The 144,179-nt window shown below is 41.1% G+C and overlaps 2 protein-coding genes across 4 annotated transcripts; one reads left to right on the top strand and one right to left on the bottom strand.

Annotated features, from left to right (window-relative positions):
• The first annotated feature begins 48,462 nt into the window (after nucleotides 1-48,462).
• KIAA0930 (KIAA0930 ortholog) lies at nucleotides 48,463-118,989 on the top strand. 2 transcript variants are annotated; one of them, XM_061358999.1, is made up of 10 exons: nucleotides 48,463-48,843; nucleotides 82,150-82,298; nucleotides 105,042-105,149; nucleotides 106,462-106,539; nucleotides 109,047-109,148; nucleotides 109,585-109,725; nucleotides 111,806-112,000; nucleotides 114,127-114,289; nucleotides 115,392-115,547; nucleotides 118,523-118,989. In XM_061358999.1, exons 1-10 carry the CDS (start codon nucleotides 48,699-48,701, stop codon nucleotides 118,561-118,563), a joined length of 1,278 nt encoding a protein of 425 aa, XP_061214983.1. In that variant the 5' UTR covers nucleotides 48,463-48,698; the 3' UTR covers nucleotides 118,564-118,989. The 2 variants fall into 2 exon arrangements, with proteins under 2 accessions (XP_061214983.1, XP_061214994.1); XM_061359010.1 differs by having other exon boundaries at nucleotides 105,045-105,149.
• Nucleotides 118,990-128,141: 9,152 nt separating this feature from the next.
• Nucleotides 128,142-141,349, bottom strand: NUP50 (nucleoporin 50). Of its 2 annotated transcripts, XM_061358989.1 has the most exons (8): nucleotides 141,325-141,349; nucleotides 139,376-139,454; nucleotides 138,141-138,224; nucleotides 135,158-135,359; nucleotides 133,193-133,853; nucleotides 131,841-131,918; nucleotides 130,669-130,787; nucleotides 128,530-129,285 (listed from the first exon to the last, which is right to left on the bottom strand). In XM_061358989.1, exons 2-8 carry the CDS (start codon nucleotides 139,442-139,444, stop codon nucleotides 129,278-129,280), a joined length of 1,221 nt encoding a protein of 406 aa, XP_061214973.1. In that variant the 5' UTR covers nucleotides 139,445-139,454; nucleotides 141,325-141,349; the 3' UTR covers nucleotides 128,530-129,277. The 2 variants fall into 2 exon arrangements, with proteins under 2 accessions (XP_061214963.1, XP_061214973.1); XM_061358979.1 differs by lacking the exons at nucleotides 128,530-129,285; nucleotides 141,325-141,349 and adding an exon at nucleotides 128,142-128,523.
• Between the last annotated feature and the right edge of the window lie 2,830 nt (nucleotides 141,350-144,179).

Consider the following 144,179-nt stretch of genomic DNA (forward strand, 5'->3'; position numbering starts at 1 on the left):
GTTGCAGCACGAGTGCCCCGGAGGTCGGGCAAGGACAGTTCTAATGCTCCTTTCCAAGTCCTCAGCTTTGAGATCTGCTTTATTTCATTTTAAATAATTAGTGAAACAGGTAATAAAAAAAGGTTTCTGAAGAAAAATCTAAGATTGAAATAGGTTGAAAGAGCATTGATCTCAGGACTGAGAGAGCAAAGGGTTGTAGAATCTTGTGATGGTGACAGAATAGAGCAGGTTACAAAGTATAACACTGGAACAAGTCTTTTCTGCTGGTTGCAAATGATGTTCCAATGAAGTTGTAACAATATGGCATTCAAACTATGTTTTTAATGGTTAAGAAATGATACCACACATTTTTAATAGAATAATTTATCAATGAGTAGGTGCTTTATGGGAACTATTCATCATTATTACTACAGATCAAGACCCTGTGATTGTACAGATGTTGTTCACTGACATTTTTACATCAGTGTACCATGCTCTGGTCCAATGATCTGAGCCACAGCTTGAAAGTCAGGATTTTGGAATAATCTCTTTGATATTGGTTAGCTGATAACTGAAGAATATCATTTCAAGACAGATTGTAATTACAGTTTTATCAATGTAAGGGGGAATTCAATCTTGTCAGGAATGTAAACACACATTTTGTGAAACTGTGTATTAGAACTTGACCTTTTTCTTCCACATCTCAGTCTGCTGAGAAATGGCCCTTGTTTGATATTCTTCTGGTTTACAGGCATCCAGGGATATAAACCTAATGAACCATTTCATGTTGGAATTTACACTGTAATTGCAGAATAGACTAGTATCTCCCAGGAAAAATCACGTATTTTCTTCTAAAAAATCTTCTTTGATTGAAGTAGTGACATCTGATCCAATGCCTGCTAAAAGAAACAGTCCTGCATCTTTAAGGATATTACAGTCTATTTTGATTTGAAAGAAATGCACTATTAAAGGTGAGCTGTAATTCATCTTACCAGTATCCTGAAAAGCTTCATCTAAAGAAAAAAATAGTCTGAGGAAAGAGAGATTTTTGTTTCCTACAGAGCATATTAACTGCACTGACCATTTTAAAGCATTCTTTCAACCACTGAAATATTTATGAGTGAAGTTAACATCTCCATTAACATTTAATATTCTCCTTCCCCTCTTGCACCAAAATACTAGATGATAGATGAAGCTACAGCTTGAGGGCTGAAGCCACAGGTCTTAGTGATAGCAATCTCTCACATTTATATAGCACTTTCTCATCCAGATGATGCTGGGCACTAGAGCCAGCTTGCTTTACAAGCTAGCTCAGAGCTCTTGACGTTGGCCAAGTTTACAGTGACTTAAAGAGAATACTTGCTGTTAGTTCTAATTTAAGAGCATATTTGTGTGTGCTCAGGTGTACACACGTTTATCTGCTCATACTTCAACCTGGCGTGCAAGACTTGAGTTCTATTGGCTGGCTATATGGCTCCTTTCAATCTTCCGGCTCTTTGAGATCTAAGGTCATTGAAACCTGGGCTTCTAGATTTATATTTACATTATTTTAATGAAATACAATAACTGCATTTGTATCATGAGTTAAATGGGTAAAAAATGACTTCACATATAAAGCTTAGTTATCTAAGCCAGAGAATTTTTAATCTGTCTTTACTAGAATTCTATTTTGGACATGAAATGAGTTATACAAGCCTTGAATTTTAGGATGGAGGTCTTTCTGGAATGAAATAATGTTTATGATATAGACACATGGCACAGAATACAAATACCCACTAAGTAACAGGGAAGGAAAAAAACCCAACATTGAATAAGACAAACTGCATACACTTCTCCATTATGTATATCTGAGGTTGCTGCAATTAATATTTATCTTTCTATTACCTTTCAGCTGGACACAGAAATCCCATGAGGGATGCTGTCTTCACTGTGCAAGTCTCTATACAAACACAGAAGAATAGCCTCTCCCTTGAAAAGCTGGCAGTATAAATAGGTAAGTGAGGAAGGAAAGAGACGTGCACAGAATATAGTTGCTACCAAAAGAGAATGATGCTCTTGAATACTGTTGTCTCATTAGTGACATTATCAGAAAAGGCCTGGATGTCAGAAAATGAGATTTGATCTCCAAATGACCCTTCAGATTTATTATTTGCTTTAATTCTGATTTCTGTACAGTTTGGCCCATATTTCTCCTCCCCCATGGTAATATGGTCTTTGTCTGTGGGAGAACTGTGCAGGCAGCATGCTTCTCCTTTCATGCAGCTCAACTCCACAATGCCACACTGGAAGACAAGGTATTTTCTCCTTTTCCCCATAAATGCTTTCATTCCAGCTCAAGCTTATAAATTACTCAGATTAGTACAGAATGGCTTTACATCATGCATGGAGAGAAACACGCAGGGTTGATAGTCTCCATTTTGCGCACAAGAGATCTGTTTTATTGATCCAAGCCTGGATTTCAGGCCTGACCTTATTAATCTCTCTCCTCAGGACCCATCTTTCCTATCCTTCTGAATAAACCCTACAGAAGGTAGTGATTGCAGGTAGTACCTGCAATTTGCTGTTATTGCGAAGATAAAAAGCAAACAGAAGAGGTGAAATATGGTGCTGGGATTCTGAGAATAGGTGTTTCTAAATTGCCATCTTTCCACCAGTGGTGTCCTTTCACTTCACAGGCACATACTTAAAAACATACACAGTGACCATGTGGTCACAGCTAATGAACAATCTGCTTGTTAGGGTTGCACTTATAGAAAGAAAGCACTTCAAGCTTCTTAGTGCTCCTTCCACTGTTTCAGGCATAACACATTTAAGAGATGTGGAGCAAAAATTTGAAAGGGGAATTCTTTTCAGATAATGAGTATCTGGTAAAGAACTAGGAACTGGAACACTAAAAATATAAATCAGAAGATCCTAAAAACCAAGGCTGTTTCAGTATTGCCTATTTCCTGGTTTCTACACTTAAGTGTCTTATAGTTCTCTAAGTGTAAATCTGGATAAAATACTGTATTACTAATTGATATTCTGCTGTAACTACCACTGTATTTGTGCAACATTTTATATTATATGATTTATGCGCACTGAATTCAATGTAGTCTTTCCATGGCTGATTGATTTGGCCTATGTGAATATCTGGCAAGATACCCTAAGGAAAAGAAACCAAAACCCAAGTTGTTGTGTTTATTTCTGATTGAAGTGAACTGAGAAATGCAGCACACACTCACTCACCAGGTCAGAGGTGGGAGTGGAACCAAGAAAGTGTTTGCTAACATTATAAGCACTTTGTGAATAGTATGCCCATGACATTAATAGCACTAGGAATGCTACAAAAAAAGGACTAAAAAATTATCTAGTGAAGATGAAAAAATACAGCTCAAAAGCTCTGTTACTACTCAAGAATGAGCCCATCTTTCTCTGGCTTAATCTGGCATAAGATGTCTTGCTACATTTGCACTTTTAAATTGCAATGCCATTGCTGATCCTATGATAAAAGAAGCTATCATTCTACAGTGAGGTTAGGAATGGCTAGCTAAATAAATATTGTGTACAGATCTACATCTGAAAAAGACATTTTCGTAATTTCTAGTATCACCATATGAACCCAGCTGTTGATGTATCCAGTTGTGCATCCCACAAACAGTATAGCTTAGAAGTCCCAGAGCCAGCGATATGTTTGTATCCTGCTGCTGTCTGAGGCTGAGAAGAGCTGTTCCCATTTTAGAGCCATCATGGCAGATGCATGAGGGGACTGAACAGGAAGGAAGGGGAAGGCACAGGAGCTGGACACCTCTCTTCCATCCTTCATCAGTTGTGCACTGAATAGGCTGACAGCTTAGTGAGGATGATACCCCAGAGTATATCTTTCTGCCTCAGATGAGCAGCTGGAATGGTGCTAGAAGCCCAGAGGGGCTCTGAGATGCTCCCAAGCTGTGCAGATGAAGAGATGACAGCTTGCCTCTGCAGGAGGCAGTGACTTCAGCAGAAGTGGAAACTCAAAGAGAACCAAGAGCTCACAGCCACTAACTTATATCTGTAAAGGTGTTGCAGGTTCCTCAGCCTATGCCTGCAGTGGCCACGTTGTGACATCCAGAAGTCAGCCATGTGCCAAGTTTGGCATTGAGGCCAAATGATCTAAGCCCTTCACTGGCAAGGTAGCACCCTTTTCTGGTTTGCATCTGTGTAACTGGACAGCTGGAGAGGGAGGCTGCTAGGTCCATGAGCAAGCTGATGTTTAGAGCAGACTGCTACCAGCAGCGGATTTCAAAGGGACTTCTTCTGACCCTCATCTTTCCTGCTCATCAGGGGCAGGATAAGTTGCAGCATGTGCAAAACCTGTCAGTATTCCCACACCTAAATATTTTTTCTGTTCTCACATGCTTTCACAGCAGCAGACTTTGATTAACTCCAGACCATATCAGGGCACAGCACAGACCTGCTGCTCCTGTGGGCTAGGAGCCACAGGGGTGAAACAGCCAGCAGCACAGAGTCCTCCACTCCATAGCCCCCAGTGAGCAGGATAGGCCCATGACTGGAGAAGAAGCAGAGGGTCCAGGCCAATGAGTAGAATCATGGTGATGACACAGGTCCAGCATCAAGACAGGAAATCAATCCACAAGTCAGGATCAGGTCTGGTGAAGATAATCGGGGTCAGACAGATGCCAGTGACCACTAGACAAGTCCATGGTGAAACAGCAGGCATGAAGTCAAGCCAGAAAGGGAACACACAGGTCCAGTTCAGCAGGGTCCATGGTCAGGTAGGAGCACAGCTAGGCCAAAGGACAGCATTTCTACAACAAATCTCAAACACAGGCTATACCACAAGGCCAGGCTTAAATAGACCCCTAGGCCAATGAGCGGGGGGGGGGGGGTGGTGGAGACTCCAGGTGAGGCTGGCAGCCACATTAAGGCCTATTTGTGCACTCAAGGCTTTGACACTTCCACAGAGTTGCCTCCATTTACAAAGAAATGAAGACCATGAAGTTTAATTCATATACTGATATTATTTCTTTTTATAAATGGCTCAGTTCAGAGATTTATAAGTAGAAGACAAAAAGTGTATATTTCAACTGGAAGAAAAATATATATTTAAATTGTGTGCCACTTTGTTTGCTGACTTATAGCTGCCATTACTCTAGGAGAACAACGGAAGAGAAAGACCATGTCTCCCTTGGAAACCCATATTCAATAAAGCAGGAACATTTCAACACATGTAATTGATTTATACTTCAAGCAAATGAATTATATCTTTTCTCCACACTCCTAAGCTGCTTGATTGGAAAGTAATTGCTCTGCTTTCAGGAGGCAAAGAGAGTTACAGTTCCAAGGCTTACGTCAAGGCTGGTAGCCTCAATGCCACATCAAAGCCACACAAAGGTGGCTGTGAGTAAAACCAGATAAATGCAGTGATAGTCGGTCAGCATGAGCGCTGGCCAACGGAGACAATATTTATACACATGCAGGGAGTGTATTTGGTTTAGTGCTTAGAAGGTGGTCATTTGATCAACCAGAACTTGTGTTTGTTTGGTGAAGATGAAGGGCAGGGGGGCTGTGAAGGTCTAACCAGATGTTCTGGCTGAAGACGCGCTTTGATTTCTTACTCCATGTTGCCACCTAGTGAATTCAAAGGTGATTTCATGTCTGCTCTGCATTCGGTGTTTCAGGGTTTGTGGTTTGGTTGTGTTTTTTTTTGGTGGGTTTTTTTTTTTTTTCGTTTGATATTTTAGTTTATTTTGTTTTATGAGGCAAAACAAAAGGAAAGCCCAGAAAATGTCACCATTCCAGGGAAGGAGTGGAAAGAGCTTTCTCTGGCACATTTTCTGATATTCATCTATATGGGCAAACTCAGGAAAGCTCTCAGAAGCTCACAGGCTTATAAATTTTGCCTCATGTTGCTTTAAGTGCACCCTGGATCCCTGGCACCTCACCATTCAGTAGGATATGTAGTTTCTTCTTACTGTCCCACAACAAGTTTACTCCTCATCAGCCCACACTCCTTGCTTATTTTGGCTTCTTTCTTCCTCTCCGCTTCTGTTCACCCGGCCCTTGCAAATCTTGGGCTTCATGCTGCCTCCCTTCCACTCTTCCTTACTATGAGCAAAGCACCTTCTCCCATATTGTGTCTGGGAAGTGTCTCCTTCAGTCGCTGTCATATGTTTTACAGGAGTAATGGAACTCCCTTCTGATCAGTCCTAATTTTACCCCATCATGGCTCCTGAAACATCAGGTAAAGGGCATGATACGAGGGAAACTTCTGGCTAAGATGTTAAACTGGTCCTTGGGACCTCCAGTTCCTGAAACTCTTCTAGCTTTCTGTGTGATTTTGGCAAGTCACTTATTTGTCATGTGCCTTAACTGCGCTACCCTGAGAATGCCTGTGGCCCTTATCCTTTGCATTGTAGCCTACTTTTACAATTAAAAAATGTGGCAACATGAAATAGACATCACAAGACTTGTCAACAGATAGAGAGTATCAGAATATGATATGACTGAGAATGAAGACCTTGGGCTCACTGTAGGAGAGGATCTGGTTCGATTCCATCTTAAGAACGTGAATGTGCACAAGTCCATGGGACCTGATGAAATTCATCACAGTCCTGAAGGACCTGGCGAATGAAGCTGCTCAGCCACTGTTCATCATATTTAAAAAATCATGGCAGTCAGGTGAAGTTCTCGACAACTGGAAAAAGGGAAATATAACCCCCATTTTCAAGAAGGGGAAAATGTATGACCCAGGGAATTGCAGACCAGTCAGTCTCGCCTCTGTGCCTGGCAAAATCTTGGAACAGATTCTCCTGGAAGGCATGCTAAGGCACATGAAAAACAACAAGGTGCTTGGTGACAGCCAGCATGGCTTCACTAAAGGGAAATCCTGCCTCACCACTTTAGTGCCTTCTATGATGGGGCTATGGAACTGATGGACAGGGGCAGAGCAGTTGATTTCATCTACCTGGACTTGTGCAAAGCGTTTGACACTGTCCCACACAACATCCCTGTCTCTAAATTGGAGAGACACCAATTTGATGGATGGACCACTCGGTGGATAAAGAACTGGCTGGATGTTCACACACAAAGACTGTGGTCAATGGCTCAATTTCCACCTGGAGACCTGTAACAAGTGGTGTCCCTCAGGGACCGGTGTTGGGACCGGTCTTGTTTAACATCTTTGTCGCTGACATGGACAGTGGGGTAGAGTGCGCCCTCAGCAAGTTTGCCAATGACACCAAGCTGTGTGGTTCGGTTGATACGCTGGAGGGAAGGAATGCCATCCAGAGGGACCTTGACATGCTTGTGAGGTGGGCTGATGCCAACCTCATGAAGTTTAACCATGACAAGTGTAAGGTCCTACACCTGGGTCTGAGCAATCCCAGGCACAGCTACAGGTTGGGCAGAGAAGAGATTCAGAGCAGCCCTGCAGAGAAGGACGTGGGGGTTCTGGTCAATGAGAAAATGAACATGAGCCAGCTTCAGTGTGCATTCACAGCCCAGAAAGCCAACCGTATCCTGGGCTGCGTCAAAAGGAGCATGACCAGCAGGTTGAACGAGGTGATCCTGCCCCTCTATTCTGCTCTTATGTGACCTCACCTGGAGTATTGTGTGCAGTTCTGGTGTCCTCAACATAAAAAAGACGTGGAACTGTTGGAACAAGTCCAGAGGAGGGCCACGAGGATGATCAGGGGACTGGAGCACCTCCCATATGAAGATAGGCTGAGAAAGTTGGGGCTGTTCAGCCTGGAGAAGAGAAGGCTGCATGGAGACCTCATAGCAGCCTTCCAGTATCTCTAGGAGCTCATAAGGATGCTGGGCAAGGAATCTTCATTAGGGACAGTAGTGATAGGACAAGGGCTAACAGGTTAAAATTTAAACAGCGGGAGTTTAGTTTTGGGTATAAGGAGGAAATTCTTTCCTGTTAGGGTGGTGAGGCACTGGAATAGGTTGCCCAAGAAGTTGTGAATGCTCCATCCTTGGCAGTCCTCAAGGCCAGGCTGGACAGAGCCTTGGGTGAGATGGTTTAATGTGAGGTGTCCCTGCCCATGGCAGGGGGATTGGAACTAGATGATCTTAAGGTCCTTTCCAACCCTAACTATTCTATGATTCTGTGATACTATATGTAAGATTCACCCCTCTGCACTAAAACTGTGATTTCTTGCCATCTGGCTTGCCTTCCGTCATTTGTTCCACTATTTTCCTTATGCTTTGAAGTTCTCAAAGGCAATATGGAGTACAGGGTAAGTAAAAAACCCTGCATTTCTGCTCCTTAGGAAGAGTCAATAGACTCAACATAACATGACAAGATTTCTATTTCAAATAGCAGACTTATTAGTTTGTATCAGCACCTAAGAGATTCTTTAAGAGACAATTCATTTTACAGATTAGTAACTTGATCGACAAAACAAAGATCTCAACAAGGTAAGGTTTCAATAAACATACCTTATTCAATTTAATACTAAATGAAGCAAAAAAGTACAGGAGTGAAACACTCAAAAATCTCATAAGCACCCCTTAGAAATGGCAATTATTGGTTCAACTGTATCTTGAAAGGGGAAGGGTTTGGTGTTGCAAAGGAGCTTAATTTAAAAATTGCAAAAAAAAACCCTGCTGATTAAAAAAGTTTAATATAATTAAAGGATTTTTTTCTCAAAAAAACCACACATTAATTTTTAGAGAATAGTATTTCTGGAATAGTATGCAAGAATATAGAAGTATATCTATAGATATATAGATATATATCTATACATATATACATATATGTATAGATACACATATCTATATATAGATCTATATATGTATAGATATATATCTATACACAATATACATCTATATATAGATAGTGTATATATCTATACACTATCTATACACAATATACATCTATAGATATCTAGAATATATCTAGTCTTTCCAGAATATATCTAAGACCAAGAGAATGTATTAGCTGAAGTCAGAAAATTAGTAGGAGTTTTCATACTTTGCACTTCCAAGGCATTTTAGAGCTGAAGATTTCCATACTCAATAGTTACACATAGTTGTGTCACTGCTACATATAAAAATGTCCTGGAACATGTTCAGCTTCAGAAAAAGTTCTGTAAGGTGAGCACTTATCTATCTTTGAGGCACACCAAGGACATCCTATATACAAGCACATTCCAGTTATGTTGTGTAGGTACTTATTATCAGTAAGTGTGCAGCAGTTCTGTAATTTCATTTGCACATAAGAGTTTCTTCCCCAGGGGCACCTGTATACTGCTGATGCAGTGTAAATGAAAGTGGTGTCATTCCCTTTATGACAGGGAATTGACACTGCTGATAAAATTGCAAGTGACACTAAAATTGGCATAGAGATATGTAATGATAGAAGTAAAGCAACACACAAGCAGAGTCTGCTAAATGCATAGCCAGATGCAAATATTACACATCTGAATGAGGAAGGTAAGCCTTGTTTATGGGATCTCTGAGAAGGACTGAAAAATCAGAGGGATAAATGAACTCACTGTAGAGACAAAACTGTCACTAGGATGCTGAAATATAAATGACTTATGTCATTCTTTGTGAGCGGAAGTTGGGACAAAAATATTTTTACTAAAATATTAAAACAGCATGGTGAAGATCACTGGAAGCAATAATGCTTGCACAAAATTCCATAGATTCCTTTTGGCAAAGATTTCAGCATGTCCAAGCATGATGCATGAAGAGAGAACTCGGTTACAGCATATGAGAGCCTCCGACGAAAGAAAAGCCAGGTACTCTCATATCTTACTTTCATCTAAGAGAAAGGCAGGAAGAAATGAGAAAGGAAGTTGAAGCCTGGCAAACACAAAGCCTGGCAAGTCCTTGTCCATGAAAAACTGAGAGGAACTTTTTAAACACATACATAAACTAATTTAACAAGCCATGACAAATGATGAAGTAATGAATCACTGGTGAATTCCAGTAATTATTGGATAACTGCAAGGCAGAAAGCGGAAGTTCCATGGATAATGCAGCAGTGGTTCAAAAGCCACACATGAGACTGAAATCATTTAATGCTTCCTTCTGGGTTTAAGTTGCACATTCTGAACAAGAATAATTTTCAGATTTCCTGAGCACAGTAGCATTTAAACCAGTGTCATCTCTTTTCCAGCCATTTCCCTGTGTTAGAAGGGTTACAATTTGTACTAGTATAGATACTGTTCTTCAGGCTTTAAACCTTATTATTCAGACTTTATTCCCTCATAATACAGGATCTGATTCAATTTTTACTTAGGGTTCTTGGTTCACTTTATTTTGCATCCAGTACTGTAACTGTGTTACATCTGAGCTAAGAAATAGTTGGCCTTTAATTATAGGCTTTTTTGTTTTCCACTAATTAAGAATTTTTGAAGATTCAGATATTGCCTAACAAAATAAATTACTATTCATCTCAGTTTTCAAGAGATACTGCCTTTGATTGTAGGAGAGTTCTTCTAGGTAAGGTTGTAATGTGTTTTTTTATAGGAAGAAAGGGAATATGCTGCATCTTGAATGCATTACATGTAAAAATGGACTTGGATGGAAAGAGAATAAAAGAGCTGAAGTTTCAAATGGAGTGAGGTGAACCATATAAATAAAGAAGAGCCTAGCTCTTACTCTGGTGTCCAATATTCAACTGACTGCCAGCATCTCATAAAATCTTTCTGCCTTTTATCCTATCTTTCTTCCAAAGGCAGGGGAAATTTATGTCGTATAGAGGACAATTTGTGACTGTGAAAGAGCATTAGAAGACAGCTGCTGTTCTGTCCCAGAAATTTTCGGTCTCCTCTGGCTGGTTTCGGTGAAGGAGCTGCTAACTGGTATGAAAAGGCAATGGCTCCCTCTAGTGAATTGCACTCCCCGCACAAGGAGGTGCACAACCATTGGGACTGTAATTTTTTCTGTCAGAACAACCCTAAAACTGTTTCCCAGATCCAGTACTATCACATACTAATTGCAAAACCAATCACCAATTTGGAAAAGCTCAAAATGCATCTGTATCTAACTACATGATGTTGTAGTCCATACTCTGTCCAGGCCAGTCAAACCATCCATTCTCCTACATCCAGGATGAGAAAACATTGGGCTTCTTGAAGCTATGCTTATAAGAATAGGCTTGAGGAGGTGTCTGCAAGGGGTCCAGTTAAGCTCCTATTTTGCCCTTCCTCACAAGCAACAGAGGATCAGACCCAAAGAACTTCAGTTTCTATTTCTCCTTCTCTGTCAAAGAAAAGGAGAAACAAGAGCTTAAGAGGTATGGAGGAAAAGATTTTTAGCAGAGGCTGCAAACTGTCATGCCTAACCAGCAGTATTGTAAATACTCCTCTGTCTTTCAGATTGTCCATTTCTAGTGCACAACCTGTTTTCTTCTCTCATTCCAGCTAACGTTGCCTCTTACTTCCTCCCTCTTTCCAAGCCCTGAACTTCACCTCTCTCCTTTCTGCAAATGACAGGTGCAACAGAAACAAGAGAATCGGTGTATGTTTGTGCTTCAAGATAAAGCAAACTTCTGAAAGGAATCACCAGCTGTTCTGAACACTGAGATATGAACTGTGCCTTCATGGCTGTTGCTGTTTGTGCTGAATAAACCCCTTGAAAAAGCTTTTAGTGCAGCTATAAATACATAACTGTTTCCTTGTCACCTAGTTATTTTATTGCTTTTCCCTTCTGAATTAATTAATCAAGGTTGCAGCCTGCAAGGTGCTGAATGACATGCTGCATGTAAAGCTGTCATGAAAAGTAAGTTTCCCCTGGCTGTGGAACAGAATGAGACAGTAGCTAAACTGGAAATAATATTCCTCAAAGTTAATTCCTGTGATAGCTTAGATTAGCACAGTAATTCTGAGCTTCCTCAGAGAGAGATGTATAAGTGAATTTACTGCTAGCAAGCACTGTTCAACAAATGATTTTATGGCCATCTTTGATAAGTGTTGCACAATTTGGAGTATGAATGTTACTATGGGCATATAGAAAGTTTCACATATCCTTCCTATGTGGCATTGGATAGAATTAATAAGGTTCAAAATTAAAGTTTCTTGGGCTCCCTCACCTACTGTGGGGTGGAGAAGACATCTGGGAGTGGTGGAAGGGAATCCAAGAGCTGAGATTCCAAAAAGTGTTGGACTGGTTAATACTAAACTTGGAGTGAATTAAATTCATCATAAACTTGGTAATATTCTTAGTGTATTTGCACAGTAACATCTTTTACCTCCAGTTGGGTAATAAACTAGCTTGCATTAAAGCTAATGAGGGAAGGAAGAAATCATTTTATGAGCAGGCAAAGTAAGAGGTGCTGTCGTCAACTTCAAAAAGTCTACGGAGTCTGCAAAGGAAAAACTGAATTGTAAATCTTCAACTCAGATTATTTCACCCTTTATCTTTGACTACAAAACCTGGAATTCCACTAATGCTCTGAAAAATCTCAGAATGCCTTCTGAAGACAAGTACCTCAGGAAAATTTTTGTTCATACATGTAATGAATTCTTATTAAACGTTGAGATTGTCACATAACCCATCAGCTTTATCCAGAGAAGCTGGATAACACATGACACACAAAGTGAAGCCAAAGTATCTCCTGTGATAAGCATGCCTTTGGGCAGTCCAAGAATAAAAGGAAAGAGGTCAATCAAAAGATTCCCTTTGCTGAACAATACTGAGGAAGGAAAAGTGAATTGATTTTAATCTACAAAATATGTACAGCATGATCCAGGACTAACAGGGAAGGAAGAACCTTGTTCATGACCTCAGCAATGTTCATCAGCTTGAAGAGCAGAGAATGATGTCATTCTAGTTTTACTGACCATATTTCAACAAGTAGAGCTCTTCCATAGCTTTGATTTTTATATAGAATTAAGAAGGCATTACCTGCGGAAATAATTTCTGATAGGAATACTAGAGGTGGTATAGTTTGAGGAAAAAAACCAAACCAACCCTGGTCATTCAGATTCAAAGTAATTTTGAATGCTTTCTCTAGAGCTTCCTGTAGTAGTAGTCCATCCTGCCCCCAGCAATATCTCAAACCATTTCCACAACTGGAAGAAATACAGGAAGAAATTCATAATGGCTATATTGTTTTTGCAAATAGCTGGGCAGGGTTCAGTTGTTCCTGGTGTTTAGTTATGGATAGGGGTGCTTTGCACATTGTTAGAACTTCACACTTATTCATCTTATGCAGCCTAAGCAGCTGTAGTTTTTGTACTGGTATTTCTATATTGCAAATTTTTACACCTTAAAACTGTGTGTAATATGGATGGGTTGTGGTTATAAGGGAAGCCGTATTAAAAATAGTGAAGTTGTAGTCACTGCTGTATTACTTTTTTATTTCTTTCTGATTAAAAAACCCAAGTATTTTTTTCGCCTAGTTTTCTTCTTGTCCTATTTTATTTTTATCCTTTTGTTTTCACATGTTCTTACTCAGCTCTGACACTTCCCATGCTGTTGCTCACAGAAGTCACATGATAATGTGAAGCATCTCTGTTAGGACAAATCCTGCATTTTACTGTAATTTGGTCTATTTAAATGATGAGGAGTGTTTCAGGGAAATACAAAAGGACTTTCTAATAGAAGTCTGAAAAGTAACAGTCTGACTGCTGCCATGGACAAACCTTTTAATAACAAAACACGGAAGGAACTAACAGAAGTGAATACAGTGTCCAAATTCTCAAAAGGACAAGCAAAATTCATTAATGCAAGTCAAAGTTGGTTGGTTTGTGAAATAAATCATCCATTGCTGTGTGCCACAAGATCATGTGAGGAGGCAAAGAAGGAACAGAATAGTCAGATTTTATGTGGTGATGTTGCATAGTACTGGTTGTGTTCTTCAGTCTTTCAGTGCATGTAAAGCATGCAGAGGTCTCTTTTCTGCTTAACACTTCCTGAGAATCTATTTTCAATTATCATGTATGCACAGATTAAGAGTCTGTTTTAACATACAAATCTGAGCTGAGATCACAGAGAGAAGGTGGAAGAAGTGATTCAGTAAGACAAAAAAAGAAAAAAACTCCCAACAGACAAAGGAAATCAATAGAAGAGGCAGGCACTGAATCCAGGACTGCAGGCCCTCCAGCAAAGATTCTCTGCACTGCACTGAGTATCTCTTTAAAATGGGATATTTTATCCTTAATAGAGAAAGCAAATGTAATTAAACAAAACAAAACAAAACAAAACAATACAAACAAACCAGGAAAAGCCTTTTGATATGTAGGGAATTGTACTCTGACAGAGAGAGAGAACCTTAATTTTCCATGCTGTACCTGACACTTTCTAGCTTAAAGAAAATTTAGGAAGATGTACTGGAGCACGATCAGATCATGTAGAATGAAAGGTACGTGATCTGTGTTTAATAGTATTGTGCAATACCACAGGGACATTACTCATGGATTTGAAACCTCAGAAAGAATACATAGATGAATTGAAAATACCAGTGGAAACATAAAACATAGTGCTTTCCATGTTCCAAAAAAAAAAAAAAAATGACATATATACTTCTTAATAAAGCTCTAGCGGCTTCTAGAACAGGTAGACATGTGCCACAGCACGGCACGATTTCAGATGAGAGAAGAATAATTGTTGAGGAATTGAAGAAAAAACTAATGTATGGTACTTTTTATCATTTCTCAAAGCTTAATCAGGCTGTATACCAATAAAGATGAAATATTTCTCAGTGGTAATGGCACATTCAAAAGATTCAGTGCATTTGTATAAAACATCAATTGGTTCAAAAAGCAAACACAGATGCTAACCACAGGAACACGTCAAAGAGATTACTGAGAATACAATAAATGTTCTCTTAATGTACAAATCATCTGTAGGAAGCAGCTAAGGGATATTTTAAAGAGGAGGATTTTTATTTAGGTATGAAGAGACAGTTTTGTCATCCTGCAAATTTTATTTTTTATTTCCTCTATGACAGCTAGAAACTGCACAATGAAACAGCAGCAACCCAACTGAGACATGAAAGACACAAAACAATCACTAACTAGTTGCTTTACAGAGAAAGTCTTCTGATGGACAGGTTAATTATTATTTTTCTCAATGGGTTTTTTTCCCAGTTTCTTCAAGCTCGTCCTATAAAGCCAGACTAAATGACTAAGGAGACTGGTCGTGTGAACTGAATGTTCAACTCCTGCAATTCCTACTGTGTGTGCAGACTGAGAGGCTCCAAGTGTCTCACACACAAATGTAAAGATTGGGAAATATTTCCAGTTTGTGTGCAGAACAAGGATATAACCGGGGTTCAACAAATGGCTAATATCCAAAGCAGTTTCTGTTGTTGCAGTGCTGAGTTTAAGGAGATGTTTCGCAGAGAAGCAGGCAGATTAGCTCAGGTGCTATCATGTCAATACTGCGAACTGCTTGCAAGATGGGAGCTGGATCATATGGGTGACTTGGAGAGAAGGTTCAAAACCACATAGGTATATATGTTCATTACCACAGTGAGATAGCTACAAAAACTAGAAGAGAGGCCACATGCCTAGATTTCTAGTGCCATCGCAAAATGAAAATAAAAAGCTTTTGCAATTGGTATGTAAGACATTCATGTATCTTTATGTGTATTAGTGGTAATTAGTCAGTGCTTTGATGGGTGCATCACTGTAAATTCTTAACATAAAAATGATTGACTTAAAAGGGAAAAGCCAAAATAGAAATCAAATTATGTGTGTAGACCTCCTCTTGCTAAGCTTCATTAGATGCATCTTCTGAATTGGCTCATCCTTAGGCTGTCATGATTGCGTGGCTGAGAACATGCTTGAAATGATTACTATTCTGGCTTCTAAATTTAAAGACAGATGATTGAATCAACTGAAGTATTAACCAATTTTATCCCTATTTTAGCTAATTGGAATCTCAGTAATGGAACATCCCAGCCCTTTCATGTCTTGTTATGGAGACACGTATTTCTGGCACAGCTGGATGACTGAACTGTTGCTTAAAACAGCCGTTGTGTTATTTCTGTCAGCTTCTCCCAGAGAATTCAGGGAGAGGTTTTTTTGCCTTGTTTTCATGCCTGAGTTGGCATTTGGTTATTATTCTGTGTATGTGCCTTGCCCTCTAATCTCTGAAGTGGCTGATGTAATGTGCTGTCATTGCAGGGAGGTGTATCTGCCATGGAAGCTGCCCTCTTCCCTTACTTGATATATTGCAGTATCAAGAATAATGACGAAGTTTGATTTATAACGAGGTTTCAGCCACTCATACTACTACTACACACCTTTTCCTGGACAGTGTTTTTCTCAGCAGACTCTCACTTAAAACATAGCTATTTGCCAGGAAGTTCCTCTAAAAAGGCTTGAGGGAATAGGTCCATGAGCAAGTTGCTTTTTCAGGGTATTATCATCTCAAGCAGTTACAAAGTAGCTTATTGATTTATGCTGCATATAAAGGCTCACTGTGGAAAACAGGGTATCTCAGTTTCAACAGCTCCTTCTTGAAGTTTTTCAGTTTGTTGTAACTCCAGACTAAGTGCTTCTACCATGTTTCCTGCAATTTGTGTGTGAGATCTGCTTCTTTAATGCCAGAAGAAGGAGAAACGGGGGCATTACATGGTCTTCTAAACTAAGCCTCACTGACTCCTTTCTGCTCTCTAAAGCAGTACAATTGTCAAGGTAAAGTAAAACCTGTTCCAAGGAGGAAGAGTTGAGTGCTACTCCCTTGTCCTGTACTGCCTTCTCTTTGCCTTCTGTTCTCTGAGCAGGGTAGTATCAGACTCCCATGTGAGCAGGCAGCAGATGAGGCAGTGGGCAGAAAGTGGGAGTTGTAACAAGAGAGTCACTTGCCTACACAAAGGCTGCTGAACATTTCCTGTCAAAAGTGTTTTTCATGGAAGAGTATTTCTTTGTTGTATTTTTTGTTTAAGATAAGGTACTTTTTTGCTGACAAGTTACAGAGCTTCTTAGATTGTCTGTGTTCAGGACTCATGGCAATAATTTTTCTCCAGAAGACTTCCCAAGCTACTTTTTGTGAGCAGCTCAAATTTTCATATTTGACAAGGAATTTGACTAAGTTTTCTGTATGAATTAGATTTTCTAGAAAGACGATATGGAAGAGTTTGCATCATGTTGGAAGATGGAAACTGATTCTGGGAAGGGAAAGTGGAACATAGCTGGAGGTGGGCTAACCTACACAAGTATGCTAAATACTTCCAGTACACAAGTGGTTTTTTAAGCTTTCCAAAACTGTCTCTCCTAATTAAACAAAAAAGGAAATTATAAGAATTTACTATTTATTCCTTTACTTCAAACAGATGAAATAAAGTGCTAAAAAAAGGCTGTAACCTTCTGTCATGGTTTAACTCCAGCTGGCAACTAAGCACTACACAGCTGCTTACTCACTACCCACCTTGATGGGATGGGGGACAGAACTGGAAGAGTAAAAGTGAAAAAACCTCATGGGTTGAGATAAAGACAGTTTATTAAGTAAAGCAAAGGCTGTGCACACAAGCAAAGCAAACCAAGGAACTCAGTCACCACTTCCCATCACAGGCAGGTGTTCAGCCATCCCCAGCACAGCAGGGGTCCATCATGTGTAATGGTTACTTGGGAAGGCAAATGCCATCACTTCAAATGTCCCCTCCTTCCTCCCTCTTTCCCCAGGTTTGTATGCTGAGCCTGATGTGATATGGTCTGGGATATCCCTTGGGTCAGCTGGGGTCAGCTGTCCTGACTGTGTCCCCTCCCAGCTTCTTGTGTATCCCCAGCCCATTTGCTGGTGGGGTGAGGAGCAGAAAAAAGGCCTTGGCTCTGTGCAAGCACTGCTAAGCAGTAACTGAAACATCCCTGTGTTATGAACACTGTTTCCAGCACAAGCCCAAAACACAACCCCCTGCAAGCAACTATGAAGAAATTTAACTCTATCCCAGCCCAAACCAGCACACTCAGTCCTCACTTCCTTCTAGGAGAGGAGTCATGCTGCTCAAGACATACTATTCCTTCTTCAGAATACACTCTATCACAGTGAAAATGCTTACTGATTACTGCTAGGACAGGAAAATGGTTTCTGTGCTAGCAAGATCTTTAGCTTGGACAGAGTCATACAAACTGGATAATTTGAGACTAGGGATCGCAAGTACAGTGGTTGTCAAGGTCATAAACTCAATCATAAGCTCACAGACTATCCCAGTAGAAACAAATAAAGATGCAGGAATACAGTAAGATAACCATTCTGGCTAGCAGCCTGCTAAAATAATAGGTTTTCTCTTGGCAGGCTTGATAAGCCTGCAAAATCTACTAGGTAACCGCAGTGTTGAGAAGCCGTCATTTTAAAGCCAAATCAAAGTATGTCTGAGGAATTTAGAAAACTGGGTGCAACAGAGGAAGACATGAGGTGGCCAAAAATGTACTAATGTCGTTCCAAGACTTGGAGAAAGCCAACGTCAGTGTTCAGGAGCTGATAAAAGTCACTGGCAGCTGATGATAAAGTTGTAAATTTGAAGGCAGCAAAGCTCAGTAGGACTAGCATTAATTATGGCTTTCAGAACAGAGGAGTTTTTCTGGTGCAGAAGCCAGCTAACAGTTGATTAGACCTGCATGAAACACCTGCCATGATGCATGCAAGATGAATTGTGCATTGGTGAACACTCACAGAGGGTGCACTGAAATTAATGGTCAATGGTACAGTGGCCTTCAGATCCTGACTGACAGAACTGCTGTGAGGACCATCTCTTCACACTGAAGCTCCTTTAACAGTTCAAGCTGGCATTAACCAGTGCTGTTGCTTAAAGAGGTGTTTCCACTCTTGGCACCATCTATCCCTGTCACTGAATGCCTGTTGTCACTTGTGACTGCACAAACACTTATTAAGGTGAACAGTGAACTGATTCTTGTTAAAATCAACCCTCTGAAAACAAAATGCTGTAATTGAAAACTTGCCTGAAAAGGTTCATTGTAGAAACACTCTAGGAATGTTTAAGCATATAACAAGTGATGACATGGAAAGCAGGAGTATCATAGAATCAAGACATCACAGAATGGTTTGTGTTGGAAGGGACTCAAACGTCTCTACTTTCCTCCAACCCTGTCATGGTTAGGGACACCTTCCACTAGACCAGGTTGCTCAAAGCCCCGTCCAACCTGGCCTTGAATACTGCCAGGGATGGGGCAGCCACAGCTTCTCTGGGCAACCTGTGCCAGTGCCTCACCACCCTCACAGTAAAGAATTTCTTCCTAATGTCTTATCTTAAGTCTACCCTCTGACAGTTTAAAGCCATTTCCCCTTGTCCTGTCCTTACAGGCTGTCATGGTTTAAAACTGGTCGGGCAGCTCGTTCGCTCACTCCCTCCCTTCTTTCCCTTCCCCTACTCCTGGAGGGATGGAAAGGAGAACTGAAAAGAATGCAACTCCCAGGAGCTGAGATAAGAACAGTTTAGTAACTAAGGTATAACACAAATCACTGCTGCTACCACCAATAATAGTAATGATAAAGGAAATAACAAGGGAAGAGAATACAACACCTCACCACCCGCTGACCGACAACTCGCCCCATCCCACCCAACCGAGCACTGACCGATACCTCGTCCAACCCTGCAGTCCACTAGCCCTTCCGGGTAACTCTCAGTTACATCCTGGCCATGACGTGCTGTGGTATGGAATACCTCTTTGGCTAGTTTGGGTCAGGTGTCCTGTCTCTGCTTCCTCCCGGCTTCCCCTCCTCCCTGGCAGAGCATGAGGCTCACAAAGTCCTTGGCCAGACTTAAAAAACCATTCCCAGGCTGAAAGTCAAAAACACAGCACTGCACCAGCTACTAAGAAGGAGAAAAATGACTGCTACTGATGAACCCGGGACACGGGTCTTTGTAAAAAATCTCTCTCTAGACTTCTTGTAGACCCCCTTTAGGCACTGGAATCTTCTCTAAGATCTCCTTGGAGCTTTCTCCAGGCTGAACAAGCCCAGCTCTCTCAGCCTGTCTTCATAGGAGAGGTGCTCCAGCTCTCAGATTATCTTCATGGCCCTCCTCTGGATTTGCTCCATGTCCTTTTTATGTTGAGGACACCAGAACTGCACACAATACTCCAAGTGAGGTCTCACGAGAGCAGAGTAGAGGGGCAGAATCACGTCCCTCAACCTGTTGGTCACGATTCTTTTGATGCAGCCCAAGACAAGGTTGGCTTTCTGGGCCGCAGGTGCCCGCTGTTGGCTCATGTTGAGATTCTCATCAACCAACACCCCAAGTCTTTTCTCTACTTCACGTATGGCAAAATGTGAGATGGAATTAAAGTAATGCATAAATCCTCAAAGCTCTAACATTTTACAGAGGGCAAGAAGTTGACATAAAAGCATAGCAAAATGAATATAAAATTGAAACAACAAGGTAAGTTTTGGGATGATTAGACCAGTACAAGAAATCATCTTGGCATCTGCTGTGACAATGTTGAGGAAGCCTTAACAAGTGCACTGGCTTTCTAGAAAAGCAAATCTGAAGTTTGATAAGTGAAGACACATAAAGTTGTGTGAAAGAAGAGATGCAAGCTGAGGCTCAAAAATGCCTCTGAAAAAAGAATACAAAGATTAAATAGAGACAGAACAGAAATCACACTTGCTAAGTAATCTGAGCTAAATTCAATTTAGAAAGGGCTAGAGAGGAGGACCTGGGAGGCAAAACACTTTTGTATGTGATTATTTTAGCAATGTCCCTTACTTTGGTGAGCAAATAATTATTTATTTTTTAATTATGCATTGTATATACACTGCTATAGGTAGGTATAAAATACACTTGAAAAACAAAATATCAGCTGTTCCCTTGGTATTTGTGTGAACGTATGAACACAAGTGTCAAGACTACATGAAGGCAAGGTTGGGCCTCCAGTAGATGCTAAACATACTTGGACTACTCCATGCACAATGCAGTTAGTTGGAGAGATGGACTAAGAACAGCCTTAACCTCATGCTTCAATATCAGATTAGGATACTCATGGTTTTCCTTACTACTGATTTTAACAGAAGAAAAATCAAGCCTTGAATGTGAAATGAAAGCATACTCATACTTTTTCTAGGTCAACATCACTACGTCATTACTTCAGTTTTGCTGTAGTAGAAAATCAGCAAGGGACTTGATTTCAGCTTTCAAGAAAGGGTTTCTCCCTAGAAGACAAACTCAGAATGGCTTCTTCTAATTCTGCCTATCCAAGATGAGCTCAGTCAGCTCACAAACAGGGAAACAGTTCTGTGGTATTCATGGAATTAATCACTACAAGTCTGTGGGCTTGAAACGTGAAAATGGTTTTGTTTGTTTTAAACTTCCTGCCCAACATTAACACAGAATCACAGAACAGTTGAGGTTGGCAGAGGCCTCTGGAGATCGTCTTGTCCAATCCCCCTGCTCAAGCAGGGCCACCTAGAGCTGGTTACCCAGGACCATGCCCAGATATTTTTTGAGTATCTGCAAGGAGGGAGACTCCACAGCCTCTGTGGACAACCTGGGCCAGTGCGCAGTTACCCTCACAGTAAAAAATGTTTCCTGGTGTTCAGAAGGCACTTGCAGTGTTTCAGATTTTTGCCCATTGCCTTTGGTCTGGGCACTTCTGAAAAGACCCTGCCTCCCTCCTCTTTAAACTCCCCCTTCAGGCATTTATATACATTGATAAGATCCCCCAGATCCTCTTCTTATGGCTAAACAGTCCCAGCTCTCAGCTTTTCCAAACATGTGAGCTGCTCCAGTACTTTCATCACCCTTGTGACTCTTCATTGGACATTGGATTCTTTCCAGTATGTCTGTGTCTGCACCTCCCTCTACCTGCTGGCGATACTTTGTCTAAGGCGGGACAAATTCCAGGATGCCATTCACCTTCATTGCTGGCTCATGTTCAACTGCCATGCACTAGGACACACAGGAAGGGGACTTTTCTCCAAAGCTGCTTCCCAGCTGGGTGACCCTCAGCATATACTGGTGCCTGGGGTTGCTCCTCCGCAGGTGCAGGACTCTGCACTTCTTGTTGAAATTCATGAGCTTCTTGTTGGCCCATTTCTCAGGCCTGCCAAGGTCCCTTTGGGTGGCAGCATGACCCTCTAGTGCATCAGCCACTCCTCCCAGTTTGGTGTCATTGCGAACTTGCTAAGGGTTCATTCTGCCCAGTCATCCAGATCATTAATAGAGATGTTAAACACAGAGATGTTAAATTTATTACTGTACTAAATGTATTCTTTAACCAGCAGATTTCTGACAACAGTCAAAACCAAGTAAATATTTTCAAATATTGTTTTTATAAAGGATTACTTTTGATTAGAACTAGATGACTAAGAACTAATTCTTGGAAGTATGAGGTATTTTCAGTTAGTATAAGAAAGCTCATGACTGCTTAAAGCTGTATTTCTTGTGGATTAAACTGCTCTTTCTCTTTAAAACTCAGACATACTTCATGCCATTTCTTGTGCTCTATTCAATTGGCAATAGAACAGACATTATACACTCATATTTTTATGGTGTGACTCACAGTTATTAAAAAAATCATTATTTAGGTAATGTAACGTGATGTATTCCAGAGATTCTGCAATCAGAGAAAACTGCTGCCACTGAAATATCATTTGAATAGCTCTGTATTAGTGTCTTTCACTTTAGTTCATTGATCCTTAGGCTGTGTACTTTCAGCAGTCTCATCTGAGGATTCTAGCTCACAAGGAAATAATGACTTTCAAAAATGCATCATTAATGTCATTCTTTCTTTGTGGTAAAGGAGAAAAAGCTGGGAAGAAAAGAGAAAAAGAACCCTTTTTTTTCCTGTGTTCACGGCAAACAGTGCTGATGATAATAATGCTGATTCAGGGTCAACTGCAAACTGCATTAAAACTGAGATTTTCCAAAGCCATTGATTGTCTTTCTCCTAGTTTATGGGGATGAGTTCTCCCCCTTAACCCATGGCAATACCTGCCTTATGCTGGCATTTCAGCTTCAGGGAATATATCCCTCAGTTCTTCAAATGCCCACCTGGTTTATCTACAGCACTACTTTGGTATGTACCTCTAGAGAAATTGAAAGCATCCCTAATTTGTCAGGCTCAGTGGAATTCCTTTTAAATGGCAAAGAAACTCAAAATTAAAACAATAAGGTTTATTTAAAGAAGACAGACTTAAATTTTCATTTAAAACTGGAAATAAAAGCAAGAAACAGACTATTAGTGTGCATAGTCTTAAGCTTTGGTCTGGGGTTGTCTAAAGCACCTCTTGGCTTATGCCAGTAGGGGTAACAGAACAGAACTCAGCATCAAGGGTGCTGCCCAAGGCTACCTGCTCATCTCCATTCATAACCCAAGTATCCTGAATGCTTTTGAATGTCAATGAAGCTTCAAAGTCCACCACAAAAGAAATCACTATTTTCAGAGCACCTAACCTGAGGTGCTGACATAGGCATCTGAGAGATTGGTGCCAGAATGTTCTTACCTGAGAATGACTACATGTGAAGGGTAGAGGGGTAATACAAAGCCTATTCCTCTTCTAATGCTTATCTTTTCTTTTGGGAAGCCTTTTGAGTAATAGACTTCCTCTAACATATTTTACAAACCCCATGATAAATGTGTTCTTTTTTTTTATATATTTTGTAGCAGTTTCAGTCACCTTCTGGTTTACTGACATTTTGGTGGGTCTACATTTGCACCATAAAGTGAGATGCCAGTTTTAAGAGACATCTGATCTCAGTGCATCTAGGCTTTTAGCAATCCGTAAGGAGTGCGCTGAACAGAGATTTTGGCTTTAGTATTAAAGGAGAAGATCCACTTGCAAATGAAGACCCAGTCCTTCATAGCTTGAAGCATCTCTTGACAATACAACATCCAATGAGTAAGATAACATTATAATTGGACAGTTCACTGCAAATTCTACTTTTGACTATTCTTTGGGTTTTTTACTTATTTTTCAAATTTGAACAAAATTTGCTACTTCAAAATTTATTCCCTAGTAGGTTTTTTTTGCCAGCTTATGCCCAAAGTGAACTACCAAGGATGAATGAGGGTAACAGTCCACTTTTAGTTTGTATTTTGGTGCTTATAGCAAAAGTCATGTAAAAATTTAAACTTCCAGACTTCAAGCCCAGAAGTAGGGTCAAATGATGGGTTCATTTTTCACAAACATTGTTTTTTGTCATAAAGGGAACTATTTAGCTGTGTTTTAATAAAATATCTGTTCCCTCTGGTGTTAGTATCATTGTTAGAAAGAGTTCACTAGAAACCCTTACACAGAATCTGAAGGGCTCTATTGTTTTATTGTAGTGCTGGCCATGACCTAGTCAAGCTGTAACACAGAGCAAAACTCCTGCCTGCTCACTGAAGACCTCACAAAACTGTAATTTCTGGAACTCTGGCCAAATTCAGCCAACTTTAGCTCAGATCATTCTGTATTTTACTGCTATTAATTCATCTTGTGTTTTCAGTTGCAGAATCCTTACACCTCCCTTTCTGAACTGTAATGTTATTACATAGCTGGGTTTTTGCACCCTGACAGCAGCAGTTTTTTACCAGTAAACCCCATAATGGCAATACAGTTTTCATCTTCCTTTAAGAAAGATTTGAGACTTCATTAATGCTAAATAAGTTTTTTTGAAAGGTCTTCTTGAAAGACATTATACAAACATGACGTGTTTTTGTTCATAATTGTTATTATTTGAGTACCTTTTCGTTGCTCTGTGTATTTCCCTAGTATGTGAAGTTCAATCATTTACAGAGTGCTTGGAAAGCTTCTGAACTATGTGACAGAACTGAAGAATGGGTAATGAGAAACCTAAGGGGAAATGGGCTTTGTGCAAGAGCAATCCACAGTTTCTGTCTTTCCCCTCCAAACAAAACATAACATTATCAGCTACTGCTCACAGCAGAAAACAATTTCTTCTGAAATCACCCTTTTTTACAGTGCTTCCATGTGAGCTGTCTCTGCTGTTGTAATAAATTAACAGTGATACCCCTAATGAGAAATGCTGCACATGGCAGCAAGATCTGAGCCTTGGTTTGAAGGCAGTAGAAGATGAATTTTGATATAGAGCAACCTTTCTGAGCATGGTGCTGGCTGAGGTAAATTGGGATGACTAAACTTCATTGATTAGAACCAGTCTGAAAGATACAAGGAAAAACAAAGGGAAAAAATTATACTTTGGGATACTGGAAATTTTCTTACTCATACCTATTGTGTTCAGGACAATTCAGCCTCTGTTTTGGCCTATTTTAGAACTACTAGATGAAGTTAAGGAGCTTCTTCAGAAGTGATCCAATAGGAAGAACTGAAATATAAACACAGGGCTGGATTGTAGTTTGAGGTATGTGCTGTCGGTGGTAGCCAGGAACAAAGTAGTGATAAGATATGAAGACCTGAATATTTAGCTAGGAAATGCAACAAATATGGTACTATTGACCATATCTGCATTACAGTCCCTCTCCTCTTGGGCCTTGGGTCTTCATGGGAAACTACTGCAAGAATATACAAGGGTCTGAGTGCTGGATGCAAGAGGTATCCTGCACAATTTTTTTCTCACAGTATATGTCCCTTCTACATTTTTTAAAAGTTCTTTTTGGAATTAGTCAAAGTTTACTAAATGACCCTTCAGAAAAAAACCACCCTTCTGTTGTAAAAAATGCAACCACATAAAGCAAAACAGCTACTCTGCAATCAGCCTTGTTGCATACACACAGCCAAACCCCTCAGGTCAAGGTGTTTTGAATGAGTTTCTTAAATCCTCAATTTAAATTTAGCATCAAGAGGTTTCTGAAGCCTGAAGACCTTTCAGTATCTGGTCCCTAAATGAACAGCTTGGCCCTTGAAAGCCTAAGCACCTTAAGGATTTCCCACCGACTTAGATATGTGCCATAGGTCTTTTTAAAAGGACAAGCCCAAATATGACATCAGGGTTCACACTCTACATTCCTTGTTCTGAAAATATTAATAAATACCTGCAATATAGAATATCTCCCTTCTGGGAGGATACTAGGGGATGAACTGGATTATCTATCCTAACCTCTTTTTCTAGAACTGAGCATGCTACACACTGTGCCCATGTGCTGCCACAGGTCAGTGATGCTGTAACTCAGAGGGAGCAGTGCTGTCTGCAGTGGAGCAATGCAGTATCTCTGCAGCCCACCATACAAACCCTGTGTGAATCTCAATTATCAGCTGCTTTAAATGACTGTTCTTCCTGTCCGGATATAAGCACATACAGGCAGGAAGTGGGGAAGGGGTTAAAGCTAATGTCTTTCTCTCATTCAGGTCAATCCTTTCATAGTCACTTCAGGCTTCATAAATTCAAATTCCCCTTTGTGCTGGGCAAGGGGAAAAGATAGGGTGATACACCTTTAAGTACTGAAGATGAGATCATCATCTTTTTATAGAAACTGAAGTCATCCAAAAGCTGTACAGCAGCAGGCTGAGCGCATTTCTCAAGCTGCATGGAAAGAACACTCTCTGGGAATTTCTTTCAAATGAAAAGGGAGAACATATCCAGACAGACCTTATCTCAAAATATGACACTGCTTTAATTTCCTGGAGAGAACTGAGAGTTTGACTGGTTTTATTTTATTACATCTCCAGTCGTTTAATTCCACCTTTACAGTCATGAAAGTGAAACCCAGGTCTTTCTTTTTCCACTGGGTATGACTGAGAAATCACCATAGAACTTTGAATCTCATCTCAGAAAGGAAAAATCTGTTACAGTTGCAGAGCTACTACTACTCATCAATATAAAGCAACAAAACCCACATAGAAATGTATCCTGCCATAATACTGTTCTTTATCAGGTGGGCAAATAAGAAAAAGAGTGAATATTGTTGTTAAAAAAAGACCTTGAGCTCCCATGCAAGCACACATGTACACTCACATGCAGAAACAAACACACTCATGTAGTTGGAGTCACTAGTGGGTCAAGCACAGCCAGGCAGAGGCCAGAACTGGGATTCCTGCAGTAGCAAAGATAGCATCAGAGGGCATGTTTGCAGTCATGGCTTGCCCCTGTAAAAACCCCAATAATGAATTCTGGAATTAGAATACCACAGGTAAAGCTATAAACCAAAGCAATGCCTATGTTTAACTATGCATCATGAAAAATGAGTGGCTTCACTGTTTTCTGAGTGTTCTGTAGCTTGCATTGCTCAGTGAAGTCATGCTGGGATTAGCTTTTCCTGTGGTTCCTAATTTTAGCAAAGGTCTAGTAGTCTCATACAAGAAATGAGTATGTTGTGGCAATTGTCTTTGACTGGTTTCATATACTGTAATTTTGCCTGGCAGAGGAGAAACAGTCCTTAAAGCTTAGTGAAAACTCACAGAAAAGTGATTTGACCAACAACATATACTGTATCAGTTGTGGCCAGAGGTCATGTCTAGTTCCCCAGTCTGGTTCACCAGACCCTGGTGCTTCCCCATGCCATTTCAGAGGGCAGGACTGAAACAGGATTTTAACACTAGGTATAAGTGGACTGGAGGGAGTGGGGAGTGAGATGTGTTAAAGGTCTGTGAAGGTCTTTTCTTGCAGTAAAACAAGAAACAAGATAAGCACTGCTGGTTTTCAGTGGCTTGTGTCTGGATCCCACCTCTCAGTCACAGTTTCCCTGAGACACAAAGGAAATAAGATGGTTGTGAAGTTTCTCTTTTTTCTCTTGGTCATTAATGACCCTAGGCTGTGACAACAAAATAAACCCACAGTACAAGGATACATACTGTGCTGCTGGATCCTTATACAGACCTGAAGGAATCTCTGCAGCTCTCTAGCCACATCCATTTCAGGCAATCTCAAACTGCTTCATTGCTTAGAACTCCTGTTCCACCATGACCTGAGTGAGTAGCCAGTGGGCCAAGCTGTACCAGGAGACCTGACTGTCCTTCGCCACCCTGCAGCACTGCCAACTCTGAGCCATAAGAGAAGGGAGGGCTTCCTACACTGAACACATCAGGCTGTTGGAAGGCAGACTTCTACAAACCACTTTGCTAATAGAAAGAACTTCAAAAGCCAAGACCTGCATTTGCCAGTGTTTTTGGGGAAGGGTAGAGCATAAGACTGGGTGAGAGAAATTACCTTGCCTAGTTTTCACAACCAGTGTGTTTGTTTATATGTGCACCCCACAGCAGACATTACTTTGATTTATGAGTTTATTTGCTGAGTTTTACTATTGTACAGGCAGACCGTTGCAGTACAGTATTACATTGTAGTGGGTCCTATTAGGAATGACATAGATCAGAAAACTACAAAAAGGTAATTACTTTTGTAATGTGAGCTTTATTTCTGAAATAGTGTGTTGTGTTATAGCTGTCCTTTCAGGTTTGACTTTCGTAAGTGTCTTAGGAAATCAGCTGTGAAATTTCACTCCACATTCATTAACAACCGAAACCCAAGTAGACTGCATGCTACAAAAAGCAGATAGTGTGTCCAAGATAGTTACACTAAAGATTTATGTTATTTACTAACATATAGCCATATCCTTAGCCTTGTAGACTGGCACAGCTCCACTGTTACATAGCCAATACATCCCAACTGAGAACCCAACCTTCAGAATCTTATCCCAAAGACAGTCATAAAGCAGCCATTATCAATTTAAAGAAGGTTTTGTGTCTTTGGTCTCTTTTTCTTCAGTCTAATTTTTATAAAGGGAAAGCCCTCATTTTACATATCTCTCTGAAAGAGTGTACATGGTGGATGTATGTGATGTTTTCACATTTGAGTAGTTTATTATAGTTGCATTCTTAAAGTTCATAGCAGGAGAGTATTTTAATTGCAAAAAAGATATAGAAATGTTCTAATTTCAAAGTTTTTGACTATATCTTATGTTTTCAGTTTTCCTTGGACCCTAAGTTCATTCACATAACAAGATGGATTAAGACCAGTATTATTACTGATACCTTGTTTTACCTTCACCAGTCATTACCTGTCTCACTATGATGAATTCAAACTCATTCTACCAGAGAATAACCAACTGTTTCACATACAGTTTTCATCATTATTATCTGATTATCTCAAAACCAACAACTGCATTATCATAAAAACTTTTTACATGAGTGATAGCATTGATTTCACCGTTGTAAGGCTGAGGCACTGAAAGAATCACCAAAAAAATTACACTTATCTGGAATACCCTGTGAGAGAAAGCAAGAACTATGTATCTTTCACCTCTATTATATTTTCTGACATTTGTTCCAGGCACAAAAAGCATGGACTTCAATTTCAACTGAGTTAATTTTAGGAGACCATATTTGTTAGACCATATTTACCTAGTTTCTGCAACGTCTGAACCAGAGATATTATAGACAACAATCTAGTTGTCTACACAATCCTAAATTAACCCAAGAAGAGCTCCAGGTCTGGGGTCACACGTTAGAAATGGATGTGTAAAGTGAAGAAGGCTGCTTTCTTGTTGCACAAATTGTGTTAAACAATGTATCGCAGAATTCCTGAGCACTTGAGTTATGCTATTGTTTTTTCTCATGTCTTTTTTGTACCACCCCAGCATTTAAGAAAACCCCAACATTTATCAAAATATTTAATGTGACAACCAAAATCCATCAACATAACCACATAGTTCTTACTCACAAGTCATCATTAAGTATAGGACATCTCAATATGCTTCAAAACACTCTGCGGCTTCACCTGAAAGTAGGATTCAGGACTGTAGTCAGTGACCACCCCTCATACAGGTATGAAGTTGGCAGCATAATACTGCTCTTTGATAGTAGGCTCAACAGCATTTGTGTGCAGGTAATGAAACAAAAGGGCTGAAAGGAGTGAAACACACATGGAAGACAATATTCCCTTGCAATCACAGCCCTTCTGCTCATCAGCATTCAGCAATCATTTTGTTCCTCCAATTACACCACGCCAGCAGAAAGATATTCCTTATAATTTGCTAACAAAGATAATGGCAATGGTTACATCTGTGTGATTTCTGTACCTTCCAGGCCATGCTGGTACTCAGGTGGAACCCTGGTCAGCCAGGGAGCTTGGAACCACTTTTCAAGGCTAAAGAAAACTGATGTAGTTTTTAATAAAAGCACCAACCCACCTTTGGGATTATTACCCAAACTGGACAGCTAAAGATTTTTAGTAATTTACTACTAACAAAATGCATATTTAACCATGAAACCAAACAGAAGTAGGAGAGAAAGTTTAAGCTGGGCAACAAAGACAACAAAGAATGAGTATGCATGTGTGCATGTACGTGTGTGACTGTTGTTTAAAAGAGATTTTTGTATTTTCTCATTGGCTTTTCCTAGAAATCAGTCGTTCTACAAGTTATAATGTAACTTTAAAGAAGTCATTTCAAAGACATTGTGGCATTGAATTAAATAATTTAGATTTTTTAGCAGTCGAGCTAAGATAGTGACTGTTCTAAAATTAAAACCAATGTCACCGAAAAGAAGATACAAGAATACATACGGCATCCACTGAACAATTTTAATATCTCTAAAATGAAAAGCTCTGGCTTCTTTGTTAAGTTTCATTGTGTTGCACAGACAGAAAAAAAAACCAACAAACCCAACACAAAACCCAAAGCCCAACATGACTAGTTTTCTGCCTTGTGTCAAGCTAGTAATAGCTGAACTGCTGCAGAGCTATTTACTGCAATTCCTTTAAAGCCATGCACAGAGTGCAGTACACATGTCATTAAGGCAATTATATACTGCTTTGGGCTGCTTATCATACTGGTGATATCAGAGCAGGAAGGAAGCACTTCCTGCACTGCCCACAGGCTAAGCTTATAATACCCTGTTGATGCAAGACGAATGCTGAACCATTATTGGAAGGCAGCTACATGCTGAAGGTGGATGCAGATGACAGTGGAAGAGTTAGTGTTCCAACTTCAACTTCAGTGCCAGGAGAACACATTAACTTCAGTTTTCTTTGACTGGTACAGAGTAGGAAAAGATTAAAATGGTCCCTTTAAAATGTACTTATCCAGAAAATAAGTTTTGTCAAGTCCTGATCTCAGTTCTTGGTGATTTTGTCATGTTGTAAGCTCTGGTTTTCTAAGCAGCTGGTACAAGAAAATGTGCGCAGCCATTATCCCCTTTAACAAAATAAATGCTGCCCAAGTCTGAACAGTTCTCAGTTGTACAGGTCTGGCTACATTTTTCAGTGAAACACAAGGCAGACCAGCTTCCAGCCTAGCATAAGGTATGGGTGAACTTGCCTAGGCAGAGTTTTCTGCTAACGCCATCAAATCTGAACCAGATTATTTCAAGCCACTTGTGGTATTTCTACACATTATACACTGTAGACACGTGGAATTCTTGGAGCTAGAATTATAAGCGAGATTCAACACTGTTCTTGTACAGTTATTTAACCAGTGTAGAACAAATAATGCAGCCAATTTGACTTGTTGCTATTTTCTGTCAAACTTCCATAGTGAAAAAACATGCACTGAAATTATAAGTTACATTGTGGTTTCTTTCAGTTGTTTGGAAACCACAAACCACCATACATTTGTCTCTCAACATACAGGAAATTGCTCTTTCCTGAATAGTTAGCCTAAACTCAGAGTTGCAGGTTTATTTCCATTAAAATGCAATATTGATATCATAAGGAGTGCATATTTGAGGAATTTTGTATATTTATAAAAACTTATCTAGGAGTCTGAAAGGAAACAATAGTTAACCATTTTTTTGATCAGGAAGAACATGAAATGTGCTTCTCTGTTTTCTCATGTTCTTATCAGTACTTTTCCAAGCTTTCTGCTGACTTCCATTGTCTGTTTTATCTACAGTCTGCTATAAAGTATCTTGACATTATCTGCAATCCACATAACAGTCTTCAGCAGACCTTCCACGGTGTGCAACTGTACCATGGGGAAGGAAATATTTCTTTTCTTTCTTTTTGCATCTTAGTATATCCATTTACTTTGATTAGGTTTGCTATAATCTTTGCATCAGATTGACTTGATGGCAGCTATTAGCTTCTTTCTAATTTATTTCATGATGCAATGAAATACATTTTTTAGCACAGAGACTGAGGAAAAACATATCTACTGTATTATTTCACTGAAAAGCGAAACCAATTACTTCATACACAACACAGGATATTTACTATCCTGCAAAAAGGTTCTTATGTCTGAATCAGTAGAAGCTTGAGTAAGCCCTTCAAAATTTAACCAGATTTTCAAAAATGCTGAAGATTGTAGTTTTATCTGAACAACACCAGCAACTCCTTACATTTTTCAGAGTTCAGCAACCACAAGTGACACATTATTTGTCATCACTTATTTGAAGTAAATCACTGCCAGATTTATGGAATACTTCTGAAAGGCCCACTTAGCTGTGGGCATTGAGTTACTTTAAAAGTCCTCATCAAATGATGGTTTAAACAGTGTGCTGTGCCATGGTTGTCTGTACTGGTATAAATTTCAGGTACAAATCACAACCAGTCAGAAACTTGATTTCCTCCCAAGTATAGGATGTTGGTTATCCTACCTAATTCTTAGTACTTCTACAACCTCATTTCCACAGAAACATACTGAACAGGCACAGAAATCCATAGCCTGGACTGGCTAGGAGCAAAAGTAACATTTGAATGGACAATAAGTATATGGGATAAGTATACAATAAGTATACAGCCCTGAGCACTGGGTGTACACAATTGAAGTGTTACTATAGTCATTTGTATGCTTTCAGTGCAGACCAACAGCAATCTCTCAGGTATCACACGAAAGTTAATGCAGCACAGAGATCATCCCACTCCTTTAGAAGTGCCTAGTAGGAAGTGCTTACTAGGCACTTCCAAAAATGCCTAGTAAGGAAATTTGAAAGTGCCTAGAGTATTTCAATATGAGTGCAGGTTGTGCCATAACATTTACCTACAGAATTAGACCCTGGCTTGTGGTATTTACTAGTATATATATAGCCAGTAAGCCCCAGAACCCATAAATCTTTATGCACAAAGAATTTAAGAGGAGAATAAACTAAATTGTCATAGCCTAGGTCCGAAATTTTGGATGTTCCTCTTGGCTGTTGAACCATCTTGACCCATCAAACTTTCTTTTGTCCTTATGTAATTTTGGGCAACCTCTACTTAAAATAAAAAAATAAACCAAGGAGACTGTTGTGGCTTAAACCCAGCTGGCAAGCAAGTACATGCAGCCTCTCACTCCGTCCACAGTGCTCTTTTTTGGAGAGGAGGGGTTTTAGGCAAAGGCAAAAAGGCAAAAACATTTCAGAACTTCACAGAATAATCAGTTGAATATAGGCATATTTCATGATATGTTTCTTTTTCTCGATATAAGCCAAGCATTTGAAGTTAGAAGCACAAGAGGTTATTTCACACACTTGCTGAAGTCATGTTGTGGTATTGCATATATTCTTCAGCCCTTTTCATTAGGAAACCATGAAACCATTAAACACACATGCCATTAAACACAACTAAATCACTAAATTCACAGGTGTTTGTATGGTAATTTTATGTGGTTGCATATTAGAGGCTCTATTCAGGCTATCACCATCCCTAACAAGGGACTTTGGGTTGGATATTTGAAGGACACGAGGAATTGTTTCATGTTTCTTTGGTCAGGACCAGGTGAAGTCTAGTCCTTTCTGCCTTTTCCTGTAAGAGTGAAAAATAAATGACTGCTTTTCAGTGGGGATTTTTGTTACTTTTTTTCTAATTACTGTCAACCTATTGGCAGATTCAAGTCACTCAGGTTTTCTGATTTCACATTCACAGAGTCAACAAATTCCCCTGCTCCTAACCCATATCCTTTGAACTTTAATATTATAATAAGGTTCAATCACTCGTTTAAAACACTGAAGCATGTAATTGAAAACATTGCAATTTGAAAGTCTTTTAAAAGGTTTATGTCTAAGGCCCAGCTGATTATAGCCATGTAGACTTGGCAACGCAAGGGTTGAGAATCACTTCTACTATCTACAGAACTTCATATGCTGAGGAGCCACATGAAATTCTCTGCTGCTTAACCATGAGAATGGTTTAATTTCTTAAATATAGTAGATAGGTGGGTCAGGACAAATTTATTCTGTTACCACACTGTTTCCTGAACACAGCCACACTAGAATCAGTACTTTATTTGCTCTGAAATATTAGGCAACAGGGAGTTAGGCCAATTTGGGAAGATTGAATAGTCATGTATCATGGATTGCACCTGAATACTCAAGATGTTTCATATAACATCACAAATGCTGTGGTCATTTCTTCTGCTTCTAAAGTCTTCCTCAGAGGAGTGGATACTAATGAATGATGAATATCTCCAAGCTTTTCTACCTCAAAAGAGAACTTCTGTCAATTGTTTTGGAAACAAGTGGAAATACTATTAATGTGATCCATTCTTGACTTTAAAACAGGATGAGACATCTGGATACAGTTTCCTAGTATCATTAGCATCACTTGTCATTTTGACCAGATCATAAACCCCTAATATAAGGCAAAGCTATTTTTTTATGCACTTTTGAAAGTGCAGATCCAATCCACATTTTTACTGGCAATGAAAGGAACCAAGTCATAATCTACTGCTGGGCTGAGAAGCTAGATTATTTTCTGTCACTAGCTTTGTCCTTCCAAACGAAGACAAATTAGAAGTATGGGAAAGCTTGTATTGCAGTTCCCCCATAAAAACCTTCACTGCTTAGATAAGAAGCTTCCTCCTTTTGAGTATTACCATTATGGCACTACCTAATGGGTCCATCATGCTAAATGTTATGCTTTGCTATGCCTCATACACATATCAGTCTCCTGAAGGGGGCAGAAATAAATCACTGCTTACTGTCTGTACAAGTTTGGCACAGGTGAGGTTGGACAAGGAACAGCACACTGGTCTGAACTGACTCATCCAGGACTGACCAACATGTCAGTGGCACAGCCAGGAGCAGAATCCAGATTTCCCACATTCCTAAACTTGTCAAGGTATTTCTAATCTTTGCTACGTATGGATTGCAGAGCTTCATTACCTTGCTGTAGTGAAGAGCAACAATCATAAAACAACTAGCAGAACAGCACATGCTGCTGAATAGCCAGTAAAACCTTTGAGGAAGAGAAAATTCTTTGTGCTGCAACAAGCACCAGCATCAGATATGGCTGTGTGGAAGGTGGAGTTTCTGTAGATTTAACAAGGACCAATTTACCAGTTCATCTGCCCTGAATGTTTGTTTTCAGCTTATGTCAATGACCAGGGGCTGCCTGATAGCAACTGCAGATTCTAGTATAGACACTTTGGAATTAATTGAATTGGAAATGGTTCTGCAGTGTCTATGCTGCTGCTTTGTATTTTGCTCTTTTAATCTGTATCTTCTCATTTTCTCTTGTTTTATGGCCAAATCATACATTCTTTGAGAAAGAGCTTGTATTTCTGTTCTGTTTGTACAATGCTTAGCACAAAAAGGACCTGGGAATAACAATTATGGTAAAAATAACAGCATTTTTCCCTTATAGCCAAAAAATTGCCTGGTGTCACTCACAAACCCATCTTTTTGTTGTTCTTTCTTTCTACATCTCATTTTCCTTACATAGTCACCCATTTTAGCTGCTTATAAGAAAGATCAGGTTCTCTCTCGCCTAGTTTTGTGAGGTATTATATCAGTCTGAGAGAAGGAGAATCTGTGAGGTGAAGATACATGTTTTCAGAGTGTTCCTTAGTCCCTGGTGCATATTCAGGATGTGTCAAAAGACATTTGATGGAGTTATCACTATAGCAGAAATATTTTGAATGTCTCTCCAGTAGAAAGTTTTGTTGATTCTCCCTCCTCCTGATCAAAAAGGGGAGGAAAAAAATACGGGAGTTTGTGAAGTGTCTGCTGTCCCAAACAGTGCGAATATATATATATATATATATATATATATTAACCAAAGTCTCTTTTAAGTAAGAATAATATATTTAATTTGAAAACAAATCCATCTATGGGATTTGTAAGAAACCTATTTATTAGCCCAAACTGTCATGGCATCCCCTCAGTGCTGGACCATTTGCGTGGCAGACCCTCACTGCTATACACCAGTGTTAGTTCCAAAGCAAAGTGTTCTACTTTCAGGTTAATAAATTTTAGTTAAAACAAACAAACAAAACCTCTCAAAATAAACAAAAACCCAACCAAATAAACAAAAACTCCCACCAAACCCAAACCAAAAAAACCCGAACACTTTTACTGTGGCAGCCTGCTGACATTATCCATCCAGCAATATTAGGTTGTTACATACACCTACCACATGCAATAATAGCTGTTATAGTGCAAGACGATGACAGTTGTTGCAATGACATCAGACCCCTCTGCTCCTGAGGTCTGAGCGAATATTGCATCAAAACTTCTTTACATTGACACATGTTCTTATGCTTGAAAACCTCTCTCAAGGGTCACACACTAGTGAAAGACTACCAAAAGTAGCTTCTGTCAGGGTGCTATGACAGTTGGCTGCTCTGCATGAGGAGAAACATGAGCTGCAGGGGATCCACACAGGATTGTGGTACTGCAGGGTCCTCACCAGCTACAGCCTGTACTATCACCCTCAGCCAGGAAGCAGAGCAGATCTGAGGGGTGACCAAGGGCAGCCCCTAACCCTGAGCATTAGGTAAGCTCACAGCAAATAGGCTGTAAAGTCAAGATCACAGGTCTCGCCAAGTGTCCAGATCAGCAAGACAGATTGCCAGGCATAGGCATAGCTGCAGGAAAGCTCAAGCTATTAAAGGTGGGAGCCTCAGCATGAAAGCAGCTCCCAAAAGTAGTGCAAGGAGCCCACACTAGGGTTTCTCACAGAGATATTCAGGGGAAGCCTCTGCTGAGGCTTATCTCTCTTTTAAGGCTGCCAGCTACATCAACTCTGGGCTAGCCTTGAGCCCAGGCACCCGAAGCCCCAGGGCTCTGACAGCTTTCTCCAGCAGATTTTAGACATTTATATGCCGTGTCAGCTCTGCCCAGTCATATTTTGTTCCTTTGTGTCTTGTTAGGTCTGTTTACATTTTTATTATCCCTCTTCAGCATTTGAAGATGTGGTACATAGTGCTTGAATTCAACTACAGCAAGATCCCCAAACTGAAAATGTGATCCCCTGATATTTTCCTGATTGAGTACATTTCGCGAAGAGCCTTGGGAGACATGCTCAGTAGGTGTTATTGCTCATTAGTTTGTACTTCCCCTACTGAACTTATTTTTACCCTGAATTATTCATCAGATTCAAAGGCTGTAATAAAAACAAGACTAGCACATAAAACAAGACAGGGACCCTCTTCTGTCCCGTCGATAAATGGGCACAACTGACACCCAGACAACTAAACTCACTTATCCTGCAGGACAAAGTGTCACCACCAAAGTCACCATCATGTGCAAGCCCTCAAATCACAACTGGGAACCATGTCCCCAGAGCAAAGCTGCACTAGTGACTCTTACCAGTATGGAAGAGTTGTGTGCCATGGTTCAGAGCCAGCTTCATGTCTGCTTGGTTTGCTAGTAAAGATGCTGTAAAGCATGTCAAGAATGAGCAGACTGAGTTGTAAACAAGTTTCCTTTCTCTCATGGGTTGCAGGAGTCATCTAGGTTTAAGAAAAAAGGTTGGAGAATGGGGAAAAATAAATATAAAATAAATGCGAGTGAGGCTTGCAGCCAGCTTTATGGAAAGCAGATTTTTGTGCGTGAAATGTCAGGTGACATCCAAGACCTGACATTTTGGGATGCTTTTGCTATGACAATTCCTTTATCTTGATTGCTGCCATGTTTGATTTTTGGAAGACTTCTAACATTGATTTCTAAAGCTTTGTGCCTAGGAAATAGAACTAATCTGCTCAATCTCTTCAGGACAGAGACTATCTCTTGTACGTGCATAGTAATTAGACCCAGCATAATTTAGAGCCCTTAAATGTTGCAAGAGATACTGGAGCACTCAAAGCTATATGTATGACATTTTTCCTTTGGGTTAATCTGAAAATATTGCCCTTGTTCTTTTCATATTGCCCAAATGTATATGATCTTCCCAAGTGGCATGGTCCCTTTCTACTTATTACAAAGGCTTGTAGATGTGTTTACACCTCTGAACATGTAAGCCTCACAATGGGGATCCTGACCCAAGCTTATCTGCAAAGGTGTAATCAAGCCACCATAGTAAAGCTGACATCAAAGTAGCTCATTAAGTGAAACTCTGACAGTTATCAATTACACTGTTGAATGAAAGCATTTGTCAGAGCCAATATACAGCCAGGCATCCATGAACAATGAAACTAGCTAATTACCTACTAAGTCTTTCCATTTACTTGATTGAGTTTGGCAAGTAGATAGAGCATGTGAAACCATTCTGTAGGGACTTCATGCTTGCACTCAGAGACATTAGCTCTTCCTGACAGGAAATTGCTTTTCTCCCTTAATGTTTCCACAAAGAGCTAGTAAGACACAGGAAACCATTCTGTGCATTTAGCATCTGACATTCATAAAACTTCAGCAGTCCCTGTAAGCAGCTAGGACTAGATATAAGCATTGGCATACACAGGAAAGCCTTCAACTCAAAGCAGCCGTAGCAGCACCCCTTGGCACTCCTGAAATGCAACACTTACTAGATAAAGGATTTTCCAGGCAATAAGCTGACAGCCACATTTTGGGTAGGTGGAAAAGGACATCTATGACAGAAGAAGACCTATTTGCAATACACTGTTGCTTTTGGCGTTAGGAATCAAATTTATGTTCAGGAATGAAAGGTTTCTGCCTGAATTCAACACATCAAGTAATCACTCAGTGCTCTACAAGTAAGTAGAACCGTGAAATTTAAATTGATGTTCTTCAGCTTATTTATGTTAAATATGCTAAGAGAAGCCTTCTTACAGAGCAAAAAGGCATCCCACCTCCTGAAGCTCCTTAACTGCCTGTTTTTCTACTACACTGCATCAGGAAAAGAAATCCCATAGCATTCTGCCTGAGATAAGCACATAATAAGCTCCCTAAATCTAACAGATGCCTCTACCTTTTAAGCTGACCTGGGGAACACATTTTTTAATCTGAAAAAATTTGGCTAAGGAGGAGCACCACTACATGAAGAAGTACTATGTTGGGGGAAACCCAGAAACCATGAATGGCCTTAGATTATGCAGATGACAAACCGTCTCTTCCTGCTCTGACTGCTCCAGTCTGACATGAGCCTCGCTCCTCAGCACTAGTAGCAAGCAGAGACGGACACAACAGTCACAGCTACTGGGAAAGCAGGACATCTCATGTCTGGTAATTAACTTGTCATCATTTGGTTTTGCTATTAACCCTTGAAAAATAATCTTAACACAATTCCTAGAGTAGGATAAACTCCTTCAAGTCCACCATTCCCTAGGAAAGAATTTACAGCTGGCCAGTGAAAAACCTGACACTAACAGAAAGAACATTAGAGATGTCAAATCTTCAAACAGTTCAACTCTCTACTGCTGGTGGTACCCAGCAGAGAGTAAGCTTGTACAGAAAACAGTAGAGAAACTTTTACTTTTAGGAAACACAATCCCTCTGAAACACTGTTTGGGGAATTCTTTATGCATTGTGAAAGGAGGCTACAAGCCCAGAAAAGATTTATGTTTATATAAATTACTTTTAACAGGAGACATTATCTAAACAATATAGGAGAACACATACACTCTGCAGAAATAAAACCATAATGTCCAGCCACAGAAAGCTCTACTGTATTTCAAACAACTTCTGGCTTATGTTAGGTAATAACACACCTTTAGAAAAATGGAAAACTAAACTAATTTCACTCACTTCAAATTGGTAGAGCCTTGGATAAGACATTATGTATTCGAGATTTGTGTTTTTATCAACATGCTTTTGAAAAGTCTATTGAAATTAACATCATCCTTTGTTTTTACTGAGCTTAGTGCAGGGTTTATTGCATGAAGCATAACGACCTGTGGTGTATAGACAATTAAATGAGATGAACTATTGGCCTATTTTGTCCTTAAACCACTGTATGTTGCTAAATCTATGACAACAGAACAGCAAATCGAACAAACAAGAGCATCAAGTCAGCAGATACCAGTTATTTACATCTCCAGCTTTAGCCTTTATCCTTCCCATCAAAGCATCATTGTGGAGAATGCATTTACCAATCAAATGACCATGCTCATGTGCACCACAGGTAGGTGAAATACACCAATGTTACTCAAAATTTGTCACTTCAGCCTGGTCATTGTTTAGTATTTGATTAAAATGAAGCACCTGGCAAGTGTATGCAGAACAGGGACCCTAGACCAAAGGTGTCTAAGACAATTACATTCAAGAACAGGGATTAATCCATAAGGAAGATGGATTTCAGCAATGGCTTGAGAGAAGTACAGGGAGCAAGAAGAAAAGGAAAAAATTAAACCAAAGATGTTATCTTGATATTTAAAGACACTTTCCTATGGACTCCTCTGGAACATTAATAGATATAGTAAGGTGACAAAGATATAAACCAGCCATTAATATTATTACTCTGACCCTCATGATTTAGGATAGCATTTTTCAGCAGCTTGGACATCTGTTGAATGTGAAACTGTTGAAAACCAGGCATTTTAATAGATCCTGAAAAACATTAATTCCACTCCAACTCCACTGAGTTATTTGGCTGCATACACTTAAAGATAAGCTGTTTCAGAAAATCTGAGCTTAGTGTTGCCTCCAGCTGGAAATACCAGGCTGATGGGAAATACTAAGAACATAGATCGATCTGTATCAATAGGCTTGTAAAAAAGAATAGGTCAGTCAGTGTCAATTGAGCTGGATTTGCATGTTTGCTTCTACTAAGATTAAAATTATCTTTTTTAGCATTTATTTTCTCTCAATAGCCTGCTTCTGCTGAGAATTTCAAAGTATCAGCAACTATTAATGAATTATTCAGTTAGTAGCCAAACACTCTTACATGGATAGGGAACCCATAGCTCCAAAAAGAGTGTGCAGCATTAAACACTCTTTCCATTATGATTTGTGCAGATATGAGGTATGTTAGTTACAAAATGCAAGAACCAATACACTTTTTGCCTCCCAGCCCACTATTTTAGCTCTTTCATAAAGCTGCTTTCCTTCATTGTCACTAATTATACCCATGTAACTAAAGTCTATGCCAAAACACACCTACTACTCTTCAGATTCCTTTTACTAGATGCAGGTGGTCCCCATAAAGGCTGACTCAACTTTTAGTCAAGGTTTCTTTTATAGTCATTAGTAGAATTTCAGATTTCTTTTTCCAGCAAAATAAGTGATCTCTCTGCCTCAGAATAAGCCATTCAAACTGATAGGCAATTTGTGCCAGCATACAGTTTATTGCACTTTCATACCTTGTGGATTTAGTGCCAATCACTGAGGCAAAATCAGTTGAAAGTAATCCAGACTGATATGACGGTTGAAGTGACATACCAATTCCTGTGTCCTTGTGAAAAAAACAAAACCACCACGACAATTATACCAGCTAGAGGCTTGGCTAGGCAAGAATTTAATTAGGTATTTAGTGACATGTTTGTCAAAGGTACTCGTCTAGGAGGCTAGGTACTAGCCTTCTGGCAAAGCTTCCTCTTGGTTCTGGACTTTCCCTGACCTCAAAAAGTCTCTCTCAGTCCCTTTGCTGCAGTTTCCCTTCTCAGCTATTTGACAAGACTAGCTTTTTGAAAGTGTGTACTCAGTTTAGATTAGTAATGTCCAAGGCTTCCTGAAATAGCAAGGCCTTAGTGGGATTTAAAAGTCTTATGTATCTATTTTCTTATGTTTTACCTCATGAGTATGAACTTGCTTAATTTTATTAAATAAATATTCATTTTTCAGAGGTACAGTTGATTCAAATACAAGTGTTGTGGTTTAACCCCAGCCAGACAGCTCGTTCACTCACTCCCCCATCCCGTTCTTGCTCTCTCCCTACTCCTGGAGGGACGGAGAGGAGAATCAGAAAGAATGCAGCTCCCACGGGTTGAGATAAGAACAGTTTAGTAACTAAGGTATAACACAAATCACTGCTGCTATCACCAATAATAATAACGATAAAGGAAATAACAAGGGAAGTGAATACAACACCTCACCACCCGCCGGCCGACAACTCATCCCCCCCCCCCCCCCCCCCTCCCAGCCCGACCAAACACCGACTGATACCTCCTCCAACCCAGCAGTCCACTCTCCCTCTCGGGTAACTCCCAGTTACCTTCTGTGGTATGGAATACTTCTTTGGTCAGTTTGGGTCAGGTGTCCTGTCTCTGCTTCCTACTGGCTTCCCCTCCTCCCTGGCAGAGCATGAGGCTCACAAAGTCCTTGGCCAAACCAAAACATCATTTTTATCAGCTTTGTTCCTAGGCCAAAAGTCAAAACACAGCACTGCACCAGCTACCAAGAAGGACAAAAAAATGACTACTACTGCTAAACCCAGGACAACAAGGCATAACTTTCCAGGTATTGCTGTGCATGAAAGTGACTGTACACTAAAATTACTGTACACTAAAACTTACTGTACAATAAAAGCACAACATGTGACCTTCAAGATACACAGTGAAATTCAGGAGGTAATTGTAGTTATACCAGATGAACAAAATTTAGGATGATTCGAAGTGATCATTGATTGTTGTGAACTCCTTAAATGTGTACCAGTTTAAGAAATACATATAGGTATAATTTCTATAATTTTCTGTAACAGCAGATCCCATGATTTATAAAAGCACTTATTGGAAGGAGCGTGGCTAAGAGTTCTCAGAAGTAATCATCACTCAGGGCACTAATAAATGCTTTGCAAGCCACTATAAAATACAGACCATTTTCACAGCTTAAGGCTATAGCTACCCTAGCTAATTGCATTTTCTCAGTTCACCACTGGTAGAAAAGGAAAATCCTATGGAGACAACCAAGTGGGCTTAATACCTTAGCATCTGATCTTGAGCTAGTGTGCGGAAAAATCATGTTGTCATGAGTAAGATACTCAAAATCACCAACATACCGTAGCAGCTGGAGTCCCACCTTCAAAAAATTCCATTGTCCTAGAGGTAAAGTGTTACCTGAACTGCCTTGAATGTAGTTGACCCACTTGTAATGTTTGCTTAAACTATGAATCTAAAGAAAATCTACCATACCAAGTTCTTTATCTGCAGGTGCTGCTTACGCCATTTATTAGAGCAGCCCCAAGTCTGCTGGCAAGTGTGATTCTTTTTGCTCTGTGCTCACAAGCTCTTTGTCATTTTTGCCTCTTATATAAAATACATAAATACAATAAAATAAATACTGACATACTAACATAATTACACAATTCATTATAATAAACATAACATTAAAAATAGTAACATAAAAATATGGTTCCATTACAGAAATTGTAAGCTTTTCAAATATCCATTTTGTTAGATGTTTCTGAAAGTTAAAGATTCAATCATTACTAGTTGCATTCATACAATGGTTATTCATTTTCAAATTTGATTTTGTATTCACTTTTCTAGAAGTCTACACAAAAATTCAGGAGTTTAAATACTCATTTCCAAATTCCAGTGTAATTATTTATAAATTACTGCTGAAAATTCAGGGGCTTTTTGGAAAGTTATCACATATCTTTTCCCAAAAGGATCAAGTTAATTGCTGCTTTCTTTATAAATTGTGAATTATTTGATAATTTCTCTGACATAATTTCTTTTATACTCTCTATTATTGTCTGTTAGGATTTAATTTTTTCTCTAAGGCAGGCTGAAACTTGTTCTTTGTGGCTACAAACAGGTCTTGCACAAGCCATCAGCATCATCTGAAGTGGACAGCAAATACGCATTATTCCTGTAGCAGCCAGAGTGGTACAGCTCGGTGTCACACAAGGTCGGTTCACAATACCGACTCATCTTGCTGAACCACTGCACACTCACCACCCAGTTCTCTTTAGCCAGACATCTCTCATTGTCTCAGAGGACATAGGTCATACTCAAGCACTCTTTTACACATTCACAGTTCAGAAATCCTGTGTCCCTAAGAGGTGGTGAACTTTATTATTACTGCCTGGGCATCCAAAGCCTGCAGCATACATACAGGCTGAAGAGCACAGATGCATAAAGGCATAAATAAGGTGAACACTTTAAGTTCCTTGAACTTAAGGAACTTAGCAATACATTAGCATCAAGTAATACTGCAGTGGAAAGCAATGCTAAGCTTGTCACTGCTTTGGACAAACTTCCCAGCAGATACTTGGTCTGTGCAAGCTCCACATTGCCTCTGCTGTCTGAGAAAACTTCCCAGACAGTTCATTTTTTTCATCAAAATCCTGTACACTGAATACAAAGCCATACCTAGACTGGCAGGATCTTCCTTCCCACAGGGGGCTTGCCTTTACCTAGGGGCTGCCCCGTTTCCCCATAGGGAAGTATATGTAATAGAAAAAATAGTGATTTCCTACTTGGACTTCAGATGTACTGAGCTGGTGGAGGGCTTGGGGTGGGTTCGTAAGTGGTGAGCTGTACTTGTACTGTACCCAGAAACATCTCAAGGAAAACAATGAAACACGGATTCTGTACAAGTGGCTTATAAAACCCAGGAGCTTGTTGTCACAAAGGCTACAGTTCATGTCTCAATCTTATTAAGATAATTACACTCTCAGGAACAGCATAGCAGCAACCTAGGATAAAAGGCTCAGTTGCAGAGCACTCAGTGGTTTGGGCTGTAGGATAGAGGGATCAGGCTAGACTGAAAATGATTCATGTAAGTTCAGACATATGTTTCTACTCCTACAATGCAAGGCTGAGCATCTCCAGCTTCCATTCAGCATATCCTGTGGCAACTAACTGATGAAAGTAATGATAGTGATGCAAGAGTAGCACAAAGGGGGAAGGACAAAAGAAAGCTAAACAGGTAGCTAACTTCAGTAACTTCAGAAATACAAGATCTTAAGTACTCTGCTGTGCATTCAGAGGAGTAATTACAAGGGACATTTTCAACTGAAAAAAATCTCACAACATTATATGGATATAACTTTTAGAATATTTGATTGTAGGTTTAATCGTTGCAGCAGAATTAGTCCTGTACTGAACACTGGACAGTTCCAGAAGTAACTGAATTACCTTTCAAGCTGACCAGTTCAACACAATTTATAATGTGAAGCCCAAACTTGGTGTGTTCTGTGCCCAAATGCCTTGATGCAGTTATGGAGGCAATTAAATAGAGATTGTAGAAGTAATTTTTTTTGCATATAAACTCCCTGGATGGCCCACTGACCCAGGAGCATGCCTTGAGCAAAAGCAGCAGGCTGCTGAAGATGGAGATACCGCAATTTATGACTAAAATATAATTAGGATTTTTAAGCAAATTGCTTAATCTCTTCAGCACAAAGCTGCATTTCATGCCCTTTTTGCAACATGTAGCTGTTATAATTCTGAATTCATTATTATCAACAAAGAAAGATATTACAAAATGAGGCTACTTTGCATGCTTTTAGTAGGTTGAATACAACTTTCAAAGCTTCAGGACTCTAAAGTCTATTTCTGCAAAATTTTATGCACATACAGTGCTTGAAGCATGTAATTAGTAATGATCTCTGACAGGCTATAAGTAGCCACACAAGTTTTGACAGGGTTAGTACTGTAAGGCATTGTCGTGGGGGTTCATCTGTTAGATATACATTCAAACGCATTCAATAAGCCCATATTTGCTAACTTGCAAACTCATTAGATAGTCACATACCACATGGTCTTACTAACAAGCACTGCAAACTGTCACTATTAGCTGCTACCAAAATAAACATAGTAAGGAAAATATAGCCTTATATAAATAACCTGCTCGACTTGTGTACGGGTAGTAAAGCTTGACTAATTCAAAAGATATTCTTCTTAACATTAAGTCACTTGCTTACAGTGAACTTCAGGTTTTGTTTTGTTTTAGGTTTCTGGTGTACAGATCGCACATCCTAAGTTAGAAATATGAGTTCAGACTATTCTCTGACCCACCTGGCCTAATCATCCTGTTGATTAATATACATTTCTTATATCAGGACACAGAGTGCATTAATGTGTAAAAAAGCCCAGGGATCTGTTGTCAGGGCACTGTGTAAGCTGAAAGCTCCCCAGGGGCCAGGGAATTGGGGAAGACTCTCAGGTTGACAGGGCCTTTGGGGCCACAGCTCAGCACTACAGAATCTAAGCAGGGGAACATGGTAAATCAGAGCCTACGTCAAAAAGTACCTCCACAGTCATGAGGCAAATTCATGGCTGAGAAGTCATCCTGCAGGTTATGCTCCAGATCAACAGCATCCATAATCAGATATAGACACAACTAGGGCAGAACCAAAGACCAGCAACACGCTTTCACCATAGGTCAGAAAGATTCTCAGGGCTGAAATTAGAATCCCCAGCCTGTGCATGTTTGGGCAGACCTCAGATGAGGCTGGTCAGTGCCATTAAGGCCAATTAGTGCCCCCATGGCCCTAACACCCATGACTCTGTTGCAAGATAGAGAGTTTATTATTTTGTGTGTAATTGAGTTGAGAGCATGCATGGTAGCATGGGACTCCTGGTATCCATTATAGTGATAACATGGTGCTAAGTGTCAGTGAAGACCTTCAGAAGCAATATCCAAAGATAAAATACAATCCTTCCTCTCTATCAGAACTCCACCAGAGTTCCGCTAGACAGAGGGGTTTGTTCTGTTAAAAAGTACCATGGGATCTTTAAAAACCAAAATCAATTAGCATTTCAGGTTTCTAACTGATCCTAAGGGTACTTAATCAATATCCCCTTTAAGAAAACAGACTTTACCCCTCTCCTGATCACGAGCTGTGATCTACTAGGAGGTGTGCTTGGCTAGGGAGGACTATGAGGAGAAAACAACTGAGGAGTCTCTTTACTGGCCTGTTTTGGTAGAAGCTGGAGAGAGTGGAAGGTCGGGCTAGGAAATGAATAGGGACGGGAATAGCATTTCATTACCCAAAAGGCCTGAATGGGGCAGCAACAGGTTTGTTTAATTGTTTTTTTTAAGCAGGGTTGCTGGAACTTTAGGGTGAGAGTTCAAGGCTCAGCAGAGAGGCTGGGCTTTTGGAGGCATTGGAGAACCTGCCTCAGGGTTGTTCACAGGCCGGTGGCACTACAGGTGTTAAGTATTTCCTTGTACCTCTTACATGATAGTGGTGTTTGGATCAAGAGATAATCTACTGGGGAAAAATGCCCAGTACCCTGAGTAGTACAGCATGATGTGAGGTAAATGAGACAATGATCTCCTCTTGCAGCAGATAGAGTCTTTCCTCCTGTCTTAAGTGTTGTATCTTGGCAATGTCATGGACAACTGGGAGACTAACAGTATAGGACAGTATTCTGATGCTCCTCTCCTTTGTAAGCTGACAGGATAAATAACTCTAAAGCATGCTTTTACAGGGCTAGTGTGTGACTGCAAAACATCATTCTCTCCAAGAAAGAAAACTATCAGAGTGAACAATGGAAGAGGTGCCCAAGCTCATGTGATCGTGTATCCACACTTTCCACCGCTCTGTCAGAAAGTAAGTATTTTACTAGAAAAATGCTAGGTTGACTTCAAATTTCTCTGATGTGTCCCATTCAGCCTTGCACAGAAAATGCTCTTGTCTATACCCCTTTAACGGGAAATCAGTGTATGGTTGTAAATATCACCCAAAAGGTGTCTGATTGTTAGTTTATTGGTGTCAGAACTGACATGAAACTGAAACTGGAAACATGGGGTAAATGTTTGCTATTTTGGAGAATAATCATGCAGCATTTGAAAACTTTTCTTCCTTATTTAGCTGTAGCGAAAAGCTCTCTGTAAAATCATGTCAACTCAAATCTTGGGCCCTTTGTCCCCTTTTCTCCTTCCCACTCAAGGCCCACTAAGTTTCAAATAGGACTTCAGAGAGAATAAAAGGCTGCATAAGCCTTAACAATATTTTTAGGAACTGAGGAGAGCATAAAATGATACTGCAAACAAAAAAATGTTGAGCAAATTGTTCACACAGAAGGACTGGCAGGCAGCTGTATTCCTCTCCATCTGCGGTTTAGCAAATCCTGAATTTATGAGCTGAGGGAGCTTTGGTTGTTTTTGGTATCTGGTGGGAACAACCACCAGCAGCAGCAGGGCTTGGGGTCCAGTCTCTGCAGCACAAATTGGATTATTCCCTGGGATCACACATTCCTGATTTACATTGCAGCTCACTAGCAAATGTGCTGATGCTAAGGGAGAGGTGACCCAGCTCTGGGTAGGTACTTCAGAGGATGCCTTAGGTTGGGCTTTGTCCCCGTAGTGCTATACATGTGCGGTTACAGCCGGCAGGGAGTAGGCGAGCAAAAAGGAAACAGCAGCTCAGATTTGATGTCAGTGGGGCAGAGAGAGCTCTGCCTCCAGTGGCAGGAGTCTGGGGGCAAATGTGTAGGACGTGGTGAGAGGCAAGGATGGGTAAGCAGGTGTTGGGGGCACCTTCTGGCAGGGGGTTGGAACTGGGTGATGTTTAAGATCCTTTCCAACCCAAACCAGTCTGTGATCCTATGGTACCCAGTCATTGCCCGGAAAACGCTCCCCGGCGACAACGAGCCCCCAGCCACAGGGGCGAGGCCGCCGGCTGCTGGCCCCGCCCCGGAACCGCCTCGAGGCGGTACAAGGAGCCGGCAGCACCGCCCCCGTGCCTGCTGTGGCAGGAAGCGGTGGAGCGCGGCCGGGTAGCGCTTGTGGGGAGGACTGCGGTGTCCCCGTGGGCTCCAGGGTCCCTGTGGGCTCCAGGCGGTGCCCGGTAACTTTCTGAGGGGCGAGCCCTGGGGCGCCGCGTCCCTCACCCGCCTGCAGGTAGAGAGGCCGGGAGGGCTTCTCGCTGTTGTCACCGGGCGGCCCCCGGCTCCGCCCGCCGCTGCCGGGAGAGCCGTTCGGGCGGTGGGGGCGGCAGCGCCCGTTGCCGCGGCTGCCTCCGTGGGGCGGCCTGACATGAGATCATCGGCAGCATGGCCTCTGCCAGGAGCGGCGGCCGCACCGGGCCGAGGGACGAGGAGGCCAACGGCGACCTGGACCGCTCCCTGCAGCAGATGCTGCGGGCGATAGCGGAGGAGCGGAGCCGCGCCGGCGTCCGCCAGGAGATCAGCGGCCTCGGTGAGTCGGCGGCCGGGGCCTCCCTGCCGGGCTGGGTGCGGGTGGAGGGCGCGGCGCCCCGGGGCCGGGCGGCACCCGGCAGCAGGGGCACCCCCGTGCTCCTTCACGGCTCGGGCTGGGGCCGGCCGGCGCCTAGTTCGCCGTGTGCAACCGGCGTCAGGGGCCTGGGAACCTGTTGTGTGCTGCCGGGCTGTGCTGCTGCCGCGGGGATGGGCCCCTTTTCCTCGAAGTCCCCGGGAACCGGAGAGAGCAGTGGGCTCTGCTCCATTGTCTGAAATGCCCTTGGAGATAAATGGTCAGAAGACACTATGCACATGAGCTGATAATCTGTTTTCTTTAAGTATAAACTATGTATTACGTGTTTTGGAATGCTGAGCGAATTTTGTGCTACTCTCTCCAGTGCACAAGCTCGTATGGCTCTCAAATGATCCCTGTAGTTTTTTTTTTTCCTTTTCTGAGTCAGACGCCTCCCTTCTCTGAGTATATGACTTCACTTTGCTTGCCGTGGTCTGGTAAGCACATGATGAATGTGGTGGCTCTTGATGGTCTGTTAATTTCCTTAATCATGGAGGTTTTCTTCGGCTTTTTGGCTGTCCTGTTTATGTACGTCTTCACTGATGCAGATTCTACAGGGCACGTCTTTATTTAGCTTTTGGCAAAGCTTATGTGTTGCAAAATGAAAGTCTGAAGTTGAAATTCAGTTGACTTTAGGCAACAGAGTGGGAACAGCAGCTCTCTTAACCAAAATACTTCCCATCAGGGAGCTCTTCTGACTGGGCTAATGAATAGAAATCATTTGGGTTTATGTGCAGTAAGAGATCATAGGCAGAAGGTTTTGATGTGAGAAATTATTTATACCTTATTCAGAACTTTTGTATATCCTGGACTGAACCTGTGCTTTAAGGGGGTGAATGCCCAGAAGTCCTGGCAAGGTCAGGCTTTTAAATTATGAGTACTGATGTGTAGTACTTCCCTTGTTTCTTCCATGAAGTATTTATTGTCTCTTCCTTCTTCAGCACATTTTAAGGTCCCACAAGTTTCAATTTCTGAGTCTTCCTTAAAACTCAGAATGAGTTTTTGTCTCAGATTTACTGTCTTTATGATGTAGAGTGGCATGGGAAATCTCAATGGTTGTCTATGTGACCTTTATATATCAGTTTGTCTGCCAGTGCTTACTGTGGTCTCCCAGGGAAGGAATGGACTCTCCTTTATTTTTGCCTTGCACATAAAGAAGCGTGTGCAAAGAGAAGCGGTTAGTCTTTAATGTTTATGCTTCTTTTTTCCAATGGATTTGGATCTCCGGGCTTTATGTAGTGTAATAATGTTACATGGCCAAATAAAGTGTTATGGCAAAGAAACTGTACACAGAACAGGAAAAAAAGCCACAAAATCCAAATGCCTGTGAGATTGCATTCATTTGAAAAGCTGTTGTCAGCTAATGTTCGGCCTTACCATGTTTGAATGAAGATAAAGGCTCCCAGGAAAAGAAATACCACCGTTGGTTTCTTTTACTGAAATTGGGCAAGGGAGAAACTGTGGTGGCTGGTAAGAACATAGAAATGCTTCCTCTTGGCTTGCCTTTGAGCACACATCCACAGTAGCTCATGGTGAGAAGTCTTGCTGTGTAACTTGGGGATAATCACGCAAGTAATGGGACAGTATTGCACTTCTACCAGATGAAGTATTGAAGGGAAAACCTTAGGAGAACTGCTTAGCAAATTGCACTGAGGGCCTGATGGAGAGTTGCCTGTGTATGTCTGTGCCTGTGTGGAAATAGGTTATTTGTCACCACAGGGAGTGCCTTGGCTGCTCAGTTTTTATATCCAGGGAATGGAGCTGAACTTTCAGCTGAGAGCACTTAGTTTGCCAAGCCACTACATCTTTCTCAGAAGTGCGGTGTCCTGCAGGTGGAAAAGTGCCATGGATCTCCCTGCCCTGGGCAGCCGCAGCTGTGGGTGTGATAGATCTTTAGCTGTGGTGGCTGTTGTGATTTTAATGCAGGGAGAATCTGTTAACATGCTGGCTGTTTCTGAGCATAGCTGCTGAATATGTGTTCCTGCTGGCACTCCCCTTGTTAATCCCCAAGCACTGCAGTCACAAAGTGGGACCATTTGTAGGATTAGGGGTTGCAGATTCAGGCTGTCATAGGAATATGCAAATTGTCACAGTATCTGACCAGCTTTTTTAAATCTGCATATATTATTACCTGAAGTTTGGGAGGAACACACTGCGAAGCTCCCTTAAGGCCCAGCAGACAGAGAGTCTCTCTGTGCTATAAATATCTGCTTTTGTATATTGAAGGGTTTTCCAAAATCTTCATTTCATTGTGTGCTGCACATTACCTGGTGTATAACATTGTCACTCCCAGTGAATGAGTGCTCCTTTTCCCTATTCTGTAATTTATTTATGGGGAAGTAAATAGTTTAAATACATCTCTTAAGAAAAATACTGAGCTTCTGAAGTGATGCACAATATGTAGTTCATAGGTGAACAGAAGGTTATCAGGTGTAATCCTACAGCTTAAATTTATGTGTGTCTGGATTGCACTAGTGAATGCTGTTGCAGGGCATGCAACACAGTCAGACTAGCTTGGTTTGTTCTGGAGTATGCTGGGCACCAGCAGCACAGCAGCAGTGCAGGCTTTTCCTTGAGTTCAGTACTTGACAAAGTGGACACAGTCCCACATGGGTTCAGGTGGTCAATAGAGAGGTTTTGTCTGCTTTTTGTGCCTGGGTGCTGTTACTCAGAATGGACCCACCTGTTGGGCTGCAGGATGAGCTTAACCACAGCTGTTTTTTGTATTAGTGATGTTTGTTCTTGTAATACCCAAATCCATTCCAGCTGTGTCAGTAGCTTAAAACCTGTTGTGAGTCTCTTAATATCAGTTGGCAATGATGTTGAATTCTGGGTTTTCCCTGAGTGCTGTTAACCCCTCAACAATAAAATGGGAGTCACTGAGACATAATTTGAACAACATCTCTCCTTTTGTGTATTGTCTTTAAGTGAGCCCCTACTTCCCAGCCTAAGGAGGAAGTTGCTATTTTTGCTGACACTGAGTTTTGGTGAGAGGAATTGCTTTATTTCAGGAATATCATACGAGCATTTGGACAGGTATTGTCCACAAATGTAAGCCTCCTTGCATGGGATCTTCCATTTTGTCCTGTTCGTGTAAGGTAGCAAATACAGCAAATCTGGCATCGTGCTTAAAAATAATGACTCATGAGTGACTCCTTACCACGCTGCTTGAGGGGAAGGATGATGCCTTCCTGGGAAGCCTCAGCTGGCTGTGAGTGTCATCCAGTTGTATAGAGTATTACAATGGTGTTGCGTGCAGAGCTTGCTCCAAAATGCCATTTGTTAGAACATTTCTCTGGAAAAATAGTTCTCCTTCTGGGGAAACAGCTGACTTGCTGTATATCTCCTCAGCCAGGCTGCACATAAGGCTCTGAAGTTACCTTTTTGGCCAAAGCCTTGAACTGGGAGGGCTTTATTTGTTGCCTGAAACTACTGTGTAATGTTGTCAGATGCTTAATTTCCCTATTTGCCTAATTGCCCTGCTGTAAATGTAGCATAGTGTGCTTTGATGGAGGTGTGACTTTGTGAATACTGGAAATTATAATAAGAAATGAATAGGTAGATGTGAATAATGTCTTGAATTGTGACTGATCAGCAATGGAGATATGTAGCCATGTGAAATGTGAAGACAAGATCCTGAGAAGCAGGTGGCTGCCCCGTGGGCTGCAGGAAGTCTGAGTAAACAAGCAGTTGAAAACTGCTGCCACCGAGCACTGTTTGTAATGATGAGGGTCATAGGTGCCAGTGGAGAGGCTGGACCCTGCAAAAGGCCTTATAGTCTTACCAGGAATTAAGTTTTTCTGCTGTTTGTTTTTTTTTTTTTCTGGTGGTAGAGGAAGGCAGAGGAGGGTGTGCTTGGCATAGGGACATCAGAAGGAGTAATGCTCGTCCTCGGAGCCAGAGGATTGTTTGGAGTTGTTTGCGCAGCAGGGCACCTCAGGGCTTGTCATGTGAGTACAGACAGTGGGATGATTCATGTGCCAAATTATCTTGATGAATGAATCCTGGAAATAAATAGGTGTCTAGCCTTCTTGAGAGGAGGAAAGGTGAGGTGGCATACAGTAAGTGCTTGTGCACGTGAGTATTGTGAAAATATGCTGGAAACATAAAGATCCAGTTGGGAAAACGTGTAGAAGAATGGTGGAAAAAAAGTTTGGAGAGCAAAAGAGGTTAAAATGAAGAATTAAAAAGAAGAATGAGTAATTTGGGTTTGAAAGTCTTAATTCTATCATAATGTAGAAACTTTAATTGAATTATAATATTCAAGAAGGATTATATATATGTGCTTCTGAAACTTTGCGGAAAGTGTAGCCACTGAGTAGGTGGAATTGTCTGGTGTGAATCTGCAGGAGTACAGAACTGGTTTGACAGGAGTAGCTTTCATGCAGAAGCAAAAAGTTTTCTTCATTTGTGGGTCATCCTGGAGTTCAGTGACTTGTCCAGTCAAAGGTGAGAAACTACCAAAGCTGAGGTTTGTTTTTTTTCTCAAGTGTGAAAAGCAAGAATAATGACAAATCACATCTGTGCTAACAAAAACTTGAGGGACATACGCAACCAAATTTGCTAACTCCTGGTAATGTCACCTATAATGAGGTAGTTTAATATACAAATGTGCTGAAAAATTTAATTTCATTCAGGACTTTTAGAATGATTTAATTAGAGTTTAAAATACAGCTTTTATTGCTTGTACCTTAGTATTTGTACAAGTTCTTTTGTCCTATTTATGAAATGTTTTGCAGCTAATGAATGTGAAATGTTCAATGAAAAACGAATAGTCAAATACTGAAGCAATAAGAGGATACTAATGTAACTTATAAATAGTAAAACAAAAAGATGTTTATAAGGTGCTTCATAATCAGTTAAAAAAAATATAATCTAATTAAAAAAAAATCACAGCATTCCAGCCAGGAAGAATCTTTCCAGAAGAAATTGCAAATGCAAAGTGAGATCAGAACAGTTTATTTAAATCTGAGTTAAAATAAGTACTTTGAAGTCAAAGTGATTTAACAGCTCACCCTGGGGATTGAACCTCAGATCTGCGTTGGAGAAATACGAGTAAATAGCAAAGAAATTCCACGTATAATGGGAATGGGTATAGTAAGTTGTTTTTTTTTTTTGAGATAGAAGGGGAAGATGATTTTTAAAGCCACTTTTTTTTTTTTCTTGATGTGCCGTTGAGTGCTTGGGCAGGGCGGTGTAGGAGAAACCACTGGGTGGGAGAGAAGAGCTTGTGGTGCTGCTCTGGGATGGGCCTCAGCAAGTAGTACTCATGCAGAGCGTATTATTTGTACTTCAAGGACACCAGAGGTAGGCAAGTTCAGTGGAGAGTAAGTTGGGTAAGTTTGTAGCAGGGCTGGAGCAGGTAATTTTGCAACCAGGGTGCAGGTTTTTAAGGTAATGCATCTAGCTGCAGTGCATCAATGAGAACAAAGTAGTTGAATGCTGCTGCTGGGAAATTGCCATTTTGGCAGGGCTGTGCTGGGTGGCATGTATTTTGTTGCTGAGACTTCCTGCTGTTGGTATCCCCGAGGAGAAGAGAGGCTGTGCTTTATTTTTTTTTATTTTTTAGGGTTTTTTTTGGTGTATTTCTGTGTTGGTTGCTGGGACTGAGAGCAGGACAAATGGCTATCTCATGCTGGGACTGGGAGGCCTTGACATGTTAGGAGAGGATTGTGTAGCATTACAGGCAGAGGCAAATAATGGTCTTTATTATTAAGGTTGAAGAGAAAATAACTCATGTCAGAAGAAGTTTTGAGATTCTAGGATGCCGTAGGATCTCATCCTGCCACTTCGGCAATCAAGCATAGGATATTTAGGACTATCCATGTAGGATCAAGTCATGGGGGGTGACAGTCTGTGGTAAACCCTGGGACTGCAGCCCTCCAGGGTAAACACTGCATTGTTTTATTTTTTTGTTTTGTTTTTTTTTTTTTTTTTTTTTAATGGTGGTTCATTTAGAATTCCATTTCATTGTTTATTAGAACCTTGTTCATGCTCTTGTCACTAATGGCCTGTCAGGCTTTCCATTACACTCCAGTGTTGCCAGGGGATTTGTAATTTGACTTTGAAAGGTTACCTTCTGTCAGGAGCTTGACATGCATCATTCCAGACCAATAAATAATGTGGTCTTTCTTTTATTACAGCTCTTATGTATTTTTTGAGCAGTTGGGTTATTAGTTTATTCTTTGTTTTTAATGGAGATGAAGCTTTATGGGTTTTTCATGTCCCGCTCAAGAGTATACATCTTTAAGTTATAAGAGTCAGACTGGAGATGCTGAAGGAGATAAGATTTCTTTAAAAGGCAACAACAGAAAACACCCCCCCCCCCCAAAAAAAAAAACTAAAACAAAACACAACAAAACAACATAAAACCAAAACCACAAACACACAACAAAAAAACCCACCAAAACCAAACCTAACAAAAAACCTCCAAAATATCCTTCAGATATTTTGTTGCCTCCTCTAAATAAACAATTTTGGTTTTAAAACAAGGCATGCCGCTCTTCATTTTTGGATGCTAGCAGGAATTGCTGGATACCTAATTTTTGAGAATGAGTCAGTCAGCATGAATTATGAATCTGTAAGCCTGACAGTGGGAATAGTCAAGGTATTTTAAAACATCCATCTCTCATATATATGTAATATTGTAGTTCTAGATAGCTTAACTGTTTGGTTTTGTTGTTCTAGCAGAATATTCTCTAAATCTTCAGGGAACTAGTTACAAATCCATTTTGAAGTCTGGGTTCTGTTTTGAACTTTTAAGATGGTTTGGAGGTTTGTATTAGGGATTAAAATACAGTTTACCTTTACAGTTCAGGATTGATCTTTTAAGGATTTAATAGTATATCTGGTTGGATTCTTTCTAAAGAAAAGAAAAACAGAATTTCCTGAAGAATAAAGCATGTTGGTCTCCCTCTCATCATCTGTGTTCGGGATGCTGGTCAATAGAAAAAGATGTAAACAGTTGAAATACAGTTGTGCCTTGTGTTCCAGATACAGTTCAGGAAAACCGAAACCCTGCAGTTAAATAGTTAGTAATGGTTGTTGTATCTACTTATGCTTTTAAATGTGCTAACTAGGATCACGGTGGCAGCTCACTGACATGGAAAGTATTACCATGAAGTGAATGATAAGGTGTAAGGAGAAAGCGTACAAAATCACTTCATGATCCCAGGAACCCCCTGAATAGTGAAGCTGCTTTCTTCCAGTTGGTATTCAAAAGAATGTGAAACTGCTTTGGTCTGTGTGCAGCCCCTTGGGCTAAGCAGGATGAATGTCAGAGAATCAAGACTGCTCTTATTGTGTGTGTGATCCCAAAGAACGTATTGATTACTTCTTTGCAGGAAATAAAATACAGACATACCAGATGGAGCATCATACTGGACCTGTAGGGGTTGGGGTAACTTGGGCACAGTTCAACAGAAGTGCCTTTGAGGCCACCTGCTCTGTTGTACTGTGTCTGGTTTCCCTCATGGGAAATGACATTGCCGGGCTTTGTCTCTTTCCTTTAGCCACGATGTGCTCAGTGAGTCGGCAGCCTGGATTTGATGTTAGTGTTGGGGTGATGAAAATCCTTCTGGCTCAGTAGCAGTGTAGCCTTTCGTAACCTACCACACAGAGGAGAGATGCGCTATATTAGTAATTGCAGGGGCTGCCTCCATGCCTGCATTCTCTGTTTCAGGAAATTTGCATTAGATGTTGCTACAACTTTGTCAGTCTGTCAGAGCTGCATCCTGTAGGGTCTTCTAAAGGAATATTGGCAATTTGCCCTTTTAACACTTCATAGGGTTTCCCTTGATCAGTTGTATGTGGAAAATGCATTACTTCTGATTATCTGTATCTGGAAGTAATATAGATAGGTTTAGCTCCAATCTCTGCATGTCTAACTACCAAGTTTGGATAAAAGGGTGAAGTAGTATGTTGAGAGTTCTTGTTCCTGTCTTGCAGGGCTTCATGTGATCAGGAGGAGCTTGAGAGATGAGTTAAAATGCCAGTGAAGCTTGAGCTGTCTTTGCACTAAGAAGAGTTTGATTTAATTGCCTGGAGATACTTAAACATCATCAAGATGAGGGAAGTGTTTTCAAATGGATTTATAGTATTCTGCTAAGAGCTGGAAAAGACTTCACCAGACGTTTATTCCTCTGCTTTTTCAGAGAACAGGTAGAGGAGCTCTTGAATGTCTAGCAATGTTAGATCTTCAATAAGGAATGTGTTTACTTACCTCCCTTAAAGGACCATGAGAGGTGGATTTTAAATTTCCATAAAGCTCAGGGCTCCATAATAATACAGAAGATGTTTAGTGTGATTTTAGTAATCAGTCTTCAGGAGATGAGTTTGCCTTGTGCAGGTCACTTCTGCTTGGTTATTGCCTGCTTGATACTTTCAGAAACAAAGTAGCAAACTCACTGCAATATGTCTTGGAAATGGAGATCTCTGTGAACCCCCTGTGGCTTCCTAAATAATCATGATGCAGCTTTCTATACGCTTCATAAGTGTTTAAGTACTTTATTTTCCTTGGTTTTAATGAAGAGTGTAATTCTGCCTAATAACAAGGACTTTGAATGGATGACTTGTGTTTTTCATAGCAAGGGTGACTAAACTCTAGTCAAAGCATCATGTGAATTGTTAGTAGGCTCTGGTTTATGTGAATAAAGACAAACTAATTTCATCCTCTTTGATCTTTGATATTACAAGATTACGTTATGCTGTGTTCTTTGGTCTGACTCTTCAGATTCAGGCTGGATTGTGTGTCATAATTGGCTTCTTTTTCCTTTCAGTTAAAAAAGGAACGAAGATTTAAAGTTTTGTGTTGGGTGCTCTGGGGATATAGGAGCTTTAAAGTTGTTCCAGGATCAGGATAATTATTGTGAAGTTTTTAACTTCCTTCTGTTCAGCAACTGTCAGGCTAACTCATTTGGTGATACATACATACCTACACACACACATATGTATATATTTAATTCAGTGCATGGATCCTATGACAAGATAAAACTGTTTTTTTAAATGGAAGAATGTTGCCTTTGGTACTTGTCCCGTGTTTTAGCATGTCTAGTTGCTCCCAGAAGCTAGGGGGAAATACTGATTGCGAGCCTAAAATAAAAAAGCAGTCAAAGTGTAAGATCCTAGGTAAGCTGTTTGCTACTTCCAAGTTTTGATGTTTTGCATTTATTTCTAAAGTACTATCTCTAAGTATCTCCAGCATAAAGAGATTAAAATGTTTGGACTGGCTTGGAATTCTGTCTTGAACTTCCTCTAATGTTTTGCTCTGTGGCTTTATGATTTGACATTTGTAGATGGTCCTGGTGCTGCAAGTACCCATTAATGATGTAAGTACCACTCTAAGCAGGCTGATGTCCTGTTTCTGGAAGTTGTGCAGTCCTCTGCATCAGATGCAGGCTGCTGCTTGCCAGGATCATCACCTTCAGCTAGTGATATTTTACTGTCATGGGACTTTTTTCAAGTGTTATGGGGGATAGCGGATGGTCATCCATCTAGTGCTTGCTCGAGACTGAGTCCTTAGTCAACCTGAGGTTTGATTGTTCATCATTCTTTTTAGTGAATGGTCTGGCACTACAGGAGAAGGAGGAGGAATGAGTCACACTCTAAACTGGAACACAGTTGAAGTCCCTAACCTTGCGTGCACACACTGAGCAGGGATATAGCAACCATTAATGCTGAATGTCAGAGATCTGAGTTTAGTGCCCGCTGTTCTGTGGATTTCTTCTGTGATTTTGGGAAGTTGCTGGCACTGTGCACCTGCATTCCTTATCTGGTATTTCAAAATAATAAGCTATTACCTCAGAGGGAAAACTGTGGCTGACAACTCTACTGATATTTTAGGGACAAAGGGTGAGTGAGGGCTGAGAGCTTCCTCCGTAAGCAGCATCCTGGAGGAGTGCAGTAGCATAGCCACAGTGGAATGCATCAGGGAAAGTATGCGTCCATCCAGTGTGGACTGTCCTCTTCACTCCTGAGCTTGTTGTTTTGGCAGAAAGATTGAGCAAATGATAATAACAGTGAAAACATATATGAAATATATGACCTGACAGTTCATATATTGCAGTGTTAAGAGACTTAATGATTTTGTTCCCCATCTGAATAAAACCCATGCCTGTAAATAACATTAATTTTGCTTTATTAACAAAAGCCATGAGCACAGAGCAGTCTGTGGGATTCTTGGGGTAAAAATTCGAATTCTAAGGTCCTTTCCAAGGTGAATTATTCTATGTATCTGCCAGTACTTTACATTTCTCACTCTGTATTGTTTTGAATGGGGCAAAAAAGGGAAACCAAGCATAGGCATGATCTCCTTCTTTCTGCTTTCCTGGCAAGAAACTTTAAAAGGAATCACAAATCTTTCTTCTTAAGACAAATGCTGTAAAAAAATTCAGCAATTAAGAATGAGCGCTTACCTTGCATTGTTAATAACTCTTTTAACCCTGAGTTTGAAGGCATTTTCTCAAATATATGGGAAAGCAAAAGCACAAATAGACATTGGAGTTTCTCTGGCTGTACCTGGAACCTTTATGTCTCTTCAAATGTAAGATCTATGTTTTAATGCTTTGGTGATTGAATGGAAGAAAATTAAGATTCATGTTCTTTATTTCAAAACTATTGTGGCAACATCACAAGGCAGGGTGTTCTGAAGCCCCATGGTGGGGAAAAGCAGAAACAGACATTGCCTTCTTGTGCTTTTGCTGAGGAATTTTCTAAGACCTTTGTTTCTCAACTCACATGTTCTTACTTGGGGCCATGTAACTGTCATGGGACAGAGGTAGTGATTTTCCAACAGATAAAGGTTGTGACTATTTCTGGTTTTATAAACCATATTTCATAACAATCTTTTAGTCTGAAGGGAGTGGCTTGTTGAGGGTGATGTGGTGGGTGGGAGAGAGACCCAAGGAGAGCAGAAGAAAGAGGTCAAGTGTCAAACCATAGTCCCATTGCAGGGTGGGGGGAAGCAAAGCTAGGAAGTTCTTAAATGTTTAATGCAGTATCATATTCTGTGGGCCACTTCACTGTAGTACACCTATATGCAAGCCTTCTGCATCTGTAGGGAGTCATAGCTGTGTAAGCTCTTCTCTGCTTTGGAAGAAAACTTTAGTAATGGTGCTGGTTACAAACTGAAAGAGATGGGATGTTTCCAGCAGCTAACATGTTAATGGTAGATTACACCTGCAATTATTAAACTGAATAGTAGCTGTGCAATAGTTGCTCCCTGTCTGAGGGAGTAGGGTGCTGCTAGTGTTAGGACAGTTGTTTCGTCTTCTTTCTGTATGTTGTGCATGTTACTAACATTCCTTCTTTGTTTCTCCTTTCTCTCTTTTAATCAATAATGTCTGTTTTCCCAGAGAGCCAATTTTTCTTGTTTTCAGTAGTTCTGTTGTGGACTAAATTACAATCTTATATGTGGGGGGAAAGGTATTGTTCCTTGACAGCCCCAAGTAAAGGCTGGTGTGCTGTCGAGGGGATTGATGGTCTCCAGATCTGCAGTTTTGCAAGCTACATGCAGTGCCAACAGGCTGGCCTCAGACTGGTTCCTTGTTCCTTTGATGATTTCAGAGTGAAGTGATAAGCTGTTAGAGGAAACATTTTTCTTCCTTGTATGAATGTGGTTTGTTTAAAGAGAAGGGCCTGCTTTTGCAGGGAGGAGGAGGTTTCACTGGGATGTATGTGAGTGGGCAGGCACTCTTTACTTTTAGCCAAACAGCTATATTTGTTATTGTAGAAGCCTGTGGTGTTAATAATGGAAATACTAAAGGGAGTGCTGACTAGTTAACTGAAATACCTAGGCACTGACAAAGATGTTACATTTGTTGGACGTAACGTTAAGTACCACTTCGCTTTAGCCTGAAGACTCTAGGAAATAATCTAAAATGGGCCTTTTAAAGATTTTGGGTTTCTTAGTACCACCTCCTTCTGTAGACAACTGTTCTTACATATGCATGTCAGGTTGGACCCCAGTTGAGAGATGCAGTGTCAAACAGTTGGGGTTTTTTAAATCTTGGCCGCAAGATGGGTGAAAGTGTTGGTTGTCAGCTTCTAAAAGAGAGTGGGTTTGTGGTCTAGAAGGTAAGTGAGAATTACAGCTTCCAGTGCAGAGTTGCCAACTGCTCACTCAGCTGCTACTGATGTACTACTCAGAACAAAGACACTGAATTTGGAAAACACCAGTGTCTGGTAGTAGGCATGTGTAGGAAATAGCTCTGCTTCCCTGCAAGGTGTTGGTGTAATAATCACTCCTTTCTGCCTTGCCAACATGATGCTAACTAGCAGCCTGCAGCAAAGATAAACTGCTGGGGGAGGTACATACGTGAGAACATCTGTAACAGCCACACTCTAGGTTTATAAGGCTGGAGCTCTTCTAAAATGTGATTTACTGGTTTTACCTGATCTACCACAATAGTCTCTCAGGTAGTGCTTTGACAGTGGTATTTATTAAGTGTGAAAATGGAGACATTGGAAGTCATGAATGTACAGGACTAGCAGTCTTTGATGAATGATTGCTTTAGCAGAGAACAAAAATAGCAAGTATATCTACAGTTGAAAATGCACATTTGTCCTGATACAGACAAGTTCCTGCACTCCAGCAGTGTCAGCATGCTTCATAAGTTACCAAATGATCTGCCCAGATTTGATTTAGGTCTTGGAAAGTTTGGGACTGTCACTGGGTGATTCTGGAAGCAGCAGCAGGGAATGTGTAATAATTCATCCCTCTTCCGCTGGGTTTAAAGAGGTTGTATCCAGAGGAATCAAGGTTGCCTCTGTTAAGGGAGGAGGATTGCCCCTGTTATGAGTTCTCCACAGCTGGTCAGTTAAGGAAACACAAAAGCTTTATGCATTATTTTCTAACATGAAAGGCATAACTAGGTGATTCCTCTGGTGTTATCCAAGTGAATAAATGAAATCTGGAAACGATGCTTCAGTGCCTTCCGGAATTGTGTATGGGTTTGAGTGAGGTTTGGATGCAGTTTCTGGGGAACTGAACTACTGCATGTGATGAGAGGCTGAATTTTACAGCAAAGTAGCTGATAACTGTTGGATGAAAATGAGTTTACAGTTTCTGTGCATGAAAGTTCAGTAGCAGATAACTGTATCCTGTCAGTTATGTTGACCCTTGCTATAATTAGATATTTAAACTAAACTGGCAAATGCTTGTAAGATGCTGTCACGATTTGGTATTTCATACTGACATATGGCATTTAATTATTTCTCTCTAAATTTAACATCAGAGATTGCTCCATCTTGGAAAATGCTTCTCAAATTATTTACAGTTCAGTCTGAATTCCACTTTTTCAAAGTGGGTGTCTGCAGATGGTGCACAGTAGTTTATGCATTTAAATCTTGTGGGCTTGGATTCATTGTTAAGCATTAACTAAAATGATGGTTTCCACAGCATATGTGAAGAGAGAAGACTGACAGAGGCGTGAGTTTTAAGAACACATTCTCCTTTTTTTTTTTTTTCTAGAGGAGGTTGTATTTGTGTTCTCAGGCGTAGTGATACACAGCAGTCTTCAGCAGCAGGAGAAGAGCACATGGAAACAGAGAATTGAAACAAGTCTGGATGTAAGAAAGGTCTTCCCCACCTTCCTCTTCTGAGTAATACAGAAACCATCCCAAAGAAAATAAAGGGAAAACCACAGTGCCCAGGATCCAAGCACTGATTCTCATGTTTTGTATGAGTGAACAGTTGTTTTACTTCGATGTTCTCATTACTTGCATGAAATGAAGTAACAAATAAGATACTTTTTTTTTTTGGTCTTTGAGATGGGAGGAATCAAAAGAGGGTCTACGTTTAAAGAAGCTCCAAGCTCCCAGCCAGTCCCTGTGAACACTTTGTGAGTGTTCAAACTTGGGCATGTTCAGCTATATCTTTCTTTGTCACTTTTAGTGGTCTTTCAAAATACTTCATGAGGATTTGTATGTCCATTGTATTTTGGCAGCCAGCATCAAATGTATTACAGCACTGTCATGTATGATATCATGTGGCTGTCATGTGAAAACAGTCACTTTAATGTTTGTGTTATTAAGTACAAGTATTCATTTGCTTAGAATATATTTGAGTATGAGTTGCAGAATCAGCTGAGTTATTCTCTTCATGTGACTTGCACAAATATGTTTTGAGGGGTTGGACTTTAATACATGAACTCGTGCTAGACCTTTACAAAGGTCTTTCTGTATTCCTGAGTGTCCCTTTCCTCTCAGTGGGAGACATCAAAGTGAAAACAAACATGATGAAGTTGATTGAACTGGCAGATGGTATGCAAAGTGTAGAAAGCAGAAATCAAAGTGCTGTAGAAACGAAAGTTTTCTGAGGTGACCAGAAGTGCTTCAGACAGCAGTTGAATACATAGGTAAGATGTGTTATTGGTATCTAGAATGATGAGGTGAGTACTGGGCAGAAAATCTTTGTTCAGTAAGAAAATGGAAAAATAGCACCCCCCAGCACCAACAACCCCCCCAAGAGAATGCTTAACAAATCCAGTATTTGAGCCAAGGTGTCTTTCTTTCACAACTTCTCTTAATGGGAGTTGTTCTACTGCTTTTTAGCTGTTTTCTGTATAAGGAGGTGCTAAATTTGACCTAGAGAAAATAATTCAGTCTGTGGAAGAACTTCTGTTTTGTGTATTGTTCTCCTTTCATTGTACATTACAGATGTGCCTAAAGCCGCACTCAGGATATTTTTTTACGAATCCCTTCTCTTTTGTCTGGAATTCAATAAAATAGAAAATAGCAGAAAAGTGTGCTTTGAATTCGGAAACAGCTGTACAAGACCTGATCAGTAAGGAGGCAACTGAGAAGTGTGTTGGTTGATTGCTCTTTAGTTCCAAGGTAGTTCCTCAGGTGGGTGGAATTGTTTCCATTGCTGCTGCAGCGGGCTTTTATGAATTTAATCTTGGAAAATTAAAGCACATTAAATACTAAGTTTCCCTCTTTGTTAGGGCTCTTTTCCTGTGTTACATATTGTTGTAACCATTAAAACCGAATTGCTTTGGGCTCAGTTTCCTCAATACAAAGCTGTGCAATTTCATACAGTGGTTGTATTTTAAGTGTTGCCTACGAGAGCTCTATTACACCCTCTTCTAGGCCCGTGTGTTCTCTTGTACAAGGGCACGTTTGAAATCTTTACTGCTGTTCCTGGATGTTTTGTCTAGTTGTGCTAGAGCTCTGCAATAGGAATATTTGAAGAGCAGGGAAGAAGAGGAGATAGCTTTGTGGAAAGGAATATATGTGATGCAAAACTGGATTTATTAGAAACACTGCTGTTGGGTTCAACTGAGTTTCAAACATTATGTTCACAGAACAAGTTGGTATTACCTGGTTTTGGAGCTGTAGTAATTCCATAATAGCTCTTCAGTGCAGTCAGGTGTTAGAAGTTATGAGGGAAGGGGTAGAAATCAACGTTTTGCCACAGGGTGGTTCCATAGCACATGCTCACCTTAATAAGGTTCATTGAAGGGCAGCAGAGGTGCCATGGCGATAGTTTCCATACAGGCTATGTTTAACTGATAGGCTAGGACTTCTAAACCTGTCAGAAGAATGCTTCAGGCCTTCTGTGTGATGGAGAATTGTAAAGTGGATGGCATAAATACAGTTTATACATAGTAATTGCTCACTGTGTCTTGTGAAGAAAGCCATTACACTAAATTGGAAATTTGTAGGTTAAAAAAAAGGTAAAAAACAAAAGACCCCATCACCAAAGAACAACAAAAAAACACCCCCCTCCCCCCCAAACCCCAACCAAACCAAAGAAACACCACCCCCCAACCCCCCGAAAAACTACATACAGATTTTTTAGTAAAAGCTGTTGTGTGGTTCATGGTCACAAATAGGTGTAGGTTCTAAAAGCTTGCATAAATACAAGGAGAGCATGGACAGGTGTGTAGAACAGAGCTCCATTGGATGCTGCCACATACACAGGTCTCTGGCACAGGATTGGACATGCATTAACCATGCCTTTGACTAGAAGTGATATTGCTATATTATTATGCAGTGTTAATGTACAGTACCTATGAAGACCAGGTGTTTCACTAGTGAATCTAGAAGTTGTGGGCTGTTATCATTTCTGGATGCAAAGAAAGGAGTCATCTCTGTTACGGAGAGGAGGAGAAGAGGTTAAAACAGGAGCTGCAGGAAAGTATAGGTAAAGAGCATGTAGGTTTTAAAGATGGCTGTAGGATAGCAAGACCAACTAACTTTACTGTTAATAAACCAGGAATAATTGACAGATCAGGAACCTAAATGTCTCCTTTTTCTAATACAGTATCAAGTCAGGTGAAAGCAGCTTCACAAAGGAGCCATGCTCAGATCTGTCTGCATTGTGTCTGCATTTCTATTCCTTCTTGCCAGTCGCTAATGAGGAGGTAGAAAGACACAAAATACGTTACAGAAATACTATGATTACATTTATTAGGAAGTCTGTGTACATGTGTTAGATTAGCACTAGCTATCCTCTTTAATTACTTGATTTTGGTAATTAAGTTCTGTAGCCAAGCTGCTTGTTAATCAAGGCAAATTTACACAAAGCCTTAGTGTAATACTTAAGGATGGGAAGGCAACCAAGGGTAAGGGTTTTGGTCTTTCTCCTTCCTTGCCTGTAGCTGTTCAGGAAGGAAATGGGGAGATGCCGGTTGTGTGTATGTTAAGCTGTCGGGAAGCAGTGGTTTGGCAGCTCCCCTGTGGAGTGCTTGGGTAGCCAGGCTCTGGTGGTTCTAATCCTCCAAGTCCCTTGCAAGGGCTTTTCCAAAGGCTTATAGCAAGAGCCAGAAATGTCTCTAAAACAGACTAAGGGAGTTGATGGACGATGGCAGTGTAGGGAAATTTGTATGCTGAAACTCTGTGTGACCCCTTATGGAAGGGTAAGGTAATGCTGCTTTACCAAACCTCTCATCAGGTTTATTCCATGTGTTAGTCTCTCATACTCAGTGGCAACTAGGTTGAGGCTTGGGTCCCTTGTGTGACACGGAGAAGGGATGCCATCTGCCAGGTCTTTCCCTTGTCTCTTGGCTGGTGAAGAAGGACTAGCATTTGGGCAGTTTGGACTTGTTGGGTACTTTGGGTTTGTTTTTCCAGATGGACACTGTGGTTTGTGAAGGTGAGTTCAAGCTTCGTCCTTGCCCTGCTCCAGAAGCCTTTAACAGGGAGTTTCTTTGTTGCATCTCTTGTTTCCTTGGTGCTTCTAGGTAGATATTGTCTATTGGACTTCCTTTGCCTGACCAGATGTGGTTGGAACTGGCCCTGGAGTTCAGAAAGAACTGGGGGGTGATGGTGGGAGGTATGTGTTTTTGGGAGCCTGTCCAGAGGCCATGAAAGCAGAAGGCTCTGCAAGGAGAGGCTGTGAGGAAGGGGGCAGCTGGACATCTTGGGATTTGGTGGCCAAGGCCTGAGGTCATGCTGGTGGCTGGTGTCACCGAGCTCATTTGCATATGAAAGCCCACTGGCTCCTTCCATAGTTTCCCAGGAATGTTTGTACCCCCATGTGTCTACAGCCTGGGCTGGCAGTTGACCACACTCCAGGAGCAACTGTGGACGTGCTTTCTGGTTTCCCCATCCCAGGAGCTGGCCAAGCACTTCCATGCCTTCTGTGTGTCCTGTGACATTGCCAGTGCAGTGTCTGCATCTCCAAGTGACCGTGGTGGTCATGATGTGAAGGGAAGGGTGAAGAAACACCCCCCCCTCCCTGCATGCAGGACTGGTGGAAGGAGTGCGAGTGGGAGAGGAGGGAGGCTGCTGCCACCCAGCTCTCAGCCCCAGCTGCTCTGTTGACTAGTTCCGTGTGTGACTTGGTGGAGCATGGACAGATTGTCAAGGATAGCCAGCCACCTCTCAGGCAGAACTGGTGGAGGAGACTTCTTGATTGTCTGTGTGGATGGAATAAGCTCTATAAGAAGAAGATGACCCTAGTGGCACATACAACCACTTAGGCAAAGACAGCCACCTGCTCGAGAGAAATACCTTTTGTAGAGGCTGTTTATCCTAGCTTTCCTTTCTGTTCTTGCCTGTTTTTGCAGTGTATCTAATTTAGCCTGTTTTAAAGAGTGCATTTTATTTGTTAAATGATGTAAATAGACAAACCCTTTGCCTATTGTGAAAAACTTCTTGTAATACCTGTTGTATTTATCTGTTTATTAAATAATCAATTAAAAAATTTCTGAGCCTAAAGCCTGATTAAATGAATCTTTAAAGTGAGCATGATGAGGAGATAGTGGCAGCTCATCTACTGAGAGCAGAGCTTTTACAAATGCACTGATAGGGAGGTGCTGGAAGAACAGTGTTGGGATGGTTTTAAAGGGAGTTGTTTTGTGAAAATCAGTCTTCAGTTGAGTCTGATCTTTTGTGGCAGTTCAGTCACTCATTTTCTAAACAACAGTTTTAGAATGGCGTTCTGTTGTTTTAAGTAATTTGTAGGTCTACATTTGGGAAACTGATAATTTTAAATAATGGTTCTGAGTTGATGTGTTACTGCCAAAGTAGTGGAGAAATTGCTATTTAATGAAGTAATAAGCCCCCTGTACTTGGCACTGGTGAGGCGTTGCCTCAAATCCTGTGTTCAGTTCTGGACCCCTCACTACAAGAGAGACATTGACGTGCTAGATCAGGTCCAGAGAAGGCCATCAGAGCTGGTGAAGGGTCTGGAGCACAAGTGTGATGAGGAATGGCTGAGGGAACTGGGGTTGTTTAGTCTGGAGAAGAGAAGGCTCAGGGAGGACCTTATCTCTCTCTACAACCCTGAAAGGAGGATGGACCAGGAGGTGGCTGGTCTTTTTTTCCCCAGTAACTAGTGATAGGACATGGTAACGGCCTCAAGCTGCACCAGGGGAGGTTTAGATTGGATATTAAGAAACATTTCTTCACTGAGAAGGTCTCAAGCATTGGAACAGGCTTCCCTGGGCAGTGGTGGAACCGCCACCCTGGTCAGTATTCAAAAACTGTGTAGACGAGGTGCTTAAGGACATGGTTTAGTAGTGGACTTAGCAGTGCTGAGGTAACCATTGGACTTGATGATCTTAAAGGTCTTTTCCAACCTACGTGATTCTGTGAACAAGTGATGAGTTGGTAGTGGTGGGCAGAAGGATGACAGCCTAAATAGGGACCAGCAGCGTGGTAGCCATGCTTCTTGTTCTTGGTTAGGGCCTGTGCTTGGTGTAGGATGTATGAGTTAGGGGAGTGCTCCTGTGCCAGGTTCCACTGGTGACCAGGGGAGGTTCTGCACTTTTGGGATGGGCTGGGTGGGACTGTCTTGTGACTCTGAACCAGTGTCCCCTTCCACAGCTACAGCTTGGGCAAAGATGAGATTCGGAGCAGCCCTGCAGAGAAGGACTTGGGGGTGTTGGTCAATGAGAAAATTAACATGACCCGGCTCCAGTGTGTGCTCGCAGCCCAGAAAGCCAACTGTATCCTGGGCTGCATCAAAAGGAGTGTGACCAGCAGGTCGAATTAGGTAATCCTGCCCCTCTACTCTGCTCTCATGAGACCTTACTTGGAGTATTGTGTGCACTTGTGGTGTCCTCAACATAAAAAGGACATGGAACTGTTGGAACAAGTGCAGAGGAGGGCCACAAGGATGATGAGGGGACTGGAGCACCTCTTGTATGAAGACAGGGTGAGGAAATAGGGGCTGTTCAGCCTGGAGAAGAGAAGGCTGCGTGGAGATCTCTTAGCAGCCTTCCAGTATCTGAAAGGGGCCTATAGGCATGCTGGGGATGGACCCTTCATTAGGGACTGTAGTGATAGGAGAAGGGATAGCAGGTTAAAACTTAAACTGGGGAAGTTTAGGTTGGATATAAGGAGGAAATTCTTTCCTGTTAGGGTGGTGAGGCACTGAAATGGGTCACTCAGGGAAGCTGTGAATGCTCCATCCCTGACAGTGTTCAAGGCCAGGTTGGATGAGGCCTTGGGTGATATGGTTTAGAGCGAGGTGTCCTTGCCCATGGCAGGGGGCTTGGAACTTGATGATCTTAAGGTCCTTTCCAACCCTAACTATTCTATGATTCTGTGAATTAGGTCATCTGCTTCGGGCAGTTGATGAAGGCAGGATTCTCTTGCCTGAGTGTTTGGAGGACCTTTGCTGGTGCGGCTTGTGCTTACATTGGAGATCTGCGGCCTAGATGTCACATAGGTCATTTGAGCAGATAGGCCTTTGTATTGAGTTTGGCTCAGATGGCCTTTATCATCACAGCCTGTGTGATGCTGTGGTTCAGATTTGGGAGAAAATCAGATTTTCCAGTGTCACAGAATCATGGAATCATTTGGGTTGGCAGGGATCATCTTAAATGTCATCTGTTTCCAACCCCATGTCAGGGGCATGGTTCTTCTTCGCAAGGTCTGTAAAATGCTGCAACATCTGTGAAATGGTATGACATACAGCGCATTATACCTGATAACCCAGTTTGCTTGTACAGCTGTTAATTGAAATTAATATATATGGGTTAAAGACAACATGTGCAGGTTGAAATTGTTATTTTCACTTCAGAAAACATATGGCTTTTTCAAGCTCTGTAATGTATTCAGAGAGTCTACATAACCAGTGTCCTTGCACATTGCATCGAGCTCGTGTGCTTCCTGGGTTCTTTTTGAGTTGAGCTCAGTTTCCCTGGCTGGGGGGCTGTCCTGAACGCTGGGAGGAGCAGGGGCCATTATTCCCGGTGCTGGGGGGAGCTGGAGATGTTTCGGTGCCCGGCCGTTATCCCGTGCTGGGGAGCCGGGAGCGTCGCGGCAGGGGCGGGGCCGCCGGGCGCTGTCCCTGGTGCTGCAGCGCAGCGGCTGCTCGCAGGGCTCAAGGGGCCCTGGGCAGGTTTTAAGCAGATTTTTAAGTGCTTTGTTTCCCTACCCCCTCTCTTACCTTAGCATAAAGTATTTTGTAAGAATTGGGTGGCGAAGGGGACATGATGCCTTTATAAGAAGTCTTTTGTTTGGTGCATATGATGATAGCAAATTGACTTTAATCACTTTTACAGAACTCTCCTTGTTGTTGTGTCATATGTCTTTATACAGGGATTTCATTCAGTTGTTTAGAGGGCTTTTTATGCGAGTTTATCTCAGGTTTTGAAACAGTTGTGCCATTATTGTGAAGAGCACAAGCATGCATGATACTTTGAACACAACAATAGGGAGGGAATGATGTAGATGACATCATATGACACTGTATCATTCCTGACTGTTCAGGCAAAACATAGGAAAATCTTTGGTGACAGGTGGATGTATACACCTGAGAGGAACCTGTGTACTCAAACATGGAAGTGCATGGCCATTTGTGGAGTTTTGTGAGGCTGGAGAGACCTGGCAGATCTTCTGATGCAGTGTCTAGGGGATGAGTAGAAGAATTTCATCTCAAAGAGGAGAAGATGGGGGGAGGTGGCATTGAAAATCACCTGAAGGCTGAAGAAAGCACAATTGATGTGCCTTTTTGTTCAGGATTTCTGCTTTTTCAGACACCTAGTCTTTATGTTGCTGGGTGGAGCAATGTAAGAAAACCCTTTGACTTCTTCAGTATCTGGTTCTCTGTAGTGGTATTTTCTGCTGATCTCCTTTATTTTTTACCTTCAAGAGGTTCTCTAGTTTCTGAAGCTAATGAAAAAGAAGAAGGAAGCTCACTTTTCCAGACTCAAGTGGAGGAAGGGGAGATGTTTGCTTTCTCACTTTTGTTAAGAGAGAGGGGACAACTTCTTCCCGTTCTGATTCCCTCCAGATAATTTGATTGATAAGCCCCAAACGTGGTAAGAGTTCACTGGTGCTGTGGGATGGCTTTCTGAATTTGTAACTACACTGCTTTATAGCACAGTGTAGGTATGGATTTCCTTGAAATCAATGCTTGCTTGGCTGCAGCCAGGTTACAGACCCTTCTATGGATTTCTTGGCTCATCCACAGCTGTTTTCTGGATAAGCATTAAACTGGGATCTCAGTTTTTCTTGCTGTTGGAGTATGGAGTCTAATTATTTTATTAGTTTACTGCCTTTAATTTGCTGTCTTTTCCATGAGCTCTAGAAGGCAGTTCTACCCTGTAAGCAGTACATATCTGTGAGATTACTAACTTGGACTTTTAGAGAACAAATACCTGGAATTAATGTGAAAAGACATTTAATAGATGATCAGCAGACTCCTGCTGAGAGGGTTTGAGAGGCTGCAAGCCCCAGCTGTGCCCATCCTGCTGTCTGCTGGAGATGATTGCCACCACAGCAGAGGTTGCAGAACAGTCACTGGATCTGTTCCTGGGGTGCTCCCAGCTGGGCAGACTGAAAAAAAGACAGTTCAATGTTAGCTCATGCTAATAATCTGACCTGCAACTGCAGAGGTGTAAATTCAACACCTGTTCTGCTGTCCCCACTCCAAGAGAGCTAATTTGTGGTGGAAGAAGGAACCACCAGCCACAGATGACATCCTTTGAATTTTTCCCAACAGAAAATATGCCTTGTGTGCACCCGTGGGGGAAAGGTGGTACTTTCATGTATTCCCTTGTATCCCCAGGCCACCTGTGGTAGTGTCCAGGGTTTGAACTGTAGTTCTCTCCAAGAGAAAATTTGTGAACCAAATAGGGCACTAGGCAGTTTTCAGCAAGCGCTGTGCTATAGAAGGGCTGTGTGTTTTCTCTCACTTTTTTTGATTACACATTTTAGTCAAGAGCTTCATCTAACTGTACAAAATGCCAACATATGGAAGTGTCTTCTTCCTGGCAATTTATCGTCCTGCCACATCAGGTTCAGGAGTAACTACTTATTTATTCCAGGTATTACAGTCATCCATGTTAATATTTAGAGGAGAGATTATTTTGTAATTAACTCATGATTTATTTTTATTTTTCTTTCTCCAGCTGGGAATTCTCTTTCACAATGATTTCTACTATTTTCTGTATTTTAATTTGACAGAAAATTTCTGACAAATGCTTTTAGTGCTTAAACAGGACAACAATAGTGATGTGGCATTGATGGTGAGCGTTAGTCATCTTGACAGCTTGACAGTTGATATGCTGTGATTTTTGTTCCTGCAGAAAGAAATGCATATGTCAAAGATATCAAGATGTCAAATCTCCTACACAAAAGAAAGCTGGATGGGAGAGTAAATATGAATTGAGGTTTTTAATTTGTGAAGCACGAGTGCTGGATCTCAGTGGTGACTCTTTCCCCCCTCCCCCCCCCCCCTTTCTCCTTTATAGCAAATCAGAATCTGTTTATCCCAACTCTTATCATAAGGCAAATGGAACAAAGAAAAGGAGTATGTGCCCAAAACACCAGCTTCTCACTCAACTATATTAAATTAGACGTTTTCTGTAATGGAATAAAGTTCTTGTTTCACCAGAAGCAAGAAAGATTGGAGTCCTTGTTAGTAAAACCAGAAATATTTCATTTCTCTTGTCTGCTCAGCACATGTCTTTCAGGGAAGTGCCTAGCATTTCTGAGCTATTTTGAAAGGCTGTGAAATAATTATGTATTTATGGGGGTTTAGTACTAAATCCCCCCCCCCCTTTTTTTTATTGCTTTAGTCTTTCAGACACTCTGAATCTCAGTGGTGTTTGGCTAAGAAAATTAACTCGAGAAATGCATTCCTTCCACATAGTCAGAAGTATTTGTGTCAAAAAGGCATTCAAAGCCTGATAGTGGAGTCCATATTTCCCCCAAAACATGTAGGAACTTCTGTGGTTTGATCCATCGTCTCAGATGATACAAATACCAGAGGAAGCTGGATGTCAGTATGCAAGTAGGGTAAATGAATGTAGTTTTCACTTTGTGATGGTGCCCATAAATCTGGGCTTTATGGGGAGAGAAAACAAAGTGGGCTTAGAAGCCATTAGATGAGTCATGTTCCCCTTCCTTTTTACTGTTTCTGTTGTACCCTGTCTTGCCTCTTTCACTGAGGGTGTGTTATGCTGCTTCTAGAGCAACTTATCAACAACTCTGTCATACTGTGCACTGTGTAATCTGCTTTGGCTACTTGGCAAATAGGCTTGTGTTGAGGACTCTTCCTTGTCAGTTCCCTGCTCGTTGATGTCACAACAATATTCATACTCTGCTTGTTCTTTTTTTGAAGTTGGCCCGGGTAACATTCAATCAGTATTTGATGAAGTCTTGGTAGGGTTTAGATACCAGAGCAGTTATTCATAGTAAGTTTGGAAAGGAAATTTGCTTCTGGCCCAGTCTAACAGGTAGAAAAAAAGGAGAAAGAAAAGAGTCTGGAATTATACCCTTTTGTATCTTTGCAGCCTGAGTAGAAGGAATTTTAACATATTCAGGCTATGAAGAGCTGGCATGTATCACTGTTACGCCGCAAATGGGATACAGTATTAGCACATCACCATAGGCAGTGGCAGAGCATGCAGGCATCGCCATGTACACATGCCTGACCTTGTTGGCATGTTGTGCAGTTACTGGCATCTGTGCAAGTGTGGAATAGAAAGAGCTGGATAAGGCCTTGAAATAATATCTTAAGTTTTACAAGTAGGACTCCAGTAGGGATGGGGCATGTTTCCATTTCATCTTGTTTTTTTCAGCCAGCACAGCTTTCATTGCATGCATTATTATACTAGCGGAGAATTTGGAGATGGCTTGAAGTACAAAGACTTAAATAAAACTAAAAAAAAAAAAAAATAAAAAGCTGTATCTGTTTTGTGTGGGTGATTTTTTTTTTTATTATTTTTTGTTGTTGTTGTTGTTGTTTTTCCCCCAACTTGAAGAAGCAAAGCTGGCCTCAAGAGAAAGCATCCCTTACTCCCTAGAAGAAACTGGGCAGCTTCCCAGGGCAGGCAAAATAGCCAGCAACAGAAGCCAGAGCACTGCATCTGTGAGCAATGCAGTCCTGACTGTGATGGCAGCCTTTCTTTGTGCCACCTATTGCTGTGAACTGCTCTTGCTTCCTTCCTTCTATAGGGTTGGTTTTAATGAGAAAGTAAGTTTTTGAAGGTTAGCATCTGAAAGGAGATCGGTGTGGTCTTTCATTAGCATTGGAGAGCAAAATTGTAACTGCTGACTTCAGTTAGCTGTTAGCTTTAAAGCTGGTCTCCTTCTTTTCTCCTCAAATTCATGGATGTAAAGATTTGTAAGACATAATGCTGTTCTACCAGGATGCTTATATCTCTTTTTACTGCTTGCTACTCGTGAATGCCTTTTTTTTAAAGAAATACTCCTGTGTTGACTGGAAGAGCTATTTCATGCGTGTCTTTTGCATTAAGTTTTATAATACATTCAAGACTTCTTAACTCTAGTTTGATTTCTTGATACAGGTTTTTACCATTCAGTCATCACTTCCAGTCTCAGTGTGCACTTGCAACAAATCACAGTCCATTTAAAATTCCTGTTTTATAGCCAAAGCAGGTATTTTTAATGTAATACATTCAAACAGTTACTTCATGATCTAGACAAACTTGTAATTATATAACTGAAATTTCTCTGTATTTGGGCTGGGGACAGCCTGAAGCATCAGGATGAGCGTGGGATAGTGAAGAGCCATCAGCAGTGAACATCAAATATACCTGAAGGTTATACTTTAGTTCTTTAATCAACAGGTTTGATGTTGTGGCATTTTCTTTCTCTTTCCCAGAGTGATATAATTCCATCACTTTGCAAGCAGGGGATAGGGATGTGATGTTATTGACAGGTGCTTTACAAGTGTGGACCGTGAAGCTGTATTGCTATAACTGTGGCTTGACATTTGCAAGAGTTTCAAAGTTAAAGCTCTGAGGTATAGGAGAGAACCTGTTACAGGCTAGGATAAACTGTGAGCTTTAGAACAGAACTGCATTTTATCCACTATTGTTTATTTCATAGAATAGTTATGGTTGGAAAGGAACTTAAGATCATTTAGTTCCAACCCCCTGCCATGAGCAGGGACGCCTCACAAGACATGGAAGACCATGTCTTCCAAGGCTCTGTCCACCCTGGTCTTGAACACTGCGAGGGATGGAGCGTTTACCACTTCTTTGAGCAGCCTGTGCCAGTGCCAAACCATGCTCACAGTAAAGAACTTCTTTCTTATATCTAGCCTGAACTTCCCCTGTTTGAGTTTTAACCCATTACCCCTTGTCCTGTTGCTACAGTTTCTGCTGAAGAGTTCCTCTCTGGCATTCTTGTAGGCCCCCTTCAGATACTGAAAGGCTGCTATGAGGTCTCCATGCAGTCTTCTCCAGGCTGAACAGCCCCTTTTTCCTCACCCTGTCTTCATACAAGAGGTGCTCCAGCCCCCGATCATCCTGTGGCCTCCTCTGGACTTGGTCCAACAGCTCCATGTCCTTTTTATGTTAAGGACACCAGAACTGTACACAATACTCCAAATTAGGTCTCACGAGAGCAGAGTAGAAGGGCAGGATCACCTCCTTCGACCTGCTGGTCACCCTGCTTTTGATGCAGCCCAGGATACGGTTGGCTTTCTGGGCTGTGGGCACACAGTGAAGCTAACTCATGTTCATTTTCTCATTGACCAACACCCCCAAGTCCTTCTCCACAGGGCTGCTCTGAATCTCTTCTCTGCCCAACCTGTAGATGTGCCTGGGATTGCCCCAACCCAGGTGTAGGACCTTGCACTTGTCATGGTTAAACTTCATGAGGTTGGCATTGGCCACCTCTCAAGCATGTCAAGGTCCTTCTGTATGGCATTCCTTCCCTCCAGCATATCAGTCATGCTACACAGCTTAATGTCATTGGCAAACTTGCTGAGGGTGCCTCAATCCCACTGTCCATGTCACCAACAGAGATTGGTCCCAACACCAACCTCTGAGGAACACCACTTGTTACCTATTTCCTGCACTCGTTACCTGTTCACCATCAGGCTTAAGCGCAACTTCTGTTCAGACAGCAATGAGTCATTTCTGCTGTTTAGGAAATGGAAGTTATCAGTTGAAAATGAGGTCAGTTTCTCTGAATCTCAAGTATTTTGGACCTATTATTTCATGGAATCATTTGCAGGAATTGTTCACACGCCTTCATGGAAGACTATATTACTACAGTCTATTCCTGAACATAGAAATGTGTTTATCTTTCCCTCTCCACAGAGAGGATGGCATTTGTCTTTGATGCAAGTGCCAGCTTCTGGCTCATGTTATTTTGGGCCTTTGAGCCAACTATCTGGTGAGACCAGGCTTGAAATTTAGGGTGTGTACTGAAACTGCATCATGATTCTGGGGATCTTAGTGATGCCTACCTTTTAGTCCTGCCTAGAGAAGGTGAGAAATACAAGAGAGGTATTATCATTTATTGGCTAATGAGTAAATATGGTACAGCAGCTAAAAGAGTAATTGAATGATGTTTTCCTCAGCCTTTTAACATCGATGGCTTAATGCTTGACGAGCAAATTTTGTCTGTTCCTTTATAGATATGCTATGAAGCCAAGGTTTAAATGAGTTGTATTGCTTTAAAAAGTCTAATATATATGTGCAAGTTTGAAAGCATGCTAGAGGACATATTCTTAAAATGCCCATGGAAAGAAAGGGAAGAGCAACAACATTTCTATTCGATTTCAACTGTTCTTTGTTCCAATTCAAATGAGATTCTATTTATCTTCTTTGTAAATTACTGTCTGTTATTAAAGAAGCATGTGCTGTATTTGTTATTAAATTATTCTCTCATCTTTAATTATATTCTTACCCTCTTCATATTATGTTAATGGATGTGTAGATGCAACACTTGATGGGGTAGGAGGATAGTTACCTCCATTCTAGGGTAAGGAGAGGAGGGTTTTGTCTGTGGCAGAGCAGGATCATTAATCTGTGGCATCTGTCTTGCCCCTGTTGCTGCTGTTACTATGATAGCTTCCTTTTCTAGCTAGAGTTCTGCCCGAAAAGCTAACATTGGAAGTATATGTTGTCTTTTCTGACAGATTTAGGACTTGCTTTCAAAAGCACACTTCTCACTGTGCTGTGTCTTAACAGCTAGCTTCAGCAGTGGTGTTCCTTTCCCAGCCTCAATATTTTTGAGAGGAACATGCTGTGAGGATGTGCTCTGGAGGTTACTCGTTTGGGAATGCATTCCCTCTACGCTGCCTGCTCTCAAATTGCTGGTTGCCAGTGAACTTCAGAGAGTTTGGCGAAGTCCTGTGTTTGTATCAAACTGAAAGGATTAAGCACTGTTCTTTTATGTGGGCATGGCAAGAAGACAGAACTTTAGATTTCTAATGGTCTGGATAGCTGGCAACTATCATTAGACAGAGGATGTCCATTCTGGTTTTATACAGTCATAATTATAACTTTATAACATCAAAGGCAGCTTTAATCTGTGTGAAGCACTTCTCATCTTGTACTTGCAGAATACTTGGCTAAACTGAAAAAATTAAAAGTAGTGCAGATCACTTAGAACTGTAGTTTGCTTTCTATGCTGGGGCTGAAAAACTTCATAAGCATTTAATTAACCCCTAAACATCTAAGGATTCGCATTTTACAGATGAATGCACTGTGGCAGAATTGGATAAAATGAGTTTTACGATGTTGCATGGTTAAGAGTAGCTCATGGCAGGCTACAGGAGTAAAAACAACTCATGCAAGCCTTATACCAGTGTCTAGCTGAAATTATTGTTCCTCTAATCTCCAAGTGATACATGCTGAAAAAAATGATTATCCACCAAATGGAAAAATCTTTTCCCCTATTCCTCTGAAGCAAAATAATATGCTGATACTTCTTTGTCCACTGATAGTTTGAAAAGCATTAATAAAAAAAATAATAATCACAACTACTTATGTGGATCTGGTGTCAGTTCCCTGAAATGAATGCTGAATAGAAAACTAATAGGTAAAAAGATGTTTATTACACAGCAGCTGGCATAAATCTTGCTTCTAATGAGGATAAAAATCCATGTAAATGAATCATTACAGTAAGTTGTTGTAATTAGGATTTATTTATGACAAAGGTCTCATAATTATATAATCAACTTTTAGTGTACCAAGATTTATAATCTGAAGTCTTAATTCCATTTTATTATTTAGCAGCAGAATTTGCTAGGGGAGGAGTGTTTTCAGGAAGCTGACTTGCGACAAGCTCTCAACTATAGATGGAATTTGATTCCTTTGCAAATATCATCTAATTCTGCTGTTGCAGAAGGCTTAAATTCTCCTCTGGCAAAATAAATTGTTAGCATTTTAAAGTCTCCCCAAATACTGAAGAGCTTTTAAGTGCCGGGTTTCATTAAGGGCCTTCCAACTTAACAGTATAGTGTGTGTGTGCATGTGTCTCTTCTGAGTGTTACTCAAACAGTGAGGGACCAATGTCATAGAAAGCTGCTGCCAACTCATGATTGTCCAGGCTATGAAAAACTTGTTTTGGTTTTTGATCTCAGCCCTTGCCAGGTGGATAGCAGTAGCATGGAGAATAATAGCAGAGGGTTAAGGTCATCAGCAATCCAACTGTGAGCTGAGTTTGTCCACTTTGGTGGGAGGCATGCAGTGGGGACAGAATTGTTCCCCCTTCTATCCTGAGTGCAGCTGAGCCCCCTCAACAGGGTGCTGTGGTAAAGGCTGAGAAATTAAGGCTTTGTGCTTTCTTCTGTCTATTGAAAAGAGTAAGTTTGTCTGTTGGACTGTTAGCCTGACAGTTTCAAAATCATTACCCAAAACAACTTTAAAAGCAGTTTCCAGGTTTCTTCCCAGCAAAGCTGGAAAGCTTCCAGTGAGATGCTGTAAACCACCAAAATAACTATGAGGGTATGCTGTGCTTTTGGGGATCTAATAGTTGAAGGCAAGCTTGGGTTGGATGTATTGGATCTGACAGTTTCAGGCTTGAAATTGGAATAGATTCCCCCCCCACCCCCCTCAAGTTTTAGGAAGTCTGCATTACAATTCCAGATTTTTCTTGTCTCCTTTCCAAGTTAATGCTCTTTCATAGTAGGTTTTAAAGGCTGTTCCTCATCCTTCCTGCTGCTACTAAAATTTAATAAAAGCAACTGTGTTGCAGTGACTTGGCTCTTTTTGGCTTCAAAAGTCCTTTAGCCACTGCAGTTGGAACAGTTGGAACATCCTCAGGCTGGTTTTAATTACATCAGTGTCTGCAATCATCCCTGAAGCTTGGAGGGTGATTTTACGTCTCCTCTGTTGCAGGTGAGGTATTGAACTGATGGCCATCCAACTTTGCTATAAGGGTTTTCCGGGTTTTTTTTCTTCTGCATTGTGCTGTAGAGCTGAAGTAGCTTTACTGCTGCAGCACTTCTGTCCTCTGGTTTTTTGTTTAGGTTAATGTTGAATACACTGGATTAGTTAGTCCTGCATTCCCTAGCAAGGGTAAAAGCACCCAGAGTCCTGGTACTTTACCACATTCTCCTGTTCTCCTGAATGTAGTAATGCTCTGTTGTAACCACCCATAAATAGTTCAGAAGAGCACATGAACTTCTCTGCTTTATTGCATAAAACTTCTCTGATAGTGTAAGCAGCTTGTGTGACAGCTTTTCAGATCTTTGTGAGTAATGGCAGAATCTAGAAGGGGCTTAACACTTGTTTATTATGGTGGATTTAGATAACTTAATGATTTTTGCTTTATAAGGGAAAAACTATTCCTCCCCCCCAAAACAAACAAACATACATTCTTATGTAAGTTTAGGAGTGGCTCAGATAGGGTTTTGTTTACTCATTTATGAAGCAAAACCAAAGGGGTGTACTTCTGAACATCCATATGAACTCGGGGCAATCCTGTCTGCCCCTTTCCTCCTCTTCCCTCATTTAATTAAGGATGGGAACTCAAGTACTCAAACCTCATGAGATTTAATAGGTTTCTTTGAAACCATTAATGAATCACGATGAATGCATGCCCTGTTTTCTACTCTTGGCTAAATACAGCAGTGGGACTGGGTTTTCATGTCCTTGGCTGTCACTGGTACCACATGAAATTTCTTAACCAAGCTGAGTGCTATCTTTACAGCTCTATCTTTACAGGGATATTTACCTTCACTATTCCAACTGAGGGGGCTGCACCTCAACTTACTGACTTTGAATGCTTAGTAATGGAATTCAAATTTCCAACCTGCAGATGTGCTAGAGCCGTTCATCCTTGTGTCAGCACTATAGTCTTAAACCTTCACAGTTGTTTTTCTCTTCTCGGGGTATCCGTAAATATACTGACAGATGATAAAACTGTCTTTTGTCAGCCTGGTTTTGGGAGTCTGAACACATTTAAATCCACTGTTACATGGTAAGCTCTCAGACATAGCTGTTCGCCATACAGACCTGTTCACCAATGCCCAAGAGAATGGTTCAGATGGTGCAAGTGCCCGTCATCCCATATCTCATCTCTCCAGTGCTTCATTCCCTTTCTCTGCTGGAAAAACTGGGTAGTACATAAATGCATTGCAGATTTTATTCACGATTGCACATTATACTTTATTGCACCTTAAGTAATTGAGATGACTTCACTGCAGCCATGCAAATAGAGCAATTTCAGCATGGCCTGGAATTAACCTGCATAGGAGCTAACTGCCTTGGCCTTTTTCTGTTCTTTCTCAGCCTTTTCGTTTTATTTTGTTTTTAAATACAATCAGCTATATACATGTTTTCAAATACTATCCTACTTGATGTCAATTAATGTATTCTGTTCATGGCCCATCAGTGGAATTTCATATTGTTTTCAATATTGCTTTTGGCTTTAGTTGGAGAGACCCAAGATTTTGATTTCAATCACCCATTTGTCTGCTGAAAAATTTGAAAGTCTAATTTCCTGCCCACCACAGTAATTAAAGATTGGAAGAAAGATTTGTCTGGCAAATATTGCACATGCAGTGAAGTGGAAAATGTGCTGAGTTACACTTGTGGATTAAAAGATTGATTGATTGCTTTATGAAGCCCTGAAGTTAGCCACCAGTGTCTAAGAAAAATTGTGTTCACCGTTAGAGTATGTGTCAGCTTTCTTGGCATTGACTGGAAAAAATATTCTAAAGCTTAATCCAGATACCACTGTAAATAAATGTCACTCCTGTCTCATGCAAGATTGTTTTCTCTGCAGAACATATCTCTTATATGCAGTGTAGTGCTGGGAGGGAAACACACCAACCTGAATGGTAGCTGAGAACTGGTGAGTGATGCGTGTAGCAATCTGGCAGCTGATGTATAGCTTTTAGGGAGATAAGCCACTGTAAAGGATAGATGTTCTGGATGTTCTGAAGGACAGGTTCTCAGCTGCATGTGTATACATACACACCCCGCACCCCCCCCCCCCACACACACACTGGTTTTGCTGTCTTGCACATAATGCTACCACCCATCATCCATTTCAGGGTTTTGCTGTGTCTCAGAAATACAGGTGGTGCTTCTAGTCTTTTTCTTCACAGGTTTTAGGACAGCTAAACTCTAACAGCTGCAGTTATCTCTCAGTAGGGCTTTGAGGAGAGGATGCAATTGCTCCATCAAGGAGCCTCCAGTAGGACTGGGGAGCTGTGGAGAAACTCAGCTCCCTTGTCACCGGGCACAGTAGTGGCGTCTTTTCTTGCCTGTATAGATTTTGTTCTTTAACAGTGTACAAGTGTTATGGCACGGAAGAGATGCAGAACTTTCTGCTCTTTTATTACAGTGAAGTATTTTGAAGAGCTTCACGAAGTGTGATGTCACCTCCTTTTCCTGGCAAGAAGCCAACTGCCAAGCTATTGCTGATGTAATTTGTCTCCTTGAACAAGACTTTGTTGCATCTTCCTCTCCTATTTTCCCCCTTCTCTCACTGCTTTTTCTTGTTTAATTGGAATTCAGAGCTCCTCAGTTCCTTGAGGAGGACCTGGGGTTTGCTGTTTGTCAGAGAAAGGGTAAATTGCAGTCTCACCTGCATGAGTATGTTCTTGTTTCTGTGTATTGGTGTAAGTAAGGTAGTTTCTGAAGGATTGGCTATATAGCCAATATATGCTATGTATTGGCTATATAGCATATAATAGACCTCTTGGCAGCTAATGGCTTCATGTCATTATCTGGAGTACGTGTTGGCGCTACGTGTCTTTGAAATTACTTGAGTGCTTTTTTGGTGTATTCTTGCTCAGCGTGCTGGTCTTGTCCTTCTCTGAGGCACAGGCATAGCCACACAGTCATGATCCCTGACTGTCCGTTGTGCATAGGGGCAGATTGGTTGCCAGAAGGTGGTTTTGGTTGAGAACAGCCAAAGACAGGCTGTGGGTTCATGCAGAATGACAGCTATGCTGTACACTGTAGATAGCTTTGAGCTGTGCAAGGGTATTTCTGCTACATTTGGACTTGACTGCACCATGCGTAGCAAAGACTTTGTGTGTCATGTTGAGCACAATCAAATGTGACATGCTAATTCCACAACTCATTTCTCCTTTCTTTTTATGCTTTTTAGGGTGTTTCAAAGATGACCGTATTGTGTTCTGGACTTGGATGTTTTCAACATATTTTATGGAGAAATGGGCCCCCCGGCAAGATGATATGCTCTTCTATGTCCGTCGAAAACTGTCCTATGTCAGTGGGGATAGTACGGAAGGGAAAAAGGTGAGTAATGACATGCTTTAACCTGGGAAGTTTAAGTTAACATGGGATTTGGTGAGCTGGAGTACCTGACACATCTGAAGAACTATAAACCAAGGATAAGGAATCTCCAGCTCTGCCCAACACGAGTTATGCAGAACTGGCTCATAGAGAAGTACTGTGGTTAATGCTGTGAAGTATATGCAGTGTGTGCATATATTTTATAGTGGTATATGCATATACTTCACAGTGCATATATTGCACTGTGAAGTATGTGTGAAAACGTACACTGCACTGTGAAGTATCAGCAGTATAAATAAAGTATAATAAATGAAGTATCTTCACTATCACAGACTTGAGGAGATAGAGAGTTTACATGCTTTTTTGGGGAAGCTTTTATATTGGTCAGCCCACATTTATGGGGAAAGGGATGGCATCCATGCTGATTTTTGGTTTGCTACTCAGTTATGATATTTTACAAATTGAAAGGCCCTGCCTGAAAGATGAGAATATCAGGAATGAACACCTGTGTTCATTGTGTATTCAGCAGCAGAATGCGTGCAGCCTCCTGTAGGTGGAATACAGTAGTAGCAAACAGTAATGAAATGAATGTATTCTCATAATCATAGAATTTATATTTAAGACAATATCCACTTCTATAGAAGTATGCTTTCTTGAAAACGTGATAAGGTAGCCTAGTACTGCTGCACAGGTATTCTTCCATTAGAAATTTGATAAACTTTTCAGCATTTCATTACAGGCTTCTTAGGTGGGGAAAACAGAAGTGAGAAATAATGGTTTTATTGGGAATTAAGGAGATGGCTGCAGAGGATCAAAAGCAGGAAGATAAATGGAGTTAAAAAAACCTGTGATTAATTTTTTGACACATGTAAATAATTTACAGTGTTTTAGTATCACAGTGTGCGCTTGAAGCCCAGAAAGCCAACTGTATCCTGGGCTGCATCAAAAGGAGTGTGACCAGCAGGTCGAATGAGGTGATCCTGCCCCTTTATTCTGCTCTCGTGAGACCTCACTTGGAGTATTGTGTGCAGTTCTGGTGTCCTCAACATAAAAAGGGCATGGAACTGTTGGAACAAGTCCAGAGGAGGGCCACGAGGATGATCAGGGGACTGGAGCACCTCCTGTATGAAGGTCGGCTGAGAAAGCTGGGGCTGTTTAGCCTGGAGAAGAGAAGGCTGCATGGAGACCTCATAGCAGCCTTCCAGTATCTGAAGGGGGCCTATAGGGATGCTGGGGAGGGACTCTTCATTAGGGACTGTAGTGATAGGACAAGGGGTAATGGATTAAAACTTAAACAGGAGAAGTTTAGATTGGATATAAGGAGGAAATTCTTTCCTGTTAGGGTGGTGAGGCACTGGAATAGGTTGCCCAGGGAGGTTGCGAATGCTCTATCCCTGACAGTGTTCAAGGCCAGGCTGGAGGAGGCCTTGGGTGATACAGTTTAGAGCGAGGTGTCCCTGCCCATGGCAGGGGGGGTTGGAACTTGATGATCTTAAGGTCCTTTCCAACCCTAACTATTCTATGATTCTATGTTTGCCCCTGGTGCATGTGATAGTATTTTTAACCAGGCATACCAGTGTTCTCTGGGTTTAAATGTGGTGACATAGTTGTCAGCTCCCTTGAGAAAATGGTCCCAGAATATTTTTCCAATGTTTTTTGTTGGTGATACAGAAATGGGCAGAATTATCTTTGCTGTTTCCCCACTCATCCAAGTTCCATCATGACAGCCACTAAGGAGAAGATGGCACAATACTGTTCTTTCTCTGACAGACTAATTGTTTAGTAGACTTCAGCCAGCATACTTGGAGTTGTAAGACTTTTGGAGGGACTTTTCATCCTAACTGTTGTTTAAATGACTATAAAAGCATTCCTGTTTTCACATTAAACAATACTGTGGCTTTTTTCAGCCTAATAGAAGTATGGGTTGTTTAACCTCTTGTCCTTCCCAAAACAGAAGGTGAACCTCAGAGGAAGCCTTGTTGCTTAAATTGATTCACAGACCCTGATCAATCTCTGTTTACCTTATTAATCAGTTTAAAGTGTTTGAACCTCTCATGGAGAGGAGACAGTGAAATAAACCCTTGTATTTGTTCTCAGAGCTTTATTTAAACCTCCTAAAAGCATCATAAATAATCTTAATTTGTAAGGTGGTTTTGTAAGTGGCAGTTCTTACAAAATCAGCATTAGTGAATCGCTTGCTATAACAGCTAAGATGGGGGGTGCCTTATAGCACACACAGTATTTTGTAACTCCACAGTGACTCTGCGTTTTGCTCAGCTTCTGAGAAATGGACCTTTGCTGTGGCTTTGAAGTACTTCAGCTGCTTTGTGAAACTCTATAGTTTGGTGATTCTTTGATATCTGTGTGGATCTCCTCCTGTTTGATTTTTAACTCATTGCTAAAACTCCTCTTGTATCTAATTTTTGAGCCTGTATCTAATTTTTGTCCTGTGCAGCAAGATGCTGAACAACTACTCCTATTTTTTTTTTTAATTACAGCTAGACAGGTTTTAGTTTGTAGTTTTGAATATTCTTTATTGAATGTTGGCTCCTGCCTTGTGTCCAGGCTGTGCCAGTCTGGTGATTATATCTCATATGGGCCATGCAGAGGCTGAATATTAGGTTATCATGGAAGTAGGTCTCTCTGTAGCTTGGATATATGCAAAGCAAGTTCATTGTAGCTCTTCCATAGATATTATATAATGTGCTTTGCATTTGCCTGGCAATTGTCAGTTGACTGAAGCCTGGCAGAGATGCATGAGTTGAATCGTTGTGCTGTGATGTCTCAGAGCAGTAGTTCATATGCATGAAGGTAAGATCCGCACCGCTTTGAGCACAGTAATCTGTAGGACTGGTGACAACAACAACAAAACTGGACTGAGTGGGGAGGGGCTGTTTATCTGAATACTGACAATGGTGATGTTTGTTTTCTGAGATGAAGAGCTCATGCGGCATGTTTGCATCATTTACATGCCATGGTGTAATGACTCAAGTCAGTGAGAGGCAAGTGCCGATTTATCAAACATTTTTCAGGTTTTGACAGCTGTCCTGTGTGATTGAAAGTCGTGCCTGCTTGTAGTGTTTTTTTCTGTGCTTACTGAGCTGAAGAGTGTCAGCAGTAACATTTAAGTTGAAGTGTAATAGAGGATAAGCAGCAAAAACCTGATAGGCTCCAGATCAGACGTTTTGTTCAATTTTGTCTGAATGACAGTGCTTTGGATGCACCTTAGTCACAACTGCCTAAAGTAATAAATCTCACAATTTGCTGTAGCAGTAGGTTATGATAGTAAACTTCTCTATCATCATGAATTTTAATTTAAAGGGCCTTTAAAGTGATCTACTTCATGCACTTGCTGGTCTTTCCATTTGCGTCTTCTTTCCACCCTACCGATTTCTAAAAGGCACGTGTATGGGTGAAACAGCAATTAATCTTTTAATATGGTCTGTGCCAGGGCAGAACTGCCATCTTGTATTCTGGACTGTATCCAGTACACAGACTTTGGATCCCAGAGGAGCGCATTCAGCTCTGTGTTTCTTTGGCATGTCACAATTAACACGCTTGCAGGGTTTTTTTTATTTGCCAAGGTTTGACAATACTTCTTCTCTCAGTGTCTTTAAGCAAAATCACAGTCCCTGTCTGTCAGGACCTCTGCAGTCAGGGCACTGTGGAGCATAGCTCTACTTAAGAGATTTAGTAGGCTTTTTAAGGTGGAATTGCTTTAACTTGTTGCTCTGTATGCAGTTAAGTCAAGACTCAATAAAAAAACTCTTTGCTGCTGCCTCACACACCAGCTGATGGGACCTACTGGAAAATGTAAGCCTTGATCCTCACTTACAAAGGGTCCTGTAATTGCTAAAACCAGAGTTTTAAAAGGTTAAAGTGGTTGGACTCGGGATTCTGATTTTAAAATGGCATTAGATTAAGATGTAGTATGTCTGGCTCTTTCCAGTGCAACAGGCGTATGCTTTGTTAGAACGGCAAGCTTTGGATCTTTCTGTAGAGAAGCTTTACTTTCTTATGGGTCTGTGGAAGGTGCTAGTGTGGTGTTAACAGAGAGAACTGCCAAGTAGGGGAACTCAAGTAAACCCTTAGTGACAGGCCAGCAGAGTGAGGTTGTATTAAGCCATTTGGCCTTGCATCGTGCTTTGTCACCTGAAAAGGGTGCTGTGTTTATAGGGCAAAGCAGTGAAAAAAGAGATAAATTTAAGACACTGTTGGTATGTATTCTGAGCTTGACTGGATTTTGGGGTAGGTCCTGTTTTCTTCAGCATGGAAGAGTAGCTCTTCCAGATGCATGGAGTAGTCATTCAGGCTGCTAAGTCTTCAAAAAGCTTAGGCTACTGATGTTGTGGCTGCAGCTTCAGAAACAGAACTGAACAGGAGCCATCGTTTACATGTTTATGTGCATCTGAACCTGTGACACAACAAATAGTGGCTGTGGTGGGAGATCAGTTAGCTTCCAAAGCTAAATGACTTCAGGCACGGGACTCCTACTGAAAATCACAAGATTTTCATAGCTGAATCTCTAATTCGCTGTCCCCATCTGTCTGGCTGGAAGATTTGAAAACCTGAACTTAGCGTCCAGCAGAAATGGAAGTTTATAAAATCTTACATTGCTGTTCCTATTGTACCTTTCAGAGCAGTGCTGTTTTTTGTTTGTTTATCCATTGTAAGCAAACAGGATGTCTCCAGAACTGTTTGGTGCACTTCAATGGGGGTTCCACATCACTATCTGAATGCAACAGAGAAATCAAGAGCCAAAAAATGAATCGTTTTGCCAAATGAATTCTCTCCTTTTTACGTAATGTGGGAACAAACAGTGATTGCAACATGTGCAGGTCAGTACAGAAAGACAGCTATTCTGCCTCAACTCTTCTGTTGTGCTAAGTTTGTGGAGGTGTTGCAGTGAGTAGGAACAGTGGCTTCTTCAGAAGGACAACATAGAATCATAGAATCAGTTGGGTTGGAAAAAGCCTTTAAGACCATCAAGTCCAACAATTACCCCAGCACTGCCAAGTCCACCCCTAACCCATGTTACTAAGGGCCGCATGTACATGGTTTGTGAGTGCTTCCAGGGACAGTGACTCCACCACTCCCCTGGGCAGCCTGTTCCAATGCCTGAGCACCCTCTCAGTGAATAAATGTTTCCTAATGTCCAATCTAAACCTTCCCGGGCACAACTTGAGGCTGTTACCTCTTCTTCTATCACTGGCTAATTGGGAGAAGAGACTGACCCCTGCTTCATCCTCCTTTCAGGTAGTTGTAGAGAGCAGTATGGCGTCCCCCCTTGAGCATTCTCTTATCCATCAACGTTGCTCTCATTTGGAGAACGAAAAAGGAACACTGGCGTTATCAGATTGATATTATGATTTTTCTGTAAGGAGCTCAACATCTTAAATGCAGATTTGGCTTTTCTTTTACAGTTATCCTCAGAAATTCCTGTGCTTTCTCATGCTATTTAGCGGACGTTTGGTTGTTTAAGTACATGAACATAAAGGAGCTGATACTTGACAACCTCTGTTCACAGTGCAGTTTTTGCAAGACTCTCTCCACTTCCTGTGTGTGCTGTGTCGGATTGCCTGGCAAAAGTGAAGAGAAAAATACCGCTGCAGGTGTGACAAGAACATCTCTGTCCAAACAGAAATGGGTCTCTGTGACTTGGAATATGCTTGTGACGTACCTAGCAGGCTGATGAGCATTCAGGGTGGAGATGATTTTGTATTCTGTCCTATTTCCAAAGTAAATCTGTGTCTAAGGCAAAGTGAGCAAGCAGCTGAAATATCCTCACGATGTCACAGTTGGTAGACTCCTGACTCAGGAAGGGGGTGTGGGCTGCAGGGGTATTTTTAATGAAGTGCCTTTTATTGCTTCCAGTCTGTGAAGAATGCTTTTTAGTCAGATGGAAGTGACAAGAAAGCCAGGATCAGAAGTGAATTTGATATGAATTGCAGTGAAACATGGCAACCCAGAGTCACGTGGCTGAGGTGCTCTGTCATCTGCAGCAGAGAGAAAAACTTTGTTGGGAAAAAGTCCAGACCCAGTTTCCCCATCTGATAGAATTGTAATGAATAATTCAATATCACAAATGCAGCATATCTGAGTCACTGAGGCTTGAGGGACAGAAGAGCACTGCTAGGCTGGGTTTTGCACCCTGGAAAAGGTAGAAGTGTCAGCCTGGAGCTCCCTAAAACCTTATCAGTCAGCACAGCACTTTGTTTGTTTGATCTTTGGGTTACAGTCAGTGTCAGCTTGTTTATTAGGGGTATGAAAATGTCTGGTTTCAGTGTAGAAATTAATATGCAATTGAATTGAAGCTCTGGAATATTGCAGTCAAATCTCTAATAACACCAGTAATGAGAATTTAAATGTCTAGTCTATCCACCAGTTGTTCCCCCCCTGCATTTTCTGGTCAGTAATCCCATTTATGCATTTTCACATTCAAAAGAGATGGCTTGAAATACAATGATTTATTAACATTTTTTAATCTTATTTCTTTTATGTCCTTGTCTGCTGCCCTTGTTACTGATGTAGCATGCCTTATTTTGCTGACTGCATTCTGCAGGAGGCATGCTACATGTTGCTTCAGGCACTTGTGTGTTTCTAAGGAGGACTTCAGAAAGGTTGGGAAATAATATTACAGGAATAAGGTAACAGTGAGCAACCTGGAACACCTGAAAATATTGGCTGCTCTGTGGTCTGGTGCCATGTTAGGTAATGCTTAAGTGTTCAGATATGTATCTGCATTTTCAGTTTTTGAAAGCTGATTTACAATCACAGGGCTTGAAGGGGCATTAGAGCTGATTCAGTTCCACCCCCTCGCCATGGGCAGGGACACCTTCCCCTAAACTGTGCTGCCCAAGGCTCTGTCCACCCTGGCCTTGAACACTGTCAGGGATGGAGTATTCACATCTTCCTTGGGCAGCCCATTCCAGTGCCTCACCACTCTTACAGTAGAGAATTTTTTCCTAATATCTAATCTAAATCTCCCCCCTGTCATCTTAAAGTTATTCCCCTTTGCCTTGTCACTATATGCCCTTGTAAAAAGTCCTTCTCCAGATTTCCTGTTGTAGCCCTTTTAGGGACTGGAAGACCTGGATATAAGGTCTCCCTTGAGCCTTCTCCAGTTTAGCAGATTCATGGAGTATTTGAATTGGGGAATCAAAGCTGATGCAATTCATAGAGTACAAACTGTCAGGTGGCAGCTAGGATTACATTGTCAATAACTCAAATACAGTGATTTCTTGTTTTGCTGATACTGATCAGCATGTTTTAACTCTCATCCTTGTCTTGCTTAGCCACAGTTAAAATGGCTTTTTTGGTGCCAGAGCTGTGCTGAGGGAAATCAGTTTACACACCTTGTGTATCTTATGGTTTGCATGTTATTACTTTCCCCTTGTTTTGTCTGATGAGTATCATCAAGCATTCAGACTGTTCCTGTAATTTGAACAACTTTTCTTATTTTTAATTTTTTATACCTCTTCTGCAATTGCTAGAGTTGCAAAGATGGAACTAGGCTTTTTGGTTTCTTTTCACCTTAGTAATTTCAATTATGGCTGGTTGAAGTTAGCCTGTAATTCTGTGGGTCCCATTAGCTTTTCTCAGTCTTATAATTTACTTGTTCTTCATATTGCTTCTTCATGTACAATATGCAGCTACTGGAAATAGTTAGATATGTAAGCTTGTTAAATCCTTGTTTTCAAAGATTTTTTTACTTTCTGATCCAGAGGGAATGAATTGTGCTCATTGAAAAGAAGAAAACAGAATACATTTGGTAGGAATTCATGTTGATTACTTTTGTAAGAGCTATGATTGATTTTAATGTGATTAATATTGAGCTGTAAACACATAATAATGAAGTGAGAATTCAGTGAAAAAATACTGAAGGCAGTGCAGGATATAAGTAGTTTGGTGTGTGCCCTCAAATGAGTGGGGCTACAGAATGCAGAGGTTATAAGGAGGGTGTTTTCTGTCTTTGAAGGAGGAGGAAGCTGCTGTTTCTAGCTGCTAACTGATGCTATAGGTTGCCCTGCTTGCCTTTTACTCCTGTGTCATTAGAGGTAAATGGGGTCTGACTTTTTAAAGGTTACTGTTTAGTTCAGACTTAGTCATAGACCAGAGTCTGTTCTTCCACCAGAATTGGAGTTGGGTGGAAGGAGAGGCTGCCAATGGAGTGAAACTGGGGGATGTTTGCAGGGATACCTCATCTTTTCTGAAAGGGGCTTGGATGATGAGCAGCGTAATTAACCTTGAATTTCAGTGGCTGGCCATCACAGATCAGAGCACTTTTTGCCCTGAGGTGAACTGAAATATTGACTTTAGGGCGGTCTTATGTCATTAAGCTGTCATCTGCAACCAGCTCAGTAAATGACAGGAGGTTAGGTTGAAACCCATGTGAGTAGAGGGAATAGCTTTGTAGAACTGAATACCAAAAGGAAAAGAAATGGGTGGGAATAAAGGCTATGTGTGAATTGACTTTGTGGTTTTCAAGCCCAGACTGCAACTGTGCTTGTTCAGTGAACAGGCTGTGAGTCAACTGGTCTGTGGGTACAGTTACCTCTGTTTCCCCCGCCTGAGCCTTTCAGTGTTACTATGCATTGGTGGAAGGTAGAAGAGAGTTGCATAATGAAGTGGTACAAGACTGGAATTTTAGAGCTCGGAGCTTTGTTCAAGGAACAAAGCTCTGCTTTGCTCTCCTTCACAGGTGTAAGAGACTTGCTCCCTAAAAGCTCTTGGTTAGCACAAGGGAAAGTTTCCAAGCCGTCTAGTTTGTGATCATCTTATTCCCTTAAAGGTTTAGTTCTGTTTGATTCATAGAAGGGAGAGCAGTCAGCTTAGTCAGCTTACTCTTTAAAATGCCAAATTTACTATGAAAAGAAAGCATAGTTCTAGCTCTTTGCCTGATAAAAGCTAAACTTAAGTGATTTGGAACCACGCTGAAATTTACGTATGGTGAAATCACTGCCTGTTTTAACCTCCTCAATTAATATCAATCCTTGGGAATAAAAAAAATAGTGCAAATCATGCTAGTGATCCTCCTTGTAATGGCTCTTTTCCAAATGTGTATATCCAATTTCATAATTGCAAGCGGAGTCTTTTAGTAGCAACAGAATACAAATTAAATTCTTATAATGCAGTATTTTACTGCCCTTTGTATTTTTGTACCAAATAGAAATGGTTTATTCAATTTCATGTTTTATTTTTAGCATCCTCAGCACTCATTACCTGATTTAGAATCATTACTGTTGGTTTATATATTTATTACATAAAGACTAACAAACCTTACAAGGTGTGTGGCTTTCAGTGGCAGGACTGCAAATAGATCTATAAATCCAGCAAATTACTTTGGTCCCAAAGAAAAGGTTCTGTGTGGTGAATGCTCATATTAATGAATATAATTACATAATTATTCTGCTTTGGAATCTGATCATAGTTACAGTGGTTTGCCTGGTTTTTAAACATTTCAGTCTAGACTATTGTAGATACACCAATATCAAATTGTTTGCGTAAGTTGCAAATACTTTGGATATCTTGAGATGAAATCGTAGCTCTTCCGGAGTTGCTGAGAAGTTTGCCATTCACTTCTGAGGGTAAGAATGTCTTTCCCATTAAATATATGAGTAAAATAAATTGCAGAGTAATACAACAAGGCATATGTGTATGTCTGATCTCTTGTAAAAATCCCTTGGACTAATCTTGCTTATCTTCTTGTCTGTTGTGACTGAGCCCTTCCAAGGTGCATCCCTCATTTACATGAGGTTATTGCTGCTGTTGTGGAGTCCTAAATATATACAGGAGATGGGAGAAAGAGGAGAGGAAAGGAGAAGACTTTTTGCAACAAGTTCAGCTGCTTATTTAAACTGACATGGCTTCTCTAGGTTAGGAAATATTGCAGCTATTGCAATCTAGTCTGCATAATTTTGGCTTGAACGGGTTTCACTCCCTTTTACAGGTAAGTGTGACAAAACAGGGTGAATAGTTTGTTTACATTTCAATTTTAAAAGTATGTTTGATGGTAGCCACCTGTGAACTTCCTGCTCCTGAGTAGTATGGTCTGGAGTAAGAGCAGTGTCTGTTGCAGTAACACCTTTCATGTGTCATCAGCCATCCTGCAACTTGAGTGATGAAAGGATAATCCACTGCCATTCTCCAAGGCTCTTATTCTACCTGCAAACACCCTCCTGTGCCCTTGCTGACAAATACACATAGCATTTGCAGTAAATCTTCCAAGTTGAATGTTGAAGCAAAATGTCATCATGGTATTGGAAGAGGTAGGTCATGAATACTGCCTCTGGGCTGCAAAGTTTCTTGCTTGAAAGTCATGAATCAGTAGCAGAAGTTCCAGTAACCCAGCATTTCTCATGCCAGCAAATGGAAGAGGGAGTCCAAAGCTATGAATAGACTTTCCTGGGTAATTGCATCCTGGAAAAGATGAGCAACGGCTGTTGGGCATGCCGTTTGTCCTATTTGGACCTTTGAAGGAACCTCTGCAAGGCTCTGGAGTCTGACTGAGGTACCTTCTTGCTGTTTGGATTTATCCAGAGACACTAGAAATTACAGTCAGCTTTTTACATCATTTACCGTGCTTTCAGTTGGTCAGCTTTTGATTATACTAAGTGATTGTGGGGAGAGAAATCAAAGTAATTGATACTGAAGAAAATGTTTATAAAATGGTTGATTTTGTCTGCAGCTGACCTTTGCCTTTTGCACAAAGCAGTTTACAGTCGCTTTATTGCAGTGGGCTTTGTTTCAGCTTTATAGCTAAGGTGGGTGTGAAGTTGCCATAGCTACTGGGCATTATGCTGCCTTTATGTGGGCTCCAGAGTATGTTCCAGGAGAATCAGGTGCAACTTCTGAATAATTAATAGTGCCCAGGAAAAGGGAATTGGATTTTTGTTTTACAGGGTTTTCTTTTCATTGTTCTCTACAGTTACTGCCAGTGAAAATTACAGTAGCCATAATCCCAGGAAAGTCCCATATGGCATCTGAAATAATCTGTCTTCTTAATTTTAGTATTTTCGGACATTGTTAAATATAGTTGCCCCCTTTTAAATATTCTCTCAGATATAAACATTCTAGGGAAGGCTTATAATGTAATCTGTTGTCAATGCCATTGTCCCTTCTGCAGCTTGTCTATGTTGACAGAGCTGGGGATGCACCCTTCCCTTAGGGCTTCTCTGCACGCTCCAGAAAATACCAGGCAACTTTGATTTTCTTCCAATTTAATAGAGACAGGTCTGTCGATGCTGAGCGGATGAGTGAGCAGATGGATTTTCATGGGTGACTTGGTTGAATCCGTTCATGTTGTCTTATTGGGCGTACATTCTACAATGATGTTCGGCAGGCTGTTACAGAACACAAAAACACTGCTTTATATACAGGTCTGTGTTACTGCAGCTTCTTGCAGCCTGTTAAATACACGTGAGGCACAACTCTTCGGAGATAAGTGACTGTGGTGATTTCTTGTTCTGGGAAAATGCCCTATCTCGGTGCCAAGGAGTGCTGGCAGCTCCTGGGATACCTCCTTCTGAATTCAGGCTGCAGAAATTACAGAATTGTTTAGGTTGGAAAAGACCATTAAGATCATAAATCTGACCATTAACCCAGCACTGTCATGTACACCACTAAACCATGTCCCTAAGCACCACATCTATACATCTTTTAATTACCTCCACCACTTTGCTGGGCAGCCTGTTCCAATGCTTAACAACCCTTGTGGTGAAGAAATTTTTCCTAATATCTAGTCTAAACCTCCCCCGGCACAGCTTACGGCCGTTTCCTCCTGTCCTATTATTTGTTACTGGGAGAAGTGACCAATACCCACCTCACTACAACCTTCTTGCGTCCTGTTGTTCATACATTTTAGTATGTAGGCAAAGAAGCAAGGAGTGACTCATGACTCAGTGGTCTAGAGGTGGGAAGTTTTTGCTGAGAGAAGCAAATGGTGCTGTGGTGGCAGCTCCACACTGTAGGGAAAGTTTGGGTGTGTTCTGGCAGATTTTTGGAGGTCAGTCTCTGTGGTTGGCCCAGTGAGGTAGAGGAGGTGCTAAAGCTGGAGACATGACAAAGATTTTGGCATTTGTCACACAGTATTGCCACTGGGTTTCAGGCAGCAGTCTTATTTTCCAAGTTATTTTTCTTTTAAATGAGTTACCCCCAAGAGCAAAATGAATAGGAATCATTGCACACAAACCCTCTTCTGGTACTGGGTAGCTTGGCTCGAACTGAATCTACCTTCTAATATCTTCTAATCTCAGACCTGACACATGCTGGTAAAAAAACCGTAAATGTTCAGACAAGGGTTGAGTGCTCTGCATTAAATCAGGGTCATGAGGCTTAATTGATTTATTTCTATCTTTTTTAGATGCAGAAATCAATACAACTCTTCCTTTCCCAGCACTAGTGTATTAAATTAGCTTGAAATATTTGTGAGACTGATTCAAAACTCAGGGTTGCTACATCTTTAAATAATACTTTGAAAGTTCTAAGGGGGTGTGCATGTGTTTTTTTTATTTCAGTTGACATGGTTAGGGGCAAGCCTGCTGGGATTTGAAGTGTTTCAGAGCTACACTGAAAGGAAAGCATTGAAACTAAATGCCCTTTATCATTGGCATTCTAATAGAGGTCCACTTCTATCAGAGGACCTGGGTTTTTCTCTTAATGTGTTTCTTAGAAGCTCTTCTAAGCATTCCAGTAGCTTATTACAGCTTGATTGCTGCCTCCAAAGTGCATTTGTGTTAATGGCAGCCTTGGTGACATTAGTCATGGAAATGATGCAGAAGTCCACAAGTATATTGGCTTTTGAGAATCATTGAAGGTACTGTATTGTCAAGTTACTGGACACCTGAGTTTCGGGAGTGAGAATCAATGTCTTTGGTTGTGGAAAACCAGGTTCGTTTCTGTGGTGGAAGGGAGCTAAAGATGACTGCTTATGCTCCCAGATTTGTTCTTGCTGTTTTACCATTGGGTTCTAATAAAAATCTGCTGTGGTCACAAGTTCTCTCCCCTCACATCCATAAACTGTCTTTCTATACTAGCATTACTTGTAATCTGTGTTCAGAGGATCCATATAGAAAAGGGGTTTCAATGTTCTGCCCGTCTTGGGAGTATAAGTAGAACTTACATTAACATTGCAGTTAAATTAATTATCTTTTTGTCCTGACATTGCTCGATGGCCAGTGTCTAGCACTAGCACCACTTCAGTGTTGTACTTTGAATGGTTTTTGTGATTTTTCTTTTAAGACATCTTTCATTCCCCTAAGAGAAAAAAATGTATCATGGTTGTTTATGCTGATAAAAACATAATCTTTCACAGTCTGAATGTGTGACTAAATGCCTTGTGCTGTGTGAAGCATGGTATGTTATCAATTATATATTAATCTCATATGATAACAGCTGAGTATCACACCTGCAATGGGGTGGCTCTTCTGATGTCCTGAATCACCAACACCTTGGAGAGGGTCTGGATGGGGTATGTGTATGTCTACGACTGCCTGCAGACTGTGAAACAAATCCTTACTTCCAACTTCATGCTGTGGGAGTGGTACTGCTCCATATGAAGCTGCTTGAATGGAACAGGAAAGCCTAACAGCTTGAGTTCCTGACTTGTGCCAGGTTTGTGCTGTTGCAGCTACACGGATGCCAATACCAAACCTGTCTGGTTTCCCATTGCTGTGGGTTTAGTTGCTGGGGTGAGGGACAGGATACCACACAGAAATCCCAGCTATGTGATTAGGTGCTTAAATAAGTACCGGTGGAGGTACAAAACATCAGGTGTTCAAGACTAAAGTGTCTAGAAAATGGAGACATGCTATGCTGGTGCTAGTACCAATTTGCTTTGTTAACATCTGTCTGGGTTACACCATTTACTTAAAGGTTCCCCAGTGCTGAAAAGAGATTGTTAAAGAGGGAGGAAGTAAAATGAGTAGTTGGCAGATAATGCACAAGAAAAGAGCAGAACAAGCTAAGAGTGTGTTTGGGAGTGGAGCTGAAGCATGGGAAAGGAGGATATTAGCTCTTTTGGTCAGTGCTTTTGTAGAAGATGGACCAGTTTGTAAAAAAACTTTTTGTTTCCTGATTTTTCCTGATCTTTTGAACCAAACCTGTCATTGTAAAATCCTAAAGATAAAAATTCAGACTCTGTATTGAGCTGCCTCTGGAGACAGTAGGAGTATTTCCTCACTGAACTTCTGTTGTGGGAAAAGTCTGAATTTTGTTCGCTGTATCTTCTTCCTCTCCCTTCTCATGTTCAACCTCCTCCCCTTTACTTTTTTTTTTCTAGTGACTACAGTCTGAAAAAACCCTGAAGAGTGGTGCTACTACTAGATCAATGTGTAGTCCCATTAGATTTCTATTTAACAGGAAACCAGAATCTGCTTTTTTTGGATGGCTTCTAAATACCAACAAACTAGTGCTGCTTGCAAACCCTGTTCCTATTACCCCATGTTTTCTGTGCTGCCCAGCTGATAACCTTTATCGATTTTGACTGTAGATTTCTTTTCAGGAGTTTTTCAAAGGCTTATGTGCAAAGCTGTGCAAACAAGGGGATTTCCTATTCACATGGTTTCATCAAACAGCTCTAATGCCTTGGGAACTATATGGAATTATTGCTGTTCTCAGTGAGAGGTGTTCAGGGTGCGGGGGAGGTACTAAATATGCCAGTATTCGTATTATTACTATCAATTAAAAAACCTGATTGTGTTCTGGAAATTTTGGAGAGCAAATAGATGTGGTGGAAAAAGTATCCGTTTATCACAAAGGTTTTGAATCTAGACTGGAGTATTAGATGGGTTTTTCTGGGTTTTATGATAGGAGTGTTCCAGCTGTCTGTGTGTAACTTGACACATGCATTCTATTGGCTTCCAGTACAAGGTGTTGTATGGCTTGAGTTGTTTTGTAAAAATAACCAGTCCATAATATATACATCTTCAAAAGACATATTTCCGTGAATAAAATACATCATTGTTAATAGACACTTTTCTCCTGTGCACTTATGATGGGGATTTTTTGAGCAGAAGGTAGCTCCTGACAGCAGTTTTGGTAATGTGTGTTGCAGGTAGGAGTACCTGCAACTGGAAGTACCTGTGAGGCTCCCCAGGACCTCTGGTTGTCACTCCAGAGTAGGCACAAGCATTGTGGCACAGAAGCCCATGAAGTCCCAGAGGTGGACCATACTAGTACGCAAGAGATGTGCAAGAAGGTAGCCAAGCAGGTAAAAGAAATGGAATGAGGAAAGACAGGGTGACGGTGGGGGTCCTGGCTAGCAGGAGTGGTAAAATGGAGTGGGCGAAGGCAGGGACAATCTCAGGTGGAAGTGTTTGTAAGGGGACTCTGCAGGGTTTGGTGACCAGGATTATAAAATTGCAGCAGGTTCAAATTTGTGAGTGACACACTAGTGCTGTATGAATGATGAGGGCATGACCATCAGATTGCGCAGCCTGGTCCTTAGGAAATGTGGATCCATTTATTAGTATGGTTCAATACTTCAGTGTCAGGTGTACACACAAGCTCGGGACATGACAGGCAAGGCACAGAGTGCAAGTTATTTAGCATGCAGTAGTGTTGCTGATCAGAAAAAGTGCAGTCCTCAGGGAATGGTAAGAGTGCACACCAGCGCTTTGCCCATACCAGAAAACCTCGGTACTGGTGATAAAGGAGCACAAGTTCTGCAGAGGTGCCCTCGTAAAGAAATTTTGTCTGGTTTATCTGGCAGATTATAAATGATTAAAAAAAAAAAAAAGCCCAAACCACCCCCCCCAAAAAAAAAAAAAACTAAACCAAAACAAAAAAAACCCCAAACAAACAGAAAAAAAACCAAACAAAACCCAAAGAACCCCCCCTCCACCAAATCCTACCTGAGTATTAAAGAGCTTCTTAATACAGTGAAATAGGCATGATGAGAACCAGAGCCTGCAAAACAAAAGCAGCTGAATTAAATAAAGTTGCACACTTTCAGCCAAGAGGATGATTAATCATTGGAATGAGTTCTCAAAGTAAGGTATTTTCCCAGGCACTGTCTAATCAAATGTGATTAACTGGGTTTTGTGATGAAGTAGCTGGTTAAAAAGCCTGTGGCACGTAGGAGGTCAGCCTAGCTGATGTAATTCCTTTAGAGCCTCAGCTCAATAACCCTGTGAAAATTTTATGAAGGTGACATTATGGATTTCAGCTTGCTGAAACTGTAGAAGAGTCATCACCTTCACTTGAATGTGGAAATATCCAGTCTGGCTTTTGGATTTCACTGGGAATAAATAATTAGTATTTACATAGTTCTTTCTATTAATAACCTTTCACTCTTGCAGGAAGGCACATGTAATCTAAAGCCAGATAAACAAGCGTAGAGGAATGGCCAAGTGAATCAGCAGGAGACTTGGAAAAAACCCAGTGTCTCCTGGATCTCTGGCTGAGACAGGCTTGTTTTCTTGGGAGGACTCAGGTGTCCAGAATCCAGCATGCTCTCCAGGCCATATCATTTCTTAACTCCAGAAGGCCAAACATGACAACATGAATTAATTCTAGAATATCAAAAAACCTTTTCTGATGAAAAGCATGGAGTATACTAAGAAATTCTTATTTATTTACTGGTTGATATTTTTAATATATTTTTATATATGTTTAAAAAAATAGGCCTACAATTACCATTGTGATTTCTATGTAAATATCAAGCAACAGTTCTGTAAAGCAGGTGTTTCTCTTCATTTAGGAAGTGGTGTGTTTAGCACTGGCAACACTGGCTTAACATAAACTCGCATAATGGTTTCTGTTACTGGGACATCATTGTGATTTTGGCAGCACTCCTATTTGTTGATGTCTGAGTACTTAAAGGTCAGAACACTGAACACTCCAGTCTTTTGTTTCCCATGCTGTCAATCCCAAATGCCTATATTCACTTGAACTTACTCACTTGAATATAAAAATTAATATAAAAGGCTAGTACTTACCACTTGTTTTTTTGATTGGGATTTAAATGAAGAAAATCCCTTGATGATGGCTAAGTCAGTTCTTTCTACAGTATTTATATGATCTTACATCTTTTTTTTTTTTTTTCACATAATGAGCCTGAGTAATGGGACTTTCTGAGGTTTCGGGTTTTGTTTCTTCCGTTCTTGGCATATATGCCATTCGTACATAGTACCAGGAAGATAAGCGTAGTGATGCTGAGCAAGCTTCCTTGGGACATAGATGAGTTAAGGACTACAGAGCCCTGGGAGAGGTGGTTAGGGGCTCTGGAGCTCAGATAGTCTTTTAGTCAATTCTCCAGGATACAGGGGAGGACCTAAAAAAAGCTAGAAGGATTAGCCAGGTTAATAAACAGTTAAAAGGGTGGCATCATAGTAAGGGTTTGGGTGTCTTGAACACGGGACCCAAGTTTGTAGGCCAGGTCTACTGGGGGCTGGTGGAGCTGGTCTGTAATGGAAGGGCAGTTTTGGTAGGAGGCTTGCCAGACTGGTCAAGGAAGCTTTAAACTAAATGTGTTGGGGGAGGGGGGCATCATTCCATCCCAACACACCCAGTCAGTTGGTTTTGTGGGTGGGTTTCCACCCGCTCCAGCCAATGAGCCAGCTTCAGTTGGAGCTCAGTTCATATGCCTCTATACAAACACCCATAGTATGGCTAACAAACAAGGGGAATTAAAGATGCGTGCACGTCTACTGGGGTATGATATAATAGGCATCACAGAAACATGGTGGGATGGCTCCTATGACTGGAGTGTTGGAATGGAAGGTTACAGACTAGAAAAGACAGGCCTGGCAGGCGAGGAGGGGCAGTTCCCCTTTATGTTAGGGATAGGCTGGAGAGTATGGAACTCTGGGGACAGGTGAGCAGTTAACAGAGAGTTTGTGTGTCAGGGTTAAAGGGAAAACAGCTATGGGAGACATTACTGCGGGGATCTGCTACAGGCCACCTGATAAAGAAGATCCTGCGGATGAAGCACTCTATAGACAGATAGGAAAAGCCTCACGCTCAGAGGCCCTTGTTCTCATGGGTGCCTTCAACCACCCTCACATCTGTTGGAATGACGGTATGGCCTGGCACAAGCAATCCAGGAGGTTCCTTGATTGTGTGGAAGACAACTTCCTTCTGCAAGTAATAGAGGAGCTGACAAGGAGAGGTGCCATGCTTGGCCTTGTGCTCACCAACAGGGAAGGGCTCATTGGAAATGTGACGCTCCAGGGCAGCCTTGGATGCAGCAATCATGAGATGGTGGAATTTGAGATCCTCAAGACAGTGAGAAGAGCGTGCAGCAAGCTCACTGCCCTGGACTTCAAAAGAGCAGACTTTGGCCTCTTCAGGAGCCTGCTTAGTAAGGTTCCATGGGGTATAGCCCTAGAGGGCAGGGGGGCCCAAGACTCTTGGTTGATATTCAAGGATCACCTGCTACAAGCTCAGGAGTGTTGCATCCCAACTAGAAGGAAGTGCAGCAGGAGGGCCAGGAGACCTCCTTGGATGGGTAAGGAGCTGCTTTCAAGAAGGGGAAAATGGATGACCTGGGGGATTACAGACCAGTCAGTCTCACCTCTGTGCCTGGCAAATTCTTGGAGCAGATTCTCCTGGCAGGCATGCTAAGGCACATGGAAAACAACAAGGTGCTTGGTGATAGCCAGCATGGCTTCGCTAAGAGGAAATCCTGCCTGACCAATTTGGTGACCTTCTATGATGGCGCTACAGAACTGATGGACAGCGGTAGAGCAGCTGATGTCATCTACCTGCACTTGTGCAAAGGGTTCGACACTGTCCCACACAACATCCCTGTCTCTAAATTGGAGAGACATCAATTTGATGAATGGACAACTCGGTGGATAAAGAACTGGCTGGATGGTTGCACACAAAGAGTTGTGGTCAATGGCTCAATGTCCGGCTGGAGACCTGTAACGAGTGGTGTCCCTCAGGGATCGGTGTTGGGACCAGTCTTGTTTAACATCTTCGTTGCTGACATGGACAGTGGGATTGAGTGCGCCCTCAGCAAGTTTGCCGATGACACCAAGCTGTGTGGTTCGGTTGATACGCTGGAGGGAAGGAATGCCATCCAGAGGGACCTTGACACGCTTGTGATGTGGGCTGATGCCAACCTCATGAAGTTTAACCATGCCAAGTGCAAGGTCCTACATCTGGGTCTGAGCAATCCCAGGCACAGCTACAGGTTGGGCAGAGAAGAGATTCAGAGCAGCTCTGTGGAGAAGGATTTGGGTTGCTGGTCAATGAGAAAATGAACATGAGCCAGCAGTGTGTGCTTGAAGCCCAGAAAGCCAACTGTATCCTGGGCTGCATCAAAAGGAGTGTGACCAGCAGGTCGAAGGAGGTGATCCTGCCCCTTTACTCTGCTCTCGTGAGACCTCACTTGGAGTATTGTGTGCAGCTCTGGTGTCCTCAACATAAAAAGGACGTGGAACTGTTGGAACAAGTCCAGAGGAGGGCCACAAGGATGATGAGGGGACTGGAGCACCTCCCGTATGAAGATAAGCTGAGAAAATCGGGGCTGTTCAGCCTGGAGAAGGCTGTGTGGAGACCTCATAGCAGCCTTCCAGTATCTGAAGGGGGCCTATAGGGGTGCTGGGGAGTGACTCTTCATTAGGGACTGTAGTGATAGGACAAGGGGTAATGGGTTAAAACTTAAACAGGAGAAGTTTATATTGGATATAAGGAGGAAATTCTTTCCTGTTAGGGTGGTGAGGCACTGGAATAGGTTGCCCAGGGAGGTTGTGAATGCTTCATCCCTAGCAGTGTTCAAGACCAAGTTGGACGAATCCTTGGGTAAGATGGTTTAGTGTGAGGTGTCCCTGCCCATAGCAGGGGGTTTGGAACTTCATGATCTTAAGGTCCTTTCCAACTCTAACTATTCTATGATTCTATGAATTAGGTCAGCCTACCAAGAAATTTAGATTGCTGATTTAAACACTAGTGATTAAGGTGTATAGAATGCTGAAAATCTGTGGTTAAAGTTGTTTGCGTGAGATTTTTTTTAATTTTATTTTTAATGATTTATTTGGATGCCTCCTTTACTGACTAATGCTGGAGGGTCTGAATTGAGTCAGCCCTGGTTCTTCCTATGTCCCTGGCCCTGCCTGAGACTCCACAGTGTGCCAGTGACAGCGGGTTTATTTGCTCAGGTTTGAACTGAACCTATTGATTTATTTCACGTTATATTGCATGGCCACCTTTACATATCCAGCACCATGGCAGTAGAGGGTAGCTGAGATTAACTTGTGACCTAGAGCACTTGCATGGGGAGTTGAGCCCCTGGAAAGTGCCGAGATGCATTATGGATACCTTTTCTATATTTGGAAGAATTGTTTAGAAACGAGTGACAGATGTTGCAGATAAAGGTGTTTATGAGAGATAAGGGGTGAGATTTTTTTTCAAAGGTGATTTGTAATTTAGGTGCTTGCACTCTGAAGCATAGTCAGGTAGGGAGCAGTTGTGTTGCTTATTAGAGCATCCTGGTGGGGGCTCATTGGGTTTTATAAAGCAGATCCTTCGATGGTGTTGAAAGTAAGGCTGATTCATTCCTCCGGTGCTTACCAAGGATGCTTACCTGGGCATGAGCAGGAGCTGCAAAACATGTCCAGCAGATGCCAGAGCCATAGCATTTGGAAGTCCCATTTACTGTCTGTCTGAGGTCTGATGAGTGCTGCCTCTGTTGCATCTGGCTGCTTACGGCTCCTTTCTGGGAAGAGGGCACTCCTGTCGTGCCTGATTTAACCTGTTGAATAAGAGATTTATACCTTGTGCTGTTTAATTGCCCAGCAAAAAAGATTGAATTCCTTAAATTGCCTAAATTATTTTCCTTTGTAATAGAGTGTGACTTAAGCACTTGGTTTGGAGAAAAGCCATGGTGGTGATTCACAGTCCACCATGCCCTAACTCCCAGGTTGTATCACCCAGGAATCCTACTGTAAATTAGTGCATAGGGAAAAATTGATTGAAGAAGGGCACTTTTTCTGCTGTTACTTGTGACAGGGTTGTGAGGCATTCTGTGGAAGAGTTGTTGTTCAACAGCTTTCTAATTGCTGGGGAGAAGTAGTTCAGTGTGCGGATTTCACCAGCAGAAAAAATTAGTGGCTGATTCCTGCAAAAATTTTAACTTTATTGTTAGGAAGCAATTAAACTGCCTGCATTAAAAGAAAGGTTCCATGGATATGGAGGCAGAAGAGAGGGAGGTGGTGTCTGCTGAGCACTTGGTCTTGCTTACCCTGACCTTAGGGCTGGAGTTGCACCCTGCAGTTACTCAGTCTTGCCTTTACCTGATCCTCCCGCTGTGTCTTCAGAGACAGGGAAGGCTTTTGTTTCACAGGGTATTTCTGGAATCTTGCAAATGTGATGTTTCTGTGCTTTTAGGCATGAAAGCGCAAATACCACCTTTGTTTATTAGGTGATGAATTTAGATTGGACTCTTTCCTTCAGCTGGGAAAGATGTATTAGCTTTTTGTGGTAATTCTCGTTAGTTTGTGCAATTTTGTTGCCAATAAAAAAAATAATGGTTAGGAGCTTTAAAAATAAATAAAGGAATAATGATGTATGAGCCTATAGACATTTTAAACAGATATTTGTGAATTAAAAATAATGCATTATAGAAAACACTGTGTTTGGCTATCTGGTATCTGATGATAGTGTCAGTCTCAAAATACTGTTTAACTGTTCTTCCCTATATTTTGGTCTTTCCAGAGGAGTTGAAATAAATGCACACTTGCTATAAGGCTGAATCTTACTCTGGTTTCTTTCACATATTCTGACTTCTGTGACGATCTGTTTTCTAGCAGATGAGCACTACCCTTCATTCTCTGCCCTGACCAAAGCCAAAAAAAGTTTCATGAATTGCCTGCTTACAGCTTTGTCAACTTCTCGCAGTATTCATAAACACAGAGAAAAAATGCTTTTTGAGGTATTATGTCAATATAGTTTATAGCTTTGACATCTGTTAAGTGTGCTAGCTCTCCATGGTCTGCACCGTGAGCTGCAGGGGAATCTGTTCTGGTGCCTGGAGCACTTTCTCCTTCTTCACTGGCCTTGGTGTCTGCAGAGTTGTTTCTCACATTCACACCCCTATCTCTGGCTGCACTGGTGCAGTTTTCCCCCTTCTTAAACACATTATCCCAGTGGTGGTACTATCATTGCTGATGGGCTCAGCCTTGGCCAGCAATGGCTCCATCTTGGAGCTGCTGGCATTGGCTCTATCAGACAAAGGGGAAGCTTCTAGCAGCTTCTCACAGAAGCCAGCCTTGGAGCCCCCTGCTACCAAAACCTTGCCACTTAAACCCAATACAGAAGGGTTACCAAAATGTTCTCTGCGAGGCATTAATTAGTGGACTTTGTCTTCCCAGAGATTCCCATCCCAATGGGGAACATGCAACAGCTACCTGCTAGATGATGTTGAACATTAATCTAGTGACATGTTCATTTCCAAGGGCTTGTGGTAAGAAAAATACGTATGTGTGTGTATCCCTGATTTTATTAATTTAATGTTTGCTAAAACATACCTGCATTGAGAAATAAATGAAGCTGCTGTACATAACTGAGATTCCCCTGCACAGACCTGCCTTTCTCACCTGTTCTTCACATCCCCTTCACATCCTCAGCTTTGCTTCCACACAAAGCCTTCCACGAGGGCTGACCTTGCATCGTCAGCAAAATCTTATTCTGACAGAAAAACATAGCTGGAAGCTCCACAACATGCAGATTCTGGTGTCAATTTATGTTCGCATATAGGTATCTTTAAGTAATATCTTTCAAGGATTTGTGATATTTTCTTAGCAGGTTGAAGTTGAAGTTTACCGGAGAGATTCTAAGAAGCTTCCTGGCCTGGGCGACCCTGACATTGACTGGGAAGAGAGTGTCTACTTGAATCTCATCCTGCAGAAGGTAACAGTGATGCTTATCTAATTTTTATTGGCTATTTATGCTGGAGAGGTTTCAGGGTAAGCTTTGGTAGGTCTCCTGTCCTCCCTAGCTTGAGGGATTTGAGTACTTCTGGGGCATATAAAGAAAACATGGCTTTAATTTTGCCTTTCAGAGTCTAAATGAACAGGACCTGAGTTGTTCGCTATTTTTCAGTAGAGCCTTAACAGCTTCCCTCAAAAACTAAATATATCCAATAAAGTTGGGCTGAATTTTATGCCCTGGAATGAAGTTTTGCAAAATGGAAGGCTTTGTCAAGTTTGATAGCTTTTGAGAGTTAATGAGACTGTTAGACAAGCCACATTTCTGTTAGAGTTCACAGTACTGATGCAGCTTAAGAGGGGGAACTGCTAGGTGGAAGTGCAATAAAGGTTCTGTGCATTACACGGGGATTTTGCTGCTCTTTATTAGAGCTTTAATAAAACTTTCGTTGTTGTCGCTGGAAATATGAAGCTAACACAAATCATTTCCTTAATTAACTCATAGGTTGTTTAGTTATTACATGTTACATTGGTGCTTAGGGAAGCTGAATGTTCATACAGTCATTTGAGATCCCTTAAAAGTTCTGTTGATGATGATCTCAGAAGAGACTGCTGGCTCATTGCACACATCCTGGAAAATAAATTGTTTTCATTCTCTCTGCTTCCTCCCAAAAGTCTCATTGCAGAACTTCACTGCATCAGGGCAGCTTCCACCATTATTTGCTCAATAAAACCAGAATCCATTTGCTACAGTCAGAATTCAGAGATGCTGCTACAGCTAGACATTGCTGTCCAGAGCTATTACACTTGCTCCTTACATGTGTTTTCAGATGGCTTGGCAGGCTACCTTAATGGTTTCTGACCTCTCTAATGTGTTGCTTGTGTTCATTAGTGTTTCTGGTTTTCCCTTTTTGAAGGGAGGTTATCTTTTCCATTTCTACTTTAAAATGTGCTTGTGTGTGTGTGTGTGTATGTGTGTGTGAGATGCTTATTCCTCTAGCTGACCCAGTAAGCCAGTGTTAAAACAGTATTCACAAAAGTTTCTTTAGCTGCAGGTTGTGCACTTCAGCAGCATCTGTGCAAAAAAATTCAGTATCACTGAGTTAATACAGGCTTGAAAATTGTAGGAGTTTCAGTATAGTGAAGAGAATAAAGAAAATTAAAATATCAAAATGTCTTGGTTTTTAGCCAAACAGCTAAAAAATAATGAAGAGGGAATGTCTTCTGCTTCACAGACATGAATGCTTTGTTTTTCTAACTAAACCTTTATTTCTCTATCTGGTGCTCTGTTATAGTTGGATTATGTAGTGACATGTGCTGTGTGCACGCGTTCTGATGGAGGAGATATTCATATTCACAAGAAGAAATCTCAGGTGAGATTACTGTATTATTACTGTAGATAAGAAGTTGGCATGCAATATTACTTAATCCTAAAAATCATATCAAAACCAGAGCTGTGCTTCTCAGTCTGGTATCTGACAGCTGCATTCTTGTGAAGCATCTCCAGTCTTTCTTTAGTAATATTTCCTGACAGGCATCTAAATCTCCTCTATAGCCCCACTCGAAACGTTATAAAGACCTCTGCATGTTTTCAGGATTTATAATCTCTGCCTACAGGATTTTGGGTGGAGGATGGAGAGTGTGTGTACTGAGGGAGGAGTATGCCCTATTAACCAGTCAGAGGGTAAACCTGAAATTTTATGAGACCAGAGTTACGAGAATCCTTCAGGGTGTATCTGTAATACAGGGCTTTTAAATGGTAGACAATTTACTGATTATCAGTTTATCTTTTTATTACTTTGAGAATCTTGTTTCCTCTCTAAAATTGCTCATTCCTACTGTTTCCATGCCAAAGGCTTATATAATTTGTTTCTGTGCAGCATACAGTTAATCCAGGGTTTAATATAGTGGAGGAGACTGAATTATAAGCACAGAAGGAATAGGAACAAGAAACACTGGACTTTTTCAATCAGTTTCCAGCAGATCTTGCAATAACTTCTCTTAGTTGGTAGAAATCCTTTTTTTGAAGGCTTCCGCTGCCTTTAAAAGGCTGTTCCTCCCAGACATTTCCATTCCTTTAGCTCATTCAGATGCTTGCATGGCTTTACCCAAAATAAGCCAATGATCTTTAATCCTTTAATTTTGTTTTACCATTTTGAAACAAGCATTGCTTTGCCTACAAACAAAACTAGCAACACTGGTTATTGTATGTGCAATCTGCATTAGTTAGGTAATTCTCCTTGTGCTGTTGAGACACCACATTACAACACTGATGTAGGCCTTTTATTTCTCATTGCTTTTTCCACTGTTTGCTAGTGGAAACACCCCCAGCTAACTTCTGCAAAATTTTTTTGAGAAGAATCTTTAAAGTGAAGATTTGAAAACCAGGAAGATGCGGGACCTGCCCTCACTGCCTATGAGCATTGTTCAGAGTAAGAAGTTTTCTGTTCCTCATTCCTAGAGGAATGTGGGACTGTGGGACTGCTTCTGAATTTTTGTCTTCCCTTTTCTGGGAGAAACTCAGCACACATTGGAACTTACCAGTACATATTAGTAATATTTCAGGATCATGAAGCTGATCTATGGAGAGAGAAAAGGCAATTCTATATACTGTGGAAAGCATGTTTGCAGTAGAGCATCTCATTGTAACATGCACCATTGAGGCTCAGCTTTAAATGAACAAAACCCAACTCTTTTGGACCTGTATTACTGCTCTGGTTGTTCTTGCTTTAGAAAGCATTTATTATCCTGTCAGTGTGCAGCCAGGTGTTCAACAGGTAGAAGCCCTAGGAGAGCAAGTCCTATTCAGGCATAGGACTTGGTGTGCTACTGCAGACCTATGACAAAACGTATTTTGTTCATACCAGTAGAGTACCTAAGGTGTGCAACCAGAAACTTGTTGCTATCTAATGTTGTTTCTTGTCATGAAGGAACCTTTCTTCTTAATAACCTATATTTAAATGTGCATGTAGGCTTCATAAGTACAAATAAGGAAAGGCAATTTCTCATGAGCTTGCGTGGAGTGGTTTGTAGCAAGGGGATGATAAGCCTGACAATCTGGGCACATTCACAACGTACTGAGATTTGACAGGTTCTTTAATTCAAAACTTTGTTTCAAATAGAAGTGGAAGGAAAGAAAGCTACCTGGTATGAATTCTTCCTCTTTACCTGCTTGTTAATCTTGTTGGAAGGATAAAATGTAAAGCCTTTAGCTATTTAAACACAGGTTGTTTTGAGAAGTGAAGTGACCAAAGGAGTTCAGGAACTGCTTCAAAGGGAGGAACATGCAAGAGGAAGCACAGTGGATAGAGAAAGAAACAGAAGCAGAAGATGAGGCTGAGAAATCAAATGCTTGTCTTGCTGAGGGCTGTGCTTCTCATTACTGAGTGATGTTGATCTCATTGTGGTACTAAGGAAACAGTAACAATGAAATTAACTGTATAAGCAAATAGTGCTAGGTCAGCTACTCCACAGCAACTTTCTTGGTGTGTGTGCTCTTATTTTGCAGCACATTGCAGTAACTTACAGACAGCTCATGGTGGTTTTCTCTGTTAATGAAAAGGCGGATACCTTAGCTGTTCCATGGGATGGTGAGAGGTGAGGTACCCACAGGGACATTTGTTGTGGAACAACTGGTATTTGATAACTTGCATGTGAAAATTCAAGGATTTCACAAGTTTAGTCACTATTGCAAAACAGGCTGTAGTCAGAAACCAGCTCAGTTTTGCCTGCAGGATGTCCAGCATCTCTAGTGTAAGTGAAAATATTGGCTGACTGAGCAGTGTGGGACTGTGTTTTGGTATTACTTGCCTTCTGTCCAGTGTGTTCATTCCTGAGTACATTTAATTGAGATGTATTTTTTCCCCTGTATCTTTCTCAGCAAGTGTTTGCATCTCCTAGCAAACACCCAATGGACAGTAAAGGAGAGGAGTCAAAAATCAGCTACCCCAACATATTCTTCATGATTGACAGCTTTGAAGAGGTGAGTTCCTCGTTGCAGCAGTGGAGTTTTGTCCTATCCAGTCTTCTGCCCCAGTCAGCTGTTTTCTTGTACCTTTTGAACAAATGCTTTTGGCTAATTGAGCTTATCTTCTGGTAGTTCTTATTTTATTTGATCTTCCTGTTTCTTTAATGTTTGACATCTGAGGTTAAAGCTGGATTTTGGCATCTGTCTTTAGGGTGAACTGAAGCAAGACAGGCTAATTTGAGAGCTGCTTATCTCAACACATGATTTGCAGTGTGCACTGCCTGAAGTCTGTTTTTTTTTGAAAGGCTGGGGTGGAGCATACAGCTCCCTTGCTTTCTGCCATTTATGTTGAAACTGCTTTAGGCCTAAGGGGAATCCTGGGAATCTGAATATATTTGAACTTTAACAGCTGCAGTTTGCCTTGAAGTGTTTCATCTTGCATCTTTGGCAGGTTTTCAGCGACATGACTGTGGGAGAAGGAGAAATGGTCTGTGTGGAGCTGGTGGCCAGTGACAAAACAAACACTTTCCAAGGGGTGATTTTTCAGGGGTCTATTCGCTATGAAGCACTCAAGAAGGTCTATGACAACAGGGTAAGATGTTTCTGAAAACCAGCGTCCTTGGCAGTAATGATACTCTGACCAGTTTTTCTTTGCTGCTGCGTATGTTAGCTTTTTGTCCTGTTTATCGTCTGCATTGTAGTCTGTCTTTCTTGGCTTCGAAAGTTAACTGAAAAGTAAGGCTTTTGGCTCAGACAGCTGAGAGTATTCAGATCAGGATATATTACTCTGGAGTTTGCCAAAAGGAATGAAGTAGTGAAGTTAATAAGCAGTCAAGAATGTGACACAGGAATGCGTCAGAATAACATTGTTCTGGGTGCCCCTTCATTTTTGTGAAAGGTCACAGATATTTCTAGTTAGTTCAGAGGTGTGTTTTGCATGGAGAGCTTAGAGCAAGGTAGTTATCAGAGTTTATGTAAAATGTGTTTTTCTTTAGTGCGTTTTGTACTTAACAGCTGTTTTCAGAAGACCACTGTACTTTCACTGACACACAAAGAAGCTTTCCTTGCTTTCCTACAGAAACATGAAATGCCAGCACTTCTGGCTCCAAATTCAGTACTTAGGCTGAGGTCAAGAGAGTGGAAAAGCCAATAAACTTCTCTGTTATGAAGACAGCCCTGAGAGGTTTAGAACAAAAAAATCCCCACAGTATCTACTGTGATTGTAAACTTCATTTCCCTTTGTTCCTACCCTTGTCAGGACAATTCCTGAATAATTCCCTTTATCTTTAAATGTGAGTAATCACTCTCTTCTAGAAGTTTTTTGAGGGAACATGAAACTGGAATTGTTTCTCTGTCCCACCACTGTCTTATGAAAATATGTGAGAAATGCAGAAGCACTGAAGGCAATGTAAGAAGAAAGCCCTGTAGTGGAAAGACAGGATTTGATGTGTCAAAGTCACCTATTAACCTAGGAATGCCTGTTTGACCACACAGCTATTTTACATTGTTATCACTTCAAATACTCAGTTAAGGCCAAAGGTAAAAATTGAAATTTGACCCTTCTTTTGACAGAACAGAAGCAGTCTTTCTATGCTGTTGAAGGTTACTTGGTTTTCTTTGTATCAGGGGAGGTTTAGATTGGGTTTTAGGAAGAATTTCTTCACCACAAGGGGTGTCAAGCACTGGACCAGGCTGCCTGGGGAAGTGATGGAATTGCCATCCCTGCAGGTATTTAAAAGACATGTAGATGTGGCCCTTAGGGACATGTTTTTGTGGTGGACTTGGCAGTAATGGGATAGCAGTTGGACTACATGATCTTAGACGGCTTATCCAACCTAAATGATTCTGTAATTCTTAGTGCAATAAAATTTGTGTTACATGATGAGCATCTTGGCCTTTTCAGGCTATAAACTGCTGAAAGTTGTGATAAGCCACTTAAATTTATGGTTAAGTCCTACTTGTTTCACTTGGTAAAATCTTGACTGTTTTTATATCAGTTTGTTCCTTTTTTCCATTCTCAGTTCAGTTTTCAGTGCAGTTGTGTTAACTGGAAATTGAGCCCTTCTGTCTGTTGAGAGGGTTCAAAAGCTGTCAGGGTTTTGAGGCGAACAGTGCAATGCAGGTTAGTTGTACATGGAGGTTGGTTCTTCAAGCTTAGGCCTTGACAATGTGGACGCACAAATGCCCGAATCCACTTGCCACCACATACTGCCAGAATTGTGCAGTGCACTTTGCTAGTTTGAAGCATTGTGTGTGTATGCCTATTGCATTTTGGACTCAAATGAGTGTCCCTATACAGGCTGTGTTGAATTGTGCATGTGGCTTCTTGTGATCTGGTGTGGCATGTTGTGTGGGTCTGGATAAAAACGTTTTTGTTTTATCTCGGGGTGCCACTGGGTAACTCTGTTTTTTGGGTAGCTGAAGGAGTTGATTTTTTTCTGAGCCTCTGTTTTGTATCTGTAAGATCGCTTTCCCTTTGGACATCACTTCAGATTGTGCTTAACATGCTTTTCAAGGATCCAGATAATGATCATTATCCACTATGTTTTTGACTTTCACTATGTTTTTTACTTACTGTTAGATAACTTTGATAACATTCTTTTTTTTTTCTTTTCTTTGAAACATGGAGGCGATGTTACATGTTCTTCCTCTCCTGTCTTGATGCATTGTAGGTGAGTGTTGCAGCTAAGATGGCTCAAAGAATGTCTTTTGGCTTTTATAAATACAACAACATGGAGTTTGTCCGAATGAAAGGGCCACAAGGGAAAGGACATGCAGAGATGGCAGTGAGTAGAGTTTCTACTGGTGACACTTCACCATATGGGACAGAAGAAGATTCAAATCCAGAATCCCCAGTGCATGAGAGAGTAAGTAGCGCATGGAAATACTGACTTAAGGTTAAACATGAACATATTTTGTTCCAAAGCCAGTAGACAGACTGAAGCGGGGATTAACTTACATCAGGGTTCTAAACTTGGGTTTCCCTGTGTGTATTTTGAACACGCTCAGTATATGCAGATGAATTTTTAGCTCATTTTTCCTTGAGCACATGCTAAATACAGAGATGACTGGATGATTCATACTTCTGGAGGAGTGTTTTGTTGAAACAACAGCGATGTTGATGCCAGGGAAGATGATGATTCTGCCTGTTTTCTATGAAAATTAATATATTCCATTTCTGTACAAGATGGGATTTACCTAGAAACGTAGAATTTGTGTATTACGTAGTTTGCTTTCTAACTTTCACAGGAAATGGTACTGTTAGACTTTGTCAGTGATGAATGCTGCCAACGGGAAGCCTGTATGAAATTAAAGCAAAGAGTACAGATTTAGAGGTAGTGCCATATTTTTGCTTAATTTTAATGCAACTGGAGTAAAATGGCAATAGAATCAGTCCATAGATGCTGATTTCACCATTATTCAGTCCTGTGTATTTTCCATAGAGGCATTTTACTTCATTAATGGGGATTAGGCAGAGTTTTCAAAATACCTACACAGATACGTCCTGACCTGGGATGGGTAGTTCCTGATGGATTCTAGTATAGTTTCCTGTGTATGCAATAGCTAAGTTAAGTAATTTAAAGGTCTGCAGGACTCCTGAATGTCTCTATACAGCTGTATGATTTTTGTTTCTGGCTTCCTAGGAGGCAAAATGAGCTGCCAGCACAGAGCTCGTTAACTAGATGTGCTTGCTTTCTACCGTAGAGATACAGCCAGGAGAGATCAAGCCTGGAGGGACTTCCTGAACTTTTGGCTCCAAGAATTCAAGTGTCAACTGGAAAATGTCACAATAGATTTGATAATGGATGATTGCAGCTTTTGGCTAATGGTTTTAATGGCGATTTGTATGTTTCTGGTTTTCCCTCCAGGTGTGATATGAAATGGCTACAGAATTAAAAAACTGCACTAAAGAGAGGATTACTTGGGTGGTAGAATGCTTCTGCTTTTTTTTAGCAGTAACGATAGAGGGACAACACAGTGTTTTTCTGCAGTGCAACAGCAACCTGTTTGCCTGTCATCCTCACATGTCATCTCCCTCTTTATTTGTATGGACAGAGATGAGCAGTATCAGGTGTCACCTCAGGGACAGCTATAGGATTGTGAAATTAACTGTGAAGAAAGAAAGATGAGATAGAAATTACTTCAATTGGCAAAGTAGATATCCCTATTTATTTTTTTGAGATGAAACTAAAATATTACTAGCAAAACCAGTATAAAAGCACTACATTTCAATTCTTTCTGAAACAAGTATGGTTGACTATAATTGTGGTTTACTCAAGAGCAACTACTGCTTTGAAGGAAGGGTGTCTTTATAGTTTCATCCCTAATCTGTGTTTTACCATAGACAATTATATACTTGTGTTAGTCATCACTTGAACTAACCAAATCATCAGGGGCATCTCCACTTGTTTTTCCCATCCTCTATTGAAATATGATATACATGTAATTGTGCATTGACTTCACTTTTGTGTCAGGATCTTGGGCTATGTAATTGCCTTGTGACCCTGCCTCATAGAGACGCTGTGACCTTTCACAGGGATCCCATGTGACATCCTTCTAACAGGGAAACTACTACCTTGTGTTTGCCAAAGAAATGAAGATGCGCAATTTTAGTGTGTGCAATACATTAAGTTTCCTGAATTTCAGCATGCAAAAATAAAATTGACATTCCTGGTGCCTAAATTATTAATTTTCTTCTTTCATGACTATAAATTCTTAAAAGTTATCAGCACAGGAGAGGCTTTATAACAGTGGAGGTCGATGATACATCAAAAGATTTTCATCTTGATGAGCATCTCGAAGCTGAGATGACTCTTCAGTTGACATTTTCTGGCCACGCTGATAAACCTTACAGCTAGATGACAGTCACAATTCTTATTTTTACACATATCATTGCCTCGTGGCACATACTTGAGACTGCTTATTTCTTACTAGAAGCATTAGAAGTTTTCAAACAGAACTTCCTCTAGCATTTGTTTTATTTCCCTTTCAGGTCACTTCTTTCAGCACGCCGCCAACCCCAGAACGCAACAATCGCCCATCCTTTTTCTCCCCATCCCTCAAGAGAAAAGTGCCCCGAAATCGAATTGCCGAGATGAAAAAATCCCACTCGGCAAATGACAGTGAGGAGTTCTTCAGAGATGATGATGGTGGAGGTGAGAGTAGTATCAGCTAAACAGACTTGTCTGGAGAGGGCACAGATCCCACTGATGAATTTCATGAAAGGTGAAAAATAAGCGTTCTTGGTGCTGCCTCCAGTGCAGACAGACCCGTTGTGGACAGGAACAGCCCATGAGGACCCACTTTGCTTACTTCCGCTGTGTGCAAGTGTGAAACAGCAAGAGGAATTATCGTAGCTACCAGAGTCAGGTTCTTCTGACCTGATAACGCCAATGCTCTTGGCATAGTGGTAATGTGTGGGGAGAGGGAATAGCCTCCTTCCTCTCACACTGTTTTGCATCTTGCTAGAGTAGCTGCTGTTACGTATTCTTCCTTTGCTAGGACCGCTTTGTTTGGATCATGACCTCCTTTTAAACAAATTAATCCCAGAGCTTGGATCACTCTTGTCCAGAATTGCTCCGTTCACTTCAGCATTTGTTTTTAGCACTGTGGGACAGGGCTTATTTTTTTGTGGGAATGAAGGGGAAGTTCAGAAACACTCAAAAAATGCAGTATATGCATTCCTGGCTGTGGGAGAGACCTGCAGGTATAAAACATGTCTCTAGCTGACAGTGGACTTGGTATCCTTTTGTTTAAAAGTTACTTGGGGACTTCTAATCGTGAGAAGAATGGCACTGCTGAGTGTACCAGGTTTGGCTGAGGGCATATTAATGCTGACTCTCCCCTATCTGGTAGACGTCAATTTTCTTCATCAGAAACAATTTTTCTTCTGTTAACACTTGTTACATGAGTAACTTCTTAGTTTTAGGAATATTCTATTATTTTGTGTTTGGGTTAGGATTCTGCTTATGCAATGTGGCAGCAAAGGCTTCATTCCCTCTCCTGGCTGCTTACAAATGCTGCCAGCTGCTAATACCATTCATTAGCTTCAGTTGTAAATAGTGAATTCTGTGTTAGACAAGACCTGGCCAGTAAAAAGAATAGTAATAGTAGTGTCCTGCATGTGACTTACCCCTAGACAATGAATAGCAGGCTTTCCTTTTGTCTTCCTTTTTTTTACTTGACTTTCAGGAGTGTTCCAATGAAACAGAGGAAGTACAACAATCGCCTTGAACTTGCTGTCTTTTGTCTTTACAGATCTGCACAATGCAACGAATCTGAGGTCGCGGTCCTTATCTGGAACAGGACGCTCTCTGGTGGGCTCCTGGCTGAAGCTGAACAGAACAGATGAAAACTTTCTACTCTATGCACACTTAACTTACATCACTTTGCCATTGCATCGGATTTTAACAGGTGATTTTTAGCATGTATTACACATAAGCAAAGAGTCCTTTAGTTCCTGGACAGTCTTCTGTATCAGGGGATTCTGCTATTAAGACAGAGAAACAACTATTTCTCTGTAAGGAAACAACAAACCTTGTTTGCTGACTATCAGCAAATCAGCATGAACAAGTAGAAGGGTGTCAGCTTGTACTCTGGCTGTGGGCCAGTTTTGCTCCGTGATGGTTCAGGCAAGTTGGTAGTTTGTACTAACAAACACCCAGAGGAACACTAGTTGCTTTAATACTGGGAAGTTCATCCATCTCATGAGTGTATGCAACTTGTTGTAAGGCTATCCACTGACATCAATAGCTGTAGCCAGACTTGCGAGTTACAGAAAGGCAGCTCTGGAATTTGGAGTGACCTCCTTTGCCAGTTTTGACTCTTAAATTTGGTTTCGTTTAAGTTGCTTGGACTGGTCAGAGCTAGGCAAGATGTCTGTAAATCTGTCAGGTGTCCAGTGTCTTTAACTAGACATAATGATGTGTCATACCATGAATCATCAGAGTCCCCTGTGTCGTTGGTCCAGCTATGTCAGTTACTACACTGATGAAAGCCAACTCTGCATTTGTTCAGCTGAGCTGAGTAAGTTGGGTTTTACAATCTGCAGGCAGTTAATGAAGTTTTGACTTTGATCCAAGTAACTCTTTACGGCCTACAAATACAGGTGGACTACAGAAAACAACTGGTCTGCTTGAACTCTTTATCAGTCAGCAAGCCTGCTAGCTTTTAAAGAATCCAGCTTTGCAGAATTAAGATGCCTATGGAACTCTTGAGATGATTCTGAAAACTGAGAAAGTAGCAGTGGTTAAGCACTGTCTCCTGTGTCTAAACATAGTAGCAATTTCTTTGACACAGACATTGCTAGTGTCTACTACTGGAAACACATAATAATCTTCTCGGGCAGAAAGAAGGTTTGATCTCAGGCAAAACCATTGCTGAACTCCTTAATCTAGACCAGGATAAAGTTGGAATCTCCTGGAATAAAGCTGTGGTTCCAGCTCAGTGTAAAGTTCTGTCTCTAACCTTGGAAGATCCTTAGAATTGTTGTTTCCTCTAAGAACTTACCTTCTTTCTTTTCTTCCTGTCTGGCAGATGGGGTGACTGCTGAATAGGTTTTTCTGAGCTGTGGGCTTTTGATCAGTGCCTGCTTTTTCTTGTGTGGGTCTAAAAAGGGGGGACGCCTCCCACACAGGGGGTTGTAGTAGTCTTGTCCCCATTTACAGGCTCAGCCCTCAGAGCCTGTTGCAAAAGTAGACTGTCTTTTACTCTGCAGAGAAGGAAATCATAGCTGGTAAGGTAAAGGTGGAAATTATAATTAGCAAGGAGATGTTTCTACATTTGCCCTTTCACTGTAAGTAGAGATTGATTTCCATTTAGAAGAAATTACAGATTCCAGTAAAAATTGCTCCTCTGTAATTAAGGGTGGATTTTGAACAATGGTTCAGCAAAACATGCAATTATGCCTTATGATAATTGTGTTGATGATCTTGCAGCTAGTTAGCTGGAGTTATCAAGCTCACTCATTCTCTCACCACAGGCATTCTGGAGTTCACAAAAGATGTATTGTTCCTGCTGGCATTTAATACTTGCTTAAGTGGGTGGCATAAATGCCTCCATGCTCAAATATTTGCTTTGAGCTTGAACATCCTTTCTGAGACTTAATTTGTTTAACATACGGTTGCAGGAGTTGGTGTATATATTGAGATGCACAGAAATAGGACACAAAATGTCTGGGCTGTAAGGCAGAATTTTAATCTGCAGTTTTTCACTACCTATGTTTGCTTTAGCTTGGGACATTGGGTAGTGCCTTTTTGGAATCAATACACTTGTGCTAGTGAAAGCTTTCTAGCAAGTGGGAGCATTACACTTGGGGCAGGGTAAAGTGGGAAAGATGCTTATCTCCCTTGGGTAATTTATGAGGCCTGTACTAAGAAACTAAGTCCCAGTGGCAGTGATTAAAGCACGTTTTAAAATGTCTGGAGTTTATACATACTGATAAGACTTCCTCTGCTCTTAGCCTTCTCTTCATGCTAGATAATCACACTTCTGTCAGCCTCTCCTTGTGTCAGATGATTCAATCCCTTAATGCTCTTTGTGGTCCTTTACTGCGTTCACTCTACTATGTGTCTTTCTTAACAAGTGTGGCTGGAGCCCTCTGGAGTTGTGGATCAATTTTTGTGCAGCTGTGTATGAACAGCCTCTTAATTAAGTCATAATTAAGCATGTGCTCCCTTTTCCCATGCTCTTTGTTCTCTGTGTAGCTTTGGAAAGGACATAGCAACCCAGTTTCCAGATACTCCTACATACTGCTGTGCCAGCACGCTGGATTTACTGTCCACATTTGGAAAGATGCCCATGATTATGACAGATATTTACAGGTTCACAGTCTGTCACATTTGGACAACACAGAGCTGAGAAACCAACAAAAGGAGTGGGCTTTATGGCAGGTTTTTTGAGTGCAGAAATACAGGCTTCAAGCTATAAGAATGCATTAAACAGTTGAATTATTTGCACCCATATCTTCTGAACCAAAAGTCTCTCTAAGGGTCTTGGGAATGGTGCATTTCTCCAAGAAAGGAAAAACCCTTGGCATCCCCTCTAATGGCACTTCCCCTTGTTTCTCTGGAAGATTACACCACAGTGTCTGATGCATGTTGTTTCATCCTACTAAAAATGATAATTAATTAATCAGCTGTCATCTCTACATGATGGGATATATTTGTGGCTTACCATCTTTCAACTAGGATGCAGCTGGGGAGGAATTAAGTTGAACTTTAATAGGTAAAGTCACATACTGATTGTGTTTTGAATTCCTGTAGCAGGATAAGGGGGACTGTGCTGCAGTCCGCAATTGCATCTCCGGTTCTTCGTGCTTTCTGGTGCTGTGGCAGCTTTCAGGATCTTTCTAAGTTCGCTGTATCTCTTTCTTTCTCTCCCTTGCCCAGATATCCTGGAAGCGCGGCAGAAACCAATTCTGATGACATAGCAGAGAGCGGGCACTGCCTTGGAGCCTTGTTGCCAAGTGCCTAACCACAGCGGTTTTCTGTGCTAACACTACCATCTAGTGTCAGGAACATAAACCTCCGCAGGAAAAAGGGAAGTCCAAGAATACCAGCCGATCAAAAGTGCCTCTTTCTTCCTTCCTCTGCTGTCATACACCGAATGCCCACTTGCAGTACATCGCCTGAGTGTTTTTGACTGGAAGAGGACTTTGAGCAAGATAAAACGAGAAGGGGCTGTGTTTAAAACGAGTCAATGCTTTATGGACAGTTTGTTACTGTGTTTACTTTATAACTAAGAAACCAACAACATGTACAGAATGTGTTAAACTTTATATTCTTTGAAAGAAACAACCTGAGAATTTCATAATGATGTGCTAATGAACGTTGTTCCATGGACTCTCACCCATACACTCTCCTTGCTGGTGGTTTGGCTTAAATGTTTGTCTGAATGTGTGTGTGCGTGTGGGGATTGAAGGGGTGAGAGAAAAATTTCCTGCTGGGAGAGGAAAAGGAAAAAGATGGTACAAAGATACATCACCATTTTGGTACGTGCAGCAGGTCAGAGCTTAAGAGGCTGAAAATGTTCCCATTTATTCACATGTCAGTGTTAGGACAGGTGAACTCTGCTGACAGATTTCTGTCTCTACCAAAGAACAGCAACATTTTCATCCTCAAGAACTGGCTAAGAAAATGAGCCAGTGAAAAGAAGGCTAAAATGTGCTGCTATAGTAAGGCCGAGGTTCATATCCAGTACTAATGCTGCTTATCTCTCTGTTAGCCGCGTCAATACAAGTTTGAGTCTCAAGTGGAAAAATAAGAGGCCATAATGGGACTCCAAAATCTAAAAACCTTACCAATAACCAACATCCTCCTGCATGCACTGGACTTCAGAGTACATAGGGTCATCCCTGTGGTAGTATTTGTAGCCAAGGAGAGCATGAAAGCTGATTAATGGATTCTTTATCTCCTGGTTGGTATTTCACTGTACTGTTACATGCCAAAGCATGGCATGTTTTCTTGAAAGGTAAGATTGAAATGTAATTCTGCTCTGAGAAGTGACTAAAGATTGCATAATGGGAAGTCTGAAAGTTGTGTCAGGAGCTCTCAGGAAAAAAGCCTTATGTTTACAGGTAAAATGCAGCTTTCTCTACATAGCAGAACTCTGCTGTCCTGACATTTGAAAAGCTAAATGATTCAATACTGAGACTACTGCAGTCTGGTTCACTGTTTTGATATGGGAGTCAGTCAATACTTAGTTTACTTATGACTGCATAACTGGCACAGCAGTGGGTGGGGTAGTGTGTTGCTTAGGGCATGGGAGACTCCACACATGCACAAAGGGAGAACGAAGATGCCATTTTTGTCACTTTTTAGACTCTGAGCACCTCAATCTAATGCTGTTGCCACAGTTACCAAGTGACACATGCTTGGAGTCTGGACCTTTGTCTCCCTCCCAAAGTGCTTTGTTGTTATTCTGCCAATAGCATATGATGACTTAACCTCTGAAATAGGACTTTCTGCCTTTTTTCCTCAGATTCCATGGGAATAGCTCCACTTCAGCATAAAGGTAGAGATTAACTTTATCATTCAGCCCAACATGGTGAATCTAGCATGGTAAGGAGGTCTTTTTCTATTTGAGGCTAGGCCCGGCAGCAGTCACCATAGAACAGAGTGATGGCATTTCTAACCCTGGCAGCATGAGTGCATGGCAGGGACAGCTGACCAGTTTTCAGTTTGCTTCAAATGTGTTGCAGCAGCGTTAGGGAAGTGTTCACTTTGTCATTACCAGCACAGCCACTTTTCACATTGCAGCCTTTTAACTTTGCTCTGTGGGCCTGTGTGGTACTCTGTGTGTGTGTGTGTGTGTGTATATCTGAGGGTGTGCACATGGTCTAACCTGAGGCATGTAACTTGAGTGCCTAGGCATTCTTCCTGAGCCAGGTTAGATAGGTGGAGTCCTAAGTCTAAGTCAGAAGCTGAAGTGCCCTCGCAAGGAGCTCACTAGGCAGCTTAGGTGCTTACCTGAGGTCCTGAGGCAGTGTGCCTAATGTCAGTCAGTAGAACTATTCTCCCTGTGGCCATGCTGAGTTAAACCAGTCTTCAGCTGGAAGACCAGTCCTACTCTGAAGCCTCTTAAGATGCTCCTTAGTCTGCACTTTTGTACTGATGGGCCAGGCCAATCAGTGTTTGGTTTTCCTTTAAATATTCAGTATGGAGGGAAGGGAGAGAGGGTTAATATGTGTACTACTAGTGACAATTCATACATTTCAGTCAAACAGTTAGAGGAATAACACACGTGAAAAGGAAATGAATCCAGAGTGGAACCCAAGTGGTAGGTGCCTGAATGCTTCTCAGTTGACAGTAATTTGAAATGCTTGTTACTGTGTATTACGTTCAGGTAGGTTAATGTCATGTGATCTAGAAGACTGAGCAAATCTTGCTGCATAAGAGTTCAGAGCAAATGAATGAATAATAAACTAGTACATTAGTAGAAGGGCAGTGTTACAGAAGGTACAGTTCAGATCCCACACCTGTTATGCAGGAGTTATCATCTGCTCGTTACATGTATGTGGGTGGACTTTGATGTCTAGTTTTTGAGGGACTGCAATGTAAATGTCCTAAAAAGAGCTAATTTATTACTTGTATCTTGCTAGTGGATATGCTGTAGGTACGTAGCAGGTACAAAGTCTTACCTTTTCTAGAAATAGAAAAGGATACAGGTATGCCCAGATGTACATCCATAGAAAACAGAGGTCAGAAAGTCTACTGAAAGTCAATAGTGCTTTTCAGAAACAAGATGTGCCAGATTCTGTTATTCCTTCTCTAAACTTAGACTTCTTACGTATTGTCCCTGGCTCCCACTTTCTGTTATCAAGTCAGGGGAAACAGATTCTGTGTTTTGTTCTGCTTTTAAACAAACCCTGGAAACTGTAATTTATTGTCCTTGTATAGACAGATTAACGGGGAAGATGACTAAAGTTTTGCTTGGGTCAAGATGGCACAGCTAGGCCCTTAGCATGCTATTGCACTAAACCAAAAAAAGAAAAGGGAATGTTAATAGAAGCTTCTCACCCTTTTAATTTGGAGGGGTTCTTAATTCTGTAGCTCCTACCCAGTAAACCATTTGAGCCCCTGTTGACCATTTAAACAGTGGCTGAGGAATAAACTGGTGTGTTCGGAGTGCCATAAAGACTGTGTGGCTGTCTATGTCTTAACTGTTGGAGCACAGTGGTTTTCGTTAGTTATGTGGATGATTGAGAATGCAGCATGATTAAGAGATTTGGGAGGCTCTGCAGGGCAGCTTTGTTTATTTACACAATCCCACCATACCTCATGAAGCAGTTAACTTCTTCCTTCCTTCTGTCCATTCACTCTCTCTGGAGATAGAGGTTTACTGCTTGAACTCTCCATAAATGATGTATATTGATAGATGCCAAATGCAAGGATGTAAATCTTCTCACCCTTAACAGTTTTTTCACTGCTATCAATTTAAGAAGTAAAAGCTGTTGTTTTCTAAAGACAGCTCTTGAATTGATTAATTTGTATTAGCAGATTATTGCTCTGCCTTAGAGACAGTGACATATGTGAGATTGTGTTCTCTTATAGCCAGCCAGTGCAGGGTGGGTTCCAAGTCTCCTTTGAAAAGAAGCCATTTTTAGAAATGCCACACAAATCTTTCAGCTCCCTTGGCTAATCTGGTTTGCATTGGTTCACATTCCTTCTGTTTTCATTCTCCTGGTCTTTATTGTTTACAAGACTTAAATCATGTTGGGCTCTGGATCACTGTTACTCAGTTTTACGTTTCTGGGCATACTTTGCTTTCCAGAAAACAGGATTGTTTGCACAGGTGAGTTATTGCAGTAAAACAATTTTCCCAAAGTATATTCTTAAACTAAGTTTTAATTAAAACACTGAAGGCTCTGCCTCTGCAGACAGATTTCTTCTGGCAGATCCTGATGTAGAGAATCCCACCTTGTCAGTGAAGTTCTGTGTGGATGTGGAGTCCACATACATAGTCTACACTATTGACCCGTTTCTTGACAGTCACTGATTTTTCCCTTCCCAGATGATTGCTTGTCCTGTGTTTTGTAGTCTGAAGCTTCCCCTTATTTCAGACAGACATAAGATAAAATCTTCAGAAGTGCCTAAGCCCTGTTGTTATCCAGTGGGGTTTAAGAACAAATCTTTATTTAGGGAATTAATGAAGTAGTCTTAAATTCTATCCATGTTGTGTGTAGCAGCGTCAAGAAATGGCAGAGTTTATAGTTCTTGGAAGAACTGTTTGTCTCCTATGGACTTGCCCTTTGTGTGTGAAGACTCATGGTCTCCAATGGTCACAGCAGAAAGCTCTGGAAAATGGATTCCTTGTGGTCACAGCAGTCAGATATCTGCGAATGCCTTATATTGTTTTGTGAGGTACGACTAAAAGTGTGTGACACTGGTGTGTAGAAATTCTGTGTCAAAAATAGGTATGGTAGAATCCCGTTAAAGGCATTGTGAAGTGAAAGCTTTTACACCAAACCATAAATGAAAAAGTATTTTACACCAGAATGTAGCTGTTTTGATGCTTGGTCAAGATAATGCAAGGCTGCAAGCAGGTTACGATGTTGAACATTCTCTGTGTAAATATATAAATATTCTCAGCCTACTTTTATCAGACTAACACATGTTGCATGGTTTTGGTTTTTTTTGCCTCATTGATCCATCAGTGTTGATTAGAAGATGATGGGCCGAAAATCATGCTGGCACTATACTGAGCCCTTTGAACAAAGAGCAAGGAGAACCTTTGTGCACCAAAAATGGAGTTGACTTTGCATACAGCAGTAGTGAAGAAAGTGTTGGACCCTGCAGCCAATAAACAGACCTCTTAAATTACCATGAATTCTGTTAATAGTGTTTTTTCTCTACTGTGCCTAGTGGTGTTTGAGTTTGAATGTATTCCTTACTGGTAGTGAGCATAAAGGGTGGAATAATGTGCTGTGGCACTCATGGTGAGATTGCCAAATAGGCACCCAGGAGGCAGAGCCTCTTTATTCTTCGTTGCAGGGGAGAGCCAAAAAAATACTGGGAAATTCTGGTAGAAGTGTGGCTCTCTATTAATAGCAACTGCATGCTTAAAAAATGGAACAGACTCTTGAATTTCTCCATTGTTGTACTTGGGGGTGTGATGATGGGGAGATGTTGACTTATTTTTGCTAACCATTAATTGTACCTTCATGTGAGAAGTAGCTCCCATTTGCAGGCATAAAGTGGGTAGGTCCAGAACTATGAACAGAATTAAGGTGTAGGGCTAGACAGCATGATAGTGGCTAATGGTGGGAAGTACAGTTGGGTGACAGGCGCTCCCATGGTCTCAGCAGTTCATGGTTCATTTGTGCAAGATCTACACTTGTCATGACAAGTGTTTAGATTTTTATTCTTGTTTGGTTGATTTGGGATACTTTTGGTGGAGTTTTTTGTCAAATTGTCACACACCAATGAAGAGAAGAATCGTGTTGTGGCCTGACTTTTAGGCTAGATCTAAATTAAGTTCTGTGTCGTTAAGCAGGCAAACACCGATTAATATTGCTCTTAAAGCTTTCAGTATTCAAGCAGAGGGATTCTTAGTGGCTGTTCTCCCGAGTCATTCTCCTAGCCTGTAAGAACTAGTTTTCCTCCGTCTAGTCAGAGGCAGCCCTGCCTCCTCCGAGATGACTCTGCTCAGTGACCTGGCAAGAAGCCTTGCTGCTGAACTGGCTTTTTGCATTGCGAGAGGTCTTAAAGCAGCCTGGGGAAGAGGCAGAGTAGGACATTGCTGCTTTTAGCAGTGCTAAGGCCACACGCAGGGTTTTCTAGGCAAGGAGCTCACCTGCAAGCAACTGACTGTAAAATTATTTTATTAATGCCGTATCACATATTCAGGGTGAAAGCGATCCACACAAGACACTTATCTCTTATTCTTTTATTCACATTTTCCATGGATTTTTGTACACTTCCTCAACGTATCAGAGCTAGTGAAAACATTGTGACATGACAAGTTAAGTATCATCTGAAAAGTTCAGAGCAGTTTGAAATCTATGAACAGATCATCACATTCAGCATTTTCATTGGATTTATACCAGCTCATGCCACTTTAAGTTGTTTAATGTCAGGTAATCTCTGCACACAGGCACCAGCTACAAACTTTCAGCAAATGCAAGTAAGTTAAGGCATCAGAAAGAAAGTCTTTAAGGACATTTTAAAAGTTACAGTGCTGCACGGGGAGCTAAGTTCTTAATAGTAAAGCGTACCTCCTAATGGGTTTATGTTCTAAAAGATGTTCATTTGAGCTGTAAATTTTATCTGAACTTTCATCATCCGAAAGGGATTATAGGTACGCAGTGTTGTTGTGCTCACACGTAGATAATTTAAAGTATGTTACAAAAGAATCCCTGCATATAGCAATTTAGTATCCTAAAATAAAATGTAAACCAACTGTAATAATCTCCCTTACAGATGATTCTGAGAGTTACAGGAAGCAGAAATCATGATTTTTCTGGTTTGGTGAGGCGAGAGATTTCTGAGCAGCTGAAACTTCAAAATTACATCAGAAGGAAGAACGCATGATCCACAAGACACTCCTCCACCTATGCACAGCTCAAACAGTGAAGGCATCAATTCAGATGAGGGAGGAACCTGGCATCTTTAACATCAGGTATCCTATATCCAGCTGTTACATACATTAAGTATCTACCAAGATACAAGAATGTCTCACTCAGTTGGAATTCTAATCACAGTTCCTTCCTTGTATAGCACGTGACACTGTTATGAAGGCATCAGCGTATTGATTTTTATGCTTTCCACTAACTTTAGCTTTTAATTAAGCCTTTATTTCTATTTGATAATCTGCTCTTTTACAGTATTGATACAGTTGAATATTTCTTCAGTAGAAACTGAAGTATCATCAAAAATTTGTTTTGGTAAAAGTACTGGCGCAGGGTTGTGTGTGTTTTATAACTAAACACCAAGTGAGAAGCATGTGACTGACTTTTCCTGTGTCATAGTTCAGATAATGGCAGGGTTGCTATTAATTATGCTATTTGCAGTAAAATTCTTCCCTGTTCTTTTAGCGGCAACTTTCCCTGTGTAAAATGTTTAATATCACATGTTCATGCATATATTTGACATTCTCATTTACACAAGATTCCAGTTATATACCTGCCCTTAGCTCTACCCATAAATATGTATGGTGCTAAAGAATTAAGGTGTCTCATCATTTGATCTTTCCCACCTCTGACAGAAGCTATTATTTGCTACCATTGGTATTGTAAGGTTTAACTTTTCCAACACAATTTATTATTCTTCATTACACTGTGCTCACCCTCAGAATGTCCACCCTTGGAAACAGGAGAGATGCACGAGCCATTATTCAGTTTGCCAGCTTTAGAACTGGGCCCAAGAGATGCATGCAAAACACCAAGACTGCCTCACTGTGGAGGCAAACTAAGGATACAGAGGGAAGTTGGTTGTCTCTCGGTTGCTTAAGATAGTTGGTCCATACTTCAGTGGATGAAGAAGGTTACACATCTATGAGCTGTCAGCAGTAAACAAAAACCCAAGACCACTTATACAACCTCTACAGTTGCTCTTTGGGGGATGCATAAGAAATTCACCTACAACATCCAGCACCTTATAGTCCACAAACCCTTCTGCATGGAGATACATTTAAGACACTACAGCCAGAAGACAAATGCAAAACTAATTGAGCCCTTGGACATTAAACCTGAGCCTGTAATAAACTTTCAGGCAATGTTCTCCTTTTTGTTCACACAACTACCAGGAGTGGCTTCAGCTTCTGGCCTCCAATTTAGGTATCAGCAAGATTTTTTCATTTTATTTTTTTTTTTAGAAAGGACATTATTTTGAAGACAGTAATGTCACTTTTAAGGGGTAAGTACTGAGCCACATGAAAGAAAAAGGCACCAGTTTGTACTTCAAATATTTGAAACGGCATTTGAGCTCCCTTTACACTTGAGTGTTAAAATGCAATTCCTGTGACTTAAGTGTAGCTGAAATGTGAGCAAAGGCTTTTGTTTTTGAACCTTGGTAAAGATCCTAGAGTTTTTTTCCTCCCTTTACTTAAGGGGGGAGAAAGAAGGGGAAAGGCCATAACCTGAATTGTGCAGTGAATTAAGAGTAAAGGCAGCCCCTTCTTCCCCCAGGGAGCAGTGGGAAGCACGTACCACGCGCGGTGTTTAGTCAAATGGTGCTACTACTTTTTCCCCACCACAGGATGCCACTCTTATAGATTCCCAGGTTCCCTGCAAGAATTGCATCATAGAATCATGCTTTTATCTTTTTTTAAGGAATGGAATTTTTCCCTCCATGCCCACAGTAACCTGAGGCAGGTTGTCATGTTTCTTCTATTTCCCCAGAGCTGGTCAGTGTGACAGACCTGAGAGCAGTTCAAGTTTAACATTAAACATCTAGCTCTTATATAGTTCCCAGAGCAGGAAGTGAAGCAGAAAACCGACTCTTAGGGAAGGATCTTCCAGCAAACAAGATGTGAAAAGGATTAAATAACCACATATGTTCTGATGACATTGAGATGGAAGCAGAGACCAGAATGATGTTCTGACCAACAAATTACTACCACATGGTTAATTTTAACACAGCTGAAAACTAAGCTGTAGATTAAGCCAGTGCTCCCTACTTATGATAGAAAATTTATCCTAAACCTGTGAACTACTGCTTTATTTAATGTAACACAGTAAAGCATTGAAGTTTTAGGACATGGGGAAAAATAATGACTGACACATACATCTATGCATGTATTTCCTGGTAATGGCCAGAGGCAATATAAAGATCTGTAAAAATCTTGAAATTCATTTGTGAAAAGAGCTACCTTCAGAAAAGTACCAGTAGCAAGACAAGTACACCATTGACAACTCTGCCTCTGCTGGGTTTCAGCTGTAGCCCAAGGGACTAGGGAAGAATTCCTCCAGACACCAAAATGGAAGTGCAACCCTTTGCCTCAACTTGTCACCAGTCAGGGACTGCCAGCTGTGGTTGTAGTCCAAGATAAACAGTTTTCCAGTTGTCTGCTTGTACTATTGCACATCATTAGCTTGTTGCTACAGTAAGAACAGAACTGACAGTTCTTTAAGAAACACTACTGTCAACAAGACTACGCAAGCAAGTTTTCTTTTAAATAGCTAGAGACACAGTCTCAGAGTCTCAAAAGCACACAAGTCTGTAAAACACAGTACAATATATAGTATCGTTGTTGTTGGGGTGCACTGTTGTCACAGAGTTTGAAAACTTAAGTCTTACCAGAATACTGCAGACCAGTTAAAATTAAAAATCTGGACTCTACAAACAGTTTCAACAGTTACACTTCAGCGTCCTCCTTTCCAGAGAGGCAGGTGTTGCATTGCACTGCAGTCTGTGAGGAAGCTTGGGTACCATATTTTTGCAGTCCGATTTCAGTCCATTCAGTCAAATTGACCAGTGGTAAAAACAGGCTTCAATTTAAATCAATGTGCTTTATCCCCAAGAGGTCCTGCATTTAGATACTGAAAAATGAGGGAGCACAGTCCAACACTTGTGTTCTATTAAAGCTTTTATTACCTAGTTTAGCTTTTCCTCACAAAATTTTTCCAGAATCCCTATAACAGTTCTTAATATCAGAGTAAAGAGTTAAGTGTTCAAGTGAACTTATGGAAGGAAGAAAGAGCAGCAACAGTTTGGCAATAATTCCTCACATCACTGACTACAACTTATTTAAGCCTCCTTTTTCTCCAGTAAGATTTTGTGCAACTCATCTGCATCCTCACTTGTTTTTACCCTTATTAACATAGTGACAGGAACAGCTGGGTTCTTCTCATCAACTGGTGGATTAGGAACACAAACTATAAGAACATTGTTCTTCCCGGTTCTTGTACATGGCATCTTAGGTGGAATTAGAACATTCAACAGTATGTTCCCTGCGTATGAGGAGGGGAAAAAAAATATAATTAGCAATTCTTCAGTTTTTACTGCAGGACAGATGTTAGTATAATTACTAAACAGGGACTTACATTTATACTTGGAAAGAAGGCAATTCACAAATATCAGGTATACTTATTTTACTCTTCCCTAAGCATCTGCTCATGGCCACTGTTCTCACAGATTTCTTTCCTCATGAGGAAAGAGGAAATCTCTGCAAATACTGTGTCCTCCTTTTTTAAAGGGAGAACTCTGAAGAATATGAAGTGATAGTAGGGACACACAGGAAAAAGGGAAGGGGACAAGGGAGAAGCAGCAAATGAGGAATCCAGTCACAGTGCTTAGTTGATGCTTATGCAAGTTACTCATTCTGACCATCACGCAGAGCTCATAAGCAGAAGCAAGAAGTTAGCTTTAACACACACAGACACATTAATTTAATATTGGACAAACTGTGGTAGAATAAGTACTTTATATCATCATATTGTACAACACATCTGATGTGGTCTACCACCATGTTACTAACAGCAGCTCTACATCAACTTGTTAAATTACATAGTGAGTTTGAGAGCTTCAGTATTAGTGGTCTATTAAAACAGTTGCAAACAAACTCAAATCTGCTTCCACAGAAGATGCACACAGTTTGTAAACCTGGTAAATAGTTCAGAACACGGTAGTAGTGTTTAGGGGAAAGTCAGTCTTCGCCTTCCTTTGCAGTTCAGTTTTTCAACACAGTGAGATTTTAGGAAAGGATTACAGCACTGTGTGAAGATAGCAAAAAGGAAAGTGTGCATCACTATGACTGCAGCAGCTTCTAGAAACCAATGCTTGGAAACACCAAGCTGAAATGTCTTTAAGTGTGTGAGCTGAAGAAAACAGGAAAGATTTCCTAATACAGCACCTAAGATGAAGGCAAATGGAATGTAAGTCAACATCAGGAAATCAGCATCAGCTGAGCGAAAAATCCAGACTTGCACTACAGACTAGGTAACGTGGGAGAAACCAAATTTTCACCTGCTGTATTCAACACATTCAAAAGCCCAGGGAGATGCTGAAAGCGCTGACAACTGTCATCCATATGCCTTTAGTGTTACTGCTGTGAACTGCTCTTTTCTGGCAAACCTCTCCACTGAAAGCATTAATGATTCAGAAGTGACTAACACAGGAGTCTCAATCTCACCAGACCCCTGCAGAGACTTCATAGAGACTTGCTAGAGTACATTATAAACTGAAAGTGAGGCAAGACGTACCCATGGCCTGCAGTGCAGCATGGCTTTGATACTGAGGTCTACTGTAAGCACCATGTTTATTCTGTTTTATAGAAATAGAAATTGTCAAGTGCATGCAAACCCCACATACCAGTGTGTTTCAATCAGGTACTGAAATACAGCCACATTTCTCAACGATGATTATCAAATCATTGATTTTGCACAGTTTGAGTGTGTGAACACTCAACATTACTCTTGGAAAAAAACTGTAACATATCAAGTCCCCCTAAAAGCAAAGAAATGGTTGGGTTTTTTCCTCTTTAATTATCTGTATGTATTGATGTTCATCTCAAAAGATACTCTGAGGAACTATCACACTATGGGTTACTCTACCATTTGTGATCCAGCTGAAGTTAGCTGAAACAGAGTTCAACAGCTGGACTTCAGCATGCAGTAAGAGCAATGCATATAGCAAAATCCTGCATGCCTGACCTATATAATGCCCCCCTTTACCACTAGCTACAGTGTCATGCCTACCCATCTGACCAACAATTTACATATTCAGGATGAATGGCAGACAAATGACAGCTGGCCTGCACCTCAGCACAAACCTTTTTCCTCTTCATTCTCACCCCTGGTAATATGTTATTTGTGGACCTTAAGCCACACTTCAAGGCACTCAAGCCAGGGATGGAGAAAAGCTATTAAAAAAGGTGGGGGGGAAGGAACACTCAAACATACACCCTAACCTTTTGCTTCCTCATATTACTTCATGTGCAGTGTTTTCTAGGGACATCCAACTGCTTGTTCAATACTTGAAATTACTAAAAAAAAGTTGAAAGGTTTTCACCTATCAAGTCTATTATGCTGTGTAACCCTAATGATAGGCAGAGAATTTCACATTCCAAGACTTGCTACTAGAAGAAACCGACTTACCTAAATTGGTGTCCGCTCGGACCAGGAGTTGAGTTTTTTCATTTCCTGCTGGTTTTAAATGTAACGTTCCTACACCTTTTTCTTTAAATTCGTTATCCTTTTTGTAAAACAGTTTGCATCTGTGCAAAAGGAAAAACACCACCTTTTTTGTGGTAATAGAATGCAAAGATGTCTCCCAAATACACGCAGACTGTATGTATGAATCTGATTCCCAGAAGTCAATAGTGTAACAATAATCAGGAGTGAACAAGCTGCGAATAGCATAGATCTCTGTTCCCCTTACCTTAGTTCAAGTGCTAACAGATAATACTTTCAGATCAGAAAGAGGAAGTTGATTGTTTCTTTCAGTAGCAAAATGACAAACGTGTTACATTCAGGGAAAAGCAGAATGCACAGCAACCTGTACTCAGGGTCTATAAAGAGTAGTAACTGTAAGCTACTGTTTAAAAACACAAATTACGAAGCCGTAAGGACTTGCTGTATTACTCTGGAGCTATAACAGGACTTTTATGGAAAATCTAAAAATGTTTTGGAAGTGAAACTAACTAATCTAATGCCATACTTCACAAATGAGCATACTTTCTCTCAGATAAAGCAGGAATTTGTAGGAGGCCAAATTCTGTGCTAAGTGTAAGGCAGATAAGCAGTTACTTGGTCCACTGAACATGCTTTGAAAACCTGCTTCTAGTACAGCTAGTCTCATTTTGAACTTAAAAGTACAACTTGTTCACTCCTTCATACAACAATCAGCATTTTCTGATGAAAGTCTTATCTCAGGCAATGCAAATAGCTAAGCACCTGACTGAATTTTCAGAAGTACAATCCATTTCTGTGGTACAAGCCCTACAACTTAAAACTTCCAAAACCTGAAGGCAGAAACATCTTTATTTGTTAAACACTGACTGCAAGCAGAACACAAGCTACTATAGTGCTATGTCCAAGCTATACAACCATTTTAGTAAGATCTTACACATTTTTCTCTGTAATTAACTTTTTTACAAGTAGAACTTCATGTTCTGTAAGGCTTCCTAACAAAGTTTATTAACTAAGAAGTCAAGAACATATATGCCATTAATTACATATGCTGCAGTGGTGAACAACAATATACAAGTATGTAAGTTTTATTTTCCAAGTTACAATTCTGTTCACTGATCTAAGTCAAAGTCACTTACTTCTTTGAGTAGAAAGCATCATCCTCCTTTATTTCATTAACAATGACTTTTGGTGGCTCTTCTTCCTCCTCTTCTCCTTTAAATAAAAAAGGATATGTTGTGAGTATATAATACGAAAGTACTTTTGGCATTGTATTAGCATTAGCTTATTCATACTGTATTTGACATATACATGCGTGGCCTGTAAGTGATTGCCAAAGTATATTTAGGTCAATGTGGGCTTGAAACAGCTACAGTCTTATTTTCGTTCAGCCACACACCTCAAGCAACTTTATGCTCATCTTCAGTTTAAATGGCATGAAAAAACCCAACCCCCACCAAACAATCAAACCCATACATACAAAGCTTAACAAGTCCAGCTGAAGTCAAAACTTTCTGTCAGGGAGAAAGTTACAAAATTTCAAAGAATAGTCTCTACAAACGGGTCCAAGTAAAGCATTAATAAATACTTCCACATAGCCAGGTTTAATGTGGGGAAAAGGAATTAATTGCAGTAATGACATCAACGAGATTGTGGCAGGATTATGCCCTTCAAGTCCCCTGACTGCTGGATTTCTATCAGCTTACTGTTCACAGATGAGATGAGTTAAACTGTCAAGTAGTATGTAAATTTATTTGCCTTACAGTCTATGAAGTAAGATGTATGAAGTTCTATATCTTATCCATTTTACTGAGGGGATACCTTGATAAACCTATTAGGAAAAGCAGCAGGATTGAAATATCCTGCAGGCTCAAAGAGGAACATAAAAGGTGCTTTTAGATCTCATAATTTCAAGTCTTGTATTCAGCTAAAGAATTATATTCTATTACAGAAAGTACAAGTCTGACTTTAAAAGGGCATGTAGGAATAGGACAAAGAGGACTGGTTTTAAACTGGAAGAGGGGAGATATAGATAAGACATTAGGAAGAAATTCTTCACTATGAGGATGGTGAGGTACTGGAACAGGCTTCTCAGAGAAGCTGTGGCTGCCCCACCCTAAAGTGTTCAAGGCCAGGTTGTATGGGCTTTGAGCAACCTGGTATAATGGAAGGTGTCCCTCCCCCTGGCAGGGGGGTTGGAACTACATGATATTTCAGGTCCCTCCTGACCTAAACCATGCTATGATTCTGTGATAAAGGTTTTTATCACAGATTTTGTGATACAAAACATGTATCATATCACATATGCTTCTAGTATTACTTAAACAGGAGGCAAAGCCAAGCTATTTCCAGACTGTCAGTGCAGTTTTGCACCTTCAAATTCAAGACACTTATGATCTAGCTCAACTTTGTATTATTTCATCCATGTAGTATTCTTAAGTCATATATATTCACAGGTTACCATGAAAGTCGTAAGTTTAAATAGAATTTACCTTTATCATCAGTACTGCCACTTTCTGTCTGAGCTTCCAATATATTGGTGGATACTCCAGTGACAGACTTAGCCTGGTTTGCATCTTTTCCAAACAAACCTGAATTCCCAGGAGAAAATGAGAAACTACTGAGTGTTCCTGAACCAAGGGAACCTAAAACAGAACTGTCGACACTCTTGCCAAAATTAAACGAGACTGTTGACGTAGCACCTAATGATGGGTCTTTTCTTTCTGATGCAGCTTCAGGGGTTTTGTCCAAGGTATCCTCAGTTTTGTTGTTAAACAAAAACGTTGATCCTTGCTGTAGCTTTGCATTCCCAAATGCAGAAACAGACTGAGTGCCAGGTGTCTTGTTGCTTTCATTTTCAGAGCCACTATCACTACTGCTCCCATGTTGCTGTTCAATATTTGCTAAGTACTTCTCATAGTCTCTGAAGATGGGTGTTAGGTCACACAGTGGGTTTGTGTTTACATGCTTAACTATCCAGTCACGCACCGAACAGTTTAAACCTGCTAACTGTTTGTGGTAAATGCTAGAGCTACAAGCTTTACTCTGAGCATAGCCAGATGATGATGGTTGATTGCCACCATTAGTTTTGGGGCTTGCAGCCTTTTTCTCAGTAAATGCAGTAGTAGTGGGACCATTTGACATTGTGGATCCTGTCAGAAGGAAAAACAAGGGTTAGAACACTTTTTTCCCCAGAAAGCAAGGTTCTCATTAAAGCCTAACTAATGTTCTCTGTATTTCTTTATCAAATCACTCATTCTTGCTGTTATATACCTCTCCTGGATCACAAGACTATGTACCAGGTATTGCTGTACAAATAAACAATGCTGTGAAGCAGACCTAAGCTCACCAAGTTTAGAAAAGTTAGTTCAGGGCTAGACAAAGTAGATGGAGCACAACTGCTATGTACTAAAAAAAAACCCAAAAAACAAAAACAAGAGTCTTGTATAGAATAACATTAAAAAAAAAAAGATGTTTAATATTTCACCAAAACCTTCAAAATATTAATTCAAGCTTTACCAAGCTCTAACAGTCATTAAAACAAAATATTCCCTTATCTCTTGCTACTCGTACTTTATAAAACTCTGAACACACTAGCCCATGATTTTGCACCTTTTCAAGTGGTTTGCATATAAAAACCGTAATAAGCAAATTAAGAAAGTCCTCGTTCAAGTTTCTCCTAATTTAGTTGAACTCACTGAAATTTGATTTACTCTAAACTTCAAACTCCACCATTTCTATTCTGTGGCATGTTTAACATTTCTGCATCTCTGACACAAAGGGATAGAACTAACATTCTCTGGGACTACCAAAGCATGACACCAGAGCCAGACTTACCAGAATAGTTCAAGTATCTTGAAATGTAACAGATAAAATTCTAGTTAAGACTATTTGCAATTGAAGCTGTACAGGTTATATTGCAAGGTTGTATCTTAGAAGGTTAAGATTTTAGCTATGCAGCATATATTTACCAAGAACTGAAAAAAAAAACACCCAGAAACAAAACCTTAAAAACAAAAAAAAAAAATCACACAAAGAAAATGTCCTACTAAGTGACATTTTCCACTAGTTTGGTGCCCTTTTTTTTTTTTCCAATTTAATTCAGAGAATCAGGACAATTATTTAAGTGGAACATGTTATCAGCTCTTTTATACTATTTGGAGAATGTTTTATGCCAGTGTCTTCCAGTCCCATTTGTGCCTGTATAGCTTTTGCCTCTGGTTATCGGAGCAAACACAATTTTAGTTTCCACCTCTTAAAACTGCATGCATTTGATAACTTGTCTTTCCAGCAGTCTACATCATTTTAAGAAACTTAAAAAGGAGGAATAAAATCTCAAAACCTTAAAACAGAACTACAGGGTGTCTTCATTTGGAGTTTTTTTTACTATTAAAAGAACCCTGCAGATTTTATGGCTGAATTTGTTGATAAAGATATATGCTTATTCAAAACTTACCAAATGCTGATTGTGTTTGTGTTTCAGAACTGGTCTTTAAACTGGTGAAAGAAGGAGCGCTAGTGACGCTACTGCTTCCATTAGACAACCCTTCTAAAGGCTTTATTCCTGCACCATTACCAAATCCGCTGAAGCCAACTCCTCCTTTTCCAGAAGGCGATACAAAGCCTTTAAAACCTTTAAAAGCTCCTCCACTTTCAGACTGGGGAAAGAAATACAGAAGACAGACTGTTACATACATCTTCTCCGTGGAAATCCTATGTTCATTTGATATTCCTTTCATTATTATCCTGGTTCAGTGTGTCATTTCAGTGCATTATTCCAATTCAGCCATGTAAGCAAAGTTATATGCTTCCTTGTGACACACATTCCTACTATTTTTAAAGGACTCAGATGTTTGGTATGAAAATAAACCAGATCTAGGAAGTGGATATATAAAAGTTATTCAGAGCAGCGGATGTGTTTGACTACCTATTTAGGCATTCATAGCATCTTGTTTTCTTTAAATAATTACACAGCAATATAATTGCAGGCTTATTTTCAGCAATATATAGCATTTACAATCACAATTTGAGTCCAACTCTTTAAGCTACTCATCAAAACCAGCATACTTTGTAGTCACCTATGTAGCATTTGTGATTTGCCCAAAATACTCCAATGTGTCTGAAGGGAGAAGCAAAGACAAGACTGAAGTTGATAACATACATATGCTTTCTGCAGCCTTTTCATTACCTAGTTCTGATAACTCTTTATAACCAGATGCTTTTAGGGCACAGTTTCTTAAATGTTTTTAAAAGATGCAGTGTGATTTCGACATAAATAGGCATTGCCACTTTTACATACTACATATAATGTCTCTTGAGGTAATGAGCACATTATTACTGGAAGTGAATTTCTGATGTCTCTGAAAAGCCATCAGAAGAAAAGAATTGCTTCCGAGTTTCCTCTGCTTTTGCCACTGAAGAAATAGGAAACCTTACCCACTTTAGGTTCTGTTCCAGTATCCTGCCTTCTGGGCATGGGCTTTTTGCTTTACTTTTTCCCATGCAGTCCTGTTTCTCACTTCTAGGTAGCTATTTTTACTTTGTGTCTCTCTGATCTTTGTGTTTCTCAGTCCTACCTACATCTCCAGATGTTCAAAGTTAAACTGCAGTCCTTTTCTTTGAAGCATTCTGCTTGCTTCATCAGGAACATAAATAAAGCTCAAGCTTACCTTTCTGTAAGAGTTTTGATGATTACTTATGCAACCTCAGCTGTCCTGCCATCTCTTCTGCTTTTTAGACTTTGTCCAGCCTGTTGTCCTGGTGTCAGCTGAGGTCATTTTCCTCCCTCTTTTCATTATCGCCCCTTTTATTACTATTATTACATTTTGTTTTAATTATTAAATATTCTCATATCAACCTATGGGTTTTACCTTCTCCCCTACTCCCTCCCCATCCCACCATGGGGGGGAAAGCCAGCAGGCTGTACAGTGCTTAGCTGCCGTCTGGGCTTACAGCCACAACAGAGCATCCTGGCTCTTATTCCAGCTTTGATCTCTTAACTGCTGACTCCCAACTTCCTGTCTATTTCTTCTACACTCATCTGGTCAGCTTTCTCAGCCAGTTGTTTTTCCTATTCCATTTGCCCCAAGTCCCTCCTGCTTAAGTTGTAGTTTATTTCTTGCATAACCTCTTCCCAGTGCAATTTTTTAATTAACTGCATCCTCTATCACACTAGTGGCTATAATCGCTATAGGCAGAAGTGGGATAAGACAGCTTCCTCATTTACACTGCCTGGACAACAGAAGGGAAATCAAACACACTGGAGAAAACCATCTAGCCCCCTAATTGTACTTCATCCCATTCAATCCAAAAGCAATTTAAGTTACAGGTAAGGTTTCTGTCCTATTTGTATCATGGTGCGTATCTTGTTCAAATAATGTTTCACATAAAGTTACATGATCAGGGGGGCTGGAGCAACTCCTGTATGGACACAGGCTGAGAAAGTTGGGGCTGTTTAACCTGGAGAAGGGAAGGCTGTGTGCAGACCTCATAGCAGCCTTCCAGTATCTGAAGGGGGCCTGTAAGGATCCTGGGCAGGCACCCTTCATTAAGGACTGTAGTGCCAGAACAAGGGGTAAAACTTAAACAGGGGAAGTTTAGATTAAACATAAGGAAGAAGTTTTTTACTGTAAGGGTGGTGAGGCACTGGAATGGGTTGCCCAAGGAAGCTGGGAATGCTCCATCCCTGGTGGTGGTCAAGCCAGGTTAGACAGAGCTTGGGTGACATGGTTTAGAGTCCCTGCCCATGGCAGGAGGTTGGAACTTGGTGATCTTAAGGTCCTTTCCAACCCTAACTGTTCTATGATTTTATATACCACAAAGCATCTGTCAGGGATTTTGGAAGGACTATGATTTGGCTGAACTGGGTTAATACTTTCACAAGGACTAAACCTGTAACAAAGACCAACTTCCTTTCAATTCTCAATTTGTTACTGCAAAGAGTAGGTGGCACTAAAACTCTTCACATGGGGAGGGGCAAGTTCCAACATTCTTAACAAAAGACATGTTTTTTATTCTCAGAACAGCTTTGTATTTTGGCTTTTATTTAGCCTCTGAGGCATCCCCTAGCCCTCCAGTATGGAATAACTTTCAATTGCTAGGCTTCCACCTCTGCAAAGAATGAACTGGAACTGTTCAAATGCTATTTTACCCATATGTAGATGACACTGTCTAAACCACTCTGCATTTATACTTCAAAAATACAAACTTCTCTTCACCCAGTCTAATACTAGTATTACTCATTTTTTCCTTCTAGCTTTATTCTTTTCTATGTAACAGTAAGCTGACTAGTTGCACATACTTTCTGAACGACAGCTTTGTACAGTATATACAGCTTTATACAGTATTATTACAAGCCCAAATAAGTAAAAACCTGAGCACAGATGTCACATTTAGCAACTGAGTCAAGCTACAACAGTAATGCTCAGTGATTACATTACCTCTGATCCAACATTTCGTCGCTTTGCTTTTTTAATAGCTCTGTTCTTCAGGACTTCTTCGCTAGCTACTGAGAATGTTCCCACCTTTAAGAGAAAGTTACAAAATCATTACTGAAATTCTCTGAATGCATAAACTCACCACAGTCTGAAATGATGGCAGAGATCAGTTTTGTAACACAACTGTAACACTGCTCCCAGACAAGTAAAGGAAGTAAAAAAAAACCCCAACACACCCAGAAAACACAACTAATGCCAGCTACTTGAGCACTTGGGCATTAGTTGATTCTTTCAAAACTCTGCCTTTATTGTTCTAAATTACACTTCCCTTCATGCAATCTCAATCTTATTACAGTAAGTGGCTCAGGACTTCCCCCCCCCCTCTCTCCCCCCCCCAAAAGCTGTAAGATATCTTTGCTGAAGGTAATCTACCAATACTGCATTGTTACAATCTTCAGTTTGGAGAAGGTACACTGAAAATGTATGCTGTAAGTCAGTGTCCTGCAGTCCACTGTAGTTCAAGTACTAGAAAAGGCAGCTAATGATTAATTACTTATTACCCTGTAATAAATGAGGAAATTAAGTTTTCTTACACTCAAATTTCTGGAAGAGTACTGTCAGTTTTCTTTCTCACGTTTTACAAGCTTAAATATTTAATACTTTTAGTAGCATAGTCTGTTTAGAGATAATACATCAGCCATAAGTAAGTAAGAGACATTAAATGTGAAAATCTCCTTTTTACAATCAGATGAAACAGATCACTTCACTGTTTGCTTAAATCCCCCTGGCTATGTAGCTAAGCACTCAATGTTAACATAGTTCTGAAATTAACTATTACTGACCTTAAAAAAAAAGATATGAGACATTAAAAATATCTCAAGAAATCTCAAAACCGCTTTTATTATCTTGATAATACCCATCATGCATCTGAACAGTTCAAAAGCATTATCCATTTTAACAAGCCTGGGGTTCCCTTTAGAAATGGAAAGTTCCTTTCACCTGGCTGCTTATGTCATTTTAACTGTTAAAAGCTGCTTTGCCATAAGGTCTGCATGTATCAGAAACTTCATTGGAGAAAAAACAAACAAAAAAAACCCCCACTTCTATAAAATTATCTTTAACTGCTACACTTTTAATCAATTTCACTGGATTTCACACACAAGATTAAGTACCACATGTAAAATAACTACCCTCCTACCTGCAGGGTTGGTATGAAGAGAGTCTAATGTATCTCTTACCTCCTCAGCTTCATCCTCCTGATCCCAGTTTCTGTCAGTCAGTTCCTTCTCTGCAATTCGCTTTGCCATTTTTTCACACCTGCGTGCAAAAAAAAAAGTAAATGCACAGAATCAACTGCACAGAAATTACACTGAAAGCAACAGTAGGACAGTGGAGTTTTAATTGGAACAAATAATGAGAATTGGAGTTAATACAGAAATAGGTCAAAGTTGGAATGGCAGTTAAAAAGGACGTGTTTCTAGCAGCTGTTGTGTCAACAAGAAACAGCACTTGAGTTTCAAGTTATAGTGATAAATCATATTTGATCTTAAGTTTAACCAATAACACAAACACGCAGTTCAGTGATGGGATAAGGTTTCTCTAGCAGCAATGCTGGCTAGAGAAATTACTTTCAGTCCCATAATTCATATATCTGGTCACCACTTACTCTGTTGGGCTGCAAAAAAAAAACAAACAACGCAAAAATATGGGGAAAAAAAATCTGGTTTAAATATTCCATATTCAACTCCTTCTTGCCTCAATACCCATGTAAATTTTTTTTTGTAAAATTATTACAAATAAATCAGATTATATTTCCTCTAAAGGACATATAAAGCATATCACAGACTTTGGAGCAATTACTGTATGCAGCCAATCATCATTTTGCTAGTTATCTCTGCAATGTAAAGAAAAACAACTTTGAGGAAACAATGTCCATAACAGTTCTAACTTCTGAGTTCCATTTTACTGAAGTGCAACTTGTCAGCTGTATACAAAACAAAGACTGGATCTAGCTACGACATTTTGTTCCTGAAAGGCAAGCAAACACATCATTCAGATTTTATATGCAAAAAAGTTTATTTTTAATAACCATGCTTATATCTGTTTGACTATTACTATTCATCTAAATTTGAAAACCTTGGGAAGAAGAGATGCAGTTCTGTAGTAATTTAAGTCTCAAGCAAGCACACAAGTTAGAATTCTTCATAAAAACCCTTTCAGGTTTATGATTAAGACCTGACCAGATTAAGAAAATATGTACATATAGTTGAATTTCAGAACCTAAAACGATCAAAATACATAGCTACAGAACATCTTGTTTAGCTGGTGAAATATTTTTAAACAGAACAGTAAATCTTTGCATGACTGCTGTGCAGTTGGATTAGGCATCAAAGTCATGAATTTTGGTCTGACACACTTTACAAATAAGGTCAAGTTATTAGGCTCTTTCCAAGTACAGTGACAGAAGACTGTTTTGTGTAAACACTTTAAATCACCCCAATCCACACCATCCTGAAAGTAGAGGTCCAACCATGCCCTGCCTGACTCTCTGCAGACTGGTGAACCCACTTATATTTATTTTAAAGTCACACTGACTCCCCAGTCCAGTTTCCCACAAGGATATACAAACACCTGCAACAAGAGGAAGACAAGACTACATCTCTCTGGCAGCAGACAGAGCTCAAAGGCTAGTAAAACCTGGAATTACACCACCGGATTCCACGGAAAATAAAATTACCACTCTCAATCCGGCCACTTGAGCATGACATGCACATTAACTACAAAGCCTGTTCTCCACTCATAGTAAAGGTGTAAGCCTGTTGGCCTTGCCTCCAAGTACTTTGCACCCACGTGTGTTTACACAATTGCTCTACATTAATACTGACAACAGAATCTAACATCTGAGGGCAGGAGCAAGAGAATCATATATTATCTTTTCTAACCTGTGAAACAAAAAGCAACACAAAATCACCTCTACCTGACATTCACAATCTTGAAGGAGTTTTAGTAGCAAATGTTCTGTACAGGTTGAGATACTGAGAAACAGCTCTATAAAAAAAAAATAAAAAAAAACCACAATATAGATGTTTGCTGAACTACCCAATCTACCTAGGAACTACAGCTGCCTTATTTAATGCAGCAGTTTGAGAAGAAGACTCGATTTACCATTTGCATTTCACAGTATCACCTGTAAGGCTAGAAAACATGCGCTACCGGAGCGCCCAACCTAAGCCGGGCTCCCGCCGAAGTCCCTACTACCTCCTCACGCTTGCAAGACCTGAGGCGTGCGATGCGGCGACGCAGAATGCCGCAGACGCTTTTCGGTCCCGGGTGCGCAGGAGAGCAGGAAACGCCTGTGACGTTTCGGGTGCGCAAGAGCGGCGGAAGCCGGGCTGCCGCCTGGCAGCTGCGCCACATTTCTCCTGTTCTGTGAGAATCTTTGGGTTTCGGCTTTCAACTTTTAACATACCAAGTCCTGCTCGCTTCCTCACCACAGGCCTAGCTGCAGCCTCCTGGAACACTCCAATTTCAACACCACCACCCCCCATACACACACACCGCACACGCACTACAGCGCAGCTCTGTGATTTTTAAGCGCTTTGAGGTACTACTGCTTCCAACCGCGGTGCAACTGCCCGTAACGCCACGGCCCCTCAGCACCGCCAATCAGGCCCCGGGGAGCCGCTCCAAGGGAGAACTCCCTCCCTCCCTGCCACCCCGCAGCCCTTCCGTTTACGGCCCGCGGGTGACAACTGAGGCCAGACCCTCTCTTCTTCTCATCCCAAACATGCGTTCTTCTCTCCTCTCCTGACGGACGCGATGCCCGTGGCCGGCCCGGGAGGACAGACCAGCGGGGCGACGTGCACCCGTTCAGGCGCCTTGGGGGGAGGCAACAACCCACCGGGAACGGCCGCGATGTAGCTCCAGGGACACCGGTATGCCGGCCCTAACTACCCCACCCAGGCAGACAGCCGGCCTCAGCCCTGGAGTGACGAGCCCCGTGCACCTCCGCGCCCGGGCAAGGCGGGCAATCTGAGGAGCAAAGAGAGGAAGGGACAGCTGACACTCACCCTCACGGGACACCCCGCTAGGGGCGCGGAGCCGAGCAGGCGGCTTTCCCCGGGCAGAGGTTGCGTCGGGTAGGAGACGGAATGTGGTCGCAGGATACCCGGGCTCGGAGCCCTCTCACCATCCCCCGGCCGGGCCGGGCCCTCAACCTCCGCGGCTAACCGGTATCGCTTCACCCGGTGTCAAGCCAGCGCCATTTTGTCGCTCCTGGACGAGGGGAGAAGAAACGCGTTTAAACAGCAGAGCGCCGCCGGCCGCCGCGGTGCTTATCGCACATGCGCACTCCCTTCAACGGCCGGCGGGAGGGGCTAGGCAGTGAGTCACATGACTGCCACTGCCCAATGGGCTGGCGCGTCTCGCCAACAGCCGCGGGGTCGCGCATGCTCCTTGTGGAACGCGTGGGTGTCGCGCCTGCCGTTCGAATTCTCGTCACGCGGGCCCGTGTGCGGTGGGGCGGCTGCTCCGGTGTCGGGGGTACTGTGGTGTTCCACCGTCGGCATGAGGCTGCGCATGGCGGCCCAGGGGGGGGTCCAAACTAGACGTGGCCGGGCTGGAAGCGCCCGTCCCGCCACAACTGTCTACCTCTTTCGTCCGGGCAGGAGCCTCTGCCGCTGACTCACGGGGCAGGGCCGGCTGCAGGCTGGCCTGCGGCGGGAGATGGAGCTGTGTGCCAGGCTCTGTGTATATAAAGCCTGGACTTGCTAGCGGCTCCCCCTGTGGCCTGGTCTTTCTGAGGTGTATTTGTACGTGGGATTAGCGCTAGTGTGAAGTGACTCGAGAGAATGTACCGAGCTCTGCTGTAGTTACAGGTTGTAAATGGTGGCTCCCAAGCAGTTTTGCGTCATGTACAGTAATCATGTACTACATTGCAACAGTAACTCCAAAAGTGAAGCCAGTTAGAGTGAACCTAAAAGCTGCAATTCTCATGCCCTGCCTTAGATGCTAGTTTACAGCTAAGGCTTAGGGTGCTATGCAGGCAGGCTGAAACACTATGACTTAAATGTATTTTATTTTTTAAGAAATAAATTACTTTCTGGAGATAACTTGCTATTGTAAAGCATATAAATTGATTAAATTGTGGAAAAAAAAAAACAAAAAGCTTTTATCAGGAAATAGGCTGAGGGGAAACCTTGTAAGTCTTTCAATACCTAAAGGGGGCCTACAAGAAATCTGGAGAGGGAACTTTTACAAGGACATGTAGTGATAAGACAAGGGGAATGGATTTAAATTGACAGAGGGAAGATTTGGATTAGGTATTAGGAAAAAAATCTACACTATGAGCATGGTGAGACATTGGCACAGGTTGCCCAGAGAAGCTGTGGCTGTCCCATCCTTGCAGTGTTCAAGGCCAGGTTGGACGGGGCTTTGAGCAACCTGGTCTAGTGGAAGGTGCCACAGGCAGGCTGCTAGAGCTAGATAATCTCAAAAGTCCCTTCAAACCCACATGTGATTCTGTGAAATAAGAGTCACTGATACCATGTTTGTGACACTGTGACTCCTAAGGCATAGGCTTCCTCTCCAGTTTTCTTACCTGGGGCTAACCTTCAAACAATGTATTTTCAACACGTTTTTCTTCTTTATAAAATGTACAAATATTTTGAACCATCTTCAGGTAATAATTTGGAAAACTCATTTTACCTGCCCTCCTGGGATTTCAGATACACTTTTAAAATGTGTCTCATTGCACAATAATGGCGTAAACCAGTGTTAATGCCTTGAATATAAAATTAAATGTATCACTGTCACAGAGCCATTAGATCTTTAACTGGCACTCTGCTGGCTTAGAACCCATTTATGTTTAGGATTCCATCAGTGACTCCTTGTGTTTTTAATATCTCCTCTAATCCAGGAACACACACAAAAAAAAGCCATTCTCCTTTGGCCTTTTTTTGCATTGTCAGTCTGGCAGCCCTTCTGAAAAGTTCTCTTTTGCTTAAAAACCAAAATCCTTGAAATACCCTTATTATCTGTGGT

This window comes from Neopsephotus bourkii, unplaced genomic scaffold (assembly GCF_033783945.1).
Source record: "Neopsephotus bourkii isolate Nb327-2 ecotype Australia unplaced genomic scaffold, CSIRO-AGI_Nbou_v1 NB_107, whole genome shotgun sequence".
Taxonomy (NCBI): domain Eukaryota; kingdom Metazoa; phylum Chordata; class Aves; order Psittaciformes; family Psittacidae; genus Neopsephotus; species Neopsephotus bourkii.

Excerpts from the sequence above, each read along its gene's own strand:
- KIAA0930 (XM_061358999.1), top strand. The coding sequence starts at position 48,699 with ATGGCCTCTGCCAGGAGCGGCGGCCGCACCGGGCCGAGGGACGAGGAG. Across the intron at positions 109,149-109,584 it reads TGATTGACAGCTTTGAAGAG|GTTTTCAGCGACATGACTGT; the intron begins GTGAGTTCCTCG and ends CATCTTTGGCAG. Across the intron at positions 112,001-114,126 it reads AATCCCCAGTGCATGAGAGA|GTCACTTCTTTCAGCACGCC; the intron begins GTAAGTAGCGCA and ends TTTCCCTTTCAG.
- NUP50 (XM_061358979.1), bottom strand. The coding sequence starts at position 139,444 with ATGGCAAAGCGAATTGCAGAGAAGGAACTGACTGACAGAAACTGGGAT. Across the intron at positions 131,919-133,192 it reads GGCAGTACTGATGATAAAGG|AGGAGAAGAGGAGGAAGAAG; the intron begins TAAATTCTATTT and ends TTTTTTATTTAA. Across the intron at positions 130,788-131,840 it reads GATGCTTTCTACTCAAAGAA|ATGCAAACTGTTTTACAAAA; the intron begins GTAAGTGACTTT and ends CCTTTTGCACAG.